Here is a 107,680-nt window from a genome sequence, read left to right as displayed (position 1 = left end):
GCAAAATGACCAACCTCGTACAACCTCTTCCCCAGGGCTCTTTTGCGCCTAAGATATTTTAACTTGACAGTTCCGCTATGTCCTGAAGAGCCCTTGGGACGAGGTTGCAGCCTCGAACATACGATGGCCCCATGACTCACTTCTATACCACTTCTCTTCTTTCTTCTAAAATCTTCCCTTCCATTCAAAGCACTTCCCATTTAAATTGTTAAAAACACTTTTCTTTCATGCACTAAAAAAATTCCCACACCAAATTTGGTCCAGAATAGTGTTATTTATTTATTTTATTTATTTGACGAATGTTTTACAAGGATGGTCATTTATCAAAATGGGTCCTTAAAGTAAATAGGATAAAAAAAATTAGTAACAATAAAAGAAGAAAATGTAAATGTACAATAAAAACAGTGAGTATAAATATATAAACAGCAGAAAACACACAGACAAAAAGCTAAAAATAAAAATACCACACTAGAAAAACTGAGTTGATCAGGGCGAAAAACAAAAACAAAAAAGCATTAAGAAAAGACTAAAAATGCAGAGAATATTTTCTTCAGTTGCGATTAAAAAATAATGTATGGTTCACATTTTCCAGGGGCGGCGCCACAATTTCCAAAGTGGGGGGGGGGGGGGGGGGGGGTAGGCATAGTGGGAGATTTTGAGATTTTAGTGACAATTAACGAGCGAAGCAAGTTGCTGAAACAGCAGGAGTCCAGGGGGCGCTGTACCAGGGAAAAAGCCTCTGGAAGCCAACGCATTTTTAGAGTCCTAAAACACGTAAAACGGCTATTTCGGGCCTGCTTGTTACGTACTGATTTCGTTAGTATGCGTCACTGTATAAAAAAGGCATTATTTAGTGAGATAGCCTGCAGGTTCCTTGGTTGGATAACATCACTTTTCATGCAGTGATAGAGACAGTTATTGGCAGAAATTAAAAAATTATTACTTAGCAAAAAATTGTTTTCTAATGTCCAACAGGAGTTTATTGTAAATATGTGGTCCAGTGTAACAGAAAGCTCCACGAGCATATCGCAAACGACGTTTAGGTTATTTCAAGCAATTTCTATTGTTACGTGTGTTTCTTGTGTGGTTTGTTATTGCAAAGTAATTTTTTAATTTTCACACACATCGTTGTTCAAGCAACGGCGAATGAAATCGCAAGATCGCATTTTTATCATATTGACAGTATCAGGTGGTGTCAAGAATTTACATGGTCAACTCAGGGTGAAAAAGGAATAAGTTCACCTCGGGGTTAAACACTAAAAAAAAGGGTTGCTGCATTATTTTTTACTTTTACTTTGTACGTGATGCATGATTTCGTGTTTTTATTTTTATTTCGTAAAGAGAAAGAAAAAAAAGAAAACATGGCGTTGAACAACGGAAAGCAATTTATCAGTGTAACGTGTTTAATAAGTACACTTCTTGCATCCTTTTTAACACTTATTCAACTTCACGGGATTCTTTTGATGAAATTGATTCAACACATACGACGCATTTCTTTCCTTAAGGCAGAAGCAATACATTCCAAAAACCAAGCACGTGAAAGATATAAATGACTTAAATTGAGGTAATCTTTGTACTTGTCTGTTTAATGAATATTATTCGTAATTTGGATCAAACCAGGGAGAACTAATGCGTGGTTGAAAAACCTAATTGATTTGCGAGATGGGAGAATGACTGATGAAGATTGGAAAAAAAATCTTCGAAAGTCGAAACAAAATTTTATGACTCTGGTGGAACTAATACGACCTCGTGCCAAAGAGGTTTCTCATCAAGTTCGCAAAGATACAATTCCATTTGAAAAGAAAGTTGTGGTAACGTTATATTACCTGAAAGACCTAGGCTCAATGTAGATGACGGCAAATGCTTTTGGCATTGCATGTTGCACTGTAAGTGTCCTTGTACTCCAAATTTATCATGTACTTTTGGCGCATGTCGGCCAGGTTTAATAAAATTTTCTGAAACTCGCGAAGAAGTCTTAAATCGAACAGATGCATTTATGCAACGCTTTAGATTTCCTCAAGTTATAGGCTGCATTGATGGAACGCATGTTCCAATTAAACAACCTCAGAAAAACCATTATGATTACTTCTCGTATAAAATGTTTTATTCAATTAACTGTCAAGCTATATGCGATGCTCGTGGTCGTTTCAATAATGTTGAAGTAAAATTGCCTGCCAGCGTACATGACGCCAGAAGTTTCGCTCATTCTTTTGTTCAAAAGGATACTTAAAACGCCAATCCATCACCAATGGCTTTTCCCACGGACGTGATTGACTCTGACATTTTAATAAATACTTCTCGGTTAGACTTAGCAAGCTCGTCTACCATACTTTGCTTCTGCTTTAAATCTTTCTTAGCTACATTGAGGAATACTTGATCTCTTGGTTAGCAGAAAACTGTTTTACAATCAATTTTCTCTTATTTTCAACGAAATTTTTGTTGAGTTTGATGATAGAGGATCAACACCTCCATTCAAGGTGTCACTGGCGTCGTTTTTCTCTGCCTCCCCTTCTTCTTCTTCATTTTCATGCTCTAACATCAGTCTTTCTTTCTCACTCTCTGTCGTAAAGGGATAAATGGTCTTTTGAATAGATGTAGTGGCAGGGGATCCAACACTATAGATTTTTCAATTTGTCCGAGTGATCACACAATGCCATTTACCACACACTGGCCGAACTTCTCCCTTCAGTTACAGCCTTTCTGTATTCCTGGCGAATATCCTTTATTTTCTGCTTAATGCGATCGTATTCAATTTTAATTATTTTTTTTCTTCGGCAATTAATGACTTTGCCTTAGCTTGCTCATCTGGCGGTAAATCAACGTCAATTTTCGTGACTGTTAGTGGACCAAAATCCTTGATGTCACTGAGAGAAGCCATTAAAACTTGAAATCCGCGATACAGTTTGACCAAGTCACTATTAAAATCAATACCCTTAAACTCGTACTGAGACTTGAGTTTTAACAAAGACTGCAACAAGTTGTCCACCATTTAATCAGAACATTATCACCTCTTTTGTCCAGTACACCTTTTAGCTTTTTTAAGAGCAGTTGCTTCTGTTTCAATATTATCATCCATCCTGCACACAAAAATCAAATGATATTCACGGTCTTTTTGCTTGAACACAATTAAAAATGTATTTGAACTGAAAGTAAAATTTTTCATAAAATCCCTTACGTTGAACACGCGAACAGCATGACAACTTCTTCAAGGATTAGTTCCTTTAGCATAATTTTGCGTATTTGCTCCTAATATGTACGCTTTTCGCCCCAGGAGCAATGCGGTTACATGCAAAAATCTTGAATTTTCGCCCCAGTGTAAAATTTCGCTCCTATGCTTTAGACAGGGGTGAAATCACCCCGGGGCGTAATTTCACCTCGGCAAATAAGTACGACTTGACCAAGCAAGAGGTTGGTTTCACCCGGGGCGAAATTGTGCATGTAACCAGGCCCTAAAGCTGTTGGTAAATTGAGCACGTGTTAGCCAAGCATACTTCTCGCAAAAAAATATACAGACACCATGCCGTATTTCCCCCAATACGCGTCGCTGCGCTTATCATGTTTTTGATGAGGCGCTTAATAGAGGGCGGCGCTAATAAGAGGGATACGCTGATTAAAAGTTTGATATTTCTCCTTATAAATATTTGCGGATACAAACATTAAAGCACAAAAAAGGAACAATTAAAACACACCTGGAGATGCAGAGAGTAAAGATGAACAAGAGCTTCTTGTTGGACACATACCAAGCGAGTTATCAAAACTGATTAGCCAATATCTTCAAGCAGATGATTCTAATTTAATTATTAGCGAATTTAGTGGAAAGGAGAAAAAGAGAATTAGACTTCCAGCCAAGTTTAAATGAGAGATAGAGAAATGTTCCTTCTAGCGCAATGCACATCTCGCGCACGCACAGACGTCACAACAAGTCCTCATTATCCGGTACCATGCAGTGCTTAGCCATAGAATTCGAGGGGTAAGTCCGTAGTAGGGAAAGTCCCTATAGAGTGATGACGTCATCAAATGCTGCAAATGAGTCAAAAAAATTCTAGCGCACTCTGTAGGGGGAATTCCCTTATAATCAACGCATGCGCAGTCAAGACGCGTTAGTCGAGCAGAATGAAATCCTCTGGCAAAACAAAAACTCTATACAATAAAGAAATGAACACACGCACTGTGAAACAATTACGTGATATCGCGAAAAGTCGTGGACTCACGGGGTATTACAAGCTACGCAAGGCTGAATTGATTTCTTTATTGGAGAATGTACCACATTACGCTTGGAGGCCAACTAAACAACCTGTGACATCGGAGAATGTACCACATTACGCCTGGATGCTACCTAAACGACCAGCTAAACCTATAACATCGGGGAATATGGATATCTTCAAGAGACAGGAAATGGCGAAGACCCGTCCAGCTATGGGGGGTAAAATCCGGAAATGGCACAACTGGCTATTACCCCTACCCGAGATGGACCTATTCGAGAAACAGCAACTGTCGAAAGATCGTTCGGTCGTACGGTATAAGATGGAAGGGTGGTATAATTGGCTTGTAGACGCTGTTCCAAAGCCTATAAAAGAGGGAGTCAAGAGAACCTATGCAGCCTTTAAACGTGAGGTGATGGGGGCTCTATAATAGGGCAGCTAGCGCGAAACCTACGCTTCATGACGAGGTAGAAAAAGAGGCCGAGGAAAAATATCTTACAGATATCCAAAATCTATATGATCGACCGGGGAAAGATTTTACGCCCTAGGAACATAAGCATGCTCTCCACAGGACATTCCGAAGTTTCCGCATTCCGGGCATAGGGGGGAGCCGACGTAGACGGGTATATAGGGATGGTGCGGCCCAACGTGAGAACCTTAGTTGAGAACCAGGTAGAAGATATGGGCTCGGCAAAGGTACAGCTGTCCCTCTGGATCATGTGGAAGAAGATAACAAACCCGGAGGGGGCCAACGATGAGTACATTGAGGTGAAAAAGGCCTTCAATAGCAATTTTTCCTCAGTCTTCCAGGGTAGCAACGTAGACGATGTGCTGGATAGGATGTTTACCCAAATCAAGACCCACACAGAAAATCCTGCGCTACCCCAAAGTGGCTTTACGATTAGTCGAATCCTTATGGCTACTGCAAGTACCACGAGGCAGTTAAAATCACAATGCCAACAGAGGCCGAGAAATGGCTATACTATAGGGATGGCCAACAACAATTCAAAGTACCCTTTGTCATAAATACAGATTTTGAGAGTCTACTCATCCCAGTGGAAGTTGCGAGGGGCACGAAAACCAAAAAGCTAAGCAAGCATGTACCGTCTGGTTGGTGTACCTATAGCACATTCGCCTATGGGGATGTACAGAGGCCACTAAGGGTATGCCGTGGTAAGGACTGTATAACGAGGTTCATGGACCATCTGGAGAGCGAGGTAAAACGGCCATATAGTACCTACCTACAGCAACCCATGCTGCCCCTAACGGAAATTTTAAAGAGGGAACATGACGAGGCATCGAAATGCCACATCTGCCGTTTGAAGCCGTTTGACGACTGCGAGTATAGCCGTAAGGTCAGGGACCATTGCCATTGTACGGGGCTGTATAGAGGCGCAGCGCACGCGATCTGTAACCTCAGATACAAGATAACAGGTCATATTCCGGTCATATTTCACAACCTCTCTGGTTACGATGCGCATCTCTTCATACGAGAACTGGGCGAGAAGTACGACACCCAGGATATTGGGTGCATTGCAGAGAATACCGAAAAATATATCAGTTTCAACGTTAAAATCAAGGTACCCTTTGCAGGCATGGGATATTGTGATGGAGAGGGTTACAAGACAGTAGAGATTAGGTTTATCGACTCTTGCCGACTCATGCCCTCAAGTCTGGACAAATTGGCAAGCAACCTCATTAGAATAAACGCCGCCAGTATGAAATGCCACCAGTGTGCAGATACCTGCCTAGAATTCCAAAGCATAGACGCCAAACACATGGCAAAATTTTGGTGTTAAATTTGCGCTTCGAATACCACGAAGCAGCTTAATCGATACCAGGTAAAGGCAAACAAACCATACATGGCCAAATTCAGCGACAAGGATGATACTTTCAGGCTGATGCTGAGAAAAAGTGTCTATCCGTACGAGTATATGGACGATTAGGAACGATTCGAAGAGTCGGAGCTACCTCCGAAGGAGGCATTTTACAGCAAGCTGAACATGAAGGGGATTAGCGACAATAACTATGCCTATGCAAAAAAAGTATGGAATGTCATTACCCCAGAGGGTGATGTAGTTACCATGGGAGACTATCACGACATCTACCTGATGTTCGAAAAAGGTATAAGAGGAGGTATAACCCAGGGTGTACACCGGTATGCCAAGGCTAATAACAAGTACATGGGAAACCAGTACAATCCAGAGGTTGAATTATCCTACTTGCAGTACCTCGATAGCAACAACCTATACTGCTGAGCGATGCGTCAAGACCTTCCAACGGACGGTTTCAAATTGGTATCGAACGCAGATGCATTTACAGAAGAGCGAATCGAGAAGATCGTTATGGACAATAAACATGGGTACATTTTAGAGGTAGATATCGAATGCCCCGAGAGGTTGCATGTCAAGCAAAACGAGTTGCCGTTCCTACCGGAACGCACTATTGTGCACAAGGTCGAGAAATTGGTGTTGAACTTGGGGCATAAACGTAGATATGTGGTCCATATAAGGGCCCTTCACGAAGCTATAAAGCATGGGCTTGAATTGAAGAGAGTGCGCAGAGTGATCCAGTTTAATCAAAAGCCATGGCTTAAGAGCTATATAGATCACAACACTAGTCTGAGAACGGGTGCCAGCAACGAGTTTGAAAAGGACTTCTATAAGTTAATGAACCTCTTGGTGTTTGGCCAGACGATGAAGAATATCTGAAACCACCGAAACATTCAGCTGGTTACCAACGAGGACAAGTGTATGAAGCTTGTCATGAAGCCAAATTTCAAGGGTGAAAGCAGGTTCAGCAAACACCTCGTTGAAATGGGCAAGACGGAGGTCAAAATGAACAAGCCAGTGTATATAGGGCAGGCGATACTAGATATGTCAAAAATGGAAATGTACGAGTTTCATTACGACTACATGCAGCCCAATACGGCAGCAAGCTGCGGCTCTGCTATATGGACACGGACAGCTTCGTTTACAACATTCGCACAGAGGACTTTTACTGGGATATCGCCAACGATGTTGAGACACGCTTCCATACAAGTGCCTATAATCCAGATGATAATAGGCCTCTTCCCCCGGGGAAGAACAAGAAGGTCGTAGGCCTCATGAGAGACGAATTGGCGGGGAAGGTCATGACCGAGTTCATCACTCTGAGGGCCAAGCTATATGCCTACAAGAGCCTTATAAAAGAGGGCGGTTATCGCAAAGCAAAGTGCGTAAAGAACCAAAAATCTATAACCTTTGACGACTATAGGCGATGCTTGGAGGAGGGCGTTGATATATACAAGAGCCGGGTGTTAATTCAAAACAAGAGGCATGAAATATATACCCAAGAGGTATCGAAGCTAGCACTTAACAGGGAGGATGATAAACGTATCGTGCAACTCGATCAAATTACAACGCTTGCCAGGAGCCATTACCGCCTGGTGTCTGCAAGGGAATAAAATGGAGGTGTGTTTGTATGTCGCTATAATCCTACCGTATACCATGATCGCGCTTTGCTTTTTTCGATATCGCCGTACAATAAAGAGGATGTCTGATATTGCACGAGTATTCGACGAATCCGCAGAAACCTATGAGCAGATAGAGAAGCTCATCGATAAACGCCAAACCTTAAAGGAGGCCCTACGTAAGGGCAAGGGGCATCTTTACCGAACAAGTGTACAGAAGGGTTTGTCGACAAGGCTCCTGATGAGGCAATTGACAAGGTACATGCTGAGTACGTACAGCGAGAACCCCAGGAAAAGGGTGAGAAGACGGCTAGGGCACTGTCTACCCCTGTTATCAGCCTGTATGCTAGCATGATTGGGAACTTTGTGAATATAGACAGCGTCGACGAATTACGTCGAGATATAGAAGAAAACCCTATAATCCGAGACTCTATGACAGATCTCGGGATCCTTGTGTACTGCACTATTGGTAGGTGCTTAGCGCCTATTTTGAGGACAGGGCTGAAGAAGAACAACAACAAGAAGAGAGAGTCATTACAAAACCACCAAAGCATCCGGGAAGGGTTGCATAGGGACACAAGTTGGCTGCATTGATGAAGAAGAGGAAGGAAGAAATGAAACAACAAGAGGGTACTGTAGAGCCTGCAGTCAAAGACTCTTTTGGGACCAGTTCCGTACAGTCGGTTCACATCTATGGGGTCGGCACGCTGGCCGTGCTTGCCATAGAAGTAAGACACAAATGACGTCCTCAAGATAGTGACGTACTTCGCGGCAAGCAGGGTGAGTCGTGAAATGGCCGTAAAAAAAGGGGTGGTTACCCGCAAGCATCGTACCAAAGCCAAAATAGAGCGTATGGTAAAGTTATCAGCATGGAAGGAACCAAGTGCCAGAGATGTAAACGCTATCTTTCTATAGACAATTTCAAGATCAAGGGCAATGGTGAAATTTCAAAGACATGTATATGGTGCCTAACTGGAAAGAACATATCAAAGGGGCGGCACGTACTCCCCGGCAATCAGCCTCTTTACGAGCTCATGACTATATGTAGGGGTCATATTGAAGCCCAGTTTTCTAATGGTATGACCTGGGAAAATTATGAATTTTTGCATATCCACCACAAGGTTCCGTTTGAGTATGTGGAAACTGGCATTAGTCCGACGCTTGCCGAAGTTGCCAAGGCAATACACAAGGCGACTACCTGGATAGTAAATGGAGAGCAGGGCATGTTCGAAGTGCAAGCACGTTCTAACCCTGGACAAGATTAGGGGGAATGGTAGGACAAAAAGCTGTACAATCTGCCTGGATAGGGCGAAGGGGAAGCGGCGTGCCAAATGCAAAGACCATGTTATCGAATACGAAGTAGACCCTCGCATGATATATTTATTTCCGCCGAGGCCGTTACGGAAATCTTGGTTACATGCAAAAGCTTGGTTGCTAGTAAAATTGCGAGGCGTTGTGGTATAGAAATTCATAAAGCTTTTATCCAAGAAGGAAGGCACCCTTTACAACATCCGCACCGCTTTTTACGGCGAAGATATGGTGATGGCTATCGAATGGGATGAATTTGGACATGCTGATAGGGATATAGGTTATGAGGTAAAGAGAAAAAAACATATCGAGCAAGCCTTGGGATGCACCTTTATACGATATAACCCTGATGCCCCCAACTTCTCCATTCTTCACATCATTAACAAGATTTACCGCTATGTGTTTGCTGAAATTAACCTAGCGGACCATGACTTAAACGGGCACTGATTTTCACTACTCCTGCGGGTATTAAAATTACCATTTATGACCACGGTGAAATCCTCCGGGTAAGCATCGGTATATAAAAAATGTCGTCGCAAGTTATGTTCAACACAGGAGCCATCGAGACCCTATCTAACAACCAGGATCAACCTATGTTCAAAAGGGGTGATCTGGGACGTTTCCTGGGTATCGAAAAGGTTAAGAATATGACGATACCTTCAACATTCCTATCTACCAGGTCCGAAATAGTAGGGCCTAATGAAGCATCTCGGAGATGCCCCCGATCAGGTATACGAGGAGAAGGGAAAAATGGGCATGACGTCTTTGTCACGCTTGAAGGTGCGTTAGAAATTGTGCGTAGGTCAAAAAAGCCTAAGGCTGTAGGGGTTATCAAATGGCTAGCCCGGAAAGGTGTCCAAAACTTACAAGATGTAATTAAAGAGCATCGCCAGGTCCTGGAGGACAGGGATTGGGCCCTGCCCTTACTCGGTGATGAAATTAAGGATAGGGACAACCAACTCGTGGCACTCGGGGATGAGCTTGAGGATAGGGATGAAAAACGTAGTGTTCTTAAGCAAAACAACTCGGAACTACGGCATAGGCATGTTCCACACCGATATCAATATGATACCGTGCTATGTGTGGTTGATAAAAACGATCCTCACGAACATGGGAAAAAAAAGCAGGCATAAGCATTACTTGATCCGATGCCAGCGTAGGCAACTCGGTGCAAGAATAAGCACGATGGGGGAGATGACCCCGAGATGGTTGTGAGGAAACCTGAATGCGACGATCCGAATGCCGTACATGCCTGGTGCCGATTCAGCGACGATACCCTGGGCACTGAATTATTACCTCAATCACTTCACGTTACCCGACGATGATACGCGGGATCTATTCGAAGGGATGTTTTATATTGATATGTCGTAAGCGGGCAATGAGCCGTTTTTGGTATGGAAGAGTTGTTCATACCAAGAAAATAAGCTACCTGAAGATACGACAAAGATCAATATGGAGGAGGCCGAGAAATGTTCAAAATGCTCAAGATCTCTCTCCCTGAACCATTTTAAGATCAAGCGTAACGGTCAACGAACAAAAATATGCATCATATGCCTCGATGTTAACAAGGCATCAAAAGAGCGTGCGCCCTCATAAAAACATAGGCGATATTGCCCCATTTACAACCCCGCTGGACAGCGCCCTGAAGGGAAACAGGGAGCTCAGTTCCCAGGAGTACCTCAAGTGTGATATATCCACGCTGCGGGCCCATGGTGAGACCCAGTTTGTCGAGGGTATGACCTGGCACAATTATGGAGAATGGCATATTGATCACAAGGTGCCAATTTAATATAAGGAAAATGGCGATGCTCCGTTGATTGATGAGGTTGCCTGGAGAATGCACTATTCCAATTCCCAACCCATGTGGGCAAGCGAAAATATAGCCTAAAAATTGGGGAAAAAATTAGGTATCGAAATGGAGAATAATAATGAAGGCTTTGAGCATCCTACTGATGAAGACCTTTTAAACAGGTTAGCACCAGGCAGGAAAGCGTGGTGTACATTTGCAAGAAGCGAGATCGACGAGGATCTAGAGGCCGATATTCAAAGCCTAGGGCTCTATATCGTCTCGGTTAAAAGGAACAAGTATGGCGCAATTTGCTATCAGGTCATCAAGGATAAGGACTTGAAGCTATCGAATTTAGCCGATTTGACAAAAATAGGTGATATCCTTAATTTTCCCGCACCAGATAGGCGATTGATTGATATTCACTTTGATATTGAACCCGATGTTATCAGAGGTATCGTTTATGGGTACTCGTTCTATACTGAGCCTTCTTTGCTGTATGTAAGAGATCCGAGTAAAGAGTTGGAAGATGAGCCTTTAGAGGTACTCCTGAAATTACTCTTTACCAATCTTTCACATGCTCCGGCGGTACCTGAACATCCTCTGGTACCTGCATGAGTTCTTCTGACACGAAGCTTTTTTCGGGACCGTCCTTTAAATAGTATTAAACGCGGCTACCTGCTACTATACGATCCAACCTGTAAGTATGTTTGCTGTAAAAGGCGTCACGATAGTGTAGAGGTACTTGACCCAAAAGCTTGACGTCTCCCCAGAAACCAACTCTTGTGCCTCTTGAGGCCTGAAGAGCCTTTCCGCTAGTACTTTATTGTACGATTCTACAAAGGCCGTGCATGTATGGTGGTATTTGGTGGTGGCCCTCTTAATTTCCACGCCCTTGCCTTCTAGCAACCTCGTTACATCCGATTTGAATTTGGAGCCATTATCACACCGGAATGTTTTTGGGCAGTGTAAAGGTCCTGCTTTGTAAATATCCTTCAACATGCTCGCAACTTCGCTAACCTTTTTGGTGCGCAGGGGTCGGACTACCTTATGTCTTGAGACCACGTCAATACCTGTCAGGATATACTTGTAGGTGTTTCCATAAACTTTGTCATGCAGCATGTAGAGTAGATCAGATTGATGTATCTCATTGGGCCTCGTAATGGTAAAATGGGGTAGTCGATACGCTTCGGCCCCTTGATATGTCGCAGCCACAAGAGTTGCCTACTCAGCCAGTGGATGACTTTTTTTGAATAGACCGCTTTCCTTCGCAAGCAATTTGATAGCCTTGCGTCCGGTCCACACATATTCTGGGGTATAGTAAATTTGGCTTAGGTTTTCCGCCTCCTCATCGGTAACAATGTGTGATGCTTTTGACATGTTTATTATACATGACAAAAACGTTCTACATATATTTGTATGCGGCAAGCCCTAGCAGGGATAAGGAGCCAACAATGAACGTTAATTCCCCATTTTGTTGCTCCTTTGAAGGGGTGTAAAAATCGTATAATTGCGGGCCTTTCTTGTCCGAAGCGATATAGAATTTATACATGTCATCATCGAGTTCGCGAGGGATTTTACCGGCTTTTATTTGCAGTTCCCTTTGCTCAGCAAACCATTTTAGTTTGGCTTGTCGATCTTGTACCCACTTTGCCCTATCATGTCTTTTCCTCTCCGCCTCACCGTGTCCTGAGAGCTTGCTAAATAGAAAATTTGTGCTGGAGAATGCTAGGGCGTTTATGGCCGCGCCTGCAACAATAACAGCGATAGTTGCCATTTACTAGTACTCCACGCTATGAAACCTGCCATCTAAGATATTTAGTTGAGCACCCTGCAAGAGGTAAACATAGCACCTGAAATCCCCAGTTCCGTCAGCCGTTTTAGTCATATGGAGGGTGATGCAGTCATTCAGGCGTTGTAGTGGTCTCCCACTACCATGTAGGGTATGATCGGGAGATGCTCGGAAATCGATAAACGCATACCGTTCATTGAAGAATTGGCCGATGGTCACATTCGAGTCATGGCTACCGAAGAGATTCACGACTTGTTCCAAATGGTCTTCGGGAAGCATCACATGGCTATACAGTTCATTAAGTTCCCCTTCCACCGTTACGCTAATCTTTTCAATTTTGGGGTTGTAAAAGACACCAGCATAGGGCTTCATTTCCCGGGGTCTATGAAGAGCAGCAAAATACCCTTGAGGCTTTTTGCTGGAGTGTCGATTTATGAGGTATCTGCCTTTTTCATGGTGACAACCTTGCTACGGAGTATGCGTTCGTAGGGCAGGGCCAATCTTGCATACCTTGATATCATAGCACTTGCTAGGCCTTCATGAGTGATCTTATTAAACTCCAGCTTGATGTTGGTTATTTTATAGGCAGCATCAGCCGCCTTAGCCGCTGTGCTTCCCGAGGCTGCAGTACCCGCATCTTTGATGACGTCAGCATGAGGTGTGAAATGCAGGACGAATTGCAACCTGTCGTACAATCCCGATTGATAGAAGGGTAAATCCCGGGTCAAATCAAACATCTTGCCCTGGGCCACGCAGAAAGTGTTGCCATACGCTGCGGCGTAGCCTTTCCTTCATCCGTCAGATGGAAACAATAGAGGGTATTCAAAATTTTGCATATGATGTGAAGGGTTTTGTTGATACTTCGTTTGTTGGCATCGGCGACGCTGCCATCGAGGACATTGATATGAGAAAGATAAAGCTCGAAATTCAAAACCTACAGGATAACATTAAAAATTGAATAGTGATATTATTAAATACGATAGCGAAATCAAGACAAAAAAAGCTAGGGTGAAAAAACTGAAGAAGCAAAAGGCTGGGAGGCAAAGGGAATAAGGAAATTGACAAGCTTTAGAAGGATATTGAAAACTTGAAAAAGAATAGGAAGGATGTACTGGATAGACATGGTATACTTTCCTCCGAGATTTTTAAGCATCTGAAAAATATCAAGGCCGAGTTGATGAAAATCGCCGGAGATGACATGCCTTTGCTGGAGAAGCTTAAAATACTCTTCAGGGAGGAGGGTATAACTATAGCTAGTATCGTCTCTGCTATTGCTCTATTGATAAGCACCATTGTACTCTCCGTTACGGGAGGAAGTGCAGCGACAAGTGCTGCAGGAAGAGGTGCAGCAGGAAAGAGTTTGTAGAAAAGCAGCTTGAAAGGCTTGGAAACTTCCTGAAATATCTGGCATGCAAGGCAGGTGCTGCATTGCCAGGGATTATTGGTACCGTGGTCTCGTTCTTTTTGAGAGTAGCGGCAACCATCGTCGGGTATGCAGCAAAACATCTCTACATGGTCATTGCGGCCGTTGCTGGTTTTGTCGTGCTATATGTTGGAAAGGAATAGAGCTATTTTTAAGCCATATGTAAGCGATGATGAGGCCTACCCCCGTCGTGATCAATGCGGTATCCTCGTGCTGGTTTTGTGGGGGTTGCTCGGGAGGATGTATGGGAGGCGATGCAGTAGGCCTAGGAGGTATAGATGGTATAGCCTGTATAGTATGATCGGGAGAGGTAGGTGGTATAGCATGTGTAGGAGATGTAGTATGCTTAGGATATGGTTTGATAGTATACTTGGGGGTATAGTATGCCTAGGGGGCGTAGTATGCCTTGGTGGTGGTTTGATAGTCCTCTCCGTAGGCTTCACAATAGGCTTGTTATTCACATCGACGCTGACGTTGGCAGGTGCGATCAAAATGTTGTTGTTATACCCTACAATTTTGCCTATGCATAAGTTCATATCGGAAGGCAACATGTACACGCTTGGCATTACCGCAAAATTGACCGGGGTCCTGGCATATTAAAGCACCTTTTGGAATTCGGTGATATCATGCCGTACATTCTCTTGACGTTGCACCATGGCCTTAAATTTCTGCAATAAAATCTGCCTTGCTGTGTAGTTATCTGCACCAGATCCAATTAGAGATGCCTTAGCCCCTGCTTGCGGCCCCAGCAATAAGAGCACGTAAACCCGGATACTTTCCCTCAGTTTGGTTAGACCCTCCGATGTCAGACCCTGACTTGACTTGATGAATTTTGCCCAGTCGCCATCGACTTGTGGCCACCATCTACCGTTTGTCATGGAGGACATGACAGCTTTAAACTTGTACTGGCTATTGGGATCTGCACCGTATTCACGAAAGACTTGTGCATATCCGGAGGTTGAGTATGGGTTTTTGTACTGAGCGAAACCGTCATCATATGGCATGGGGACCTTCATTCTTGCCAATATACGCCGCATGTGGTAATAGGCATGGAATTTAAAGATCGAATTGACAAGGGGTTCGGAACCCGTTAGGTGTTTAGCGGAGATGCCTAATGCAGTGGTTGCGCAATGGGTGGCAAAATTCACCTGAATTTTCCAGTAGTCCAAGGCCTGTCCTGTCCAACCCACCCTAACAGGGTCATTCAGCAGATTGGTGGGGATTTTTATGGCATATTTGCTAAACTCGGGGAATACCACCTCAATGTGCGAGCCTATAGACACGTACAGGTCCTGATGCTCCAAGTTGGTTACACCAAGTGGCCATTCTCCCCTGTTGGACTTGTACCTAGCTATGTATATCACTGATATTGAAAAGCCCACAATATTTGAGGACTACCTAGGGCAGGATAGTAGAATTGCCTTGAAATCGATAAGTACTCGACCTGTATGGCTGAAACTGTACAACAACAACGACTTTACCATACGTAAAGTAGTGGTAGGTGGGAATGAATTAAAGTAGAATTTCGCTCCTTTAACACCTTTAGACCGTCAAACCCCCACTAAAAACGCTCCTTTGACACCCTCCCTGCAAGTAAACAAATCTCCCTAGCAACAACAACAAATCCCTCTAGCACAACAACAAAAACAACAACTGAAATCGGCAAATCCGACGGCATCCGAAAACAAACCCGAAACCGATAAATCTAGCGCATGCGCACACGCCGCTAGCAATAATGCTGACATCAATAGAAATCGACGCATGCGCAGTTGAATTTACAATGGTGGAAGTTGCTCCTGTACTAAAGCACTCTAGTTGAGACTATCATCCCCGCTAATGCCTTCACGGACATTAACGACATCAACGTGGAGTATCTGACAGTGTCGGACCCCGTGCCAGTCAACGAAGGGAAGGATAGCAAGTACGTGATCGGCTATCATACGTGAGACCTCGTGGTAGCCCTCAGGGTTGTAAGTACCGCTGACATATTGCGCATCTTGAAGTTTTTCCAAAAGTTCATCCTTCGCCTCCTCTCGGCCTTGCGCGACAAGCTGCTGTCGCTCCCGTTCGTTAATAGAGTCTACGATCTTTTCTGTTCGTTGTCGGGCTTGCTCCTTTAGTACCAGGTACTTTTGCTTCTCCTGCATGATTAGGCTAAACTCGTAGTCGCTAATGACTCCATTCTCCACGGCTCTCGAGGTCAAGTCAAATATAGAGTTGAGTTTGGTCTCCGCTGGTAGCCTGATGCCCTCGTGCTTTTTACTCTTGGCACCTAGCCTCTTCCCGGCGTTCCAAAGACCCGCTTGCCCTAGACCTACGGCGATGATCCCACCCATAGCTATGCAGGGGGAGCCCCCAGACCCGAGGCCAACGCCCCTATTCCAACACCAGATGTGATGATGCTGATGCTCAGCAAGCCATGGTCGCAGAACCTCACTCACGTACCATGCATCTTGAACTTTTTAGCGAGCTTGTCCCACTCTTTAATGTCACCTCGCAAGTATTGTTCCACCTCTTCGATCTTCTTGAGCCTGTAGACTTGCGAAGTATCCTCCGTACCCTCCGGAGGTGCAGAAGGTAAGCTCGGGTAAAGCTTAGCAATTTCTATCATTTTATTCTATGTGGAGACACATCGTTATTCCCACGAACAAGACGTTCTTATCGTGGTGATACTCATCCGTCAGCATGAACTCCAGCTCGTCCGTGGAGCCTTTTAAGGGGAGGTAAACAGGCGTGTCGAAGCTCCACGTAAGCACATCTCCCCAGGCAGTTAACTTCTTCACCGGAAGCAAGGCGAGGATTTTGGATTTGCTACCAGATGTGTTTTTAACAAATAAACATGCATGTTTCCATAATTCTAAATCTTTTGAAACTGGACTTAGTGACCACCACCAAATGATTTCTACTTTTATGAAGACTTTTTTAGTACGTTTAAAATCGAAAGAGATATCGTATAGGTGTTTTAAAAAATTTGATGAGCAAGTTTTTCTTGAAGAAGTGAGGAGCACAGATTTTTGTTGTGATAACATAGATCCAAATGAAAGTTATGAGAACCTTGTACTGAAATTTCGAAATATAATTGATAAACATGCACCTATAAAAATTAAATTATTTCGGGGTAACGAAGCCCCGTTTATGAATAAAAAATTACGAAAAGCAATTTACACAAGATCTCGTCTTAAAAACAATTTTAACAAAAATCGAACAGATGAAAATAGGGCAAAATATAAAAAACAAAGAAATAAGTGTGTTAGTATGAGACGACAGGCGATTAAAGAGCATTTTAATAGTGTTATGGAGGGTGGCATTATTCAAAATAAGAAATTTTGGAGCACTGTTAAACCTTTCCTTACTAACAAATCAGGTAAGAGCTCTAATGAAATTATGATTGTTCACGATGATATTATAGTAACGGATGAAAATGAATTAGCGGAAATTTTCAATGAAGAGTACATACATATAGTTGAAAATTATAGTGGAGTTAAACCAGTGTCGCTACGAAATTATCAATCTGAAAATAGAAATGAAGTTATCTCAAAGATTCTGGAAACATATAAAAATCACCCTAGTATTCTTGATATTAAAAATTCACTAATTGATCAAAATAATGAAATGTTGTTTAACTTTAAGGAAGTCTCTGAAAATGAAGTCTCTAAACTTTTCGGGGATCTAAAAGTAGGTGTGGCATCTGGAGAGGACAAGATAACGGCTAAAATGGTGAAGTTAGCAAAACCTTATTTGATAAAACCCTTAACAAATGCCATTAACAACAGTATTTGTCTCTCTGTTTTTCCGAGGAGAGCCAAACGCGCTACTGTATCCCCTATTGATAAAGGTGGGAAAGATAAATTATGTGTAAACAACTATAGACCAGTCAGCATTTTAAATATATTTTTTAAAATTTTATGAGAGAATAATTAAATCTCAAATTGTTGATTATATTGATAATAAACTTTCAGAATTTTTATCAGCCTATAGGGAATCATATGGCACGCAACATGTACTTATAAGATTATTGGAAGAATGGAAACAAAAATTAGATAAACATTACGTAGTTGGTGCAGTTTTAATGGATCTATCTAAAGCTTTTGATTGCGTGCCTCATGATTTACTTATTGCTAAATTAAATGCCTATGGCTTTAGCCAGGATGCCCTACTTCTAATTTTATCGTACCTTTCTGACAGAGAGCAATCTACCCGCATAAATAATCAGCATAGTCTTTTCCAATTAATTCTGTCTGGAGTACCCCAAGGATCAATTTTAGGACCTATTTTATTTAACATTTTTATACTTCCAGATACGCAAAATTCTACTCGACATCTTTCTACCAGGCTCCGACAGGTTCCGACGTTTCAACAACCCCTTCAACAAGCAAAAGTTCCGGCAACTAGCTCGTGAATTTGGGGTGAGCGAGAGCGAGCAGGAGTGGAGGAACGAGACCCTCTTCATTAGCTGGCAAATGCATCACTCGGACTACCCTGGCTCGGGCCCTAGCTATCTTGACGAGAACTCTGGGAGCCGGTGAATCCTGGAAAAATCCCGGGGTCTCACTCGTATCGGTCTCGAGCGGCTCTCCCAAAGCGTGCGGTTCTATGCTTACTTGATCCTGGAAAGTCAAGCGAACGCGACATCTGGCATCCTCGGCAACCAAGGCAGCGCGATCGATGCTCAACGCTTGTACTTGACGACCTTCGAAGAGCTGATCATCAGACCTAGCGAAATTGCCGAGTTCCAAGACGTGCTCAAGTATGCGCGGTCCAAGGTCAATTTCAGTGTTGCTCATGCCGTCTATATGATTCCCAGTGACATGAGCCTTCATATAGGGAATGTCGTGAATTGCACGAACAAGATACTCATCAGCAAGAAGTACTTCTCCATCGGTGTTAACCCGCGTATTAACGCTAGGGAGTCGACTAGCACACGCAGTAGCACACGCATTAGCAAAGCCTCGGATGCTCCGGGGTTGGCTTTCTTGCTCTCGAGCCTCTTCACCTTGGCTTTGTCAATCTCACTTTCGTAGAAGATCATCTTGCTTTTCAACATCTTGAGATTACTGCGGAGCGTTTGAAGTTCGCGATTGAGCCCTCCTCTTTCACGCTCTGTAAAGGCCCCTTGCAGAGAATGCATATCGATATTTTCAGTCTGGGGCTTTGCTCCGCGCTTTCTGACGAGATGATCGATATCCCTAATGATCCCCTGAGCCTCTGCTTTACTGCCTTTGTTTGGTGTTGTGGCATTGGTAAACCCTATGACCCACAAGCGCTTTATGCCCAACGCCTTCCGTATTACGTCAACGTTTTTAAATGTACCATCCTGATTCGTGAGGAGCTTTATATCCTCGCTTATGCCTTTGTAGATGAGCTGATTCCCATCCAGTTCAAAACTATCGTAATGCTTCGCGTTGAATTTCTGCCCTAACCCCTTACGTAGGTATTCGTAAAGCGCGTCAACCTTTGCTTTGGCCACCTCCCACATCTGATCCTCTAGGTGTCCACCTGAGACTGCGCTGCTGGTAGGCCCCTGCTCTTCTGTTGTTGGGGTGGAGCTGGGTCCTGGAATATCCCCGGGTCTACTAAAAGTTTCATCATCATCCCGCTCTGGAATATCTCCCTCCGTCGTATGCTGGATTATCCATTTATTCAACCCGCAAGTTCCTTCTAATAAAGCATGAGTTTCGGAAGTAAGCTAGATCCGAAACTCATGCTTTATTAGAAGGAGATGAAGACTATCTCAGGCTCCTATTCGACCTCGAACTCACGGGCACGAACACCAAACGCACCATCGTCAGCAACATCAACAAGACCCTGGTTCAAAACCTTCGGATCTTGTTGAATGGTCACGAGGTACAAAACATCAGTGATTACAACACCTGGCAGTCTATCGGAACCTGTGGCTGCCAAAGTCTGATCGCGAGAACAACCTAATTCTGGAGGGCATCGACCCCAACGACGGTACCATCAGGACTCTGCAAGCCAAACCGACCAATCATGTAGGCAATGACGAAAAAAAAGGCGATCGTGGCGGCGTATGGCAACACCTTTTGCATCCCACTGGGGAAGATTTTTGAGTTGACGGCAGATCTGCCCTTCTACAAAGCAAAGCTATATGATAAGCTGCAGTTCATACTACACTTCGCACAGCACAGCGACGTGATTAAAGACTCTGGTACGGCAGTCTCAGGGTCTACCGAAACTAAACCAGCTGATAACGCGTATGGGATCAGAAATATCGCGCTCGAATTCGACAAGGTGAACCACGAGGGTCTTAGCGGGTGCTATGATGTCAAGGTATGCGAGACTCGCCCTGCCCTATGAGCGCGTACTCCGCAGCAAGGTTGTGACGATAAAAAAAGCCGATACCTGCTATAACCTCCAGATCGATACTCCTGCCAAGTCTCTGAAAGGCGTCCTACTGTTGTTCGTAGATCCCGGCAAAGTGAAGGCTTACTCTGGCACCAACGAACAGTTCTACAGCCCCAAGATCGAGAAAATCACGATCACGGTGGAAGGCGAACCTAACGAACTGTATAGCCGCGCCATGCTACCGAAGGACCATCTCGAGCAAGTCTTTGAACTTTTCGGGAGCCATGATAGGGAAGTGAAGATCGGGCAGTTCTTCACGGAAAGATACGCCTTGCTTGTCGACTTTCGTGCGTCACCCGATCACAGCCTCTACGGTAGTGGTAGGCCCCTACAACGCTTGTCAGACGATATAACCCTGCACATGAGGAAGAAATCTGAAGGAACTGGAGATATCCGCTGTTACGTGTACTTGCTCCAAGATGCCCAGTTGAAAATCCTCGACGGGCGCTTCCACTCTGTGGAATACTAATATAAACATCGCAACAATCGGTGTTCTGGTAGCTGGTGCGGCTATCAACGCACTGGCATTCAGCGGTTCAAATTTCCTTTTTAGCAAACTCAGCGGGCACGGTGAAGAGGAACGGAAACGGCACGATAAAGCGATTGAGCAACTACAAGCGGCCCAAGCGCAGTGGGTGAAAGATCGGAAAGCGAAAATTGATTGGCACAACCATCAACGAGAGCTTAAAAGACAAGCTGGCGAAAGTTTAAAAGAGCTCGATGAAGGGATGAGACAGTACTATATCGCGACGATCGAAAAGGCTCCGAAACTCTCCGATTTCTACGTACCCTCGAAGCAACAACAGGATGGTGAATTGACGCTCATCGTAGGATCCCTGGCCCTCTTCGGTTTTGCAGCGTACAAGTACCTGTAACGGCCTTCGCAGCAACGTTTTCGACATGTAATAAATATGTCGAAAGTAAAGCATATCGTTACCGAGAAGGAAGCAGGAAAGCTGAGCCAAATCTACTACACCCCGGAACATCTATGGACTGGGTGCAGGGCGATCAAATTACTCGCTGAGCGGAGCGGTCTATCCAAGGCTAAAGTCACTTACTGACTGACGAGACAGCTGCTATGGCTCTGACATATTCGAGCATTCCATATCCACATTTCACCATCACGAAACCGAACGAAATGCACCAATTTGACTTGCTCTACATGCCCCACGACAAACTCTATGGTAGCACCTACAAGTACATACCCACGGGCATCGATGTAGCATCGAGGTACAAAATAGCTAGACCATTGAGAACCAAAAAGGCTAGCGAAGTCGCTGACATGCTCAAGGACATTTACAAGGCCGGACCTTTACGATATCCGAAGGCCTTCCAGTGCGATAAAAATTCCTTTTGCGTCAAGTCACCCCTAAATCCTTTGAGGCGTGTCCAGTCCGGGGCAGACCTTCCTTTGTAGCGCCTTTTCAACAGCCACAGCGACATTTCGTACGCACAATCATACACCTTTCGCTCTTCCACGTACGGCAAACAGCACGCATCTCCACAGAAGTAGCCCTCGTACACGTACTCACTACCATCACTCATATGGGCAGCCAGGTTTTCTTTAACATAAAAAAGCCTGATTTCATCATATGTTTTGTACTCACCTGTGGAGGGTTGTATCCCATAGGGCACCTGGCTTTGTCGCACAGTTCTACAGAGCACCAGCAACAGAGTACCATTTTATATATCATTCCAGCAACATCTGACTTGACTGCGCATGTGTGAATTATAAGGAAACTCCCCCTACAGAGTGCACTAGAATTTTTTGACTCATTTGCAGCATTTGATGACGTCATCACTCTATAGGGACTTTACCCTACTCAGCACTGCATTGTAGGGACTTACCCCTTGAATTCCATGGCTAAGCACTGTATGGTACCGGATAATGAGGACTTGTTGTGACGTCTGTGCGTGCGCGAGATGTGCATTGCGCTAGAAGGAACATTTCTCTATCTCTAAATGTTTTGCAATGAATAAAGAAAATTCCAAAATCCTGCCCGAGGAATTAATGGAAAAGAAAAGTATTCACATTTAGAGATAAAAGTGGAAGAATTTACAAATAAAAAAAACAATAGAATTAGAATAAAAATCGTCGTTTTGTCATTTTTTTGTGTTTCTAATAAGCACCGCATTTTGATGATGCGCTTATAGTAGGGCGGCGTTTAATAGAGGGCGGCGCTTATGGCGTATTCCAAATTATAGATGCGGCGCTTATTCGAGGGGCGGCGCTAAATAAAGGTAGTTCATTGCGGGCAAAAAAATTGGGGTAATTGAGACATAAACATCGTTCCTTTCTCATCTTACGTGAACAAATGGTAGCCTCTTTCGTTTATAAACATGTGAATTGCATCAGACAAATCATAAAGCCTATTATCCTTTCAGACTGTGTATTAACATATACAATTACACGCCTGTTGTCATACCAAACCCGACTTTTACCTCTTACTACTACTGTTGATCCAGTCGGAAAGTTCTTTCAACGCAGATTGGGGAAAATGGGATCACCAGAGGAGAATAAAATTCCTGCTGCTGCAGAAGGAGAAGTTGTTAAAACAGCAAATCAGTTAAAAAAAGAGGCTAAAAGATTAGCAAAGCTAGAGAAATTTAACAAAAAACAAGAGCAGCAATCAGTACAGAAAAAGAAAGGTGCTGATGAGGTAGGTTGATTTTATAGCTAGACCAAGCCAGCTAGTTGCCCCGATTTCATTTTGAGAATAATGGGCATGCGTGTACTCTTGTGTAGGTAAAAAAGCAGGCCTCACATAGGATAAAATGGCTGTTGAAGATTAGAGATTTTTTAGGTAGCATAAAGGCAGACTCAAATATTTGGTGTTGAGTCATCAATCACCCTATTTTCAGATTGCAATTTTTAATAGAGTCAAAAGAATTGAGCTACAAAAAAATCTTCTATGATTGTTGTCTCTCAACAGCCAGTACCTGCCATTATTATCATGTTTGGCTTTGAAATCCCAGTCAAGACTATCGAGGGTCTTGAGAGCTAGTTTAAAATGGCACACCAGAAGCTCCAATTAAACAAGGTGTGCAAGTTTTTGTAAGTGATCAACCTTTGCAGATATTATTTTGTGATCTGGTCTACTGGTAAATTATTACTAGTACTTGTCTTTCTTGCTTATTGTAGTATTACTTAAAAAATAACAAATATTAATAAAATAATATGTATTACATGCCTCATCAGGAATGGCGTACGATCCATGCGCACACGCCCACACACCATGTTTGAATGTTTCTGTGTGATCTTCGCACGCCAAGAAAGCCTAAATACCTCAGGCAAGCGCTAATTACACACCAAAATAAATAATTTTCTGTTCTTGAAAGTGTAGGGGAATAATATACGTAGGGAAGCATGATTAATTTGTCTATTTTTTTAATTTTCTATTTTTTTCTAAGTTTTCTTTAATTCAAATAATTGAATTGGAATTTGTGTGGCTTTTAAAATAACATTGGTTAAATGACAAGCAAAAAAAACAGTACGTTGCAAAATATACAAGCAAAACATGCATGCTAATATTTAGAGCAGGTGTTACCTTGGTTTTGAATTCAATACTTTTTCTACCTTAACATATGTCCTATGTTCGATATTCAGTATTCCAAATTGTGAAGTGAAGTTGCTAACAACATTTGCTTTCGACAAACTCAAGCAGCATGGAAGGTAATAAGGGAGAACGAAAGATCTTTCGACATTTTTACGTTGGGGCCATGATAAGGTGATAGGGTATAAAACAAGCGAAGTATCTGGTAGAACTTGGTTCACAGAAAAAACAAATGTAGTTACCAAATATAAGGTAAGTACATGATCACCCTCGGCGTGATGTTGTTTTAACGTTTCGCAATGTCGTCGAGTAGACTTTGCTGATTTTTTTATCACTTTGTTTACTTTCAAGGTTGAAAGTCATCTCGCTGGAGAGCTTCACAAATCGGCCATGGATTTAGAAAAGGTAGTGAACGATGGCACTTCAGGAGAACAAACTGGACAAGGAACAAAACAGAATGTAATATTGCAAGTTGGGTTAACACCTCAGCACAAGATTGCTATAAAAAGCTTCTACGCATTACGTGAAACTTAGCGTCAACCCCATCAATGCCCCATAAACATTTCAGCGTTCTTGTGAAATGTCAACAAGAAAATGGTGTTTGTTTAGTGCAAGGCAAAAATAACGACAAAGCTGGTTAGTTTTTTAAATTTTCTAACATTCCTAACGTATTTATTCGGTGATCTGTTGTAACTCAAGTTGCACCTAATTACTGACGTAAGAATAAAAACATTCCCTTAATTGCTTTGGGTTCCAGAATAATAACACAAATTGATAGAAGTATTTCTATTGGAATGAGTAGATACAACACATTCATTATGCGTAGACTATTTTTGGAAATTTTGGGGGAATGGGTAGGAATCATGTGCACAAGTATATAATGCATATCCTGAGCCTTCAGGATATGCACAAATATATAATTCATAACCTGAGCGTCAGGATATGCATTATAGACATCTTCATGCCCTGAGCATCAGGTGCAAGAGACAAATGAGGTGCACTGAGGGTCAGATGCATCAGCTTGTCCTGAGTGTCAGGCAAATGCTAATTATGGTGATTTCTTCCATACCCTGAGCGTCAGGTGTATAAGAGATGCCCTGAGCGTCAGGGGCTTCAACATACCCTAAGCGTCAGGCGCATGTTTCCTATTTACATAATGACTACACTAGAGATGCCCTGAGTGTCAGGTGCATCAACATGTCCTGAGCGTCAGGCACATGCTAATTACTGGTGTTTGTATTCATACCCTGAACGTCGAGTGTATGAGAGATGCCAGGAGTGTCAGGGGCTTCATCATGCCCTGAGCGTCAGGCGCATGTTTGTTATTCACACGATGACTAAACTAGAGTTTCCCTGAACGTCAGGCGCATTGACATGTCCTGAGCATCAGGCACATGCTAATTACTGATGTTCTTATTACACAATGTTTCTACAATGACTTTTATCAACACATTACTTGCCTAAACAGCTGACGAAGGAGGCCTAATACACCCACTAATTAAATTAGAGGCTCCCTACAGACTTGTTCTTTCTACCTATCATACCTGTTTCTGCCTATTTCTACCTAACACGAGCCAAAAGAAATGCCAGGGAAACATTGAGGCAGAAGCAATTTGTCTGGTTGTGTTGTGCTGCGTGCTCAACAGTTGTCTTTAGTTGTCTTTAGTTGCATTAAAGACGTTCATGATATTTCGACTCGATTCCATTGCACCACGGTGATGAATTGAATTGGTATCTTATCCACACTTTGTAGGCGTGTTGATGACATAAAATAAAGAAAAATTAGGTGAAGAAAATCAATTTATAAAAAGGGTGGGAGGTGTAAGGTACATCTGAGATAGATAGATAGAGTGCATAGTTTACATGGCTAGCCTCACTGATATTGAGGTATATACCCTGTCTATTATTTCCAGAAGGGGCCATGTCTTAGATGGAGAGTCCTAGAGTATTTAATGCTCATTTTGAGCTACGCAGACCCAATTAGGGCCAGCGCTCTACTAGACAACTCCCGGCAACATCCAACGGCCCACACAGTGTGCCATCTCCCCAATTTTCCTCACATGGCTTTTGTTAACCCCGGGGCTATGGTAACATTCACTTGCCCATGTTGAATCGCTGTCAAGAGGAATCGAACCCCGTTCTCCCGCACAGAGTACGACAGCTATAACCCTAATCTACGGCGCCACTAACCACTAATCTACTGAAGAAGAACTTGTGCAGTGTGGGATGTTGATTTCTTATATGCAACCATTAATATTCAAGACCTGGGTAGGATCCAGTTCCTTTGCAGGCAAGTGAGACTAATAACCCTGGCAATCTTTAAGATTAGGTCTATAGGTAGAAACCAGCCTCACTGTGCCAGGCTCTACATGACATGTTCAATGACTAAAGTAAACCTAATGTATATTAATCACAATGCTAAAGAACTGTACTTCTGTCACCACAATTAACATGAGAAAAACTTGCAGTTTAGCTCCATTTAATATTTAAAAATATTACAAGTTTTAATCAAAATCTGTAAAAACATTAAAACTAATTACAGCTCGTCCAAAATTTAACAATTTCATTGTTGCAACCTAGACCCCAGGGCCCCGCAACATAGAACACGAAATCAGTTATTCATTTTGCCATCTGATGAGAGAGGAATGGATAGCTGTGGGATCGAGGTTGTGATTTCTTTCATCATCATCATCATCATCATTCTTGGCCTAACGTCCGTTTTCCATGTTAGCATGGGTTGGACGGAATATATTAATGACCCTCTTCCAATCTGATCTAGACTGTGTTAGATCTAAACTCAACTTCCTCTGTATCAAGTCTGTCCTTATAACCTCCTGCCAAGTCTTTCTCGGTCTGCCTCTGGGCTTTGCCACAGGAACTATCAAGTCTCTACACTTTCTTACCCAATTATCCCCCTCCATTCTTTCCAAGTGCCCCAGCTAATTCAATCTTCTTATCTGGATAACATCTTTAATTCTACGGAGACTTAGCCTGCTTCTTAGCTCATCTGAACTCTTTCTGTCTCTCAGACTGGCGTTACACATCCACCTAACCATTCTCATATCATTCCTTTCTAAACGATCAAGATATTCCTGCTTCACTGCCCATGTCTCACTACCGTACAACATAACATTTCTTACACAGGCCTCATACAACCTACCTTTTACCTCAATTGACAGGACTCTGCTAGTCAACAAAGGAAGTAACTCTCTGAACTTTTTCCAAGCAGAACCTATCCTGCAAGTAACACTTCTTCCAACACCCCCTTCACTGCCCAACATATCACCTAAGTAACAGAAATTCTCAACTATTTCTAACAAGCCACTGAAGCTGGAAATACTTCAGTCTCTACAATCTCACCTTTGCAACGCTGCATACAAAACTGAATGTCAGCTGTTAACCTTCCACCAATACTACTGCACTTCTTATGTACCCAATGCATGCAACCCCTTTCCTCCATATTCAACAAGGCCACTTTCCAACTACAAGGTCACACTTGGCTGCAATGCTACTAATCATGACTTTAAACTTTGCTGTGTTTACCTTCAGCCCTTTCTTTTCTAGTCCTTTCTTCCACTTCTCAAACTTTTCAACTAATTCTTCCATCGACTCTGCTATGAGAACCAAATCATCTGCATACAATAGCTCCCATGGACAACCTGTTCTGAACTCCATTGACAGCGCTTCTAAGACTAGAACAAACAACAAAGGACTAAGCACAGAACCCTGATGTACACTAATATTTACACTAAATTCATCACTAAGTGAATCGTTAATCCTGACACGACTTCTAGCATTGCTGTACATAGACTGTACCATCGTAACTAGCCACTTATTCACACCTAATTTTCTCACAGCCCACCAAATAACTTTACGTGGCACTCTATCAAAAGCTTTTTCTAAAATCTACAAAGGCAAAATAGAGATTCTTTCTCTTTCCTAAATACTTTTCCTGAAGCTGTCTGAGTAAAAATATTGCATCTGTAGTGCCACACCCTGGAACAAAACCAAATTGCATCTTATCTGTATCAATTCTTTCTCTAAGTAACTTATCAATCACTCTTTCAATAACTTTCATTACTTGATCAACCAACTTCAAACCTCTATAGTTACCTCTTTCTAATGCATTACCCTTGCCCTTGAATCAATTCACTATTACACTCGACTGCCACTCACTCGGAATAGCACCATCCTTTATAATCTGATTAGCAAGACTTGTAATAAGCTCAACTCCAATATATCCAGATGCTTTTACCATCTCTGCAACAATACCTGAGACTCCTGCAGGCTTGGCAATCTTCAATTTCCTAATAGCCTCCACTACCCATTCTGTCTTGACCTGCATAGCTGACCCTTCTACAACATCATCATCAGACAAATTATCCTCATCCCAATCAAACTCAGTGTTAAGCAACCTCTGATAATAATTCTTTCAAGCTACCCTTTTCTCTTCCTCTGTGCCAGCCAAAACACCTTCATCATTACGTATACACTTCTCACCTACAAAATCTTGATTAGTCTTCTTCATTTGCTTTGCTATCTTGAATACCTCATTGCGCTGGTCTTCCCTTTTTAACACATCTGCAAACCTGTTTCTTTCTGCTTCTGATTTTGCCTTATACATTGCTGTACGAGCACGACGCTTAGCTTCTAAGTAAATATTTTTACTACCACCTGACTTCCACCCTTTCCAAATTTTCTTCTTTTTCTTTATACACTGGTCAACCTCATTATTCCACCACCAGGTCTGTCTATGTCTAGCTGGTCCTTTCGTCCACCCACTGGTATCATCAAAAGCTTCTAGAAGACAATTCTTCAAAGTAGTCCAAGTACTTTCAACATTGTCACTATCACGCTGACCATTGCGGGCTAACTGCTGAACTTTAGCACTAAATTGTCTTGCTACAATCTCTTCCTTCAGCTTCCAGACTTTCCCTCGGCTTCTTTAACACTCTTCAAGATAATTTCTTGAACTCTTGCATTTCCAAATCGTTCAATCTGCGAAAAGTCTAAAATCTAATATCACTATTATTACTATCATATATCATTTTGTATTTTCAGCATGCAAATTCATCCATACTATTGCTGACGTGATGTGTGAAAAAGTTGCCGCTGTTATTGCTGGAAAACACTTTATGGCTGTCCTATCTGATGGTTCCCAAGCTCGTAGAAATGGGAATGAGAAAGAGCTGGTACTGGTACGTACTGAAAAAGAGGGGCTTCCTGTGTATTACATGGTCTCTCTTCAGGTTTCGGTGGCTGTGATGCTGGTAGTCTGAAAACGGGTTTAGACAGTGTATTTGAAAGCAGAAACGTACCATTAGACGATTGTTAGACAAAGCTCGTATAAGTGACGACATATGGAGCAAATTTGAACATGGGTATCTACCATGGGGCATTAACAATGGTGGCCAAGGAGCATCCTTTGCTTGTGTTGATCCACTGTGTGAATCACTGGCTTGAGTTTGCAATTAAAGATGCAATCAAAGATCTACCGAAATTTATTGAATGCGATTCCTTCTACAATCTTTTACTAAAAATTCACGGTACACGCTTCATAAGCCATCGAAGACGTAGATTTGCAAAGTTGTTTCATAAACTAGGACCTGGAGGGGGTCAAGTACCACCCAAAAAGGGAAAAGTTTCTGTTAGCACCATGTTATGGCTTAGGTATTTAAGCTTCAGAAAAGGTATGGTGAACCCTTTAAGGCTCTCCATCTTGGGTGCTTTGACACACTTTCTTGTTGAATGTTTCTGAATAAGCAGGCTACCTTAGATAGTGTATTTGAGTATAAATGTACCTTATTAGGATTACATTATAATTTTAAATAAATTTCGGTAGATATTCTGCTGCACCCTCCATTGCAGAGCTGAAAAACTAATCAAAAATTTTGATTTTTGCAATATGTTTGTAATTTTTTTTCAAAAAAAATTAACCAATATGACAAAAATAAAAAAAAACTCTACTAATCAGTAATCATTCTCATTATCGTTTTTAGTCACTTTCGGGGTTACTGTCAATTTCCACGTCACTGCCAAACTCTGATTCGTAATCGTTCTCCTCCTCCTAAAGTTATTCCAAAGCCTCCGGGAATGCCTTGTCAAGCCAATAAATTTGACCCTCCCCTGTTCCTATCCATGTTCTTTTATATTTGGGAATTCAGCTTTAGGATCAACAGCTCTCCTCCACAAGTATGCCACAGCATGTGCCCTTTTGCAATGCCACTTTAAAACTTGCTTGCAAGGTGGTAGTGTTGCAAGATCGATTATTTTATTTTATTTTCTATGCTTTTGATTGAAGAGTTGCCATTGTGCGTCATCTACACTTTTCAATTTTTGACTGTATAGGAAACAGACATATTCTTCCAGCTGCTTGAACAAGTCTCCTGATAACTTTTCATCAGAACCAAGATCAGCAAACGATGCTTCAAACCTTTGATATTTTTCAAGAATTTTCCAACAGATGGCTTTTCCTTTTTTTGAAAAAAGGAAGATAAATAATCATTGCCTGTAAAAGCATGCAAACCAATCAATGCTGAACATCTTGATAACGATAAATCAATTGCTCCAAGGAAAATGTGTTTCCTGCTTTTTTCACATCAACTGTCAACAATTACCCTATCTTTTTCATTGACTAAAAGTGACAACAATATGATGATGTCTGTGTCGCCTTGAGGGATTGTTGTAAGTACTCCACAGCATGTGCCACAACTTTTGTATCAGCTTCTTCCTGTGTACTTAGCAACCTGTCAAACTCAAAAATTCCTGACGAAGTAACTAACTTGCATTCATCTTCTCTTGAAAGCACAAGGGTGTTGCATTTCATGGCTTCCAAGGCTTGCAGTGTCTGGAAAATGAGTTGTATAAGTCTTGTTTAAGATGGTATCTAGATTAAGAAAATGTTGAATTTGACAGATACCTGTTGTTTTAGCATCTCTTTTAGTCACCTGTTCTCCATGCTGATCTATCAAAATTCGTAATGGGTATTGTTCTTGCCCTTGCACTGACAATCCAGTGTGCTTCAGCATGTCTATTAAGCCAGGGAATTTAGTTTTAATAACCCGCATTGTCTCCACGTAAAAGCTTCCATAATGAGTGTAATTTGTCTTGTTAAGTGCAAGGTAGAACGGAATAAAATATTCCCAAGCATAGAATCGCAATGCAAAATCGTTTTCTTGAACCGCTGTGTGAATTAAATGCTGCATTCTGAGCTGTTTTACCAAGAAAACCATTTCTAACACTTTCACGGTCATTTCATGGTGTGTAGAACATTTGCAGAACTTGTGAAGACATCCACGGTGAGCTCATCGTCAACAGACACAGAAAATTCATTTTCATAGGGAACTTTTTGTTAGTATCGTGAATAAATCTTTGCAATAACAACCTTTCCATCGCCTTACTGACAGCTAAAAATATCAATTCATAAATATTAAAGACCATGCCTTTTAAACACACACTGATCCAAATGCCCTTATTGAAAAAACGCTTTTTGCATAAACTAGAAATCGAAATAGATTTTATGTTTTATCGACCATCGTTAGACTGTTTTTTCGTAAATGCCCGATAACAAGATTGGTGATACCGCAGCTCCTTTGCAACCAGATCAAGATCTTTTATTTCGAAAAACAATGATGGTATCTTTTCTTCAGTTAATGTTTCAATCTGCTTCGCAGCAGTCAAAGTTGTTACGACTTTCGGAAACTCATCTTTTTTAGATCGTTGGATTCTATATTTTCTGCTGATGAAGCATTCCTTGGGAAATAATCTAACTGAGCTTTGTTCTCCTATGGATCGGTCACTTCCTCCTCCTATGGATCGGTCACTTCCTCCACTCGAGTTCTTTGCCGCGGAACAGCTTTATGTAGTTCTTGATTTAAGCAATCGATAGAGAGTATCGAGGTAAATCTAGGAAAAAGTATGCATGCCTTGCATACATTTAGAAAGAAAATCAGTGTTGTTGTAGTCTAACTCATAGTATAAAAAGACTCACTTCTTGTCGCATGGTACTGAATGTACACCGTGAATGTTATGATCAATAATTTTAGGTACACCAAGGTATTGCTCCTTATGGTGATTTTCTCCTTCCAACAATTCCCCAGTACACTTTGCTTCTGTGATTCATTTTACGTTTTCACTGTCAAGAGGTTTAACTTTGATGTAAGAACAATTTTGATTATCGTAACGTATTATGCATTTCATATGCATGTCATTTTGCAGTATCTACGTTTGTAAAAGAGAAAGCAAACATGTAAATTGAGAAAAACACATTCACAAGACCTTGAAAAAAACTCTAATATTGAAACAAATAGAATAAGTAACCTACAACGATGCTGGTGTTTTTTTGGTAGTAAGTAGTACATAAATTAATTTTTTTATTTGGTTCTGTTAAGCAACAAATTAACTATATGCACATGTGAAAACAGTAAAATGTAAAAAAGAGTCAAACTCTGATCTGTTGAACTATTGATAATTAGAAATCTTAAGAAATTACCAGCAGCTTTTATGTGTAAACAGGTAAAAAAAAATAAAAAAATAAATAAATACAGAATAATGTTGGCCAGCGTAAATATGCCTCAAATCTACATAAACTAAGTTTAATACAGACAACTTGGTTATTAAATTGCACTGCAATTTAAGGAAGTACAATGGTCTGACATATTTAAAATAGTAGATGTTATCTCAAAATGCTGTTACCATTTTTGTTTTCATGTTTGATTTTTTTGCGAAGTTTCACATAAGTATGACAGAAATTAAGAATTCTGGTTACTCTTTGGGCTCTACAATGGAGGGTGCAGCAGAATATCTAACGAAATTTATTTAAAATCATATTGTTATCCTAATAAGGTACATTTATACTCAAATACGCTATCTAAGGTAGCCGACTTATTCAGAAACATGGGATGCTGAAACAAGTATTTCAACAAGAAATTGTGTCAAAGCACCCAAGATGAAGAGCCTTGGAGGGTTCACCCTCCGGAGTTAAGCCATACCATACCCTATCTGAAGCTCCAATACCTAAGCCATAACATGGTGCTAACAGAAATTTTATCCTTTCTGGGTGGTACTTGACCCCCTTCATGGCTTGGTCTATCATATTTGGCCAGCCTTAATCACAACATGCTTAAATGCCTTAGCCAGAGATTGTGGTTGTCGCTCTGAAATAAGAGCACAAGTACTGGGGATTTTATGAAAGTTGAATTCATATGCCTTTCTATGTCAAACAGCAGCCTACATGGACATATTGGAGTGCATATCACCCCTTTTGTTAGTTTTCAAAAAAAGTTTGTTGCTGGCTTATGAAATAAAACCAGCTGTCTAACAGACAATTTTGATGCTGGAAGAAATGAAAAACGAAGACGACACAATAAACAGTTTTCTGAGAAAGTTCAATCTACGTGATGAAGGTAACCTTGTAACTGTCGTGTCCGAATACCCAAGGGCAGGTCATGAACAAAGAAAAACTGAGAACCTTAAATTCATTGGTATAGAATTAAACATGACAAATGCTACCGAAACCGCGTGTCAAGATGCCCTAGGAGGAGTGAGGCAATCGAAACTATCATCCCACTGATAAAGGATCGTTTCTCATCTTTTCTTACCAACAACAACATATTTAAAAGTATGATGTGGGTGAAGCCACAATACTGGGAAGAAGATTTTTCAGCACTTTAACAACTTTACTTTCAGATCAACGTTTGAGTATAAAGCACGCCACCATGGAAGACGCCTTGATAATCGCCTGAAACAACACTATTTGGACGGAGGGAGAAAAAGAGGAAATACTAAAAGCTGCAGTGGAAAAGTACATTTCAAAACTTAGGACAACAAAACTTGCAGATAACTCCCAGAGAAAGCACCCCGTGTTACAGAAGCAATCTCTGATGAGACCGATGAGAGTGAAACTGACAATGATAATTCGAGTGATAATAGTTCAAGTGATTGTTAGCACGATGACAACAGTTTTTTTCTGACGATGAATAAGTTGAGAGGGTGTTAGGATAAGCGTATCCCACCCTGTTTATATTATTTTTCCTGAATAGTATTGACGAAAAGCCTTGCTGTGTTAAACATATATAATCTTTATCACGGAGGAGGGTGTTACGACGAAAAAAAATTTTAAGATTTTGTTTAACCATGTAACTACTTTTATGATAACAAAGTTGGCGTCTAATATTTTTTGCTTGGAGCCCTTTCTTTGTTTGAGTTAAAAAAATACTAAAAATACTGAATAGAAAAATAATGAATAATGAACGCATCGTACACTTTAGTTTTGTCGCAACAAATTACCTGCTTTTTAAAACATGTCAAAATTAGTGTTGCTGTATACGAGTTCTATGATTACTCGAGAAAAAAAATGGAACAAAAATGAGCACACAGCATTGCACGCCATTGAAAATTGCTAGCACGCCAGCATTTTTCTTCCTGATGAGGCCTGTATTATATATTTTTTTATATTCCTTTAACAACTAATCCTTAAATAAAAAAATGCTTAATGTTGAACAAATGTTTTTACGATGATCAATAAAAACTTGCAATTGTGATGACCGGAAATTTTGTGCCTGTGAAAGTCAACCCTGGAATGGAGTGACACTTTAATAATTTAAATTAACAGTTTAAGTGATGGAAAAAAAGAGTGATCACACATGAACTCAGGAATTCCTCATCACAATGTTTTTTGTTTATAACAACAACAAAAATATTAGAAACCCTTTAAATAAACGAATGTGCATACAATACACATGTTCACAGTTTATGATATGTAGTAATACACATAGTAGTTGTTTCAAAAGACAATGCAGCGCTGCTATGAGAAAATCTGTGCGGAGGCTACTGCGCAGGAATGGAAGAAAACAACAATAAACACATTTGTCAGCCCACAGCAGTGGGTATTTTTGGTAAAAAGGAAGGTCGTTGTTGTACAGATAACTTGAGTTGGATAAAATAAGGGTATGTTATTTTTACTCAACTGTGAAATTCACTGAACTGTTCCCATGCATGAATTTCACCACAGCTATTTTCCAAAGAAATTTAAAACAATACAGAACTTGTAGCTGGCTAGATATGTTCAGTTTCTTAAAACTGATCTATCACTAAATTTATAATGCATTGATAATGTGCTTATGCATATATTTTTTAATAAAATGTAAAGTTTTTCTTAGTATATTACTAAGTACGTTTTTAGATATTTTGGCATATTTCTTTAAAATAATAATGACAAACAAGAGACAGACAAGAGCTATTTGAAAATCAGATGTTCCATGGAGTGTTGGGTTCACAGTGATTTATTAAAAGTCTCAAACGAAAAATGAAACAGTTGTATTGACTGGGGATAGTATATTTGGTTGGGTTGTTGACTCTGATTTTCCAAGAAATTTAAAGGGGGATTTGGCTATTGTATGTGTGGAAAGTTGTGCTTGCCATATTCATCTATTTCATTATTTATTATTATTATTATTCAATAAACAGCCATAGGCTGCTAACAAGTATCTAAAGATTTTCACGGTAGAGATGATAAAATCTGGTTAAAGTCCCCAGAATATATGTCACTGTTGTTTCCTGTGGTATTTGTTAAATGCATTGTATAAGTACCATGTGAAAAATTTTCATTATATATATTCATTACTGCCTCTGCACCTTTGCCATGTCCCTGTTTGTAGATTATTTTTAAAAACCATGCCCTTTACGTAACATATGCATAATGTTGATGCAATTTTAGAGGACTTTTTTTAGAGATTTGTTGGGTAATTTACCTCGCGTTTTTCGTTCTTGGATGAAGTGAGGACAATAATACTTTTTTTTAAATTTATAATAAACTTTTTTACCTGAGCATCCCATGATAAGCGATCTTACAGTTCCAAAATTAAGACAAAAAGAGAAAAGAAACATTAATTTCTGAAGTCGGGGGACGATTTAACCAGTGAACCCCTGAACACTGGAGACTCGAAAGCCTTTATCTTGACTTCATTCGTTACGAAAATTGTATCATGTATATATGTTAATCTCTTTTTATCTACTTGTGGTGCTTAATTAATATAACAAAATTCTATTTTTTTTTTAGGTTCGTATATATATTTGAAGATAACTATTTATAGAAAGTGTTTCATTATAGTTTTACAAATAGAGATCGTCCTCGCTGTCCCAGCTCTCGTCACTTGAACAACTATCATCATCTGAGCGATCATCATCAGTTATATTATCGATACGGTTTGGTTCTGACGTATTCACCGTTCAACACTGGAGTTTGATCCGGATATGCTGAGAATCAAAGAGACGAGAAGGCTCACGTTGGGAAATGATTCTCTTTTGTATGTCAACACCGACTTCCACATGTCGCGTACTGCCATTTTATTGTAGTGAGTCGCTGCGTGTATTTTGAACTTTTTCCATTCGACCAATGATCGGTTCAAGTCGAATCCTCCATACACAAGGGGCTTGGCGAAATGATTATGTAGAAGAATTATTTCCCGATTACCGTAATCTCTATCAGATTCCCAATATTCCATGTCGATGAATCTCATTGATGTATACAATTCCTTGTCCCTCTTATAATCACAAAAGCGCTCCTTGAGAACTTTAATCAGTGACTCGCACAACTTTTTTTTCAGAGCTCGAACAACATCAATGGCATGGTCTTGATTGATTTTATTAGTTTGGAATTTTACGGTGACGAAGGTTTTATCTTTTTTCCGCTTTTCCCCAGCTTTAATGAATTGACCCTCTAATGCTCCACTCAACCAATTCTGATCACCCGCTTTGGTACTAACACTGTAACGTCCAACATAACTGTCCAAAAACTCCAAATCACCCCCAATTTCGTCAATGTTTTCATTCAGTTCAGAAGTTGTTTGGTCGATAATCGAATTGACTGAGTAAGGTAAAAGATCAATCGATTCAAATATTTTTGAGACAGGAACAACCATTTCAAGCATATCGAGGTAAGTTGCTATAGTCAACAAAAATTCATAGGATTTGAACTTTTTAAGAAGGCCTGAAACTTTCGCTTTCGTAGTAGCATTACTCCCTTTATCGTCCGCGATGTAATTTTCGTATGCTGTTATGTACGCTGGCCATGATTCAAGGATATTCTGAAATCCCCGCCTACGATGCCCAACAAACCTTGTTCCTGTGATCTTCGATATGTTATAGTATGTGATACCTAACGCCTTTGCACATTCTGCAACTTCAGATTTTAGTTTGCCACTATTTCGCAAGAGATAAAAATTTGTTGTGTAGAACTGATCAACCTCGTTCAGCTTGTTTATATTTAATGCTTCCTTAACTGCGAGTTCTATGCGGTGGTTTGCACAGTGAATCATCAACATCCATGGTCGCCCCTGATCCTTCATCTGCGTCAAAACACCCTTGTATTTACCAAAGTTAACACTGGCTTCGTCCACCGTACAACTGACAACCTTTTTAGTGAAGCTCTCTTGGTCCATCAAAAGCGCACTATTGTCGTCACGGAAAATACTTTCAATACCGGCAACAATCGAACAAGCATCACCCCCACCGAACCTAGCCACTTCCAGCAAACTCGCAACCACCTAAACTGGAACACCACTCCTCTCAGTTCTCACTAAAACAAGTTCTTTTTCCCTTCCAGTTTTTCTGGCTTGGCTACCATCTGATAGAATCGACATAAAATAACCACTTGCAAGTACAACTGCACATTTTTCCCTGACAGCCTCAGCTATGCAATGAACAAACTCACGTCCAGAACGACCGTCTTCTTTCCTCTCTATGAGTCGCACACCATTCTCCTTGCAGCATTTAACCTGAAAAGTCAGATAGATAAAACAATAATGGTCGTACTCAAACAATACTCGAACATGGTTTCTACCTATTTCGAAAACTTTAAACATATTTATAAGGGCAACTTACCAAAACACCAAAGTGTTTGTGTGGCATTGTCGGTTCCATCGCCATGTGATACGCACATTTGATAAACTTCGTATATGCCTCAGCCGCGGATTTTGCGTTTGCTGATTCAATAGTCGTTTGGATCTATGAAATATGAAGTGAACGTAATTGTGTTAGAGTAAAAGTAAATAAAACTTGAAAAACCCTATTTTGTAGAAACAAACCTTGTCAACGCTAGCTCCCGTCTTAACACATGTGATTGATGGTAATCGATCTTCCTTTGGTTTACTTTTCTCACACGATAGTGCGAGAGAATGACCTTCGCCGGAAATATGTCGCGTAACAGAGTGTTTTGTTACGAAACTTGTCCCATCAATATATGTCAGGACAGCTTCCTTCACTGGTCCCTTGCAATTCGGATGCTGAAGAATAGCAGGCTTGTTTTTCGCACAAAGTTTGCACCAAATGAAGTTAACAAATCTATTTCCATTTTCTTCTAAAGTTTTATGTCCGATAATATCATCAATACCCCATTTCATGAAAGTAGATAATTGGATTTTGTTCCCTTTGATACTTTTTTTTGACGAAGACATGTTGCGATAATGAATTCACATAAATATAGCAATCGAGTTTTCAAAACATACGATCCTGCTGTATTCTATTCTATTTTAGAATAACGTTTCGAACGCTCTCACCCAGGGATGTTCCCATAACAAAACTATTTTTGAATGAATGGAGAAACAGGGAGATGGAGTGTTATGTAAAACAAAAGAAATACATTACTCATTTTCTTGTTTATTACAAGAACAGGTTCCACATAAATACGCGTGGTGTGATCAACAAAACAAATTACAAGTCTTGTTACACAACTATAGAAAAAAACGACATTTGATAACTGAAAGTACGAAAACAAAAGAAATATATTGCATTCACAAACAAAGAGAATCAATCATAATTGTTACGTTACAAAAACATCGTTTGACCATGTGACTATAAACATCATCCACTTCTAACTTTTTCATGTCGATGTATCTTCGTACGATTCCGATTTCAGCATGTCGGGGTCTGGTAACAAAGTAGATTCACAAAACGGAATATCTAAAGGTCATTACTGGAACGATATGTTTTCGCTTCGCACCTAACGTGAATGGTTGGTCAGTTTATGATTAGTAAAATGAACTACTCTATCTAAAATAGAAAATACAATCTCAGGAATTTAGGATATTATCGCTCAGCTACATAACATGGAATCAATCTAGGCGAGTGAAAAATCACTCCACAGAGGCCTCATATTTCAGAATTAGGCGCGTGTTTGCGTGCGCGGGAGCGATCGAGCGCCTCTTATTGATAGGCCTGAATTATAACATAAATATAAAACATTGTATTTTATATAATATATATTAAATTCTTAATAAACTCTTTTATAACTATTAAAATCTTTCCTACCAACATTTGAAGTACCTGCAGACAGCAGTTTATTTATGAAGTATGGCTTGTTTGTTGAATTGTTGGTAAATTTCGATGGATTTTTCCACAGGCTTTAGGCGACTAATGTTTTTAATGATTCTACAACTATGATTTTTGTAGCCACAAAATTGACTGCTTTCAAGAAAAGTACAGTCTTTTTTATATATACACAATGCCAAATTTAAACAATTGGCCTCAAAATTGCCAAATTTTAAAACAATTACTAAACAATTTTCATGTGGTAAATAAATAGTCAAAAATAGTGCCAGTTTAAGTCTTAAGCATAGTTTGTCAGAGATAAAATCCTTGCAACTTTAACTTATGGTGGCAATTTAAATAAATATTTTGCAAATTTTAATGTTCTGACATTAAACGCTCATTTTTAAATAATTTGGAAATAAGCAATACACCCGTATAATCTTACAAACAATTTTTTGGCGTTTTTTCCTAAGTAACTAAATGTTTCCAAACTAAATGTTTGGAGCGAAGTGGAAAAAGTCAAATTGTGTAAAAAAAGGGTATTTCATGTTGCATGAAATTTTTATTATTGTCTTGTTATTTTTTGGAAGAGAAATAACATATCTTTTTTATTTATTGATGAACTTTAAACAAGCAACAATACGTCATTTTGAGAACATCTATACTTTAAAGAAGAGAACTGCACAATTTTGGGTATAAATTGTAGGAGTTGTTCCTCACAAAAACCTTCAAAGTTTTATCGCAAAATTTTATTCCACGTCAAAATGTATTGAAATAAGCTAATCAGGAAAGTCAATTCTTGCAAATGTTTAGTTATTTCTTTGGTAAGATATATTTTCCTTTATATCACTTTATTATCCTTATTGTTCTTGTGTAATGACACTTGAATCAATGCAAATAATGATTTTTCTTTGATGGCGACTTTATACACTATTATAAGACCTCCTGGAACAAATAAGAAGTTACATCTCAAAAAATCATCAAAATTATATTCGCTAAATTTTTTTTTCTTAAAAAATTTTAAAACTGGTCATTTTCGGAAATTTTTTTAAAAAGGTTAATTCATTAAAGTATCAAGGTTTCCATGAGCTCAGAAAACTTTCATTTTCTGTTTTTAAGATATGCTCATTGTGTGCTATAACTTAACTAAGTATTTTTTTTCTTTCTAGATTTTAATATTATGCAATAACACATTTTTTAGGAAAAGTCATCCAAACCTAAAAAAGAGAAGACAACAACAAAACAAGTTATAAAATATGACAAAGACACCAAGCCAGGCGAAAAAAAAGGTAGGGGGAAGTGTCCCTTAAATTGTGAAGGCAAGCCATTACTAACAATATGTCCAAGGTTGTTCAATAGTTAGTAGTCCTAAGTTATTGTAAGAATAAAATACATTTTTGCATTAAAATAAAAAATTATCAGAAATTAGTGTGATAGAAACCATTGAAGAAACTTCGTATGGGATGTCTTAGCATGAACTGGCAGAAAAGATTTGTGTTGTGGAGGTTGCATTTTTTTCTTCCTTCCATGCTGGAGAAAAGTGGTAGACGTTTAAATCTGCAAACCCCAAATACGAGTGTCTAAGATAGCGACTCTCTCTCTGTCCTAATTTCCTTCTTTTCGGGAGCTAAAACAATGTTCAAATGACATTAATTTTTTTATTGATCTTATTTTTAATATATTTCTTAAAACAAGCCAACTGTTCTACATTTCAAAATACATAAATAAAAAAACATTTTTGTTCACTACCTGTCGTTAAGCATTATTAAATAAAAACCAGTAAGAAAGTTTCTGATCTTTTCATGAAATAAATTTAAAAACAAAAACCATATGCCCATCTAACTTTTACATGATTTTTGTTGAAAAATAAATTAAACTTTTTGTGTAACTTGTTAGATTTTATTTTACTACGCACATGGTAATTTTAAGACTTTTTTTAAATCGTAAAACGAAACATTTTTTACACTAATCACTAGCTATGTTTATTATAAATTATATTTTAATCTTAAACTAAAGCTAAAATTTTTTTGGTTTTAATTGCCAATGTATTCTTTAAGACAATAAAGTTTAAGGTTTTTTCTTGATGTGGCCTGGACAGATAGTAGGTTTGTGGTCTTTTTATTACACAGTCCTAGAGATTTGTCAAAAAATCATTATGGTAAATGTGACGCATGTGTTGGAAAATATTTTAGACTAATGGATAGATCCAGACTAATTTTATTTGTTATCAATGACATAAATTATATTTGGAACTAATAGTTAGAACCATTAAGCAGAAATATACTTGATTTCTAGATAATCGCACACCTGAGGTATTTTATGTTTTTGGGGGGAAGCGAATTATCACACACAAAGTAAAAATATGCCATAGGTGGGCATGGTGGGGGATATTAGGTGGGGTAGGTATCTGGGGTATATGTTATCTGGGGAACTGACATACAGATCCTAAGTTATGGGGTCATCAGCAAAAAATTAAGAGGCCTTGGGAGGGCAAACAAGTATCATTTTGGCAAAAGATTTTATGTTAATCAATTCATTTTTATAATATCTATGCATTGATAAAGTTTGAATGCACATCTCCTAACAGGTCTAGAATTACTGATGACAGAAAATGTCAAAATTTGCTATTGCTTAAATATGACATCATAATTTATGCAACATAATTAAATCTGAAATTCTTTAAATGTGAATATCTTGAGAACAAAAAAAGCTTTTTAAAAAATTTAAGAAGACTTTTTAACCAACTTTTTAAGCTCTATAATATAAATCCAACATCATTTTATATCTCGAGTTAACAAAATTTACTTTTATATATTAACACACCCAAGTTACTGTAATTTTTTTTACTTATTACTGCTAAGAAAGCCGTAAGCAACAGCTAGCAAGAGCAGCATTTTTTCCCTTGCAATTGAACTTCAAAATTCTAGAAACTTCCAAAAGATAACTGGCGTAAACCAAATATTTTTCAGTTGCTTAAAATCTTTCTGGATACACAGCTAGTTACTAAAAATATGTGGTTTGAAGTTCAAAGTAACTATTTAGTACAGGATAAATTTTATTCTTGTTTTACAGATACTATTTGTCCCTTACCTGATGCATACAGTCCAACATATGTTGAAAGCGCTTGGTATTCGTGGTGGGAGAAAAAGGTATTTGTGTATTATTTTGAACAGCTTGGTATAGGCTACTATTTTTTTGCCAATTGTTTTGATTCATTTTTTTACCTTTAGGGATTTTTTAAACCAGAATATGGGGTAAGTATTGTTTCAGTATTTTTTATTTGATTTACAAATTTTGAGGTCCCTTGCCACAAGTAGTAATCTCAGCTATTTCTACATAAGATATACACAATTTGATATTGTGAAAGTTCACTTGTCAATGTTCACAGCGGACTTAGGACTTAGGATCTTAGTTTATTTTGTTAAATCCAAAGTCTTAAGCTGTTTTAATTGGTAGCCTCTTTTGCCCATATTTCGGCACTTCCTGGCACCTGACATAAATGATTCCGTAACTAAGGTATGTTAAAAAGTGCGACAAACCATTCTGCGACAACACTGTTTGGCATGCCTACACATATACAGAAATACACTTGTGCGGCCTCCCAGCCCCAGAGTATTGACAAGTTGATGGTTCTTGTCAGCTTTGAAAAGTGCTAAAAATATGTGATGCTCTCTAGGAAAAAAGTTTTAGAGTTGCTGTATTTCATTCTAAAATGATAAGAAAACGTCCCGGCGAAGTTTTAAAGTTTCCGTGCATCATTCTAAAATGACGAGAAAACGTCCCTGCGAAGCTCTAAAGTTGCCGTATTTCGTTCTAAAATGACAAGAAAACATCCCTGCAAAGCTCTAAAGTTGCCTAGAATTTCGTATGTTCTATCTTTAAAAATAGAATTTCGTATTTTCTATTTTTAAAAAATACAAAATTCGTATTTCGAAAAATAGAATTGAAAAAATAGAATAGAATTAATACGAAATTTCTGTATTTCGTATTTTTTAATAGGAAAAGAGAAGTGGTCGATTTTCCTAGAGAGCATCACATATTGCCTTTCTGCCAAATTTTTGTCACTGACTGTAGATAATAAAATCCACAATTTCCCTTTCCGTTTTTCAACAATTATACAAAAGCTAGCTGGTAAAACACACTGCATGTAGCACTGCAGGTAAACTGTGTTTTGCATTATTTCCTGTGGCATAGCCTTTGCACAAAACAAATTTCCACAGAAAGTCCAGAATGTGTTTTTGCAGAAATACATTGATTTGCCTCATCGCAATCTTTAATACTCTGCATAATATACTACTGGAACTAAAACCTGTTGTGAATATTAGTTGCTGTCTCTTCTTGTAACTACTACAACCACAAACCAGCTAACTATTAGCAAATGGTATGATAAAGCCAAACCCTCAGTGATGATAATATTTGACAGGAGTTAATTGCAGTCAAAACTGTTTATAACAGTCTTATTAGACGCTGTCTCCATAAAACAATCACAATTTCCGTGCTCTCTCAGAAACACACTCCCGCACAATAATTTTTTCTTTTTTGTTGAATGTTTTTCTTATCTGTTCATATCTTTGCAATCACATATTGAAATGATTTGCTTGTGGTAATAGAGAAGATGACAGGTATCATTTTCACGTGTTATTGACATGGTTTTCACAACCTAGTATATATGACCTGCTTAATAATTTCTATTAAATTAAAAAACAGAGGCAGAGATGGTGTAGTGGTATCACTGTCAACTTGTAATCATAAAGTTGCAGGTACAGGCCTATCAATTAGAAAATAACACACAAGCAATAAATCACTCCCCAAGGTTACAACAATTTAAACTGGGCGAGCAATCTGAATAAATAAAATAATAAGTTTATAAACGCATATTTTATCACAAAGTCTTTTTTATCTATTTTATTTATTCTTTTTTTTTTGTATATATTTTGGTTCTTTTTTACTGTAAATAATAAGAAAGAACATTGTTGAATTAATATTGCTCAGCCAGAAAAACTTTCTTATTTCTCAGAATTGGGCAAGCCTTTGCGTGAGCAAGAGCAATTGCTCTCCCCTTATTGATAGGCCTGCAGGTACAAGTCTCCACTCCAAGGCATTTTAAATTTTAGTGTTGTCATCCCATTTGGAACCTTTTACTGACCACCAATTGGTTTGTGTGGCAGGCAAGCAAGCTGTATTTATTTGTAGTCGGTAATGTAACTTAGTTACCGTCAGAGAGAAAAAGAGCCAACTGTTAGGATGAAATCCCCAAAGATGTTAAAACTTCCTGTTACTTACTTTAATAAAAATGCAATTACAAATATTTCTTCTCCATTGATGCAACTCATTTTATTATACACATTGTGATTGTTCAGATAAAAATGGATAATAAAATTAAAAAAAAAATTAGAAGAGAGATTTCCATACATCGCTGTTACAAATGACCTGTAATAATTATTACTAGTCGATAAAGTCCATGGAAAAATCCACTGAGACAGGATAAAAATGAAAAAGAAGCGTCATTTGAATTTTTATGACGTCAGCAACCCATCCAAAAATAACAAAAACAATTAGAACCTTGTTTTCATGTTGCCTCTATTGTGCAGAGCTTAAACTGATGATCAAGAAAATGTATATGATCACGTATCTTTGACAAACGGTTGCAGAGATATTGGGGTTTGAAGGTTTTTTAATGTCGTCATCAACCCATTCATTCCGAAACAGATTTAGGGACCCAGGTTTGGGAAAGTTGCCCAAATTACTCGCAGGTGGTCCTTAGTTACCCATGCGGTGAAAATCATTGACGTCACCACCTCCTTTTTAAGTTATTTGGCCTCAAAATTTTGAATACATTTAATATAGGATATTAACGTTAAATTAGTGTTATTGACATCGCGCTGTAATGTCACACAGATTAACAAATTGGCGTAAGTTTTTCGGCAACATCAAAGGAAAATAATGATATCCACTTTGGCGGTCACAGACGGACACAACTTTCGTATTAATATATAGATGTTGTGTATTTTTATGCCTAAACACTTGGTGGCATATTCCTGTAAATAGCCTTTACAATTAAAGGGGCTACAAAACGGCTATTGGTTTTCGGTGACTTACACGAAAGTGGAGCTGTTGTTGGTGAAAACGCTTATGATCACTGAGGACTAAAACAACATCTTAAATTATATTAAATATGATTTGGTATTCAAAATAAAAAAAAATATAAATATCCAAAAAATAAACTTCAAACCTTTTGTACGATCTAAGTAGCTATATCCTTCGAAATTTTGCGTAAAAACATACAAGTTTATTGCACACAAAGCCAGTCTAAGCAGCAACATTGACTTTAAAATCTTTTCAGAGGTAGTATTACCTTATCAAAGCTGGTAACATAGCATTTTTTAACAAATACAGTTCCTTGTATTGTCTCTGTTCCTTTGTCAAAACAAACTTTCAACTTACTGCTGTTTAATATATACTTTACAGACAATAGCTTATTTTACTGCTAGAAAGAATACTGAAGAATACTTCTGTTTTTTAGAGCAAAAAAATAGCGAATTCATCATAAAAAATTAGTTATTCATAAACAGGAAAGTGTGTATAATGTCTTGCACCTTGACCTTTGAGTGGTCCGTTTATAGCAAACCATTCTTTGAAAATTGCGGGGATTGAGCTTATTTTTTTTTGTAGCCCCTTTAAGTGCCCTGTGCACATGACAATTTTATGCACATGGAGAACGGCTTGTCAGAAGGAAATATGCTACATGATTTTACATTGGTATGTAAGAAGCCAACAAAATCATACAATCTGGCTTCTTTTGTTTTGTTTTTTAAAAAAGAGATGGGTGGTTTTGGATGGTTTTGGCTTGTGGTTTGGTTTGTGGTTTTAGTAGTTGCGTGTCTCTTCCTTGAAATAAGGTTAAATCTCCCAAAATTAATCTGCTAATAATAGTTTCTTGCTTGACTAAAAATCTATTTAAATTCACTTCAAAGTGTTTTTAAAATGACTTTTAAGGATTACCTTATAAGATCTGATTCCAACAGAAATCATAATTTAATTCAAAATAAATGTTGTTACATTACTTCCAAACTTTCCGTAATAATGGATTTTTTTGGATTTATAGAGGACTTCTCCATATGAAGAAAACAAAGATGGTCAATTTGTGATATGTATTCCACCACCAAATGTAACTGGTAACCTTCATCTTGGTCATGCTCTAACGAATGCTATTGAAGATGCTGTGACCAGGTGGTAAGTTGTTGTATTTACAAGAAGCTTGTTACCAATGATATTGCTGACTATTGATCTTTCAAAATAAAGCTTCTGCTATTTTTGTATATATATACTGAAATCGATCTTTTCTTTATGCAAAATGTAGGACAAAGATTAATAGTAGTTTTTAACTGATTTGTACATCGTTTTAAAATATTCATAATGATAATAGGACTCATGATCTTATATGTCCTGATTACCAAGAAGAGGGTTCTATTTTTAAGATTTCCTGAAGGGTACCTAGTTTAGGAAAAATACCTTTAACCTATAGTTTCAAAGAATGTGTTGATAGGTTCTTGGAAAAGTAACATCATAAATGGGCTAACCATAAGGTAGACACAACATTCCACAATCACATTTTCATGTTTTTATGACTTAATATAATGACGAATGAATTTGAATTTGTTTATATAATAAAATGCTTCAAGCCTTTGTATGATCTTATTGTACGATCGTTTTTTTAATGTTTTTATAATGAAATACAGCAGTGTACACTTTCAAGTATTCCTCTGCTGTGTGATGCATAAATTAAGCTAGGTGCATATTCATAATCCCACATTACAAATTTTTTTGAAACTTAGAACAGCAACAGATTGCTAACAAACCAACTATATTAAAAAAGGCTTTTAGACACCTTTCTAACAAAACATGAAGGAAACAGGTATTTATTACTTGTTTTTTTGTTTTTTTTACGAAAAAGAATTATTAACATGAATTTAATCTTTAAAAACCACATTTATATAAAAAACAGCATTCTTAGCAACATACAATTTGAGTTGCTATCACCCTGGGTGATTTAGTAAAAGTTATAGTAGCACTAGAAGTCAAGAGATGATTCCCAGAATTTCAATCGCAAACTTTCCTTTGAAAAATTTTTTTTCAATGCATCAAAGAAAAATAAGAATTGATAATGTGTATGTATTCCGATTGTAAGTGCCATTAGACACACTTGTCTCATCTGCGTTTCATTGGAGTTCACCTCTCCGCACCTGTGAACAGATTAAAGCTGATACCAATCCATTGCATGGATTGGTATCAGCTTTAATCTGTGTTGTTGATGATATCTCAGTCTATATGTTTTTTTATCTGCGTCAATAATTGGTGTAGATTAGCTAGGATGTGCAGAATAGCTTTGAGGGCTGATTTTTCACAATAGAACATTAACAAAAATAATATCATCAGATCACCAGGATTTTAAAAGTAATGATGCTACAAGCGTGAAGTTTGAAATGTTATTTTAAGCACTGCCTTCCAAAATAGTTTCATCCTAATTCAGTAAATATTGACAACTAGCCAGTGGGACCTGACGCCCAAATGCCAGGTTTAGCCACAAGTAACTGTGTTACCCAGTGTTCAACATCCAGTGGAATGATTAAACCGTAAACTGTGCCACACATTCAGATGAAGTGCTTTAGTACATGTACGACTGGTTGCCTTTTGTGAGAGCATTCGCTTCCAGTGCAAGAGGTCTTGGGTTTAAACCCTTGCTGAGTCATGCCAGAGACCATAAAAGTGTGTATCTATCCTTTCTGCTTAGCACTCAGCATGAGAATAGGATTGATATCTTAGGCAGTTGCCTAGTTGAGCGATTGCTGTGCTTGCACGACTTTCATAGCTCAAATGAGAACATTAAAGGCGCTAGTACCCCCTTGGCAGGACCCTCGTTAATAGTAGTACCAATAGGAACTGAAAGAGTTATCCTGGGTAAATAATGTCGATAAGAATAAAGTATGCAGTATGTTGTAAATCAAGTGAAGTGCACACAACATAGTGTGTGAGGTGACTATATTTTTCAAAAAATAACTTTACCACAACTTTAGCAGAAAGAAAAAAAACAGTTAACAACCTGTTGTTACCCACCATAGTGAAAACAATCCATCAATATTATTTTATTTTGCGGAATAACTTTCCATGAGAGTTTGAAAGTTATTCATAACACTGGGTTAAGTACCTGTACTTAGGTTATATATACACCATGTGTATATATAACCAAAATGTAAAATGTAAAATTAAAAAGAAACAGAAAAATTACTACAGAGTTGTTTAGAATAAAACTGTAATCTTGTTAGCACACGAATAGTGTTCTTAGAAGTATCCCAAACAAGAAATAAAAAAAGCAGTTAAGAAACTTCTTGCCAAATTTCGGACTGCTTTTGTTTGAACGCAAAAAAGTGTTGCTAAAAAATCTAAAAGCTTTAGTTTCTGATTGGTCATAGTCTGCTCCTGAAACAAAAATAGATCTTAATTTTCTGCCCTGCACTTTTTCTACCAGGCATAGAATGAATGGGAGAACTACATTGTGGGTGCCTGGATGTGATCATGCTGGCATTGCAACACAGGTTGTTGTAGAACGCATGTTAAAAAAGGAACACAATCTTAGCCGCCATGACCTTGGCCGGGAAAAATTTCTTGAGAAAGTTTGGGATTGGAAGAACAAAAAAGGCGATCGAATTTACCATCAACTTCGTAAACTGGGAGTCTCCGTAGACTGGGATAGGGCATGTTTCACAATGGAAGAAAAATTGTCCAAGGCTGTAAAAGAAGCATTTGTACAGCTACATGAGCAAAGGTTGATATACAGATCAAATCGTTTAGTAAATTGGTCATGTGCATTAAATTCTGCAATCTCAGATATAGAGGTATGTTTGTTTTAGTTGTGGTCAGATATTAATGTTCTGAAACATCGAAAATTCTACAAATATTGCTAAGTACAATATTTTGTAGGTCACATAATTGTCAATTATAGTTTTTGCTTTATAATAATTTTTTCTACATAACTCTGCTTAGGTTGACAAAAAAGAAATTACTGGAAGAACTCTAATGAGTGTTCCAGGTTATGACCAAAAGATAGAATTTGGGGTTTTGATTCACTTTACCTACCCAATTGAGGGTTCAGGTAAGTTTTATGTTAAACGTAATTAGGAAAATAAGCAAGAAATGACAACTAAATTGAAATCATAACTGCTAATATTCATACATGTAAAACACGCGAATGTGTATAGTACACACTGAAGAGCGGTACACAAATTTCTTCATTAGAGACTGAAAATGTCAGTGTGTTCATTGTATATTATGTTAAAGTAGAATATGGAGCAGTGTTGAGCGCACATTTTATGCTAGGCTAGGCTAAAATTTTAATTAAAAATAATTAGGTAAAATATTTAAGTCAGTTTGGTAAGTCATGTCCACCACTAAAAGCTATCGAAACATTCATAAAAACCCTGAATTTTTTAGATGAGAAGTTAACGGTAGCAACAACACGTATCGAAACTATGCTGGGAGACACTGGTATAGCTGTCCACCCAACAGATGAAAGATATAAGGTATATTGACCTTTGTTTTAACCTCTTCAACTTTGTTTTAACCTCTTCAATTTTGTTTATAATATTTTCAGCATCTTATTGGCAAAAATGCTCTTCATCCATTTTGTAATCGAAAATTACCAATAGTTGCTGATGAAGTTGTTGATCCTACTTTTGGAACTGGTATGTTAAGAAAACTTTTTTTATTTGGATTTTTGTTTCTCCCATTGCAATAAATTGTTAAAGCTTCTCGAAATAATTTAATTCGTTTCACGAATGACGCAGTGATTTGAAAACCACACAGTTTGTGAACAACACCAGAATGTTTTAAACCTAAAAAATATACAAGAAAAATTATAAGACTTCCAAGTGGATGATTTTGATTTTAGGGAAATTAAGCGAAAAATTCCGGTTTTCTGTTTATTAAGAGCAGTGCAATGCCAATACATTTCAATTAAGGTGTTTTTGACTTCGTTGTGTCTCATCGATTTGGATTCACCCGTATTGTTTGCATAATTGTTTAGGAAAAAAGCAACTATTTCCTTTTTGTGTTAAAGACAGACAAAACTGGAGTATTATTATATTTAATTGGTTGTATGACTGTTAAAAGAAGTTTATGGTACATTAGAAAAACTTCAGTTGCTGCAGAAATATTTTTTGATAACTTCAGTAAGGGTCTGTATATATAGATGAGAAGTTATAAATTACCTGAACCTAGTGGTTTACAATGTTTGTTTTTTGTAATTAACTTTATAGGAGCTGTAAAGCTTACTCCAGCGCATGACCACAACGATTATGATGCTGGAAAACGCACTGGATTAAAGTTTATTACCATGATGGATGAAGATGGATTGGTTAGAGATGTAGGAGACTTTAAGAGCCAATACAAGAAATTTATTGTAAGGTTTCAATTGTTAATAAAATGTCGCATCATAAAGCTAGTCGATCCATGTTTAAAAATAAAAAATGCGCAAATCAGAATTTTCATAGAAAAGTTTGAAAATACTGCTACTGCTACGTAAAAGCAGGACTAGCACTTCTGTTTCATTCACTATGAGCACAACTAATTGGATGACTTTATAGTACTGTCACAAGGAATTTTGTTGTCACAGCTTTCTTTTTAAACTAGAACATGAAAAGATTTGTTGCCAGATATGAGGTTCTGAATGCTTTGAAGGATTTAAGCTTGTATGTTAAAACAGAAGACAATCCAATGGTTATTCCTATGTGCAGGTTAGTAGACACATATTTTAGTAATCTGTGCTGTGTTTAATTTGTATAAATGAGACAATGTCTTGGCAGCATTGGTATAGTTTAACAAGGTAATGAAGTGCAGTAAAGAATTTGTGTAATTTAAATCAAATGGGAATGTTCTTTACGTATATGTTGGTTTATTTTCAACGTAAATAGATAATCTGTTTAAATTTATATTCTTTAATATATTTAGTCGATCCAAAGATATAGTGGAGCCATTGTTAAAACCTCAGTGGTATGTTGATTGTAAGGAAATGGCGTCGAAAGCTGTACAGGTATGTTTTAAACTTAATAGAGCATTACTTAGAAAAAATCATGCATTAATTTTTAGTATTAATATACAGGTTATGGTAGCAGGTCTGATATGTGCATCTTGCCTCATTTTATAGGCTGTTCGTGAAGGAGATCTTAAGATTATTCCTCAAATGCATGAAAGAACATGGTACAACTGGATGGAAAATTGTCGGTAAGGAAAGAGATTATAATTTTTTTGTAATTGTATCCTTTATCACAGAGTTATGGCGTAAAAAGACTTCATTTTAATTTTTTTTTTTCATTTAAGGACTTTTAGAGGTGAATTGCCAAATTAACAAAACACATTGTGCAAGTTGACTTGCTCAAGCAATTTTGTGTGTGTGTTTTCCTTGTCCACTTTAAGTAATTTTCATATCTGATGTAATATTGGTGTTTAGCGATTGGTGCATCTCTCGTCAACTGTGGTGGGGTCACCGCATTCCTGCGTACTATGTGACAATACAAGGTACAGCTTCAGGAGGTAGTGATGATGACCACTATTGGGTTTCGGGTCGTGATGAGAGAGAAGCGATCAAGGTAGCTGCTAAACGTTTTAACGTCTCAGATGACAAAATACATCTTCGTCAGGATGATGATGTACTGGACACGTGGTTTTCGTCCGCACTGTTTCCATTTTCAGTGTTTGGATGGCCTGAAAAAGTATTATATTTATTTTTTAGTTTGCTTATTTTATAAGTTAACCGGAACATTAATAAGATTGGGATATGGAGCTTTTAGCTTTGATTTTATAGCGTAGCAAAAATATGCTGATAAAAAGGTGCATTGTCACATCCATCTTTCTCCATCTGTTCGTTGTAACTTGCCATTGTCTTTCTTGTTTCGTAGCAAAACTGCTTTTGAAATTTTAGACCCCAGATCTGCAAAAGTTCTATCCAAATTCATTGTTAGAAACTGGACACGATATTCTGTTTTTCTGGGTAGCTCGCATGGTTATGTTTGGACAGCAGCTAACTGGGAAACTACCTTTTGACGAGGTGAGGTGAAATTCCAAGTTATAAACTTTACATATATTTTGTGAGTATTTGAATCACTATTCTTTTATTATTGATTTCCGCGCTTAAATCCGAACTTAAACATAAAATCTTTCGAAGAGCAATGGCTTTAAGTATAGAGGGGTTGGAAGGGGGGAGCAAAGGAGGGGGTTCTACAGGAGTCAATATTGTATCTGGTAATTACACAGTTAACAGTCTATGCCCATGGTTGAAGTTTTGCTACATCTGCCTGAAATCCCATGAGGCTTTTAGGAAAAGCTTTTTATAATGCTCGTTTTCTGCAGGTATACCTTCATGCGATGGTTCGCGATGCGTATGGACGGAAGATGAGTAAATCTCTTGGCAATATCATCGATCCTGTGGACGTTATAACAGGCATTACGCTTCCAGATCTCTTGGCACGCTTAAATGAATACAACCTTGACCAGAAAGAACTGGACAAGGCACGAAAAGGACAAAAAGAAATGTATCCTAACGGTATACCAGAATGTGGAACAGATGCGTTGAGATTTGCTCTATGTGCCTACACTTTGCAAGGTGAGTTGTCCTTTGCCCTTTGGACGCCAAAACCTGCGTGGCGAGTAATCAGGACTGGTGCAAAAGTCATACGCTCCGAGCTTTTGATAATTTTAAAAGCGTCAGTGACCTTAAATTATAGAAGTTAAGAATAAAATTCCTTTTCCGTGTGCACCGCGCAGAGGTTGCTGTCTTGGCATTGGGAACAAACATTGTATAAGTTCCGAGTATTTTTCACGGTCGGGAATTTCAACCCATGTATGATAATGTTGTGTCAAATCATTAATTAAACTTTGTAACTATTTGTGGAACAGAAAAGGAAAATTAAAGTGTGAAAAGTTGAATGGCCGCTTATGATGACAACTTAACAAACGTGATGATCATGCATCCTGGTGGTGGTGAACACGTATCCCTGAACCATTTTAACCACAAGTAGTTATAAACTGTTTTTAACGATGTAGTTGAAGCACAAAAGACGTAGTTGAAGCGTAAAAAGAACTTTTAATGTTTCTGGATTCCCGTAGAAGGCATCTGAACAGTGCTCTAAAAAAACAACAACTTCTCTTTTTGTTGTCTTTGTTTGAATTGCAAACTTATCAAGTATAGTCAGGGCAGATTGATGTAAGTAATTTAAATGTCCGACGCTGCCTTCAGGAAACGGTAAAAAAAATTTTAATTGGAATAATGTAATGCCGTATTTCGCATAGATTTCGTCAGGCTTAAAACGAACGCTAATAAATAAATTAATTAACTGTGAACTTTTTTGTACACTACGAAAAGATGTTATCATGTAGGTAACATTGTGTATGCTATAAATTTATAATTACGTATGTCATATTTTTGCGCATAGGGAGAGATATTAATCTGGATGTTCTACGAATACAAGGCTATCGCCACTTTTGCAATAAATTGTGGAATGCAACGAAGTTTGCTATGAGGAATTTCACCTCAGAATTTGTACCAAGAACTGATAGAACCCAGGTTTGTACTATAAGCTTAGAGTTTTTCTTATCCTTTTCACTGATAAAAGGGAAATGTTTTTTTTTTAAAATGGAACCTTCCACAAGACGTTTATATTGACAATAAAACAATTTCAAATTTATAAGAGCTTTTGTTAATAATATTTTAATTGAATGATTTTTAAAATTTTGTGGCAATTAATATGGTGGATATGATTTTTTAGAATGATGGATAGGGTCATACTAAAATTCTATTTGGTATCAAGGGTATTGAAATTACAATATAATTTCGCCTCCTTTCTACTATCAAAGATGGAAAAGATGTATATCATTATTGGGTTGTGTATTAAACAGCTATAGGTTTTATATTGTTGATTTCCATATAATGAAGAGTTAAGTAGTTACCACGTATATTGTACTGTCCCGCTTTCTTGTGTTATAGTTATCCGGAAAAGAACTACCAATGGATTTGTGGATATTAAGTAAACTATCTACTGCTGTTTCCCTGTGTAACGAGGGCTTTAAGTCGTATGATTTTCCTAAAGCAACTACTGCTCTTTACAATTTCTGGCTATACGAGTTATGTGACATATACCTGGTAATTAATTTTTGCTCTATCTTGTATATCCAATCTAAATTCTTTGTTTTCTCCCTCATGTTGTGGCATTAGTTTCATTACCTTGTGTCTTTCTGTGTCAACGACCTCTTTTAAAGTGATGACTTCGAAACTAAATTGATCAATTTCTTTTTCCTTATTTTTTTTGCATATAGGAATCACTAAAGCCTGTTTTTGCCGGGAGCGATGAAGAGCAAAAAGTTTGTTCACAAGATGTTCTGTATCCTTTTCCAATAGTATTTTTGAACTGAATGCATCAATCAAATTATTTTTTTCTCTAATATATTCAAACTTTCATACCCAAACAAAAAAGCCACTTGGCATAAATTTAAAAAAATAAGTATAAAATTTCTACAATCTTGCCATACTATTGAGACGAAGGCAGTTTTTCCTCATTTTTAAAATATAGGCAATAGTATCAAACAGCTGGCAGTCTGCAAAAGCGCTAGTTTTGCACACGCGTACGAATTTGAAAAGGGGGGTCCAACTATGAATAGCCTAAGTCCTAAGTCCACTCCGCACATTGACAAGTTTAAAGATGTGTGAATATAATATAGAAATAGCCTACGCAATTGCTTGCAGTGACGAACTTTGCTAAAAAACAGCCTCGTACTATGTTTCCAAAAATTTATTACGAGAATCAAAAATCCGAAATCGCGAATTTGTAGCGACTAGCATTTTTATAAGAAAAACCTTTTTTACTGTACTACAATTTAAGCTCGTATGGTAGTAAAATAATAGCAAGGAAAAGGATTCTGTATCGCTCTTAAGTGCCTAGCATATGACAGTACAGTTGGCAAACAAACTATCTTTTCCCTTATATTTTTAAAATTGAGAGTTATTGATTACAAGGGAATAGAAGTCAGAGACTTTATTTGCATAACGAATTATGCTTTCTAATATTTACAAATTTGGAGATCATAGATACGCACACGTTTTTCTTTTCAAACGTGTTGACCATTCGTGGCAAGTTTCATATTTTGCTATAAAATACATGAAGTCACTTTTTTTGTTCATTTTGTTGTGATCATTTTCTTTTGTTTTTTTGTCTTTTGTTTTATATTTATTTTGCATTTTAACAAATATTCACTTGTGCAAGGTATTTTTTTAAACTCTTATATCAGTAAAGTTTACGCATTCTCAAAATACATGCAGTATTTACAATAAACCTATTTTAATATCTCTTTATTACGTAAAATACAGAGAAAAAATATCATTACCAACATAAAAACAAAAATAGTTTGCGGACAATTTTAAATTTTCAGCGAAGTGGTGCACATACCGTATTTTCCGGTATATAACCCGCGGATTATAAGTTGATTTTTACGACTTCCACCGTTGGTGCGGGTTATAATGTGGTGCGGGTTATGTGAAAAGTTTTATATTTTCTGTCATTTATTGTGAAATTTAAACTTTTGTACATTCAATGAAGAAAATAATACCAACGGAATAAAATGCGTACATAATCTTACTTCAACTATGTGATTTAATTTTTTTCACACGGTGAAATTGCTTCAACTTTCTATTGCTTGCCAGTGCTAATATTACGAGTTCTCTCTGAAATACAATTCTGGAGATCATTTTTCTTTTGTGTTGAATGTAATCCTAATCTATTTATATATTTGCAATCTCATTGAGCACATTGAAATGATTTGCTTCTGGTAATAGAGCAATATAGCAGGTATCATTTTTAGGTTTAATGCACAGGTATTTCACAACCTAGTCCCCAGGACTTTTAATTATTAATTACTGTTAAAATTTAAGTATAGATAATAATTTTCTTTTTTATCTTCGCTACCTTCGAGCAACAGGTCGCCACTAAAAATATCAAAAATAAATATAAAATACAATTAATTAGACACACGCAACCAACTCCTCCTTATTGCCGTCATTCATTTTATCATGCACACTGTGATTGCTGAGATATAAATAGATAACAAAATTCGATAAACATTAGAGAAGAACGTTCCGTACATAGCTGTTACAGACAATCCGTTTATGTCAAAAAAACTTAAATATACATAAAAAATAGAGATTTTACTTTAGGTTTATAACCTGACAGAATGGTTGTTTTTTTTTTGTTTAATCGCAGGGAGCAAGAGTTATTATTGGCTGAAACTAATGTCTACAAATAAAAAGAAAACAGCATTGTCTGATTTAGTACTATCAGCATTAGCAGAAGATCGACTTGTAAAATTAATTTTAATTCATTATTATTTCGGCAATCGGAGACAAGGAAGTTAAGACTGAGAGAGTCGCTAGTTCAGACACTCGGTTCTGTTGTTTGGGGTTCACGAGTTTAAACTTCCCCCACTTGTCTCCAGCATGAAAAAAAACAACAGAACACACGCACATGTTTATAAAATGATTAGGGTAAATAAAAATGCGCTAAATTTTTTTCTTAACACGTTGCGGGTTATGCAAAGGTGCAGGTAGGTAAAACACATTGATTGAAGTTTTATGTGGGTTATACGAAGGTGCGGGTTATCTGATAGCATCTAACTTATAACTACTTAAGAAAGCTGACCTGTGGGTTATATACCGGAAAATACGGTATAGTTTGTTTATCTTCATTATAATTTCTTAAATTAAGTTGTCAAGTGAGCTTAAAGGAAAATAGAGAATGGTGTTTATTTTTTTTACCCAATGGGTTTCCATCAGAAATAAAAGAAACGTCCCATCCCATTACATTCTTTACCAAAATTATTTAGCCATTTCATTTGTAAAACTAACCCTGAAATTTTGTCCTATTTATATTTTGTTTTGCAATAAGTAGCTAGACTGGTAGCTAGTAGCTATAAGTTGCCATTTTCTTTACAACTGTTTACCCTTTTTTTGTTTTTAAGGAAAAGCTCTAAGGATATTTTAAACTAAAATAATCTTTTTTTTCTTCCAACTATTACGACAAGTACATAATAAATTTTTTTTTGTGATTTTTTTTTGTCAAAAAGTGATATTTCTATGCTATCAGTATTTTAAGACTGATTTATTTAACTTTGCAGTTAATACAGTGTTTTTGTAGTTTTTATATGTCATGCGGTGAATTACATTCCAGATAGCCGTGGTTTTTACTTTGCATTGGCACGTCTGTCTTACATGTATTTCTTTAACCACGCCTTGATTCAGATATATTTGTTTGGACTACGGTTTACGATTGCTCAGTCCATTCATGCCCTTCTTAACGGAAGAATTGTTTCAGCGGCTGCCTCATCAAGAAGGCGCTTGTGCAGAGAGTATATGCGTCGCCTCCTACCCTACTGAAGTATGGTATTTTTATGTGGACGGGATGACTTCTATTTTTATAGGAGTCATCCCCTAGTGTGATATGTTGGTTTACCCTTTCGTCGCGGCGACGGCGGTCTTTAGGAAAGTTTTATCACACTGGATTCGAGTCATTGTTATTGCTCATTTCACTGGATATAAAAATTCTCTATAATTTTCTCGTGTAAACGTAAAGCTAATGTTGTGCTTTCCTGATATAAAGTTATAGCCTAGTTAACTAAGCTTTCTTCTTCAAGTTGATAAAATGAGTTTCTCTCAAACAAAAGCTTAGGCACGAACGAATGACTCAGCAGAAACCCCGAGTTTAAATTGAACAATGTGACTAATCGCTTTGGAGGCCATTTTAATTTATCTGTGAGTTGTTTACCAAGCTTGACCAAATCTGACTCTTGTAAAAACTTTTTAGAATACTAATGTTTGTTAGGGTCAGTGAAACCATTCGCTGGAATATTCGGAATGAAAGGCCTTAATAATCACGTGAGCAGAGAATAATAGAATTAGCCAATCAAAAAGCGCGGCCAGATTTTGGCCGCAGAAAAAACGTTTAAGACTCAGCGTAATTTTTCCGGTGGTAAGAAAAATTACGCTGGGTCTCCTGGCTATTTTTTCACATTTCGCTCTTACAAAAACAAAACTCATATTTGTTTTTTCTTTTTTTCTGTATATTCTTTTGAAGTCAGTTCTCACGCGCAGAGGAAAAACCATGTTTGTTTTTTTGTCTTTTGTTTTATATTTATTTTGCATTTTAACAAATATTCACTTGTGCAAGGTATTTTTTTAAACTCTTATATCAGTAAAGTTTACGCATTCTCAAAATACATGCAGTATTTACAATAAACCTATTTTAATATCTCTTTATTACGTAAAATACAGAGAAAAAATATCATTACCAACATAAAAACAAAAATAGTTTGCGGACAATTTTAAATTTTCAGCGAAGTGGTGCACATACCGTATTTTCCGGTATATAACCCGCGGATTATAAGTTGATTTTTACGACTTCCACCGTTGGTGCGGGTTATAATGTGGTGCGGGTTATGTGAAAAGTTTTATATTTTCTGTCATTTATTGTGAAATTTAAACTTTTGTACATTCAATGAAGAAAATAATACCAACGGAATAAAATGCGTACATAATCTTACTTCAACTATGTGATTTAATTTTTTTCACACGGTGAAATTGCTTCAACTTTCTATTGCTTGCCAGTGCTAATATTACGAGTTCTCTCTGAAATACAATTCTGGAGATCATTTTTCTTTTGTGTTGAATGTAATCCTAATCTATTTATATATTTGCAATCTCATTGAGCACATTGAAATGATTTGCTTCTGGTAATAGAGCAATATAGCAGGTATCATTTTTAGGTTTAATGCACAGGTATTTCACAACCTAGTCCCCAGGACTTTTAATTATTAATTACTGTTAAAATTTAAGTATAGATAATAATTTTCTTTTTTATCTTCGCTACCTTCGAGCAACAGGTCGCCACTAAAAATATCAAAAATAAATATAAAATACAATTAATTAGACACACGCAACCAACTCCTCCTTATTGCCGTCATTCATTTTATCATGCACACTGTGATTGCTGAGATATAAATAGATAACAAAATTCGATAAACATTAGAGAAGAACGTTCCGTACATAGCTGTTACAGACAATCCGTTTATGTCAAAAAAACTTAAATATACATAAAAAATAGAGATTTTACTTTAGGTTTATAACCTGACAGAATGGTTGTTTTTTTTTTGTTTAATCGCAGGGAGCAAGAGTTATTATTGGCTGAAACTAATGTCTACAAATAAAAAGAAAACAGCATTGTCTGATTTAGTACTATCAGCATTAGCAGAAGATCGACTTGTAAAATTAATTTTAATTCATTATTATTTCGGCAATCGGAGACAAGGAAGTTAAGACTGAGAGAGTCGCTAGTTCAGACACTCGGTTCTGTTGTTTGGGGTTCACGAGTTTAAACTTCCCCCACTTGTCTCCAGCATGAAAAAAAACAACAGAACACACGCACATGTTTATAAAATGATTAGGGTAAATAAAAATGCGCTAAATTTTTTTCTTAACACGTTGCGGGTTATGCAAAGGTGCAGGTAGGTAAAACACATTGATTGAAGTTTTATGTGGGTTATACGAAGGTGCGGGTTATCTGATAGCATCTAACTTATAACTACTTAAGAAAGCTGACCTGTGGGTTATATACCGGAAAATACGGTATAGTTTGTTTATCTTCATTATAATTTCTTAAATTAAGTTGTCAAGTGAGCTTAAAGGAAAATAGAGAATGGTGTTTATTTTTTTTACCCAATGGGTTTCCATCAGAAATAAAAGAAACGTCCCATCCCATTACATTCTTTACCAAAATTATTTAGCCATTTCATTTGTAAAACTAACCCTGAAATTTTGTCCTATTTATATTTTGTTTTGCAATAAGTAGCTAGACTGGTAGCTAGTAGCTATAAGTTGCCATTTTCTTTACAACTGTTTACCCTTTTTTTGTTTTTAAGGAAAAGCTCTAAGGATATTTTAAACTAAAATAATCTTTTTTTTCTTCCAACTATTACGACAAGTACATAATAAATTTTTTTTTGTGATTTTTTTTTGTCAAAAAGTGATATTTCTATGCTATCAGTATTTTAAGACTGATTTATTTAACTTTGCAGTTAATACAGTGTTTTTGTAGTTTTTATATGTCATGCGGTGAATTACATTCCAGATAGCCGTGGTTTTTACTTTGCATTGGCACGTCTGTCTTACATGTATTTCTTTAACCACGCCTTGATTCAGATATATTTGTTTGGACTACGGTTTACGATTGCTCAGTCCATTCATGCCCTTCTTAACGGAAGAATTGTTTCAGCGGCTGCCTCATCAAGAAGGCGCTTGTGCAGAGAGTATATGCGTCGCCTCCTACCCTACTGAAGTATGGTATTTTGATGTGGACGGGATGACTTCTATTTTTATAGGAGTCATCCCCTAGTGTGATATGTTGGTTTACCCTTTCGTCGCGGCGACGGCGGTCTTTAGGAAAGTTTTATCACACTGGATTCGAGTCATTGTTATTGCTCATTTCACTGGATATAAAAATTCTCTATAATTTTCTCGTGTAAACGTAAAGCTAATGTTGTGCTTTCCTGATATAAAGTTATAGCCTAGTTAACTAAGCTTTCTTCTTCAAGTTGATAAAATGAGTTTCTCTCAAACAAAAGCTTAGGCACGAACGAATGACTCAGCAGAAACCCCGAGTTTAAATTGAACAATGTGACTAATCGCTTTGGAGGCCATTTTAATTTATCTGTGAGTTGTTTACCAAGCTTGACCAAATCTGACTCTTGTAAAAACTTTTTAGAATACTAATGTTTGTTAGGGTCAGTGAAACCATTCGCTGGAATATTCGGAATGAAAGGCCTTAATAATCACGTGAGCAGAGAATAATAGAATTAGCCAATCAAAAAGCGCGGCCAGATTTTGGCCGCAGAAAAAACGTTTAAGACTCAGCGTAATTTTTCCGGTGGTAAGAAAAATTACGCTGGGTCTCCTGGCTATTTTTTCACATTTCGCTCTTACAAAAACAAAACTCATATTTGTTTTTTCTTTTTTTCTGTATATTCTTTTGAAGTCAGTTCTCACGCGCAGAGGAAAAACCATTTTTGAATTTAAGCTTTTGTCCGGACTGATCAGAATGTTTGATAAAGTTTTAAAGCATGTAGAAAGTTCTCCTACACAGGACATTTTTAAAAATCTTAATCTTATCATGTCAAAGGCTGGGTTTATTCTAGTTTTTTTCCTCTTTTGACACCATGTTCTACTTAGTTTTATGAACTTATCCTGCCTTCCTCAAATACAAAATTTACGAACATGCAAGTGATGCAACTAAATGGAAACGCAGCTTATAATATCTGGATCGGTATTATATCGACACAGTATTTGCAGAAACGCGTAGACTAACATGTTTTTTCGTTATGTGTGATTTTAAACCGACCGCCGTTTCTTGTTTGTTTTTGTATTTAAAAATCAAAATCTTGAAGCCAAAAATGAAGATGACAAAGGTGGTATATGAAGTTTTACTTATGTAGGTTACCTGGTCACACACGGAGCTTGAGAATAAGGTTGATCACATGATGGAAGTTGTCCGTACAATACGATCAATGAAAGAAGAGTATGTCAACACTAAAGCGAAGGCACCAGGTATATAGTATGTTCCGCAAAAGATTCTTTAATTGTAAAAATGACGTAAATTATATTTAAGAGTTATACCCTCGTGAAAACGTTCTCGGTGATTTCAGGAGAAGAGATTATAGCAGAAGAGTACATAATATTTTGCAGAATCAAAGTGTTTGTAATATTTTGAAGAATCAAAGTGTTTGGGATATTTTGCAGCAAGCAACACGTAATTATTGTGGAAAGTTTATAATTTCTTGAACATGATAGTTGCACATCACACTGAATTTGCTTTTGAAAAATAAGTAAAGTAATATTGAGACATTAAAATCTTAGAGATAATAAAAATTTGTGATGTTGGTTGCTGTGGGAAATGAAGCGAAGATTGCAGATTTTATCTTTTTACACATAAAACTTTAATTTATACTAGTCGTTTAAGCCCGTGAAAAAATCCACTTGGCAGAGGAACAATGAAAAAGATCCTTTATTTAGATCCTTTATTTAGACCCTTCTTTCAGTAATAATTTACAAAAATACTTGTTGCTTGTTGCTTGTATGGCATACAACCTTAATGCTAATCAAAATAATGTATAAGATTATGTGGTTTTGGGGGTTTAACAATTTTGCTGAGGTCCCGCCAAAATACAAATTTTTTTAAGAAATTTGTGTTGTCTTCAACGTATAGATCTTGAAACACTGATGAAGAAAATGTAAAAGGTCATGTAATTTTGACAAACAGTTGCAGAGATATTTAGATTTATACGTTCTTTGATGACGTCATAAACCTGTTCATTTCGAAACGGATTCGGGCACCCACGTTTAAGAAACTTACCCAATTTGGTCTCAGGTTGTCTCTAGTTACCCACGTAGTGAAAATATGACCGACATCAGTTTTCAGTGCATTGTAATGGCCTTGTTAATGTAAATTAAGATATTGACGTCACATTAATGTTATTAACGTCCTGCCGTAACGTCATAACATTTGAGACATAACTTTTTCGGCTACATCAAAGGAAAAATAAACACATCTACTTGGACTGATACAGACAGACACATTCTTCGTATTATACTAGTTGAATGGCCAGTGGAAAAATTTACTTTATTCTAGAAAGCATGTATTTAAGGATATAAAATTTTGATGACGTCAGCAATGACCTGCCCTCTTATACAAAAACTGTTTTTAAAACAGTGTTATCATGTTGCGACTATTGTGTAGAGATTTAAAAGCTGGTCAAATAAGGAATGAGGCCATGTGTTCTCGACGAATGATTAAGGAGATATTTAGAATTCAAGATTTTTTAATGACGTCACCAACCTAACAGTTGCATTTTAATCATAAGGTATAGCAATTATTAACAACTAGTCGATAAAGCCCGTGGAAAAATCCACTGAAGCAGTATAAAATTGAAAAATAAGCGTCATATGAATTTTGATGACGTCAGTAACCCATCTGCAAAAAAAAAAATAGAACCTTGTTTTTACGTTGCCTTTATTGTGTAGACATTAAAGCGCTGATCAAGAAAATGTATGTAATCACGTGCTTTTGATGAATGGTTAATAAGATTTACGGGTTTAAAAATTTTGCTGACGTCAGCAAAGTCCCTAATAAAAGTACAGAATACTATTTTTTCGTTGCCTTCATGTTATAGCTCTTGAAACGCTGATCAAGAAAATATGTAGGATCATGTAATTTTGACAAACCGTTGCAGAGATATTAGGGTTTGAAGGTTTTTGATGACGTTAGGATCATGTACTTTTGACAAACGGTTGCAGAGATATTAGGGTTTGAAGGTTTTTGATGACGTTAGGATCATGTACTTTTGACAAACGGTTGCAGAGATATTAGGGTTTGAAGGTTTTTTGATGACGTTATCAACTCGTGCATTCCGAAACGGATTTGGGAACTAAGGTTTGGGAAACTTTTCCAAATTAGTCCCAAGTGGTCCCTAGTTACCCACGCGGTGAAAAAACATTGACGTCACCAACTCGTTTCCAAGTTTTATGGCCTCAAAATGTTAGGTGCACTGTAATGGCTTCATTTATTTAATATAGGATATTTACGTTAAAGTAGTGTTATTGACGTCGCGTCGTGACGTCAGATAATTTAACATATTAGACATGCATTTTTCGGTTACTTCAAAGAAAATTAAAGGAAAACGAACATATCCACTTTGCCTGTTACAGACACACGGAACTGGCGTATTATTATATAAAACTAGTCGATAAGGCCCGCCCGTGGAAAAATCCACTTAGGCAAAAGCCCAATGAAAAAATAGGTTGCTTTAGATGTTTTGCTGACGTCAGCAGTGCATATACAAAAAAAAAATTATCTTAAAATCTTACACCAAATATCAAATGTCAAATAGCATTAAATCCTCCACACAAATCTTACACAAAATAAAAAAGAACAGCATGCAAAGCGCAAAATCTAGTTGATAAAAAGTTACAACATAGACACTCACAACATCAACACTCACAACACCATCTAAACCGACACTAAGAATACCGACAGCTACAACACCGACAGTCACAACACGGATAATAACAATGTTAGAAATAACGCATCTCAAATATGTACATCTTATAAGTGATTATGTTGAAAACCCCTTAGTATTTTATTCTGAAATGTCAAAAAGTTGGCCTGCAAAGAGTTAGCACAAATCAACAAAAATAAGTTCTTTACACATTTTAAATATTTTCTTTCCCTTAGAAGCTTATACAAAAATATGAAAAAGCCATAGTTTGGAAAACATCAAATTTAAATCTAGAAAAATCAGTCACTTCGGTTGCATCCCGTAAAGTTACACAAAATGTAGAAATCAACCAGTTAAGAACACAAAAAATTTCTTTTTTAGTATGATGATCCATTCTGCCCTTTACCAACAATTTTAAACCTAAATGTCAAAAAATCAATAAGCAAAGAATAAACTTGAATCAAGAAACATTGTATATATACGATTCATAAACAAACGTTTACACAAAATGTAAAACAGATCGGTTGTTGAGAAACACATCTAAATCAACAAAAATAAGTTCATTCAGCATGTCGTAGCCATTACCCATTAATCTTCCACAAAAAGGTTATGAACCACATCAAAATTTAAAAAAATCAGTGATTTCAGTGCATACAGTCCCGCCGTTTAGATTACAAAATGTAAAAACAAAAACAGTTTCAGTCAGAACATAATACAAGTATTTTTTTATCATCAGCAAACATTTATCCCTACAAAATTTTGTAAAATTCTCAAGAAAAACAAAAACGTGAAACCATGAAATTTTCTTCCACCAAAAATGACATCACATACAGTTAGTTCTCCCCAACAATAGTTTATATTACGAAATATAAAGACATCAGCTTATACAACAGCTTACAGTGAAGTCTGATTCTACAAAAATTTGTTCTTTCAGTATATATTGCATGTGGTTTATTTCCACAAAAATTTACACAAAATTTTAAAAAACAGCATTTTGCAACACAAACAATTATAAACTGACTTAATCATACCATTCTCTCATAATTTTTTTTAACCCAAAGTCATCATAAACACACGTAAATTTCCAATCGAATGTAAAAAAATCCTGTAAAAAAACCTGGCATATTACATGTAGGCTGACAAAAGTTTAACGGGATGTCAGAAACAAAACAAAAATAACTTAACACGCACACTTTAAATTCTATAAAATTCGTTCCACTTGTCATATTGTGGTCCCCTTTGTAAAGTTCACAGGTAATGTGAAAAAATTATACTCTATGGGCATAACAAGAAGTCACACCATCCTAAAAGTTTAAGATTTTGTAGCTAGCTTGTTTCATCATAATTCGTGTTCAAAAAGAAGAGGTAGGTTAGAGCTAGCTAAGCTTGGGATGGGAGCCTTAAAGCTAACATTAGCTATCAGATAACAGTAGCTAAGACACCCAGTTAAATACACTTAAACTGGAGAGACTTAACTGGGTCTATAGCTAGCTATTCATGCTTAGTAAAAAATATTATAAAGAGAAACAATGGTAATGTAAAACAAACCAAAGTTTTCTGTTTGTCCAGCAAATTAGTTTGTTAGCCACCTCCCAGCTTTATCTAGAATTTTGAATTTTAGTTCAAATACATTAGTTACGCACCAGGGGACACATTAATTATGCAAAAAAATTGTAAACAAATATGGCTAGCTTTCTTATTTTTAAAAAAAACAAGGTAAAAACTTTAAGCATTTGGAGCTTTAATGGATTTTTTTTTGAGAATGCGATTTTGCCTGACAATTTAAGTGTACTACATAAAAAAAGTAAGACGCAGCTTCAACGACATAAAAACGGAACGTCTCAAAGTTCTTACTTTTTCTGAATTCCAATCCACTTGAAACTCTAGCATGCATTTTCTACTTCTAACTTTACTTTACTACTTCCTAGCTCCACTCTTCACTTCCGAAGTACCTTCTTGTGGCTTTCAACTTTATTTTGCTACTTCTACTTCTTTACTTAGAGTTTTCTTTCTCTGAATCACTTTCTGCACTTTTTGTAAGACGAAGGGACCTTTCTTTTGTGTTTTTTTTCGGTGTCGAGGACCATTTTTGGAAAGTTAGCCGTTAAATTTATTTCAGCAAATCAAATTGAGTCGTTTTCATCACGTGACGTAAACAAAGTAAACCCGCTAACAAAATAGACATATTTTTTTCGGTAACATCAAAGATTTTTACGGCAACATCAAAGGAACATAACGATATCAACTTTGCCTTTCAGAGACACACGGAACTGGCGTATTATTATATAGATATAGCACCAAAATATTAAGGATACCTTGTAACTAACTTATGAGATTTTTTTTATGGGTCCTAAAAAGAGAAGAAGTGGAAACATTTGCAATAATGATAAAAATAATTTGATAAAAATAATTTGTTAACACTTAATCAACTAAATAATAATTCTTGATGTGTTTTTACCAAACGTAAATTGAAATGGTGTTGAACCAATTCCATCTTCAGCATGCTGCTTGTTACTTTACAATACCAAAAAATCTGATATGAATTGATACATTATACCATGCCCTTATCATTTCATGAATTATTTCGATTAAAACAAAATAAGCCACTTAACAAAGCGCGCCACTTGAAGGCAAGTCATGGGACTTCGCGCTTTGACCTAAAAAGAAAAGAAATTGTTAAACGACCATGGAAAGCTAACAAACTTTATTTCTTTTATTTTTTAAAAATTTTGGTAAAGTACTGTGACCCAAGCTGTGACATATAATTACAATATTATTACACTGCAATATTATGATGGGTAAAATATTGTATATATTATTTTAACTTTCAATTATTATCATCATCACTATTTTCGGCTTTTTAACGTCCGTGTTTGCATGAGTTGGATAGGATGTAAATGAATTTCTTCAAATCTGATCTTTAATGTGTTAGATCTAAACTCAAATTCCCTTGCAACAAGTCTGTTCTTATTATCTTCTGCAAACCATTTCTTTCCAAACTCCTCTAATCTCTTCAAGTGCTTCAAATTACATTACATTAAGTCGAGTAGTCAATGGCGTTAGTAATTCCTAAGACAATATTCTCATTTACTGTTTTGCTTAATACATGTCGTATCGTATCTTTTAAAATAAGTTTCTGAAGGAAAATTTTGACTCTTAAAAATATCTTGTTACAAGAAACAATATTAGCATTTTAACAAATAGCTTACAAATATTTTACATGTGAATTTTTTAGTGTATTTTTTTCAGATTTAAAAGGTATACGAAATCCGTTCTTACTTTCAAACCTGTTTAAATTTCCCACTATCCAAGCTGTAGCTAACTTCTCAATCCCCCTGCTCTTCTGACTGTCCTAAACTTAAAAAAAGTTATATAACTAAGCTAGGTGGCTAGAAGTTTTTGAGTGTACAAAAGTAACTTCCTGATAACAATTCTTTTAAAGTTTCAAACACTTTCTATAAACTTCTAGTAGCTAACTTTCTTTGTACTGACTTGGCTTTAAAATACGTTCTAAAAATCCAACTTGTCTTCAAACTTTCCATACCTTTTAAAAATTTCAAATACCGTTTGCCTTCCTGGACTTAAACAAACTTTTTTTACATTTTTAGCTCAAAATTTGTCTAAGTGTTGATTCGTAATGTATTTTATCGTGTTTACACATTGACTTTTCTTTCAGTGTATTTAAAGCCTCATCAAGATGAAACAAAATCAATGTTGTTTCAATTTAAAGTTGTCATAGCAACACTATCTCAAACAACTGAGTATGTCATTACTTTTTGTGCAAGCCTGAAACTTTTTTAAATTTACTTCACTACTCGGCAAATTGCAGCGCAGTAGTTATAACTTTTATTACAAATGTATGAGTATAATTTTTTATTGCTTCTTTTCGTTCCTTTGCCAATAGAGTGAATATTTTACCAAACGAAGAAGTGTCTCCAGATGGTTGCGCAATACAGTTGCTGGGTGACAAATGTGAAGTCATGCTGATGTTGAAGGTTGCGTATTATTTTTATTTCTTTTATGTAACCGCTGGCCCTCAAGTAAAGAAATATCGATGTCATAGGTTTATCACATCACTGATCGAATAACATTTAGCTGGATTTACAAACTGCCTTGCTGGATTAAGAAAGAAAAGTTAATAGGAAATTGACCTGATTTTCATGTTTTAAAATACTGAGGTTGCTGTGTGAAATTGTTTTTCAAATAGGATGTAAATTGGCTTGTTTTGTGTATGAAACTTTGTATTTGCGTTTACTAGGGAATTGTTGATTTTAAAAAAGAAGTTGAAAAGTTAAGGTCGAAAGAAAAGAAAACAGACCAACAACTCAATAAATTAATCGAGTCGACAAAAATTGAAGACTACGAAAAGAAGGTGAGTTTTGCTTTTCTTTGTTTCGAATGGTTTCAGAAATGCCTTTTTATTGGTGGAAATGGTTTTGGAGCTTTTAAATTGGTGAGGATGGTTTCACAGCTTTATAGCTTTTTTTATTAGTAGGAATGATTTTCACATAGTACAGTTTAATAAGATGGTGAGTACCATATAGTCAGCACATTTTAATAAGTTGGTGAGTACCATATAGTCAGTACAGTTTGATAAGATGGGGAGTACCATATAGTCAGCACATTTTAATAAGATGGTGAGTACCATATAGTCAGCACATTTTAATAAGATGGTGAGTACCATATAGTCAGCACATTTTAATAAGATGGTGAGTACCATATAGTCAGCACATTTTAATAAGATATTGAGTACCATATAGTCAGCACATTTTAATAAGATATTGAGTACCATATAGTCAGTACAGTTTGATAAGATGGGGAGTACCATATAGTCAGCACATTTTCATAAGATGGTGAGTACCATATAGTCAGCACATTTTCATAAGATGGTGAGTACCATATAGTCAGCACATTTTGATAAGATGGTGAGTACCATATAGTCAGTACAGTTTAATAAGATGGTGAGTACCATATAGTCAGTACAGTTTAATAAGATGGTGAGTACCATATAGTCAGTACAGTTTGATAAGATGGTGAGTACCATATAGTCAGTACAGTTTAATAAGATGGTGAGTACCATATAGTCAGCACATTTTGATAAGATGGTGAGTACCATATAGTCAGTACAGTTTAATAAGATGGTGAGTACCATATAGTCAATGGATTAGGTAATTAAAAGGTGACACGTTTTTTCTTCGAACTTTTAAAACTAATAATAATAATAACAAGAAGCCCTGCGGCTTTAAGATTTCCGTCATTAGCCTGAAAGATTTTGAAATTTAAAGTAGACCTTGAAAACGGAGAATTATGGGGTAAAAAAATCACAAGTATCACAATTCTCAACTATTTTTGTAACGAACCTGCAATGTTGAAATACAAGTCAATAAATAAAAAATAAAAATTTTACATAGCTATATGAAGTATTCTAAAATAACAGTTAAAACTTTAACAGGATATTTTTAAAAGTGATCTGGAAAATTCTGGAAATTCCAGAATACAATTTTGCTATGTAGAAACTTGACGATTCGAATATAATAACTTCTGAACGAGCTTAATTTGAATGATGAAGTAGTTCATTGTTTATTAATTCAGCAATAAACACATATTAGCATTTTAGTATTTAGGCCTTTAAAATTTACTCTCTTGTTGAAAATTTTTTGAAAATGGTGATGGTGCATGGTTTGATAACAGTTGATCTGAAAAAGAAAGTACGTTTTAAAAATAAGAAACAAGAATACAATTTAACCATAAACTCCATTAAAACCAGGTTGTTTAAATATTGTCTCTTTTTTAACCTCTCTTCGCCTCTTTGATTTAAAAAGGGAATTTAATACAAAGATACAAATCCATGCGATGTGATGCACAGGTATATTTCGTAAGATTTTTAAAAATCAAGTCATTTCTAAGAAATCTTAGAAAAATATTTTGTGATACTTTGGGTTGATCTCAAGACAGATTTTCAAGCAAATTAGGCACAAGGAGAACTGATAATTAGCCAGTAACAGAATAGTTAGCCGTTTCCAGTGGCGCCATAGCTTGGTGGTTATAACTCTGGCACTTTGTGCGGGAGAACGGGGTTCGATTCCCCTTGGCGGCAATTCAATATTATGCTACATAGCCCCGGACTAGGACTCCCTCTAAGCTATGACCTTTCCTGGAAATAATAGACAGGATTTGTAAGGCTAGCCATATAAAATATACAGACATTTTATTTATCTATGCAGAATAATTATATATACAGTGCGTACAATATAATTAGCCGCTTATACAGCTACTTATACGATATATATCTTTTTACTTAAATTTTCACTTTTCTTCGTTATCGATCTCCCCATAGCCATCTATATTTATATAGATCAACATAAAGTTGTGCTTCAATTAAAACCAAGAAAAAGAACAAGAAACGATTTTGCAAAAAATATATAATTTTACAGCTAGCAGTACATATGTCGTCTATATTATTAAACAACAAAACTATTCTGATTTCAAGAAAAAACATGAAAAAGGCGCTGTAAAGAACGCAAAGAAGCTTTTAACAGCTAATTATACTAGGCGTAGCATCTAATTATCCTGCATCGGCTAACTATATATTGTTAGCTACAGGTTAATTGTCAGTTCACCGACTGCCCAGTGCAAGCAACAATAAACTTTTGTCACGTTTCGACAACTTTTCTGCAAAAAATATAAAAAAATCCTGTGCGAATATTTATATCTTTTTATCTGATAGAAGTAGTCCCACAAAGTGTCATTTGGAAGTTATTTTTAGATAGATAGCTAGCCAGCACACTTTCTCACTATATATCAGCTATATATAAAATAATTCTTACCTGATAAAATACACGAATTTAAAAAATAGTGCTTAGCTCCCCATCAATAAAGCTTATATGACCAAACCAGAGACCAACAAGAGGCAACCAACAAAATGTAAGCACCTTTAGTCATGGACGCACACGTAATGTTCTGGCCACACGAAGAGTACACTCTGTGTTCAGATTGGTCATTTAATTGACAGAGATTAAAATAAAGCATCTTCATTGGCTTTGGCAAAAAAGGAATTTTCTGAGCGTTTAGCCTGGACATAAATTTAATAGCGTCCGGGCTTTGTGCTGTCTCTCTCTATCTATCTCCCATCAGGCGATTTTAGAGATTCCGCCCCGCATAGCAGCGACGGAAATCAATAACGGTTATATTTCAGCTCCATAATTGTACAAAATGGCTTTATGATATTAGATGTTCGTGTCGTGTGTTGTCGGCCAAGCAAAAAGCATTCTAGTTATACGGTGCTAAGTTACCTGGTATCAGAAAAAATTTGACCTTTGATAATATTACCTTCTGGGACAATAAAAAAGTGACTAAGAAATATTTTTTTCATGAAAATTTGCCAAATAAAAAATAATAAAAATGCCACCCACTTTATAACCTTGTTGGATAAGTATTTTAGGAGTTATGATAAAAAGGTGAGTTTGTAGTAGAATTCCGCCCCGGTATAAATAGGGTTACCTTTGTAAACTTAAATGCTATCAACAGACCTGCCACTGAATCCTGTCAGTTATTTAAAGCAATTAACGGCGTGTTTTATCTATTTTTATTTAGGTGCCAGAAAAAGTCAAGCTACAAAACACAGATAAGGTCATATGCCTTTTAAGTTTTAGTTCGAAGTTCATTTAACCTGAAAAATTTTATTCCCTCAATTACCAGCAGTTAATCTAGAGGATTAATTTAACTATCGATGGAAATTTTTGCGGAATTTATTTTTCGCCAAATTAATTTCCTCAAAACTGTACTTTGTACAGGCCAAAGTTATCAATCGCGAATAAGTTCCGCAATTTTTTAAAAAACTATTGATTCGTAAAATAAAAATTCGTATACAAACACTTTGTAGATATCATTTTACTTGGAAGTAATTGAATTACATTTATAGGTAAGGGTTGCAACCACAAACAATAGTTCCGTATTTTCACCATTGGAGATTCAAATCGCAAAATAAGTTCGGTTTTTGCATAGGCAGCATAATCTCAAAAAGATGTTCTCTTATCGACCATGCTTGTAAACATTTTTCTTTTCTTTAGATCTCACAGCTTACTACCGAAGTGGAAAAATTGAAAGTAACCATAGAAACATTCGAAAAAGCTGCTTTACAACAATCGTAACCTGTGAAGAGTAGAACTTCTTTTTAAGAAATTGAAATAAAAAGTGTTTGGCGCATGCCCCAAAAACATTTTCAGATTTCCCTATGATGCAATGTGAAGGTTGTTTAAAAAGCTCGAGTGACAATGGCTTTGTAAATTGGTCAGATCACTTGCTGAAAGTTTTTGCCATCTTTTAGTAATCATGGGTACCTAAAATAATAAACCCGATTTCTTTTCTTAAAAAGTCGAAACAGCGAGATGTGGCTTTTGGTTTTTTTTTTCAAAAACCATTCAAATATTGGTATTGGTTTTTATATATTAAACTATTTAAAAAGTGTGATTGATATCAGAGAATATAAACAAATCCAATTGGTGGTTTTCAATACGACTATTCTTGTCGCTATTCGGCTTCTTTATTGGCGGTATACTTTGTATGTCGTGGCGTTAGTCAGGTGAGGTTTGCGTTCGACATAGCTACATATTTCAATCGCATGGTAAAGGGTCGGTGTTGGATAAAGCACATGTTCAATAAACTCACGGATTATAAATGCGTGGTTTGTCGCTCCGTATTGTCTCTCCACGCGTTGTACTAAAGTTATCGAACCTCAGTACGGTAGTCACAGTATGTTCCAATACGCACTAGGATTCCAGTTTACCATTAAGCTTTCAAATTCGACATGCTACCTTTCAAATGTTTTTGGAGCTCTTTCGTGTAAAGTCTAATCTAGTAAGCTGAAAAAAACGTTCCCGTTTTATTTTTGTCAGCAATTATGTTGAAAGATTTGCCTCGTTATCTTATACCCCGAACTTTCGGGGTCTTCAATAATTTTCCGCAGCAGTGTTTGAGAAATTTAAAAATCCAACCTTATTTCCACATCTCTTCTGCGGGGCAGCGTCTCGTTAGCGACGTAGAAGAACCGGTTACGTTAGGGTTAGATTTTTAAGTTTAGAAAAAAAAAATGATAAAAAAAATCTGAAAAAGAAAATGATGAAAAAATATTTTGGGCTACTTCGAAAGATTTGGTAATGAGATTGTATACGTGAAACAATAGAAAAGTGGTCTGTTCAAAGCAATACGAGATCATAATTTAAAGACCTTCCGTTGATTATGAAATCTAGAGAATAAACAAGTTATTATTATGTCAACTTTACATAATCTTCTAAAAACATAAAACTGTCATTTATTTCTCATACTGTCAAATGAAATTCTTAAGACTCGTTTTTATTCGACTGCATTTTCTGCTATAGCGAGCTTTACTGCGCACGCAGGAACAACAAAAAACTTGCAGACGATAAGAAAGAGATTAACAAACGAAATTGAAATATTAGTGGCGTTAATTTTTGTTAGGTGGCGTAAAAAAGGCCAAAAATATAGATTTTTTTTTTCAAAAAAGCCGTGTTAATTTTTAAAGCTTTAAATTTGTCATCAAGCAACCTATTACAGTTATTTTTTCACAAGGACAAATTTTTTTTTAAGGTCGCTTACCTATTTTTCCGAAAAATAAGTTAGAGACGAACAACAGTACGAGTTTTCAACAGAATATTAACAAAAAACAGTTCAATAAATCAGTGTCATTACGAATCACCTCGATATCCTGAAAAGGATTCTCGCAAAGATTTGTTAACGTAGCTAAAGGGTCTTACAAATATGTGCTTTTCTGAAATCAGTGAAAAGGATATGACAGAGAAATTCGATTGTGAGCAGCAGGAAGAAGAAAATGACGCAGTCGAAGACCACTTATTGAAGTCGAGCTGAACGATGGGAAGAATGGTGATCAGGGCAAAGAAACAATACATCTTTGATGAGATTAAAATGTATTGTTTAAGAAAACTAAAAACTTGATTTTGCAGAGCGTTAATACAGTATTTCTTATTTCTTTACTCCTTTTAAGGCGTAAAACGCGGCCCTAAAGGCTAGTTCTCACTTATCGTCGTAAGGCTTAAGCTACGACGATCATAGGCCTTCGTGCACTGTTAAAACAGTGGCTTTTTGGCCATATGGCGCCACTCCGTCGAAAGAAGAAATTATGTGCTTTAGCACTGATAACTTGTATAAAAAGATGAACATTAAACTAAAAGAACTAGTAGAAAAATCTGAGTGAGAAAAATCTTCAGGAAAGAAAAAATGTTCGATAGAGAATATTTTTGCGAATTACTTCTTAACGAATTGAATATTTATTTTGAATGGTTGGCCTTGTCTTGTTCTTCGAAACGTAGTTACAAATCTATGAAGGGGTATCTCAAGTAGATTGACTACCTGTTGGCAGTCATAATGACAAGTTAATATGACAGGTTTTACGTAACCTCATCTTGATGGCTCTTAAGATACTATATCTCTTAGTTTTCGACGAACACTATATATGGGTCGTGTGTAGGATAAAACAATGGGTTGTTAGGAGAACTGTTTCAGCATTCCCGTTAGTTTTGCTCACTTATAGAAAACCGAAAAGACTTGGCAGAAAGTTGGGTTGTCATTTAAAGTCTATTTTTATTTTGCGTTGTTCTACTTTAAGTTTCAAAACGTTTTGGAATTACGAAGGCATAAAACCGACACCACTTTCCTTCGCCTATTTTGAAAAGTTATGTGTTTGGAATGCTTGCATATTGTTTTTCCACGATTTTTCCACGTTCTGTTAAAAATGACTAGGCATTCATGACAGGATTTACACAAAGTTCACTGTGCGAATCCCTGTAAATCACACTCCAAAGTCAAACACTACACATTATACCCAAAAATTTAACCAAACAAGATGTAAAAAACATTTTCATGTAACTAATGTTTTTAAAAGAGACAAAAAATTCACCAACAATCCCCAGTATTGTCTAATGTGGTAAATTTGTTTCCAGGATACAAACTTTTCATCAGATAATTTTTAGCTCGGCCTCAGTATTGTTATCAGTTTGTTGATTTTATATTTTGCTTAATTATTATGTATGCTAGTTTACTTCTGGTTCAAAAGTAATTATTCACATTGAGCGGACGAAGTAAGTTCAAGAATTCGATTTTTTCTGTCAAGCGCACAAATTCTACAAACAACCAATCGCATTCGAGAATTTCACTTTTAAATGGCAGGAAATGTGAATCTAGTTTTAAAGGGGCTACGAAACGGCTGTGATGGTTTTCGCCTTTAGTGACTTACACAAAAGTCGAGCTGACAGCGTCGAAAAGTTTATGATCACAGAGGACAAAAGCAACATCTTAAATTATCTGAAATATAATAACTGAAAATGACAAAAAAGTTTCCTACATATATATTGGATATCAATAATTTATTCAATATAAGCACCTACCTTGCTCTTAACCAAGTTTTCTAATAAGATAAACTTTAAACGTTTTGAACTAGCTTTGGCTAGCTAGCTAACTATATCCTTCAAAATTTTGCGTAGAAACATACAAGTTTATTGCCCATAAAGTCAATCGACGCAACAACAATGACTTTAAAAACTTGTTAGAAGGTATTAATTACTTTCTTAAAGGCTAGTAACATAGCAATTTTGAACAAATACAGCTTCTCCTGTTCCCATGTCAAAATAAACTTTCGATTTACTGATATTTAATATATTTTACAGACCGTAGCTTATTTTTCTAGAAAGAATACTGAAGGAAAATTTTTCTTTTTTTAAAAATAGAAAAGCAAATTCATCAAAAAAAGTAATTTCTCATAAACAGGTTTTCTAGACGTTAAACGTCTATGTGGTTCTAAAGTGTGTATAATTTCTTCCACCTTGACCCTTTTTTCGAATGTGCGGGGATTGAGCTTATTGAATCGTTTCGTAGCCCCTTTAAAGTGGCGCGAGAAGAGCTTGTGTGAAGATTATAAAGTTTAAACATTTTTCACACACATGCCTCCAATCCATCCATCCACCATAGCAACAATCAGACTTATACTATTGAATGAATATCGAGTGGCTGATGCTAATGAAACAAACATAATTTTAGATGATGGATAATAAGCGAAAAGAGATTATTTAATCTTTTAGTCTTTTTGTTATTGATTGAAAATCCCTGTTATAGACTCCGTCAAAATTAAAAAACTTTTTAAAAAAGAAAGGTTTTCTAGACCGCAAGAAACTTTTACTAGCTGGCCGCTTGCTTGGTTTCGTAATATAAAAGTGGATATAGAAAGAGAAACCATTTTAAAATTTTGCAAATGCTGCTGCAAAAAATAATTTTAGCTTGAAAATAAATAAATTAATTTTAACAAAAAAGGTGCTTACATCAAGTATGCAGGTCCCGTTTTTATGCCTTTTTAATCCCTAATACGCCACCCGTATCTCAATGGGAAATGTTACATAAAGTAAAGAAAAAAGGAAATTTACTTAAAAATTAATGTGACATTTTTGAAATTTCAGTAAGAATGTTTTTGAGAAAAAATGATAACACACATCACAAAAATCTTTGTGACGTGTGTTATCATATCAAGCAAAGTTCATTTCACCTTGTTTACACAGGTTGGACACTTCAGGAAATTTGAACAAAAATAAAATATCTTACAGAAATTTTCTACGAAAACATATCAAAACCATATCAAAGATATTTACATTTTTTCATAAACTCGCCCACATTAGTTTCTTCACGTGCGCTTAAACAAATCACAGTTTTCCGTGAAAAATCTTGTGTACAAAACTGTCAAAAATTGTTTTTGTTCTCATCTGTGGTACAGAATAGTCATTAACTATTACTGTAAAGTGGCTCAATCTTTCTGAAAAACTTATAATTTTGAGAAAAACATTGGGTTTAACGAAGTGTGATTTTTCTTATGTTGAAAAAATGTTAACAAAACAAAAAGTCTTTTTACTGAAACAAAACTACGAACTGCGTCACAATCATAAGCGAAAAAGTAGTCACGTGCGTATCAATTGTTAGGTTTAGAGTATGATTTGCTATCCGCATTGCTACCACACCTATTAGTGCCATGGCGCTTGAAGGGGGAAGCGTTAGATGATATAGATATAAGTTTTTCATTTGCTGCTTTTTGAGATAAAATCAAGAGGTTTAACTGGATGCTCTACAACAGCTTTGCACGAATGCTAGGAGCCCCTTTTAAAACAGTATGACATTAATGATAAATAAAACAATAAAATTGAACCAATTAATAAACAGCCCTTGAATAAGCGCCCAGCAGTTAAAAAGTCAACGCTTGTTGCGATAGTGTGATCACTAATCGATTTTTTAGGAGTGGTACATTGTCAAATACATGTAATTTTGCCAAGGGATGAGAAAGTCTACCAAACTAGAACATATTTTTAGAAGCTACGAATCAACGCCTAATCATTGACACCATGCTCACCGCGTAAACAAAAAAGTGATTCTTAGAAGCTTCCTTGACAGGAGAATAAATGTTTCGTGTTGCATATCTATCGTATTACGTATTACATAAACAATGTCTTGGAAACAATAACAATGTAAGAATTCGCCTACGCGAGTAAAAATACACTATAAAAGCTCGATTAGCATCAACGAAAAGAATCATTTAAAGCAAGAAGAGATCGAAATCATGAAATTTCTCCTACTCTTTTCGTGTCTGCTGACAACACTTGGTAAGTTTAAGGTTCGAGTTTCATTACAAAGTATTTTTTGTATACTAATAATCCTAATTTTCAAATGTTTGTTCACATTTGCTTGACCACTTACTAAATATGTTTTTTATAACAACCAGTATCAAACAGCAAAATGCATCAGCAAAAACTTAAGTGTCCACCATACGCAACGACGAAGAAAATACTTAGAAATGTTTTCATTGAATTTCTTTCCATCTAATAATAGACCTTTTTAACACTAGCAATGTTGAACTCTCGAGTCTGATGTAGGTGTAATGCAGGCTAAGAGATAGTTTTATTATGAGCAATCAAAACAAAAATAATATATAAATTCCTATCGTTTCTCAAAGGCCCTCGGAGCAAGGTTGCTAATCGTTCTAACAACGCTGTTATTCTTGTTTCCACATATATTCGACTTGCTTGCCATTCGACTTGCTTGCCTTTTTTTAACCTTGACATTCTTTTGAAGCAAGTCTCGTCATTTTTGTTAATTTGTAATCGAAGTATTCGAGTGATTAGATGAAATAAAAAAGTACACCCACAGAACCAGATAGAATTTGTATTTGCAAATGATTACGTAGACTAGCCTTCTCTCTAAAGCTTATTGAGACTATGTCGAGATTATCTATTAATTTGTCTTTTTTTTGTTTACTTTAGTTCTCCAAAATTCAGTTCAAGTAGATGCTGCACCAAAAAAAGGTTTGTTATTATTGCGTTAAAATCGCACTGCCATACGCTGTCGTTTTTATATAAGAATTCTCTCTATAAACTCACTAGGCCTAAAATCTCTTGAAAATTGAGAATATTTTAAGAATCAGGTTAGGCATGAAATATGTTGGGATCCATTTATTTTTTAACTCAGTAGATCTTTAGCCGGATGAATAAGGTTGTTTATACAGCCAGCAGCATTGTTCTTTAATCGGAGCAACTGTATTGGCTCCATCCTTCTTCGAGAATGAGAGATACTTTGTTTTATATAAATTTATAGCCAGTTGTACCAGCGTAGTTATTCTGAACACCGGAAAATAGAAATAGTTAAGGTGAGAACAATTACGCTGAGTCGCAAACGAATTTCTTGCGGTCAGCATACTGACCGCGCTTTTTTATTGGTTACTTCCATTGTTTTGTCAGCACATGTTCATTATTGGGAAATCTTTTCTAATTTAATGTTGTGACCGAGAACGTCACCCGAACAAATATAGTTAATTCCCCCTGTTATTTAAGAGGGTAAGATGTGGCCACGCTTTAGCCCATTGTTGACTTTAATTTAGGTTTTGCCCTAAGAAATTACTTTGGGTTTGTTTATTAGTGGATTTAAATTTAGGAATATGCTGGACACATTTATGTACGTCTAAGCTTCCCTATGAGAGAAACTCATTTTGATATATCCTCGTTAACTAGGCTAATAAAATTACAGACCAAGATTGTTTTTCCCCGAACTTTCTTTTTCTGGTAGTAAAACCTTCTCTGAGGAGGAGGCCGACACAACTTGCATTGACTCTCCAGTCTTTTTAAGAGAGTCACTTTGCGGCTTTTTTTAAAAACCGTTTATCCACAAGAACCCTTTAAATATTTTAATTTTGTTGAAATAATTTTCTTCACATTTTGTTTACACAAAATGGTCAAGATGACGTATTTATATTTGAAGCACGTGCCAAATTTACGAAATCCATCGCCTGTCCACTGAAAAAAATGTTCTGCCAGAAGTTAAATTTGACCCAGGGTTACCTAGCTAAATATGGTATCTATCGTTACAATGGCTTCGTGTTTTTACTTTATTGATGAAAAAAATTTTGTTTTCATTAGGCCTGCGAAAAAAAAGTGTTCAAAGAAATAAAACTAAACCGAGCTTAGTTACCTTCAGATACACGTTGTTTTTTTTCTAAGAAACATGTTTATAAGAAACCTACATGTAGAATCTTCAAAAGTTAAGAAACTTTTACTTCTACATATGTCTATTTCTGAAATAAGAAACTTGTTTTTAACTAATTCTTACAATTAATTGAAGAAGATGTTACAATCATCACTAGGGAGAGACTTTGAAACAAAAAATGCTTTATTTTTTTATTTTAAAACCAACTTGTCCAAAGATTAAAAAAACTTTTAGAACTAGCTATTTACTTGATATAAGAAACCCTTATTTTACAAGGAAAATTAAGAAACTAAATAAGAAACTTTCGGAACTAAAAACATAGAATTTCCGCCTACAAATAAGAAACTTTTAGAACTAGGCCCTTCGCCAGGTTTCTTAAAAAAAAACGTGTACTTCTACTTAGAAACTTAAGTTATTGACACAAACTACGTAAAAACAAACAATCGCTAATTGTAATGTTTTTTTTTTGTTTCAACCACGCTAAAGGGGGAAAGGCTGCCGACAGTATTACCAACTTCTAAACTTTGTGTTCATATTCTATTCATTTTCTCGCTAAACTTGCTTGTAAAACTTGTAAATTAATAAAGTTTCCCATTCCTCTTGTTTCATTTTAAACGCTTTTGGTAATTTGATGTGAGCAACAAAATTTCTAAGTCCTGATTAACAAACAGAAGATTTCGTATTTGCTATTTAGATTTTTGTAAAACAAAGAAAGACGGACATTACGTTTATCAACCAGATTGTCGAAAATACATATCATGTTCTGCTGGGCAAACGCACCTTATGCCGTGCCCAAAAGGGTTATGGTTTGATGCTGGAAGAAATTCTTGTGAATATCCTGCTACAATAAAAAATTTGACGTGTACAGGTAAAAATGGAAGCTCTTCAATTCATTCATTCATGTTTTACATGCGTCAATTATAATGACAACGTAAGCAGCGAAACAAATTTACTTCGTTCCACCACGCATGTAAACATAACTCAAGCGTACCGTGCATGTACCCTTGGAGGAAAGAATTTTATAATTAGTGAGAAAAATTTTTTTATTTCGTCGTATGTACATGGTCTTCGTCCTTCAAATAATTGTTATGAAAACGTTACTTTCACAATAATGATGGTGGCAATGCCATGGCCTAAGTGAAGCAGCAAAATAATCTCGTATTGCTTCTGTTGTGTACCCATACATAAAGTTGACTGTTTTGCTGCTTTTGTTGGAAATTATTAAATTTAAATATTAAAACAGCAACACATTTTTGTGAGTGTAAATAATTTTAGATTTATACCATTTTATGTCAAATTCCTTTATTTTGAAAAAATTTAAAAGCGTGGCAAGTATAGTTTTATAATAAATGAAAAAAAAGATAGTCTGGTAAATTTACATTTTTTGCTTAAATTTAGAAAATCGTGACAACACTTACGCTTGTCATCTTCTCTCGCTTGTCAAAAAGCGCCCAAAGCATCCCAATGTTTGGATTAACTAAGTCAACTATTATCTCGCTTACCAAATATTTAAGTTCAGAGCGTCTATTTCCGACAATCACACGCTCTATCGATTTCTCTTTATATCTTTTTAGCACCGACTAGTTTTCATACAGACTCTTCTATTATCGATTCTGTATGCATCGGAGCCAAAGCAGGTTCATATCCACATCCAGTGGAATGTTCTAAATTCATTGTATGCAATGGAAAAGATCAAGGGGTTGTGAGATCATGTAGGGCGAATAGTAACTTTGATCCAGACTACAAATTATGTGTATGGAAACATATTTACGTATGCACAGGTATGTTCGTCATTTATTTTGCTACTATTTGCATCGTAAAGTAGTAAAAAAGTAAATGTGCATTTGTTGGGTCGTTGATAATTTAACTAACTCGTCACGTTAACGGAACTAAAGTTGATTGTATGCAACTCCGCGCACACTCTCCATTTGCAATGTTTGAAAGACACATGATAGCGAGGAATGTGATTCTTGCTCACAATTACACACAGGATTGGGTGAGTGAAGCAAAGACAGCAGACCACACAACGCTGCAAGAACACTGGAAAGCAAGTTGGTGGTTTGAAACCAAAAACTTGTACTCGAATAAATTAATATCAATATTTATACATACGTAAATGAGCTTCAATGAATTAATTCGAGATTACAACAGTCAACGAGATTTCGACAGTCAACGAGATTATAAGACCAAAAAATATTACTTTACACAGAACGTCTTCATTGGCGGAACATTTATTGCGCGAATGATGTGTTTATTTTAGGGCCAAATTTCTGTAAAGGAAAACTCGACGGTGATTATATTGACCCGAATACTTGTACCGGCTTAATCAAATGTGTCGGAGGATTGACGTACCGTCATCCGTGTCCAAGTGGATTATGGTATGATCATAAATTAAACCGTTGTGACTACCCAAAGAATGTTGATTGCAAACGTGAGTGCAATGTTAAATTTTTAATCCTTTAACTAAATCCGGATGCATGAAACTCGTAATAGATCGTAAATCGTAAAACACCAAAACTCATTATTAAATGACTCATAGAGTCATCTGTCCTCTTAGGCTTTAATCGGATTGCTTTAATATATACAACTTACAGATGTCTTGGCAGTGGCAAATAGGCGTCATACAAGTTAACATTTTGTCCCACAGATAATTTAGTTTACTAACTATTAATTGTCTTTAGCGAAAACAACAAAACCTCCTGCCACCACAACTTTGACGCCAACGACAACAACCACCACAAAAACTACGCCACCAACCACCACAACCACTACAACAACTACGCCACCAACAACAACTACGCCACCAACGACCACAACCGCCACAACAACTCCGCCACTAACGACAACTCAAGCTAAAACAACCAGTCCTGCAGGTTCATTTTGCAGAGGAAAAAAACCTGGAAATTACGCGGATCCAACCAGATGTGATGGCTTTATCACTTGCGTTGGGGATATTATTCACCAAATGAACTGTCCACATGGACTCTGGTACAACTGGAAAATAGATAAATGTGATTGGCCGAAAAATGTGGACTGCAAGCGTAAGTGGACAAATAATACATTCTTTAAGTCAGTGGCTAAACATTTAAAAAAAACTCTTGTAATTTACTGACCTGGACCCTGAGAATACTTGTCTCCTCATAATATGCAAACAACATCGTAATCAACCTACCCAACATAATTCTTATTAGTATAAAAAATGTTGGAATACTGTTAGCTCGGTGCGTCTCTATGTAAAACGAACATGTTATTTTATTATTTAGCTCTACCTACCAAAACCCCATCGTCTAACTTTTGTGGTGGTAAAGTACCAGGTAACTACGCTGACCCGACACGATGTGACGGCTACATTACTTGTGTTAGCAACATCATTTATAAAATGACGTGTCCATTTGGGTTATGGTTTAACACGAAAACAAAGATTTGTGATTGGCCAAGAAATGTCGATTGTAAAGGTAAGCTGTAAACAGCTACGCAATCTTGCGCTTACTGTTTGAATGCAATTATTAAGTATAAAAAAATTATATACAAGTGTTTTAGATTTTTGATCATTTGGGAACCCGGTTACCCAACCCAACCCAATAAAAAGATTATGTTCGGTCCGAACATAATCTTTTTATTGGTGCATCTATTGTTTTTTATTACTTTTAGTAACGACTGGAAAACCAGCAACACACCCACCAACAAGAACTCCAACTGGTAAGCACTCTTCATCGTATTGTTAAAATAAACCCTTTACCAGTGTTTCCTATTCAAAGACATTGCTGGGTATATATTATGCATTAAAGCTGTAGTGTACCATCTCAAATGTCCTTCTGCACATTTGTTTGATTTTAAAACTAAAATGTGCGATAAATCTAAGAATTTCGTCCGCCATGGTGAGTGGCTCGGAAGATCCTTATTCATAAACAAAGTCTCATTTTTATTTCAAAATAAAAACGTGCATAAGACTTAGTTTACTCCCAAATTTTTGTATTTTTTACCAAAGAAAAACTGTTCTTTAAAACTTATAGCCAATCCAACTGTGCACCCGTCAGCATGCAAAGGTCGTGTTGGTACGTATCCTGTTCCCAACACTTGCACTCAATTTGCATCCTGTCTTCAGGATGGAACGAGAATCGTCAAGCAATGCCCACACGGCTTACATTTCCATCCTGTACACCTTGTTTGCGTCTGGTCATACAATTATCCTTGCTCAAACGGTAGGTTTTTCTCAAATATGCAGTCTTACTTTCAGTACTTATCTAAAAACAGCAGAAAACACAAGACGCAATACATCAGTAAATTTCATGGGTCTCTTTTTGCTGTCACCGCATTAAAATACTTGACAGACATCGTGTTTGTTATATATTCCGTTTTTCTAACTTTAGGAAAACCAGTCTCACATATTTGCACCAACAAAAACGACGGTAATTACAAAGACCCGAATCGTTGCGATGGTTACATTTCTTGTGTCGCAGGTTTAAGATATCTGATGGATTGTCCGTATGGGTTGTGGTACAATGAAATGACAGACACATGTGATTACCCTGCCAATGTTCAGTGCTCGGGTATGTGCAAAGTGTGATGGGATATGTGTTTTTCTTTGACGTTAAATTTCTCTTATTCATTTAAAAATCGTCATAAAGTACCAAACGCTCACTTAAAATTAAGAGAACGCCCACTTAAAGTTGAGAAAACGCCCACTTAAAGTTGAGAGAACGCCCACTTGAGAGAATGCAACAATCACCCACTTAAAGTTGAGAGAATGCAACAAGCGCTCATAACAAGCTCTTCTGCAAAATAAAACGTGTAGAAAAACAATTTTTAACAAGAGCTCCCATTGCAGTTTAGCGCTACATAAAAGGTGAACTCTGTTTCGTTTGCTGCTTACATGAAAACATGCACAGAATTTCTGTACAATTTTAAGTAACCTTCGATTTTGCTCGATTCTTTTTATTAAAATAAGTACGCTCATTTGATATTGTAAATATTACACAAATCCACTGCGGCTAAGATAAAAATTTAATTGCGCTTATAAAAAATAACTATGTTTAGCACTGTGGGTGTATACCTTAGTTCTACTCTGAACATCTTCTGCATTGCACTTTCTATAAGGAATTTCTCCCTTTTGATAGTGTCCTATATCAGAAATGCAAAGAAAGTCCTGGGAATGAGATTATCTGCTGTGTACATGGCGTCAAGAAGTCGATAAAGTTTCATTTTTGCTGGGTCAGACTAAATACTTTTCCACATCGGAAAAGGCGGTGCTCTTGATAGATATCTTGCAGCTTGGTGTAAACCACACACAATTTGTGTAGCAGAAAAATTCGCGGTTTTTTCGTGACGTCATATCAAGCTCTCTCAAATATGTTTATATTTTTACATTAAATATTTAGTAGTACCTAAAACTAATTACATTTCTAGTATTAATTTTAAAATTTGGAGTATTCACAACATGTCTTGAGGGAGGCCACAAATTTTAAAGAAGATTCTGCATGGAATTTAGAGGAGTTTTTTTCTTAAAAATGAAGAATTTTGAAAAAAAAGAGGAACTGTACATTTTGTTTTTATTCCTTAGGTTTTAAAAGACTATCAATTTCTGAGGTCAAGAACAAATATGTTTACTAAAAACAAAACATATTTTATCGATACCAGATATTTCTAATGTTTTTTTCTTTTAGCATGTTGCCTTATATTCTCTATTTCACAGTTTCCAATACGAAACGACTTTTAACAAACGTTACAAAAAATATTTGTTTCATCCTTCTTATCTCTCTGCAACAAAAATTTAAATTCCTCTACAAGGAGCCACAAGTCATGAAATTTTTTTTGTATTTAGGCGTTATTTCTACTTTTCGAAATAAAACAAACAATTCTTCATGGTAGACATATCATAAAATAACTACATGCAAACCAATTTCTAAACTAAAAGTAGGCTCAACTGTCCTTAATATTGTTATGTATACAACATGAAGTAAGAAGAGACACTTTCGAAACAAACAAAAATCCAAGCTGTGCAAAACAATTAGAATTTCATCATCTGTAAAGTGAAAATAGCAACTATTAAACTATTATTAGTTTACCTGAAATAAATAGAAGTATTATAAAGAACATTTAATTATATTTTCATCTTTTCACAGCAGAATAAAGTCCTTAAAAAAGATGACTTTAAAGGGTTTTAGAGAAAGCGTCTTTTGATCACATACCTAACCACTTTGTTACATTTATGATATTTAACAAAGAATCAAAAGCCTCTCGCATAGGGCATTTATCCTGTTTTTTTAATAGAAAAACCATTATAATTTCAGAAATACTTACGAACACTTAAAAAAGAAAGATATATAATTTCGATAAACGAAGCTTCTTGTTTTTTTCTAGTACTCCAATACACGCCACCGCCATCCACGCCACCGCCAACAAAAACTGGTGTGTTGAATCATTTCTGTCAAGGAAAAAGAAACGGAAATTATGCTAACCCGAAAAACTGTAGCGGGTACATTACGTGCGATACTGGTTTTACCGCGTTGATGAATTGCCCCAGTGGATTGTGGTATAATGAAACAATAGACCGATGTGATCATCCTCAGAATGTGCAATGTCAGGGTAAGTCACTAATGTGTCCAAAAAAATGAAAGCAAAGGTAGAACAAGAAGCCCTGGGGGCTCTAAGAATTTCCGCTCGTTACCAAAACATTTGATGGCAACCTGCTAATTCGTTGTGTTATCGTGCCAAGCATTCGAAGAGGTTTGGTGCATGAAGCTCTGAAGTTAAACCACACAAGTGACATTATATCTTACAACAAACGCAAACAAAAAAAACGTGTCATAATAAATTTACATTTAAAAGAAATTGCTAACAAAAAATACAGCCTATCATTCATGGTTAAAAGTCTTGCGATTGAAACGTTTATGCTCTTAAACGGCATTTAGTTGACAAAATATCAAAATTTTGATGTGACCATCATGTTCAGCATACTTTTTTTATTAACTGTGCCAATTTTTGTCGAAAATAAAGCAGTTTTAATTTTTGGACAAATTTTGGCTTGAAGTGACATTTACGTGAACAAAAATCCAAGTTTTGTATAACCATCATTTTCAGCATACTTTATTTGTTAACTGTGCCAAATTTGGCTGAAAATGAAGTGGTTTTAATTTTTAGACCAATTTTGGCCTAAAATGACATTTAGGTGACACAAATCAAAATTTTGATGTCCCATCATGTTCAGCATACCTCTTTTGTTAACTTTGCCAATTTTTGTTGAAAATGAAGTAGTTTTAATTTTTGGACCAATTTTGGCCTAAAATGACATTTAGGTGACACAAATCAAAATTTTGATGTCCCATCATGTTCAGCATACCTTTTTTGTTAACTGTGCTAAATTTGGTCGAAAATAAAGTGGTTTTAATTTTTGGACCAATTTTGGCCTAAAATGACATTTAAGGTGGCAAAAAATCAAAATTTTAATGTCACCATCATGTTCGGTATACTTTATTTGTTAACTATGCTAAATTTTGTTAAAAATAAAGTAGTTTTAATCTTTGGACTAATTTTGGCCTAAAATGACATTTAAGGTGGCAAAAAACCAAATTTTGATGTCACCATCATGTTCAGCATACTTTTTTTTTAACTGTACCAAATTTTGTCAAAATTAAATTAGTTTTAATTTTTGGACTAATTTTGGCCTAAAATTACATTTAGGTGACAAAAATCAAAATTATAATGTCACCATTATGTTCAGCATACTTTTTTTGTTAACTGTGCCAGCTCGAAAACAAAAACCAATTTGGCCTGAAACGTCATTTAGATGACTTCCAAGTACTTAGGAAGTTTGGGTACGAAGTTTAAATCTGTAACGTTACAATTGACCATTTGGGACAGGGTTAGTTAGTTAGTCAGTTATTCCAATACTATCCTCTCAGAGGAATGTGAAATCCCAGGGTCGATTTTTTCTCAAAAAATGTTTCGAAAGAAAAAAACGACGGTTTTAAAGAATTTCCAACGCCATCGGGCGCGGAAATTCAACAATTCATCACGTACTTACTTTCTGTTTTGTTGAAAAATCTCCTTGTCCTTTCATCCAAGATCATTCTTAACAGCTTGGATTGTTTTTATTTTAGTTTCCGTACCATCGCAAAGACCGTCATTTTCATGCATTGGTAAACTCATCGGCGCATATCCAACGCTTGACCGTTGTAGCAAGTTTTACGTTTGCAACGGCAAACATGATGTTGCCGAACTAAAGACATGTCCAAAACACACAAATTTTTTTCCTAAACTTAAAGTTTGTGTCTGGTCATATTCTTACTCTTGCGAAGGTACGTAACCACGTCTTACCAAATATCATCTCTATGCAAATATTTATTTGAGGGCCAAAAATGCAGAGAAGGTTTCTTCTCCCTTTTCATTAACATTTATTATGGACATTTTATTCCAGTGATTTACCGCCATATTAGAAAGTTTATTTTAAATACTTGGTCCCGCTGCCTAACAATTGTGGGTGTCACATTTAACTTCTTCTCTTCCAATCCCACTGTTTATCTGTATTGTTAGCCATTAGCGTTCTCCCAAGAATCACAGATGAGATTTAATGACATTGTAACAATCAAGTTTTATATAATTTGTATACAAACATATCATCTGCAAGTTATATCAAAGACCTGGAAGTTAGTTAACAGACTGATAAACCGTGGGGTATACCTCGATATGGTTGAATCCATGAAAAAAGCTGCGAGTATTCGTTTTCTCTCTTTAGATCCAAACTTTTGTGTCGGAATGTCAGATGGTTTGTACAGAAACAAGAATAATTGTTATGGTTACTACGAGTGTACTGTTGGTCGTACGTTTCCACGAAATTGTGAAGCAGGGAAGAGATTCAATGGAAATCACTGCGTTAGCGCTGCTCAGTATGTTTGTCCCTAAACTCAAGACGACAGGAGGAGACGAATAAGTTCTAAAAATGACATAAATTGTTCTTGTACCGATTCAGACTTTGTTTTCTAAATTAACAGTGTTGAATACAATCAAAGGCAAATAAAAAGAGAAATATCCAAATTTTAAGGTTTTTCTTTAGACTGATAGATAGATGGATATTCAAGGTTTTCAACGTCTCCTTTTATTTTTTTTAGTTTTTAGGATTCAGCAGAAATCCTGGCACAAATCCTCGTAAAGATAAAAACCGTAAAGGACACGTGTGCGAGTTTTAATAAAAACTACGCGTTTTTTCAATTGATCCATATTTCGATATATTTTAAAGTCATCTTCAGGTTGGGCTAATCCCATCTAAACACTCTCATTTCACAACTTTTTTCCTATTTTTTCTCTGTTCATGAATAATTACAAGTAGCATTTATGTCTAATTTTCTACATGTAGCTAATTTTTTGTGATAATTATATTGTTTCTAAATTTAGCTTTTGTCCATCTTTTTCCTTGTACCTATATACTCCAAGCTTTATGAAAAATGTTATCAATAACAAATGCGTAGTTTTTATGAAAATTCGTAAAGATAGCTCTTAACAAGCCATTTTATTATTTTTATTTTAAATTTATAGGCGGTGCAAAGAGCTAATTTATTATCAGTATTTAGTATAAGTAACTTTAGCAGTACATTTTTTCTTAAATCTAGAACCCGAGTTTCAAATGTTTAGTGGGGTTATGTATACATTGAAGTTAAAGGCGTTGCTTTATTTTTAGTCTACCATTCTTATTTGATCAATACTCGTATTGAATTTCCTTAACCTTGTGAATATGAAAAACCGTGACCTGATTTCCCTTCTTAAATAGACGCATAAAACTGGTCTGCGGATAGTATTTTTAATCTTTTTAGAAGAGGAAAGGGATGATTGTAATATAAAAATTCCTAAAAACTTTTTAGGACAATAACAAACAGTTGCGGATCTAGGGTATGTCAAGCTAGTCGGATGGACGTACTTAATTCTTCGTCAAAAGCCTTATTCTTGCAATTTTAAAAAAAATATTTCAGTAACACAAAAACATTCCTGGGTACTTTCCTAAAATGAGCCGGGTTGAATTTCTGTAGATAAACACATTAAAGGGAACCTAGCACTAAAAAAATTTTTTTCTAAAATAGTTAGGAATACGGAATAAAATTAATGTCAGTAATCTTTTCCTGTAAACAGAAATTGTGAAAGCTGCCTTACCCAACAACCAAAAACATATTTACTGCTTTCTGCTCCTTCCTTTTTGTAAATCTTAAAGCCAAATTCATCGACAGTGGCGACCAAGTTAGTATCATACTCTATCGCTATTTTTGGTAACAACCAGAGATGCACGAGATTTAATTAAAACATGGCGTTTAATTCATCCAGTGTCGAAAGTTCTCAGCAAATGTCGCCTTATCAGTTCGAGCCCGTTAGAGATGATACATTTGAACAATCAGACTTTAGTTATGAAACTGTGGAGGAAGATAGTGATGTTGAAAAAAACATGAGGAAACACATGTGAAGTTGATGCAGTGGTTTACGTGTGGCAAGTATCAAAGAAAACTAGCTACCATCAAAGGTATAGGTTGTAAAAAACTGGATGAGACTAAAAAGATTGTATCACAGCTAAGTTTTTTTTGTTAGTGCGATGTATCGGTTGTTGTTTTCATATTATTTCTCCAGGTTGTATCATTGGACATCCTGTTGTGTTACAATGAAGTGCTATGGACAGCCCTGTACTCGTAGATCGAGAAGCGGTTGTAGTATGCCGAACAGGTAAGTTGGATAAACGTCTCTGTGTACATTACATTTTAAAAAGTATCGTTATGTAGCATACCGGCAATACACTTGGTGGGTTCACTGAGGACTTGGCCGTCATGTTAGGCGAGCGATACTGTCTTGTGCTATTAGTCGGATTAGAGCTGAATTTGAAGAGGATGACGCAGTTTATACATTTTATAAATGGAACGAAGAAATAGCAAACGAAATTACGAGCTTATGGAATGGATCCGAATAACTGGGGAGGGGGAGTAAAATGTAACGCCAAGCAAAAAATATAAAAATGATGCCTAATATTTTAATTGCTTGTATTTCGTACTGTCTGCAATCATATCCTGTCTCGGTCGACATTCTTTAGGCGCCATGCATGTTTTACGTGATTTCATTTCATTCTGATTTCCAGAAATGGCTCTACTTCGGATGTCATCCATCGTTTCTTTCATATAATCGTAATACTTTTCTTTGAAAACTTACTACTTTCCTTCTTCAAGGCGCTGCGAGCCAAAAATTATTAACAACAACCTGGATAAATCAAGACTATTAAAAATGGAAATTATATTAGTGGGGGATATTTAATCACTTTACTGGCCTTTGTGAAATTTCTTGTAGCGCTAAACCAGAGGTAGGAAAAAAGATAGATGATATTAATTTTCCAAAACAAAAAATGATGTAAAAAGAAACAAAAAATGTATAAACACTATATATTTAAAATCAAGTGTTGGCTCTGTCCGACCGTTTGAAATGTTTGTGACGTTCGATGGAATTTCAGCATAAATTCAAAGCTTTGCAAAACAAATCTATTAAGAGACTTATTATTCATAGGGAAAAATATATCTTCCTATGTTTTTCCTAACCAATAGAAACCGCTAAATTTTTGACTGCGTACAAAGTTACAGAGAAAAAGATTTTTATACGCTTGTAGTATAAACTCTTAAGAACAGAAAGTCTGTAAATCAATTTACATTTCGCCTTCTTTCTGAGATTCGTCTTCTGAGTCACTCGAGGACTCAGAAGAAATAGACGATCCTTCCGAACCTTTACTATTTTCACAGCCGTTGACACATCCACAAAGATCGCTACAATTAAGACGATACGATTTGCATATGCGCTCGTTGGTGCGACACAGTGATCTTCGACAAATAAGGTATCCTCTGGTGCTGCTCTTCTAAACGTCCACTGGATTATTAAAACCCCATCTCGGAAAATCAAACCATGTCCATTGGGATGTGGCACCTGTTAGAGTTGCTGAAGTGGTTTTTTGATAACAGCTTTTGCGTACGTAACTCTTTTACAGTGACACATCAGAGCGTCCCTTGTTGGTGCAAGTTGTTGGGGCCTTGGTGTTTTGTTCTTACTTGCAAAACTTTTTGTAGCGAGCTTCGTTGGTGTTGTTGTAGTTAATGCCATACAGCTGACACACAAACGTTTCAAGTGTTGGAAACAGTGTTGCATCAAACGTAAATGTGTCTCCGATTCTTCTAAAGACGCTTTGAAGCTCCATTGATTTCTTAAGGATGTTAAAGGCTTTTTCCTTTCCAATACCGTGAAACGCACTGGTATAGTCGTTTCTGGTAAATGTATGAAGTAAGTGCTCTGCACAGATTGCGTCCAAGATGCCGAATGCTATCCGACACGTCCAGTAACCTCCTGCGGTCGCCTAAACCAATCTGAATGAACATTTTTGTGGTTATTTGTTCTTTCAAGTACAATGTATATATGGAAACTTCACTGTCAACGGTAGATATGCAAGCAGAATGGCCTCCGTTTACATGGACGTGTTGTGCGCATAAGAAGATCTTTGTATCTACCTCTTCCTGACTTCTTGTTTCTAGTGATTCCTCTTCAGAACAAATATTAATTCCGTTTGAACAAGTTAGTTTGTAAAACTTCGAAGCGGAATTTACATACAGGGCAGATTGCACAGAGAAATATTTAGCGAAGCGAGTTGCATGTGACCACTCCTGTTAAAGGAACTCAACAAGTTTGCCTTTGTTTAAATCGTTTCTCATAAACTTCACCCACTGCCTATACATTAGCGTTGACTAACTCTGAAACGTTGCCAAATGTTAAAAGATTAACGGATGTTAACTGTTAAAGTAGGACCACTCCGTCAAATATAATAACAAATATATTAACAAAATGAAGAGAGTTCGCCAAAAAAAAAAGAACAACTACGGCGTAACATCGTTGTTTCAGAACTAAGAACAACCCGATTCTAAATTTTCTCAATGCAGCACCCATTATTCAACTGATTTTTGACATTTGACAAACAACTAAAATCCGGTTATATAAAAGTTATATAAAAGTAAAATAATCGAACCTTAGTTTTCTCACTTTTTCTAATGACGTTTCTGTGAATGTTTAAAATAATTTCCTTATCATAAATTTTATTGTGAATACAGCATTTTACGGCGGCCATTTCTAATTGCCTTTTTATTCTTCTTCTTCTTCGTGTAAAACACGCTTCCCAGACTTTCGATTTTTCCTTATTTCCGGTTTATTTATAACGTGAAAAACAATGGATTTAAAACGCTCAATCAAATCCATCCCTTCACCATTACAGGAACTCAAACTACACCAAAAGTGATTAGAGGTGCTTTTAACCTGCTCCCCTAAATATAAAAAACAAGTCGATAATATGAAAAACGTATATGTAAGATACATGTACTAGTCGGTGGTCCGTAGATAAATCCACGGGTTCGCCCGTCCTTTATATACCGGATTTTGGGTCTCCTGCTACTTAAGGAACCATTTTGCGCAGAGAAACACATACAAAATATGGCAAGATTATGCAATCATAACTGAATTGGACAAGAAACCAAACCAATATCAATCTGCTATGCTGAGGTATACGTTTACAGAAGAAACACAAAAATATACCAATCATGACGGTGTGACTTTTGATGATTTTATCACAGACATCAAGATATTAAGTAAGAACTGCAATTTTTGTGACACTTACCATGACAGTCTTATCCAAGACCGTATCGTTACTGTAATTAATAGTGACATTGTTAGAAAAAGCTATTAGCTGAGCCAAAGAAGTTATTAGCTGCTACGACAAATTTGACAAACCTGCTACGATAAATTTGACAAACCTGCTACGACAAATTTGACAAACAAGCTACGATAAATTTGGTTGGGACGACGCTGTTTCAGCAGACATATTTTGAAAAAATGGAACGCGTCGGATGCAAGTACTACTTGGTATGGACGGGTACTTGTACTTGGGTGTTACCAATGAGAAGGGTGAATTTTATTGTATATTTGTATCTGAAAAGTCCAGAGTCTGTCCACAAAAATACATTACTATTCCTCGTTTGGGAAAAACAGCAGTAGTTTTGTCAATTAAGATGTGGAAGGTTATCAAAAAGAAATTAACACATCCAATTCAAAAGGAGTTTTTCTGGACCAACAGTCAAGTGCTTTTAAGTTTGTGGACAATTCTGAGAAATGGTTGAAAATCTTTGTTGCCAACAGAATACGAGTCGTCAAAAGAATTGTTTATGTGTCCCCCAATGGAGATATGTAAACACAAATAAAAACCCAGTGGTTCATGCCTTAAGGGGAATAAAGTTCAAGTCTGATATAATAAGGTTTTGGTTCAATGATCCAAGCTTTATGTGGCAACCAGTCTTCTTGGCCAGGTCTGAATTCAGTATTTGATGTAGAGGAAGGTCATCCGGAGGTAAAACAGTCTGTCACAGCAAATGTGAATGCTATAAAAAATGACGATCTTGTTTTAAGACTGGAAAACCATTTTTCATGTTGAAAAAGATCAAAAAGAGTTATAGCTTATTTTCTGAAATATATATCCATATTGCTACGTCGTGCAGAGAAGAAAAATAAAGCATCTGGTGTAGACATAATACAGAGAAAATATTCCCAGATAGAGATGGCTATGAAGAAGGCGGCGAATTTTAGTAGTTCCAGTAGTATCTGTAAAATGAATCCCTTTGCTGGGCACTGCGGAATACTACGTGTTGGTGGAAGGATACAGAATTCAATCTTTGTAAAAGCAGTTCATCCTATCTTACTATAAAGAATTCAAAATTTGTTGAATTGATTGTACGTTGTTGCCATGAAGGAGTGACTCATAGTGGAAGAGGGATGACTCTAAATGAGCTTTGTAGTAATTGCTTTCGGGTGATAGAAGCAAATACGATTGTACGTTCTACTATCAAAAGATGTGTCGCTTGCCGTAATTTGAGGGGAAAGATGGGTCAGCAGTTGATGAGAGATTTACCAAAGAAAAGAGTACAACCAGTGCCCCTGTTTAAGTTCTTCAGAGTACATATGTTTGTTCCCTGATCATGGAAAAGCTAAAGGAGTTAAACAGGTACAGACCTATGTTCACCCGTTTCAGTAGCTATGCCATTCATATCAAAGCACCGTCGTCAATAAAAACTGATTCTTTTATCCTCACTTTAAGACACGTTATTGCAAGAACAGGAAACATATACCTACTATTATCCAGGTAATGGGTTTAATTTTGTCGGTGCTCAGTCCAGCAGATTTACATTTATCGACTGGTAGCCTAGTGGTAGAGCATTCGCTTCTAGTGCAGGAGGTCTTGGGTTTAAACCCAGTCCGAGTAATGACAGAAACTGAGAAAATGTGAAAATATCCTTTCTGCTTTGCATTCAGCATAAGAGTGCGGTTGTGTACTTGACCAATTGTTGAGCTTGCACGACTTTTGTAGCTGAAATAGGAGCTTTAATGCACTAGTACCCCCTTTGCAGGATCCTCGTTAATAGTAGTACCAACAGGAACTAAAGAGGCTATCATGTTTAAACAAAAAAACTACTCTTGGCATTGCCATAAAGAATTTGAGGGTTCAATTATGTCAGAAGTCTTTGAACTTCAGATTTGATAAATACTTCATTGGGGATTATTATAACATCTCGATTTGGTTGCTATTTGTTTACAATAAGGTGTTATGTTTGCAAATGCATCTGGTGGATTAACTTTCAATGCTGTCAAACCACGAATTTCAATAGGAGAGTTTTACCAAAGATAATAATTACTTTCTTATGCATATTCTGAAATGCTAACGCAGGAATGATATCAACTCGCAAATTAATTAATATGTTGAGTATAATTTCTCTATAAATACATAAATATATCACTACTTAAAAAAAAACACAAACTTTTTTAATTTAACGACGTGTTTCGACAATTCAAATTGTTTTATTTTTAAATATAGTTTTATAATTCGCGCTGCTTGATCCTCTATAAATGTATCAGCTGTAGTAAAATTAGTTATTTTATTCGAATAAGGAGAATTGAATAAACTATGTTTGTTGTAAAAATTGTCGATAAAAATCGTCTAATAAACAATTTCAGGATGAATAAATTTATCTGAGCTACCACCATCAACTAAAGCGCGTAATTCTTGATCTTTAATTTTTCCTATTATATTAGGTTTCTTTAAATGGTTTGGTAGTTGGCCATCTAGATGGATAGACAGATGACCAACTATCAAACTATGGATAGATGCTGATGTTAAAGAATTACCAGCTTTACTGTCTTTCTGCTCAGTTAACTTCGAACTTTGCAAAGTGACTATTACGATTACAATTGAAAAATACTGCATCTTTAGCTGGATATTTAGAACATGGGTGAGATCATTACCACAGTTCCAACACTTTGGTTTTTGTTGAACAGTCTGATTAGAGTTAGTTTTACATGATTGATTTTTTTGTATTGCAGCGTTAAATAATTGGTCATGTGATAATGTTCAACTATTTGTGTTATGCAATTCAACATTATCTTGTGCAATTTCTAATGAACGTGCTTCTTTAAAGACAGCGGTTAATTCAGTTGTATTCTTTTTAAGAAGACGTTATCTTATAGCATTTGGCTGCAGTCTAGCTATTAAGATCTCGTAAATATATTGTTCTTTATCTTGAATAGGATTGACAGCAGCAAAATTTCAATCTTTGCTCAGGATTTTTAGAGCTTGTAAATAATCATCAAGAATTGACGTACAAAACCTTTATTTTGTGGCTTGATAAAAGCACCTTTTAAAATATTTACAGCTGCTTTGTATGTTCATTCAGACAGGGATTCTACCTACCTATGGACCTTGGTTAGGTCTACAAGCTAAATAAAATATAGTCTCAGTGCAAGAAAATCTTGAAGCTAAACCAAACATTTGCCATCATACAGCGCAGGAGATATCCAGTCATCATCCATGCTGGTAAAGGTGTCATATCCAATTTCCCAGGTTGTTATCGTCCTTACATAATCCTCGTATTTGCGTTGTTGAATATATAGGAGAAAAAAGAAGAAGAAAATTAGTGCAGTAATTAGGAAGGGTGGTTGGATAAAGGTCTGAACTGCTCAAGAACAGGAGGCTTACTGTATTCCACTACTTATTTATACCCACTTTGTTTAGGGTTTAGACCTATGGCCTTAAAGGTTGCCTCGACCTTATAACAAGTTAATCTTAATCGAAAGAGAACATTAAAACATTAAAAAAAGAGTATTATTTAATGAGCAACTTATAGAAAAAAGCACAAAAACGATTTATTTATTCTATATTTCATAAAAACTTCAGTTTAGATCGCCATTATTGCAGCAAAAACGCTTCAAAAACTTCTATAAACCATCAGAATACCTTATGACGTCACAAGAGCCAATGGTACAGACTGCAGTTTTGCAGCATGAAAACTGCGAAGAGAGATTTTGAAATTTAAAACAAGAAGAAATTCGCCTCCAACCATCAGTGTGGAGCATTACGCTCATTTCTTTCATACGATTGTTGAACGTATTTTTACTTTTAGTGCAGTAGGCAGACGAAATGTACCTTAGCCAGGCACATTTCGTCTCCCCCTACCCCGTTAGTGTCCACTCTGCTTCGCTTCTTCAAGATCATGGACAGGCCAGTTTATCTGATTGTCCAATAGACATTCTTCAAAGTTACCATTAACTCTAGCTGAAATAAAAACACAATTTACAACTCATTGCTACCCGTCATAGCAGAAACAGTCCACCAATCTTTTGTTTATTTTTTGGAAAACGTTCCTAGGTAAAATCTTAAAATTTGTTTGTTTAAGATTTATACATGACTAGAGAACGTGGTAATATATTTATCATATTCTCATAGACCTTTGTCACGAGCAGCTATCATAAGAAATATAGAGGGGTGAAACGTTAAGGTGTAGTAAGTGCAAAAAAAAATGGGAAAAGATGGGGAAAATAATAAGCGCAAAAGCAACGTAACACCGATCCGTCATCGTGGCCTCGTGGTTGCTTATGTATATTCTCGACGATATCTATCGTTACATAACAAATACATATTTTTCCTGTAGATAGGCCATAACCAACGTAACATCGCCTAATATTGCATATTAACCTCATAGTACTCTCTATCGCTACATAACAAATATATATTTTCTCTATAGTTGTATGTCGTGTGTCGGGTCCACTTAGCCTGGTGCTAAATGGAGTCCTTGCCAAATTAAACGCCATAAACAAATTGAAATCCAACTTTGTGGGACCGAAAAAAAAAATCAAAATCGTACGATGAAATTGCAAGCACAGATAAAACCATACTGTGTTTCACACAGATGAAATAATTTTTTGGCTATCATAATTTTGGCTTTAAAAATATTATCTTTTAAATATCGTAAAAATAGTTTGATGTAAAATAGGATGTTTTTTACGTTTTAAATGTAATAAAAAAATAAGCAAGGGAGCCTCGAATTCATGCTGCGTACAAGGCAAGCCTTGATTATCCACATAATTAGAAACGCGCCACTTAATTATAACAGCCATGGCTCAAGGACATCCAAAAGTCACTGTCAGTGAAGAAAAGATTCGAAGTCTAAGAGGAATTGGGATATTATGAAAAAAAATTGCTGATTTACTTGGTATAAGTCAGAAAACTCTATGGAGAAACAGACAAATTTTTAACACACTTTCAAATTATGAAGATATTTCAGATGTAAACCTAGACGACGTGGTAAAGGAATTATTGGAAAGAAGCCCCAAAGCAGGCGAAAAAATGACAATGGGGGATAAGAGGTTGCGCCAATCAGTTTGACGGGTCAATCCTAACTTATTATCAACGTTAAATAAAAGAAGATTTTTTCGCAGAAAGTATGATGTTCCTTGTTCCAATGCTCTATGGTACGAGATTCTGTTGTAGTAATTTATTTCTTTTTTTAAGATAACAATCTTAATTTTTCTCTTTATTTTTAACTTCGGGCACTTGAACGGAAACCATAAACTCATTAGATGGAGGCTAGTTATCCACGGAGGAATAGAGCCTTTAGAAGCGTAAACACGCAGTTCACCGTGTTATAAAGCCATGACGCAATGTAAAATGACTAAGGCGTCTTAGTTCAATGAGAGTGGAAGGAATGGATGGATGTTAACATGCTCAGGCAGGTGGGACCGTGTGATTTACGTGTAAGGTCTTGATTATACGGCAACAGGTCATATAACGGCCTTTGTAGGCCTGTACACATAGTTGACGGTGTTATAATACCATGTCCCAATGGAAAACAACTTGGGACGTCAGAGTCCATTAAGAGTAGAAGAACTAGATGGATAGTAACCTGCGCAGGCACGTGGAAACTCCTGATTTACGTGTAAGGTCTTTATTAGGCCGTAGAAGGTCACATAACTGCTTTTAGAAGCCTAAACACGTAGTTCACCGTGTTATAAAGCTATGACGCAATGTGAATTGACTTGGGCGTCTTAGTTCAATAAGAGTGTAAGGACGTGGCCTATGATAAACTCCGCAGACACGTGGAATCACGTAATTTACGTGTAAGGCCTTTATTAAGCGGCGAAAGACCATATTACAGCCTGTAGAGGCCTGTACAAGTAGTTGACGGTGTTATAAGACAATGGCGCAATTGAAAACAACTTGGGACGTCGTAGTCCATTGTGAGTGGAAGGAATAGACCAATGGTAAGACGCGCAGATACGGGAACCACGTGATTTAGGTGTTAGGCCTTTAATAGCAGCAAAAGACCATATTACAGTCTTTGTTCCCGCATTGAGCGCGAGTAGGCCTCAAACTCCTCCTTCTTAGGGTTGTGTTATACGTTTTTATGTATTCGCTTCGCCTTTGTTTATGGTATGTAACGCTTTTCCTGTGTTTTGCCTTTTGGGTATAGTGTATTTGTCGTAGTATGTGTGCGTAAGTTTCTTGTTCGTTAGTGTGAAGCATCTGTCCCGTGTGCGTGCTAAATAAATGTAAAGATGAAGTTTTGGATTTTTTGTGTTTTAGTAAGTATATGTTTTTGTATGAATTTTTTCTTGTTTGTAATGTATTGTCCGTTCTGCAATAGGTCTTCAAACATGTACAGGTCAAGATCATCTCTACGAGAGAGCCTTTACTCGGATGCAGACCTCTACCAGATTGGCTGCGGGGTAAAAGGTGCATCTACGCCATGGACGGTGAAGATGCCAGAACGGACAACCTGTGCTTTTGGCGATGCTTGGGTGTAAGGGAGAGGGCCGATGTAAAAATGGGGAACAGAGTTCCTAACAAGGCCAGCCCTTTAACTAGCACGCGAGTACTACGAAGACTCTGAACTAAAGCGGGAAGATGTACGTGCCACGAAGCTCATAGACTTCAAGATCAACATCAGAGTCTTTGAACCCAAAAAAAACTCCGACAAGGCACCATGGCGGCTCGTCTACGGTCAGAATCAGCACAAAGAGGGGTTGGACACCTCGGTATGCTGGATGGTCACTGTTTCCACATCAAAAAGATGGATGATGTTTTGACTCAGAGCTAGGAATGCGAGCACCCAAATCTTCACAAGATCCGAAAACCTCACGCGACACAAGAAGAACGAATGCGAAGGTGCAAAGACGACGATCAGGTGCAAAGGCAAAAAGGTGAAGCGCATGCCTAACAAATCTGAGAAAGTCTTTTACGACGAGGATGGTTTCAGCTACGCAGCTTGTCAATGGATAGAAGCCATGTCAGAGCAGACGGGAAGGCACATACACCACGCGCTCTGCGGACACGGTACAGAACGCGCGATTCGGTACCGTGAAGGGCGCAGCAATTTCTACATGGTCGACGGCTACGAGCCTCAGACCAAAAAAATCTACGAGTACCACGGCTGCAAATGGCATGGATGCCCCCATCAACCAAATAGCACCAACATGAATAAGATTCGTCTCGAAGAAACTGTGTTCAAGGAGTACGACATCCAACAACAACAACATACATCTTGGAGCATATCCCCGTGAGTGTCGCTATTAACGACAGTCTCAACGAAAATCCAACATTCATCGAGCACGAGATCTTGGTTAAGAAAAAATGAGTTGTAATAAATATGACCCTGTTCAAAAAAATCTATGACACCGTATCAGCACCACTATCAGCAATTCCGGATCATATCAAGACACAGGAAATGTACACTATGGCGGTTCAAGAGCAACCCCTCTTATTCAATGATGTTCCGGAGGAATTTATTACCCAAGAAATGTGTACGCGGGCGGTTCAAGAGAAACCCCGGCTGATCAAATATGTTCCGGACCATATCAAGACGCTGGAAATGTGTACCAGGGCGGTTCAGGTTGATCCAGAGGTGCTCAAGGATGTTCCGGACCATTTCAAGACCCGAGACATGTGCGCCGTGGCTGTTTGGCGCATTCCTTTGATCCTCAAGTATGTCCAGGAGCATTTCAGATCTCAGGATGTGGCCCCCTGGGGGCCCTCGTGGGAGTTAGTATAACGTATGGAGATCACTGACTATCTTACAACCCCGGGTTGTAAGATAAATGGAACACTGTGACGACTGCGAAAAGATACTCGACACCTACGACAGATGTCGCTGCGGACGGAGGTTCTTCATAAGAGCCAAGCTGCTCTGCTGGTCCTGCTATCAGGAGTACATCATGTATAATGGTGGTAGCTGTCCCTATACTAAACCCTAGTTGAAGTCTAGTATCCGCAAATAAAAAGTTCGGTGACGAGACTGTTAAATCAAGGGAATTTTACGCCAAAGCAAAACCATTAAATATTGAAGAAGTAAACGTTGAAAATATCATGCTAAGCGATCCTATTCCAGCAAACAAGGGCAAAGATGAACGCTCCGTGATTGCCTATAAAAGTAGCAACAAACTAGCTCCTTTACTGACCAAGACACCCAAAAAGATCCATTCCAATGGTGCCTCACGTTACTCGGAGGCTAGCGCACTTACCATGTCATTTGATCTCACCTACCACCCCGAGTGGACAGAAAAATATGAAGAAATACTGTTCAAGGTAAAGTCCCTCGAGGGTCACTGCTTTACTACTACTCCCTTGAAAAAAGGGCGGTATCTCAATCCCAAGCTGAAGGAGTGGGAGGGTAAAATCAAGACCAATTTCTACAAGAAAAAGGTACCGGAGGACAGCTGCGAGTGCAAGGCCATCATCAAGCCCGCCAGCATCTATAAGCTAGGCGAAAACTATTACTTCCAGACATACCTCGAAGAGTGCAAGTATAAGGATGTCGAGTTTTATGGTTTCTCATACCTTAGCAACTCTGACTCCGATGATGATGATGAGAGCTTCGTCGTACTAGACTAGATGTGAGAGGTTTTTGTGTGTTGATCTTACACATCAAAAACAAACATGAACGTTCCCGAACTGAGAAAGAAAGCAAAAGCACTAAAGATCCGTAACTACTCAACTATGAATAGAAGTCCTCTTCTCGAAGCCATCCGAAAGGTCAAGTACAAGTCCGTTTCGAAACAGACAGACGGTCCCAATTGCGAACCTTGCGTGAGGCTCGCTTGGCAGAAAAATCTCGAGCAATATTTGAGACAGCACTCTGAAAAGCAGCGACGGGTCGTATATGATGGTGGTCTCATTATCGACAATGATACCGGAGAAGTACTCGAAATCGTCTAGTATGCAATCAACACACTAGATCTATGAAAAAGCTGGTGGTTCCTCTCAGTACCGCTGACATACTGCGCAGATTGAAGTTTTTTGAGCAGTTCATCCTTTGCCTCCTGTCTGCCCTGTGCTACCAGATGCATAAGTTCCTGCTCATTGATACTGTCCACGATCTTCTTGACACGCTGTCTGATCTGCCCCTTCAGCACCATGTATTTTTGCTTTTCCTGCATGATTAGGCTGAACTCGTGGTCGCTAATCACACCATTCTACACGGCTTTCGAGATCAAGTCAACGATAGAGTTGAGTTTGGTCTCTGCCAATAATCTGATGCTCTCATGCTTTTTACTCTTGACACCTAGCCTCTTCCCGGCGTTCCGCAGACCCGCTTGGCCTAACCCTACGGCGATAGTGATCCTACCTATAGCCACGGCTAGTTGTACACCGATGCCCGAAAGAATACTATTAATACCAAGGCCGGAAGTTATCACACTTACCGCTAGTAACCCGTGATCCGTACATCGAACCCACGTACCATGCATCTTGAACTTTTTGGCGAATTTGTCACGCTCTTTAATCTCGGTTCGCAAGTATTGTTCCACTTCATCAATTTTGCCGAGCCTGTAGGCTTGTGAAGTATCCTGCTGCCTGTCTTCCGCAGGTGCAGAAGGTAAGCTCGGGTAAAGCTTTGCAATGTCTGTCATTTATTCTATGATCAAGTGCATCGTTATTGCATCGTTCATGAGCATGAACTCTAACCTGTCTGTTGAGACTTCAGAGCGATCCTCGTGTCTTCCCCTAGATGAGGGTCGAATATCGTGGGGTTCGAAATGTCTGTTATATACAGCTGTCTCATGTTTCTTTAAGAAAATATAGGCATTTACTCGTATAACCCGAGAGCAAAGTATGCCCCTACACATGGGCGCTATCTCGAGAGACTCAAGGGAGATGACCTTTCAATACAAGGTATCGTTATTGACGCGAAGAGGTCCTCGTTTACGGTAAAATTTCCAGACATCTTCGTCGACTACGGATTCCACTCTGGGGCGGTGTTGAATACCTGGCAAAGCCACCTCTTCAGCCTCTGGTCAACTCAGCTCAATTTTGCTACATACTGCGCAACTTCAGCTTGCGGCATTTCTATGCAGCATCTAACCACATCCCTACCTCTTGTTCGCTCCGTTTACCGCTTCCACGCGTATTTCCAGATTCGTAAAATCCTTCAAGATCTCGACATCTCTCTACCGGATTCTGATAGATTCCGCCGTCGCAACAACCCCTTCAACAAGCAAAAGTTCCTGCAATTAGCACGTGAATTTGGATTAAGCGACAGCGAGAGCGAGTGGGGGTGCGAGACATTCTTTAGTACCTGGCAAGCTATTCGTAAAGATTATCCTGGCTCGGATCCTAGTTATTTCGATAAAGATTCATGGAGTCGATGGATTCTTGAAACCTCTCAAGGCCTTACGCGTATAGGTATAGAGAAACTTTCCTAAGGCGTAAGATTTTCCGCTTTACTCATACTTCAGAGCCAAGCTAACGCGAGGTCCAACATCATCGGCAATCAAGGTAGTTCGATCGATGCGCAACGTCTCTACTTGACAACTTTTGAGGATCTGATCCTCCGACCTAGTGACACGGGTGAGGAAATAAAGTGATCCCAAAATGTGCTCAAGTACGCGAGATCTAAAGTCGATTTCAGTATAGCTCTCGGTGTCTACATGATCTCTAGTGACATGAGGCCTCCATATAGGGAATGTCGTGAATTTCACGAACAAGATACTCATCAGCAAGGAGTATTCTCTATTGGTGTCAACCCGCAGAATAACGCGAAGCAAGAGCACAGTTCCAGTAGCAAGGCTGACGCAGGGCAGAGTACCATCCTGCCCCGAAAGCAAGAAATTGTGAGGCTGAAAGGGGAGGGTGCCACTTTCCCCCTTAGAAAGGGGAGAAACCCTCACGATGACACCAAGGCCACGCTGGTTATGGTAGGGATAGGACTGAGCCTTGCGTATGTGTGGCTGAAGTAAGTTTAATCTGTTGATCAACAAATTAAACTCTCATCGATTCTTTCCACCCTTACTCCTCCTGTTACCCACATACGCAACAACAATACCCACAGCAGCAGCTATGGCCATGTACAAGTGCTTTGCCGCGAATTCGACAACTCTCGCAGTCACCCTGAAAAAGAACGAGACCACGCTGCCGATGATCCCTGGTAACGCTGCACCTGCTTGGTCTGCTAGATACTTCAAAAATCTCCCGAGTCTTTTAAGCTGTTTCCGTACAAAACCCTTCCCACCTTCGGCAGTTCCTCCAGCAGCTCCTCCGGCAGCACCTCCTGTAACGGCAAGTACAATGGTGGAAACCAGTAGACCAACAGCGGAGACGATACTAGCTATAGTAAGACCTTGCTCTTTGAGTTTTTCCAGTAGGGATGTATCATCTCCAGCAATCTTCATCAACGTCTCCTTGATGTGTGAGAGTTGGCTCTGAGATGAAAGTAAACCGTGCGGCTCTTGTGCGGCTCCCTTTAGATCTTTTCGTAGTCGTCGTAGATCTTCCTTCGCTTTGACAATGCCTTTATCCCAAATTTTTTGCTGTTCCTCAGATACACCGGGCCAGGCTTTCTTTGCTTCGAGTCCTTTGATCTCGACTTCTGCTTTGTTGATCTCACTATCGTATAAGATCATCTTGCTTTTCAAGTCCTTCAGGTTACCCCTTAGCGTTTGAACTTCGAGGTTGAGCCCTCTTCTTTCACTCTCTGTGGTATCGCCGTCAAAGGAAGTATCTTCGATCAGCCTCTCCGTGTCATCGAGCACGTTCTCGAGTAGCGGCAATATTTCGATGTTATCAGCATTTTCGTTGGCATTATCCAATTCGTTAAGGAGTTTCTGAGCCATAGTCTTACTACCCTTATTTGGTGTTGTAGTATAGTTGGCAAATCCCAGATCTTTTACAATGTCTACCTTTAGATTAGTCTTTATTGCACCGACTGTACGAAATCCGCCCCTATCTTTATACACCATGTCGGTTATATCAATTTGCATAGGGAGGTTAAGCATTTGCTTTCCTTGCCTTCTTAGTTTAAAGATAAGGCGATCCCCCCGCAATTCAAAATCATCGTAATTCCTCGCATCAGGCGCACCCATTTTACTCTCAAGATGTTCGTAAAGATCGTTGACCTTTGATCTTACTAGCTCTTGTCTTGCCGTGAGCTGTTGCTGTCCCGTCGTGGTACCTTCCGAAGGTGTTGCGGGCGTTGTGTCAGGTCCTGGATTGTCCCGGGTCGAGCGATCTCGCTCTCGATACTAAACTCCCTAGACTCGTCTTGAATATCTTGCACTGATGTAATGTCGTCTCCTTCGTATCTTGGATTAATCGGCATTTATTCAACCCTCTACAACCTACTAATAAATGTACGGAACTAAGCTAGATCCTCACAAGGAGTTAAAGACTATGCTGGCTATGAAAGGCAAGAAGCAACGCGTCAAAGTCTCGCATACCCCCAGTACGATTAAACAGAATGAAGACTTGTACTTTGTCATCCCCAATTTGGGACAAAACGATGTAATTTTCCCAGGCTCTCTCAAACTCTTCTTTGACCTCGAACTCAAGGGTACCAACACCAAGCGCACCATCGTCAGCAACATCGGCAAGGCCCTGGTTCAAAACCTTCGCATAAACCTGAACGGCCACGAAGTGCAGAACATCAGCGATTTCAATGTGCTCGCAGTATATAGGGACCTCTGGCTGCCAAAAAATGACCGTGAGAACAATCTAATTCTGGAAGGCATCAATCCCAATGACGGTACCATCAGAGCCCTGCAAGACCATGTAATGCAATGATGAAGAAAAGGCGATCGTGGCAGCCTATGGCAACACTTTCGCCATCCCTATCGGAAAATTTTTCGAACTCACGAGTGATCTACCATTTTACCAGGCAGGACTCCACGACAGACTGCAGTTCGTACTGCACTTCGCACAGCACAGCACAGCGATGTGATCAAAGACGCAGGAACGGCTGCTGCTGGATCTACCACAGCGAATCCAGCTGATGCTGCTTACAAGATCACTAACATTTGCTTGGAATTTGATAAAGTGACAAACGAGGGTCTCGCGAGTGCTATGATGTCACGATACTCGAGATTGGTCCTGCCCTATGAGAGGATACTCCGAAGCAAGGTAGTCACCATGAAGAAAACTTATACGAGCTACAACCTCCAGATAGATACTCCTGCCAAGAGTCTCAAAGGTATACTCATGTTGTTCGTAGACCGTGGGAAGGTCAAGGCGTATGCTGGTGTCAACGAGGTCTTCTACAATCCAAAGATTGAAAAGATCTCAATCACGGTGGAAGGTGAGCCGAATGAACTCCAGTCACACGCCATGCTACCCAAGGACCATCTCGAACAAGTCTTTGAACTCTTTGGTAGCCACGACTCTGAGGTGACCATTGGCAGTTTTTGTGGAAATTTTCGCGTTATTTGACGACGTCAGAGCATCACTTGACGATCCCTCCATGGTAGTGGAAGACCTCTACAGAGGTTGTCGGACGGTATAACCCTGCACATGAGCAAGAAAGCCGACGGTACAAGTTGTGATATCCGTTGTTATGTGTACTTGTTGCAGGACGCTCAGTTAAATATTCTGGATGGTAGATTTCACAGTGTGGAATACTAAAATAAACAATGGCTACATTGGCAGTAATGGCAGGAGGAGCGTTGATTAACGCGCTCGAGTTTAGCGGTTTAAATTTCCTTTTTAGCAAGCTCGGCATGGTGAAGCAGAGCACAAAAGACATGACAAAGCTATTGAACAATTACAAACAGCTCAAGCACTGTGGGTACGTGACAGGCAAGCAAAAATCGATTGGTACAACCAGCAGCGAGAGCTTAAGCGTCAAGCTGGCGAAAGCTTGAAAGCCCTAGATGAGGGCATGAGAAAGTACTATATTGCGACGATCGAAAAAGCTCCCAACTCCAAGCAACAACAAAAGGGTGAACTCGCGTTCATCGTAGGGTCCTTGGCCCTCCTTGGTTTCGCAGCTTGCAAGTATGTGCAAAGAACATTTTTTGACATGTAATAAACATGACAAAATCAGCAAAGCGCGTAGCACATATCCCCACAGAAGAAGAGGAGGAAAAACTAAGCAGTATCTATTACCAGCCTGAACATCTCTGGACTGGCCGCAAGGCAATCAAACTACTCGCTGACCACTCTGGTCTCTCTAAGAAGAGAGTTACTCATTGGC

At 37.2% G+C, this 107,680-nt stretch overlaps 2 protein-coding genes and 2 long non-coding RNA genes across 4 annotated transcripts; 3 read left to right on the top strand and 1 right to left on the bottom strand.

Annotated features, from left to right (window-relative positions):
• The first annotated feature begins 22,600 nt into the window (after positions 1 to 22,600).
• Positions 22,601 to 72,817, top strand: LOC130612303 (valine--tRNA ligase-like). The gene is made up of 26 exons (XM_057433615.1): positions 22,601 to 22,985; positions 40,387 to 40,474; positions 42,258 to 42,334; positions 42,416 to 42,439; positions 46,291 to 46,418; positions 48,712 to 49,078; positions 49,227 to 49,335; positions 49,674 to 49,762; positions 49,834 to 49,924; positions 50,498 to 50,640; positions 50,871 to 50,974; positions 51,189 to 51,270; positions 51,385 to 51,461; positions 51,688 to 51,949; positions 52,159 to 52,284; positions 52,587 to 52,839; positions 53,669 to 53,799; positions 54,220 to 54,375; positions 54,549 to 54,613; positions 57,520 to 57,655; positions 61,761 to 61,872; positions 67,996 to 68,080; positions 68,224 to 68,314; positions 68,578 to 68,691; positions 71,913 to 71,948; positions 72,389 to 72,817. Exons 1-26 carry the CDS (start codon positions 22,641 to 22,643, stop codon positions 72,467 to 72,469), a joined length of 3,372 nt encoding a protein of 1,123 aa, XP_057289598.1. The 5' UTR covers positions 22,601 to 22,640; the 3' UTR covers positions 72,470 to 72,817.
• On the top strand, positions 24,411 to 37,445 carry LOC130612304 (uncharacterized). Its single transcript, XR_008975430.1, has 2 exons — positions 24,411 to 36,232; positions 36,485 to 37,445. It is a non-coding gene; the product is annotated as an uncharacterized LOC130612304 (long non-coding RNA).
• On the bottom strand, positions 66,741 to 68,086 carry LOC130612307 (uncharacterized). The gene is made up of 2 exons (XR_008975432.1): positions 67,864 to 68,086; positions 66,741 to 66,976 (listed from the first exon to the last, which is right to left on the bottom strand). It is a non-coding gene; the product is annotated as an uncharacterized LOC130612307 (long non-coding RNA).
• A 5,056-nt stretch (positions 72,818 to 77,873) lies between the features above and the next one.
• On the top strand, positions 77,874 to 89,553 carry LOC130612101 (chondroitin proteoglycan-2-like). The gene is made up of 13 exons (XM_057433392.1): positions 77,874 to 77,989; positions 78,647 to 78,688; positions 80,557 to 80,730; positions 81,437 to 81,643; positions 82,123 to 82,293; positions 82,544 to 82,903; positions 83,126 to 83,317; positions 83,514 to 83,561; positions 83,876 to 84,064; positions 84,233 to 84,412; positions 86,223 to 86,447; positions 87,962 to 88,159; positions 88,597 to 89,553. The coding sequence occupies exons 1-13, from the start codon at positions 77,947 to 77,949 to the stop codon at positions 88,761 to 88,763; spliced, it is 2,196 nt and encodes a 731-aa protein (XP_057289375.1). The 5' UTR covers positions 77,874 to 77,946; the 3' UTR covers positions 88,764 to 89,553.
• Positions 89,554 to 107,680: the final 18,127 nt, after the last annotated feature.

Source organism: Hydractinia symbiolongicarpus, chromosome 10, assembly GCF_029227915.1.
Source record: "Hydractinia symbiolongicarpus strain clone_291-10 chromosome 10, HSymV2.1, whole genome shotgun sequence".
NCBI lineage: Eukaryota > Metazoa > Cnidaria > Hydrozoa > Anthoathecata > Hydractiniidae > Hydractinia > Hydractinia symbiolongicarpus.
The sequence above is the reverse complement of the archived record's forward strand: the minus strand, read 5'-3'. Positions and strand labels throughout refer to the sequence as shown.

What these genes read in the sequence shown, in the direction of transcription:
- LOC130612303 (XM_057433615.1), top strand. Translation starts at nt 22,641, where the DNA reads ATGGTAGCCTCTTTCGTTTATAAACATGTGAATTGCATCAGACAAATC. An exon ending in TTTTTAAACCAGAATATGGG is followed by an intron (nt 42,440 to 46,290) that starts GTAAGTATTGTT and finishes TTGGATTTATAG; the next exon opens with AGGACTTCTCCATATGAAGA. An exon ending in TGGCGTCGAAAGCTGTACAG is followed by an intron (nt 51,271 to 51,384) that starts GTATGTTTTAAA and finishes CTCATTTTATAG; the next exon opens with GCTGTTCGTGAAGGAGATCT.
- LOC130612101 (XM_057433392.1), top strand. Translation starts at nt 77,947, where the DNA reads ATGAAATTTCTCCTACTCTTTTCGTGTCTGCTGACAACACTTG. An exon ending in AAAAAATTTGACGTGTACAG is followed by an intron (nt 80,731 to 81,436) that starts GTAAAAATGGAA and finishes ATATCTTTTTAG; the next exon opens with CACCGACTAGTTTTCATACA. An exon ending in AAGAAATGTCGATTGTAAAG is followed by an intron (nt 83,318 to 83,513) that starts GTAAGCTGTAAA and finishes TATTACTTTTAG; the next exon opens with TAACGACTGGAAAACCAGCA.